The 144,179-nt window shown below is 38.8% G+C and overlaps 1 protein-coding gene and 1 long non-coding RNA gene across 3 annotated transcripts; both read right to left on the minus strand.

The window, feature by feature from the left end:
• Positions 1-5,572: 5,572 nt before the first annotated feature.
• Positions 5,573-67,188, minus strand: SPRED1 (sprouty related EVH1 domain containing 1). 2 transcript variants are annotated; one of them, XM_061463402.1, is made up of 6 exons: positions 66,441-67,184; positions 30,520-30,694; positions 21,691-21,859; positions 20,386-20,435; positions 12,034-12,192; positions 5,573-7,349 (listed from the first exon to the last, which is right to left on the minus strand). In XM_061463402.1, exons 1-6 carry the CDS (start codon positions 66,470-66,472, stop codon positions 6,690-6,692), a joined length of 1,245 nt encoding a protein of 414 aa, XP_061319386.1. In that variant the 5' UTR covers positions 66,473-67,184; the 3' UTR covers positions 5,573-6,689. The 2 variants fall into 2 exon arrangements, with proteins under 2 accessions (XP_061319386.1, XP_061319387.1); XM_061463403.1 differs by lacking the exon at positions 12,034-12,192 and having other exon boundaries at positions 66,441-67,188.
• Positions 8,758-10,367, minus strand: LOC133274328 (uncharacterized). The gene is made up of 2 exons (XR_009745108.1): positions 10,130-10,367; positions 8,758-8,967 (listed from the first exon to the last, which is right to left on the minus strand). It is a non-coding gene; the product is annotated as an uncharacterized LOC133274328 (long non-coding RNA).
• Positions 67,189-144,179: the final 76,991 nt, after the last annotated feature.

Below are 144,179 nucleotides of genomic sequence, written 5' to 3' on the forward strand. Positions count from 1 at the left end.
CTTGTGAGACCTCACCTGGAGTATTGTGTGCAGTTCTGGTGTCCTCAACATAAAAAGGACATGGAACTGTTGGAACAAGTCCAGAGGAGGGCCACGAGGATGATCAGGGGACTGGAGCACCTCCCGTATGAAGACAGGCTGAGAAAGTTGGGGCTGTTCAGCCTGGAGAAGAGAAGGCTGCATGGAGACCTCATAGCAGCCTTCCAGTATCTGAAGGGGGGCTATAGGGGTGCTGGAGAGGGACTCTTCATTAGGGACTGTAGTGATAGGGCAAGGGGTAATGGGTTTAAACTTAAATAGGTGAGATTTAGGTGGTGTATGAAGTTGTTTACTGTAAGGGTGGTGAGGCACTGGAACATGCTGCCCAAAAAAGTGGTAAATGCCCCATCCCTGACAGTGTTTAAGGCCAGGTTGGACAGGGCTTGAACCTGGTCTAGTGGAAGGTGTCCCTGCCCATGACAGGGGGGTTGAAACCAGGTGATCTTAAGGTCTTTTCCAACCCTAACTGTTCTGTGATTCTACATATTACGCAAAATCAGAAATTGCAAGAGTTTTTTGTTGATCATTAAAAAAAAAAACAAAAAACAATCAATAAAGCAAGCAGTAAATGCCAAACATGAAATAACTGCTCCTGGGTGCTGAGATGTGTCTGGAGTCTGACAAATCACCACTTAGCTGAGGCTGAGAGGCTTACTCTGTCAGTGAAAGTCATCTTCTCAAATATTCCCAATTTTCTGAATTCAGGGCATAGATATCTAGAGCTAGAAGCTTCTTGAGGAACTGACTTGTCTCTTTCTTTTGTTTCTAGGTAAAACCAAATACTTCACATCATCCTCATTACGCAGTACTCCAAACAGAACTTAGTCAGATCCCATTGTGTGTGCATGCGCACACTCACCAACTTCAAGTTAAAGGTCTGAAAAATGGGATTAGTTTTTATTCTCATCCAGTTACAGGTGATGTCTGTTTCCAAGCTATTAAATTACATTACACAGGTGTTTGCCAGCAATGGAAGTGATGATATAACCCTACAAGAGTCTTTCCATTCTAAAACAGGAGTACACAGTGATCCATGACAGTAAACCAATAGGTTCAAAAAAACAGCAATACAAAATACTGAGTATTAATTGCTATATTGCAAGGACTACTTGAGATATTTTTTATGAAACCTCTTTAGAAACTGACCACTAAGTCCGTGGTCCACAGACTATAATCTGTGAATTAACTTCAGTTTTGGGTTTAATTTATAAACCCCAACAATCGAGTTTGACTTGTCAAAACCCCCCCAAAATCCCAAAACCACCACCAACAAAAAAAGCCCCTCTTATGTATCCTTTTTTTTTAATCTTGTTCAAAACCAGAAGATTTTGCACTATCCATGATGTTAAGGTAGATCTGTCCCAGATCTAACACTAGATTTTTAATTTTTATGAAACCATGGTTAATGCAGTCACGTTCCCACATAATGGTCTTCACATGGTCCTATGATATTCTTTGCTAACCTCTCACTTTGTTAGTCAATCCCTTTGCCCGTTTCCCTTCTCTGATAGAGTTGCATTTTCAAATCATCAGTTAAAAGCTCAAGTATCAACAGTTAATAGTCCATGTAATGATTACACCCAGCAATAATAGAATTCTTCAAGTTAGAAATGGATCAGATTGAACAGCAAGAATTACTTCATCGGTTGTAACCAGTAAGAAAACATTTGTGAAAGCTAGAATCAAATACAATTCAATTTAGCATAATCCATCCTAGGCCTTGACCACTGAGCTTTCAAATTACAGCCTCACAGAATTCCAAGTGTTCATTTTTCCTCATGGACTATTTAGTTTCCCTTCCTTTCTTGTATATATCTTATTCTTTTGCTTGCTTGCTCAAAGCTTAGAATTATATTCAGAGATACACATTTTTGCAGTGGAGTGGAGTGGGAACTCAAATATGATTTATATGAAGGAATCTTGACCTCCACAGCACGATGTCAAGGACGAATACTGCTTTAAATACAAGGTAAACTGGTAATGGGCACATTTTTATTGAAAATATTTTAGCAGCTCTTAAAAAAATGTTCTTATGATGAAAGATGCTGGACCTTGAGGTTAATACAATGTTTGTTTGACCAGTCTTAAAATCATAAAATGATTTAATATTTTGCTTAACCTGTAAGTAGAATACTATGGGAAAATGATTACCTGTACTTACATCTTTTTGTTCTGTTCTTAAGCTGCAACATTTAACTTCGTACACACAGTTTCGAGTAATCCCAACACAGAATTGAAAAACATGTCAGTAGTTCCATTTCAAGATAGTTTTAATCGGGTCATTACAGGAAAAAACATACAACAATTTTCATGGTGTTATCTGCTATGTCAACTTACAAGGTGTCATGTAACAAACCAGTTACAAACATAAAGGCATATTTACATTATATACTCAAAGTAACAAGCTATATTCATAAAGGAAACACCTATGGGATGAGTTAACTAAATTATACATCATTTAGTAGAAAGAAATAGCAGTTGAGGTTTAATGGAAACAATATACACGAGGCACTTTGAGGTCATTAGGGTGGAAAGCAAATGGCACCAAGCAAAAGAACAACGACTACGTACAGCTATGCTGCAGCTTTAAACATGAAGGCTTCTTCTTCACCAAATGCTTTTGGTTTCTTTAATGAACCACAACTTTTGCAATTAAGAGAGAGAAGCTTTCAGGGAAAAAAAACAAACCCAAACCTAAACCACCTCCCAAAACTCTCCTTGTGTTTACTGGTGCACTGAAGGAAATAAACGTTTCATCCATGCAGCTACTGGACTAACAGTACCATAAGGTATCATTTTAAAGTTGTTTTGTTACCAGCCACCACCCTTGATCTTCATTCAATTAATACAAATGTGAAAAAATTAAAAATTAATTTAAACCTGTGCATTTTTTACGGGGACTTCAGCATTATCTGCCAGGTACACATAAACAGATCATTCTGCAGAGCACACATCTGAAACGGGAATGTTGTATTCCAACATGCACAATTAAGACATTCTTCAAAATACTGTTGTTTCTCTAGAGGAAACTGAAACAGTTAAGCCTGTATGGACCATCCTTTACATAAGCTATGGAAATGAGTTTTGTGCCATCACTTGCTGCTGTTTACTAAAGCGTTACCACAGTAATTGTAGGTTATTATCAGAATATTGCTGTAATCTTACCCACAGCTGTAGGTATGCCCTTTCCAACTACTGAATAGCATGTGCAGGCGCACAGACCAACCCGTGTGTACCCAAAACTTCATTCATGCCACAAACCAAAGGCCGAGATTCCCTCTGCATGAACATCAAACGCTATCACTTTGCTGTGGGAAAGAATTAAAGAGGAGGGGAAAATAATAAAATAAAAAATAATCTCTTATGAACCCAGTGACAGAATCAAATGAATTTAATTTCATTCCTGATTTTGATGCTTTTGTGTAATAGGCAGCCATAACTATTTTAAATTTAACAAAACATATGGTTATTTTTACTTTCAATCAATATTAATAATGAAACTTAAGAAGTATAATGAGATAAAGAATAACAGAGTCCAAATTACTATTTTATAAATTCGTAACTCAAGCTTTACATATTTTTGTAGCTTCAGTAGTGCACCAACAGCCAGTTAAATCATGATGTAGTCAAGCACTGGGCCTGAATGCAGCTGAAATATTTTTCCCCCAGTAGATGGTGCAGGAGTGCTGCTGGCATTTAATTTCTTTCCCCACTTTCAACAGGAAATACTCAATTTTCAGGGTAACCAAGGCTTTCAACACACCAGGGACTTAATATTCAATGAGGGTTTCCCAAGGCTCGGGTCTCACTTCCAAGCAGCACAAAGCTCTCCTACTACATGTCTAACAAACTACAGTTCTGACTTTATGGGCAAGGGGAGTAGCAAGGACTGGGGAAGAAATTTGTCTCTTCCTAAATGCTTAAGTATTATAGAAGAGACAGAACAAATGTTACGTGCTATCCAAAACAAAAGATGCACAGATATAACATCCCATTCTGGAATGGGTTTGTGTACTCACCTCCTAACTGAAACAGGGGGCGAGACCCCTAATACCAAAAGAAAAGGTATGCGTACATCATACAAACCCAGCCCTTACACAGTAAGCATGTATCTCTGTAGCTCTTTTAGCTGCTCTCAAATTGGGCATGCAGGCTGACACTTCCAGCACACAAGAAAAAGTGAACACATCAAGTTTAGTAACCATTACCTTTTTAGATGGATCAAATCTTCAAAGAGGAATGCAAAAGATGACACCATTTTAGCAGCAATGTGATTAAATGCAAGGTGAGAATATTAATGCACATATTCAATAAAAATATTAAAGCATATATGTTTCATATAAAATACAGTACAGGACCAGGAGTTTCACTATGTTGTATAGTGCTCAGAGGAAACTGTTAAAATCATTTCTTTCTTGAAGTATACATACAACAGGATTCTATAGCATTTTCCTATACAGCCAGCAAGTTCTTTTCTTAGGTCATTCATATGTTTCTTCACCTTGAATTAGGAACCTAGCATGTACAAATAGTAAATTCCTCTCAATCACTAGAAAAACATCACTTTTTATCAAAGTTCTTTTTAAAGTTAACAGTCTATTCTAGGCAACCAAGTTTAGCTGAAAATGTGTGAAGCATGAAAACCAACCAGAGTAGCAGCTTTCAAATATATAAACAGTAAAAACCAAGACCGCTGCTACCGTGTCATATTCTTGGACTTAATTCATCCAGTCAACTCTCAATACAAAACTAGAAGCTCTTCCGTAACTTCTACAGTTATCAATATATGTCGTCTTTTCAATGTGAAATAATACTCTGAGATGATCTATGTACACAAGGTGGTCAATTCAAGTTGTAATATAAATATAAATGTTTTCTTTTAAAAAGTATTTTTACAGACAGTTAATGTTATATACATTTGCTTATTTTACTCCTGGGCTACAAAGGAAAATTAAGGGCACCAATGCATGCAGAAAGAAAAACTACATAAAAAATATATGGAAGAAATGCACAGGAAATGAGAAAAAGTAAGTCATCTTTTAAAATCAATTCCTTTTTTTGTTTGTCTAATAACAAGGGTACACTGAAGACAGTCCTACTCCAGCCAGGATATCAATTAGGCACCGTCGCTAATGAATTGTTACTGGTTGTAGTGTTTTACGTATCTATAATGAGAAGTAAATGTTTCTTACTTCATGACAGAGCAAAGCACGAAATGGTTTAACAAATTCTCTATGGGTTAATCAGTTAATTCTTATCTGAAAGTTAAACACTTAGTAAGTACAAAGCCATAACAAGTATCGTACACAAGATACCACCACACAGACACATACATTCTCTCTCTCTCCCCACTTCCCCATTCTCCCTGTGAATTTCCTCAGTTAAGACGTTCACTCCAATTTTGCCTGGGCTGTTAATTTATTTCTCAAGCTAAGTCTTTTCTTGCTGTTTTTGAACAAAACACACAGTACTTTTGTTCTTGCCCATTCAAATAAGAGAAAGTTGAAGTTCAAAATAATGAAAACAATTTCACTTTTGTTATTAATCTTTTGTTTTAATCATAGTACTTGATAAACAGCTGAACAGGATCCTAGTTTAACAGAAGGATAAACAAGAACACTGATGACAATTTGTTACAACTGCCTTAATGTACCTTTTGCTTAATGAACATTTGAATATGCAATAAAGTATTTTTGGAGGACACCCCAAAAGAAAACAACTTGCTGGTTGAGCAACAGAAACAACTTCCTTTTTGCTATTATGTTGAAATCAAAGTCATTTATATATAAAAATAAATGTTATGTTCTAACAAGAACATTTTAGACAATTACATCTGTGCTTAACAAAAAAAATATTGGTCACTCAAGACTAGAATAATTAATATTTTAAAGGTTTTTAGATTATCAGAATGTATGGATACAACTCAACACAAACTGTAGCTGAAGGGAACCAGGACTGAAAATATGAATTTGTCCATCTGGAATAAAAATGCGACTAAATTAACTAATTAAATATTTAAAATACTACCATGGAATGTGACAGTAGATATGGTCTATACCTACTATATCAGAGGGAAGGGAAGTTTAACATGTAATAATTCGTACCTTACACATTTAGTTAAATATAAACATTTGTTATTTATACATAAAGTTGCTTCCAAAAAACTATTAATAAGTGATTTAGTTGCACTTAAAATCAGTTTCATTTCTCATTTGCCAAGTATTAACTTTTCTTAAGCTTAAATCAACTGTCACTAGTGCACTTTTAGTTAAAATTTCCCCTCAGGTAAGTTTTAATCCTTTTAAAAGAGCCCCCTTACCTAAACCATGAATGTACAAAGTGGCAAAAGTTAATCCCTTTTAGTATAACCATAGTTTATATACTCATTTTATAGCCAATAATAAGAATAGGCTTTCCTTTGCAAAATCTCCTTCACAACTTGCAACAAATGCCACGTAACTCAAAGGAAATAGTTAGGCGTGGCTAGCACTTGTAAAATGCCAAGGTCTGACAAGTCTTGTTGCTTCCTCCACATCAAGCATCTTACATGAAAGAAGATTCCCTTCAGCTTGCCAAAAAGCTTCCACAAATCCAAGTTAGATGCTTCCTGGAAACAAAGATTTTTCAGCTCTGTTTGGCACAAGACTGATTCATCCTGCAGCTTTATGCTTTCCTCCACAGCACCCACACACCTCACCGCAGTGATGGCATGCTCTCAAAGGGAGGTAGCAGCACATACATGGAGCAATGAACGAGAGTGCCACCAGTGCTAACCAGCGTAAGCAGAACTTGTCATCACTAGTGTCACATGAGCAAGGATCAGAGAAATCTCCTTCAGAGTCTGACATGCAGTGATAAAGCATGCTCTCTGCGCAAAGCATGCAACTAACTTGGTAGATACATCTTTTAATAGGATCTGGCGCATCTTGACATTTTCCTCTGCCATTATCTTCATGATTAAACCTCTCCTGGCAGTATATACAGCGGGAACGTTCACCATCTTCTTTTCTTCTTTTTGAGTTTTTAAATTTTGATGAGGAAGGCTGAGTTTTAAATACCACAGAACTCTTTGAGTCTTTCAGGGAATTCAACTTAGTTCCATCCCCACATGGGTATAAATAGTCAGATTTTTTACTGTCTGATTTAGAAAATGGTATATTTGAGTCTGCGTCATCCCTCTCCAGGTCGTTCTTCCACATGTCAGGATGCCTGTAGTCTGCATAACGACGTATCAAAATGTCACGAGGGTTTATCCTAACAATTTCATCTTCATCCTGAAAACTAACATGTCTGATTGACTTCAGTGGCACCTGAAATGGCAAAGCAAGATAAGTTCACTATAGTGTATCCCCGATTTATGTCCACCTACAATGTAAAACTTAGATTAGGAAACGAAAAGCCAGGATTTTTTTCCCTTGCTGCCTGAAGATAAAAATTTCAGCCTATTTTCTTACCAGTACAATTTATAGACTTCCCCACAATAATCATCCTTTTGCATATCAGGACCATGAGCTTTAGTATTCTTTCCTGACTTTTTAGTACCTCATAAATGCTTTGGATATTTTGGTATCCACATAAAACTTCATACTGTTCTTTGAAATATGCTCAAAATTCAGATTTTAACATCTAACAGTGGCAACTACTTCCACAGATCAATTACACCTCACATGAAATTGCTGATTTCACATCACTTATTATCCACTGCTTTATGATTTCACATACCCCCATGCATTCACTGAGTTACTTGTGTTATCTATGAGAAGCTTTCCTTTATTCCTGCTCTAAGTTTTCAAACTTCCTCCACTTTTGCAATAGGAGTATTGAATACTGGTTACTTATTTTCAAAGCTGTATTCCAGATAAGGATTTTACCATATGATGAATAATATTCAGTGGCATGATCAATCAAAACTAATGGCTTAAAAATGCACCTCCCCTTAGCTTATATACAGTAGTTAAATTGATTAGCTTAGGTCACTGGCATGCAAACACCCAAGTACTTTTAAAATTCTTAACTTAGAAACTGACCATAATTCAAGTCCTTTTATCTCAAAAGGCAAGTAAAAGAGAATGTGCTAAACACATAGAAAAACAGCAGAGAGATAAGACAGAGTTCTTGTTTATTCTGCCTTACGATCAAAGGGCATGAAAAAGTTGTTGAAGGTGTCAAATTTGAATCATCTAAACTGAAATGCTGCAGACCTTAGATATTAAGACAGTGAATTGCCACTAAATGTTACTGAAATCCCATTACAAGTGACTTTCAAGAAAAGGTACAAATAACGACAGGATAAACATTTAGGATGTGCATGGAAGGAGCTCGCAAAAATAGCAGTGAGCAAAACAGGAGTCTCAGTATGCCCCTGTGATCCTGCCTCATAGACAGGCAGATATTTTCCTACACTGTGGTGCTATTATGATCAGATCCAGAATATAAGAAAGCTTCAAGTCAAATTCCACCTTTTTCTTCTGTCAAGTGCGCAGCCAACCATCTCATGGTAAAAACTGAAAAACACCCACTCCTTAACCCATTAGCCTTACAAAGTCTTCCAGAGTCATGAATTATTTGGGAATGCATCTTTGGCATCAGTATTGTTGCTTTGAGAATATTTACCTTATTAGTACTGATTAAATTAATGAGAATTAATATGTCACTATTCCATTGTCTAGGACAACAATATAACTGCATGTTCCTAATCTGTGGTGTGTAGCAACAAACAAGTTAACACTCTACTGTTTCACTTTGCACCTGTCTGTGCTCCTACTACACTGAAGTCTGCAGGCCCCTGGTTTTGGGGTGGGAGGCAGAGAAGGAAAGAGGGAAGACAGCTGGGAAAGAGGAAGGAATAGCTTCTTAAAATATGTCAGCTTCTGATTACATAAGAATACCTGTAGCCTGCTCTAACCATCACTTCCCTGCTTAGTAATCCTCATGTGTTAAGTACAAAACTGTAATTAGAGCTGCTTTGCCCTGGTAGTTTCAACTGGAGTATGCTAACATGAATAATACTTTTTTTCTTGGCTCCAAGTTATGTAGCTGGACTTCCACAGGTCTCAAGAATACAGGATGAAGAAAGGTTATATCCTGTTCAGCTAGCATCAGTGATCTTCCATACTTCCACAGGCTTCTATGGAAGCAGTTAGGCCTCCCCTTTGCTTATAAAAGCAGAGTGCTTCTCACTTGTGTTTTCAAACAAGAGAAAGCCTATCGTTTCATCATCAATAACTAGCTATGGCTAACTGGCTTTTCTGAACCGTTAACAGCATAAATTTAAGGGAAAAAGCATCAGAAATAACATTACAATTCTGTATGTTCCAGGCATAAAGGATCCTACTCAACTGTACATGCAGAATATTAGGCATGCATTTAAATGCATTACATAATATCCGCTGTTTAAATGAAAAAAAAAAAGAACAAAACCAAAATCTCAAACAAAAAAAAAAACCCACCCTCAACCTCCCATTCCCCAGCTAATAGCCATTAAAGATCACTACAAATACTAACAACTGTAAAACCCAACCTCTCCCCAGTCTTTGAAGGCTTTTTATTCGTTTGGGCAGAACACATCACATACATAGAACTCATTTCTTTTTCTCAAGCCCTCAGCCAAACACCTATTAAAATGCTTAAGGTCTGATATGTTACAAACAAGGCAGCATTATGTTCTTCATGCAACTGATATCAAGAAACTATTTTTTAAGACAGCAAGTGGGAAACACTGGAAACAAGAAAGTAGGAGAAATGTTGGAAAAGCTTTATAAATAAAGTGCTTACACACTGGGTGTTTAATGGGATCTATATGAAAGAGATGAGATACATGAAACCTTTACAACACTACAGAATCCAGATTCAGTTAGGTACAAATACCAACAAACTTCAACATGAATAATGCACATCGTCCTCTAGGCATTCAAAACTGTAACTCAGTGTAAGTGCCATCTCTGTATCACAGCTGAATCAGGAAGGGAGAAAGAATATGACAGCAAACTGAAATCCCATAGAGAATCTCACTATGAACATGACTAACCAACTGGAAATTAGGCAGAAAATTTTTGTTGACATAACTGAACTTACTGGTATTACACCTTACTTGAACAGGTGCACCTTTAAGTAAGACACAGACACTTCCTTGGTACTGTAGCCTTCACTGCCTCCCCTCAAACAGATATACCTGAATTTGCCCAGCTTGCAACTCCACAACATGAGGACACCAACTACTAAATATATCATCGCAAAGTACTACATATAAGTCAAAAGGACATCAATATATCAAAAGCTAAAGAGTGGAGGGACTTCAGTATTTTTATAACAGCCGAAGGATTACAGGTAAAGATCTGAACTATCATTAATGACTTCTTCAGTCCGGGCTTTTCAACTTACTAGCACAGCCAAACTTATTTATACAAATTGAAACAAACCAGATTATTTGCCTCAAGATCTTCTGTGCCACATGGTCACATGCATGGCATTCAGCAGAGACAATGTGAGATTTTGCTGACTTGCCTATGTTCTAAGAAAATGCAGAAAGCATGGGGTGTCAGATGCAGGTGGTGCTATAGTATAAGAAAAATAATTTAAAGAATATCTACTTAAATTTCCATGGCATCTTCTGTAACTTCAGTTGACAAGAAATGAACTGTCATTTCCAGGAAATTCCTATTTAATATTTATCAGACACTACTCAGAATACCATAGCTTAAATCATCATTTTCTCAGTAGGCAGTTCTATATGTGCTCTTAAAACACACAAGCATTTTAAGACTACCACACTTTCATTTACAATGAAGACTAACACGCATACATCACTGGTTACTGTAGCTGTTGAGTGTTAGCTGCAAGAACCTGACCACCCATCTATTCTACTCAATGATACTTGAAGGTAAAGGGGAAGAGGAAAAAATATGTATCTCCTGATGCAAAGAACAAACAAAAATATGAGGTGACTCACACAAAGAGATAATTGGAGTAGATCAATGATTAAAAATTGTTAAGTTCATAATTTCAAGTTCCTTAGTTAGTTCTTGCTTCTTTTGCCCAATTAAAGCAGTTAGGAAACAGCTGAAACAAGACTTCCATACAGTCCTTTCTTTCTTTGCAATAACGACCAAGGGTATTAAAAAGCTGTATTTCAAGTCGCGTCATTTTCTCTACAAGTGTTCACAACGACTTGAACTTGTGTTCTGCTCTGACTTCTGTTAAGCTTATTCTAAAAAGCTTCCCATGTGTTTGCTTCTAGGTTCAAGACCCTCAAAGTAACTATTATCCAACTCATTATAAAGTCTACTTTTACTGCCTTTAAAAACTGTCAGTTATTTGAGGCTTAGAAAAAATCAAAATCTATATTGTTAAAGGAAGAGTTGTAACATTGTCTTTCTAATCTTTTAAAAACATTCAAAAAACGTCTGTACACCAGCCTTCCTCATGTTAGTGGGTTGTCTTCTGTTTCAAGAATCTGTTTACCAATAACTTAATACTTTTCATGCATAACAGATAAACCATTTTCCTTTCTGTACCAAAACAGAGTATTTTAGTTCAAATGGGCAGTAAGAAAGTATAAAACGCTTCAATAAAAGTATTTAGCAAAAGGTGTAATGCATCCAAGATATCTTTTAAAGACACCTTTCAATATTTCTAATTAAAATTGTACACATGCAACTGAGATCAAGCTCATGCCCAACCAACATTTTCTGAAAAATTTCAACAGTTTTTCGAGGCTGCAGATACTAAGTCTGTAATACAGAAATATGACTTCAGAGAAAGTGAAAGATTTATTCATGCCGTCTGCTGCACTACAAACACAAGTAAATACCTTTGCAAAGCCTTACCTCTGCCATGACAACACTAGTATTTCAGCTGCAAAGCTTATATTGATAATTTCAAGTTGAGAGTATAATACTACAATACAGGGACTTAAAATCAAAGTGCAGAAATCACACACTCTGGTATTAATGCAACAAGCAAAATAAGAACTGCTTCTTTTATCAGTAGTCTTACCTGGTTAGGTTGGTTAGGAAAACAGGCCCTCCTGGTGTTGAAATCCTCAAATGCTGAAGGCCTTATATTTGCACTATTGTAAGGTTCACTGGTTACTACAGTTTCATGTTGGAAAAGGTGATCTTTCATTAATGAACCCGATGTATTTTCTTGAGTAGTCTAGAATACATAAGAACACCCTTTAAATGATTTTGCATTTACACAAAAAACACACAAAACCCACAATGTTCATGCATGAATGCATTAATACTCTACATAATGTGCTAGAGGCATCTATAAACACAAATATTTTAAAATACACATTTTTTAAGTACTTATAAGTATGCAAGTATTTTCTTTACTATAAGTAAGCCTTAGAAAATAGGAGTTCCTTTTCTGCTGAGCATACACAACTTGGGTATTAAAGATCCATGCCTTTAACTCAGTTACCAAATCAGAATAAAGAAGTTCTTTAAGGAAGGAGAGATAAGCCCAGTCTCTGTGATTATGCTTTCTCTAACTACGCATGAGGCTGCCAGTATTTACATATATACACCTGGAGGATAAAATGTGAGGCAAATAAGGCAAAAGCTAGTCAGACCTTTTAATAAATTAAAACTAAGATCAGCTGAAAAGGAAGAAAGTCAGTTTCAACATAAAGTAGCTCAATTAAAGTATCTAATTACAGCAAGTGTATATTAAACAACTAATGACTGTCTTTTTGAAATTAAGGTTCTATCAGGCAATCTGATACAAAAATGAGACCATGTGGCAACATATAATGAGATATCTGCAGGATGTGTGCCATTGAGAATAAGAAAAAGGAAGTATGTTTGGGTGGAATATTGGCTTGTGACATGATCCAATTTCTGAAAAGAACAGAAAAACCAAACAGTTCTCATTTTTTAAGCTTAACTGGCTGGGATATACTCAGGATACAGTAGAACATATTGATAAAAATCCCACCGAGCTGCCAAAAAAAGTACAATGTTGTTTTTGTACAACAAAACAACAATATTTTGTTTGCATTGAGATATGCTGTAAAGTTAACTGGCTACTATCATCTGATATCACTGAGAAAATTCTGGCATCATACAACTTCCTGCAAGAAGAATGTTATGTTTCAGCTTTAATGTAAGGATCTGTATATATATTAAGGAAACATTAAGGGGGAAACAATAAAAACCCTCCAGAAAACTACTGAGGCAGAGGCAAACCTAAAGGTTTGGCAGGTTAAGTACTAATGAGTACACTTATTATCAGTTAAGTACACTGAATCATTAGTTTTTATTTATCAAAATACTTAAGGAACTTATTCTGGTATTACATTAGCACCTCGCAGACGTAAAAGACTAATGTATCAAGTTCTAGACACCTAGACAAAGTGCAAGTAGCAACTGATCTTTGAGAAAGAAAATCATCACATCACTAAGAATTTATATATTGTTCAGAAGCACTCTGAGAGGAAAAAATTAGAATGAGTAATTAATAATCAGCTTTAATTATTAGTACTAGAGAGTGTACACCCCATGAAAGACAAGGGCTCAGTCAGCTTAAAATTCCACTGAAAACTTTTGAAGACAGGCAAAATGCCAGGAAGAAGTACTTTCTGAAGCTCCTTGGGCATGACGCCACCACTAAGCAATCAGCCCTGCTGCTGTCAAGATTAAATTTTCTGGTCAAACTGCTGGAAAAAGAGTACAAAAGAAACACTGAAGTGACTGGCAAGAGTTTATGATTTTATAGATGTATACTTATTTTAAGAGTAAAACCATCAAATATTAGTGCATCTTCCTTGCAGGAGGTACTCCTGTAGGTACATTGCCCAATGACACAAAACACTGGTTTAAATCACAGGAGAACTAACTGCATTCAGAATGAAGAACAAATGCCTACAACTATTTTGGGTTTGAGCAATGTTATAAATGCTTACAATAAGCAGAAACTATTTAAACTAGGAACACACTTAGCAGCTAGAAGCCATTTTACAAAAGCCACAGTGATAAGCACTACCTAACCCCCTTACCTCCCCCCAGCTATTATCAATTTGAGTGGTCTAGGGAGAAGGATAAGAGCTGCAAAAAACTCCTTCTTTCCCAGGGAAAAAAAAACCAAAACACATACTCTCTACAAACCAGTCTTACCCCTGGGTGAGATTTGCAACAGCCTGCATTATTTCCTGTTCCTGCAAGTGATTCACACCTTTTTTTTTTCTTCAGAAATAAACTACCTACACTACAGAGTAAAAAGGACACGTGCACATACTCACAGACACACGCACACACTCCCCTTGCCAGTTCAGGAGGGCTCCATCTACTAAAGGATATGGGCACTGATCACCTATTACAGTGCTAACTAGCAGTGCCATACACTGATGTATGAAATACAGACCTTAATCCTAAAGCAAGCCCTATACACAGCAATTATGAAGGAATGCTTTTATAAAATTCAAACACAGACACCACAATTCAAGCTAACTAACTTCAATGACAAATTTGGGGGTGGAAGGAGACAGAGAAAGGCATCCGACCTTTGTAAGGCAGGAACTCATGAGACAGTTGCTCAGAAAGCACAACACTCAGCCTACCAATCTGCACACTACAGGTAAGCGGGCACAGCCTAACTTCTGGTATTTATGAAAAATCACTTATGGTCTTATTCAGCCTATAAATACTCTGCAGAACCTCAGAAATGCCAGATCAATTTCCTGAACTCTGTATTTTTAACTAAACTGGTAGTTTAGATATAGCCAAACCACGTTTATTAGTATCAAAAAGGCTTTCTTCGCATGTCACTTCCTGCTCCAATCAGATGTTCTATGACAAAGTTATAAACACCTGAAAACCCACATTTATAATGGAAACACCAACAACCTGTAGGAAGAGGCCCTTGAAACAAAAATGCTATTGTAGTAGAAATGCATTAAAGTAAAAAGCAAACATGTAAAGTTTTCCGCAAGAACTAAGCTTGGTATATCAAGTATACAGAACATTACACACAAACACAAATGCACACATTCCCCTTTTCTACTGTCCAAAGCAATTACACCGCCCACATTCAATATCCTTTAACCACAGCCTGCAAAGTACAGTACTGGCATAGGTTATTCAGAATCATCTGTAGAGTAACCTATGCCAGTTTTTAATGCACAACGGAAATCTGGTTTGCTCCCAGCTGCTGGTATAATAATTACTGTCCTATGGTTGCTAAGAGATACTCTGAATTTTTTTCCAAGACTACTAAAACATTTCTGTGCGTGCAGGCAGAAGGACGCTGGGTAAAGCAATAAAATGACTCCAGCTGTAGCTCTCCAGCAGAATTCAATACCAGATGACAGCTGTAGAGAAAATGAAAACCAGACTGAGCTTCTCTTCTTCAAATTTTCTCTTCTTACTTCTCCCAGTTTGCCAAAGTCTGGGAGAGAATTCAAGATTGTTCTGCAAACATTGTTAAAAATGTTCTGCTCTAAGTAAGTTTAATGATTACACAGAAGGATGGATAAGAGACCACATTTCCGTTGCTCCCCAGTTCTCGTATTTACTTCCCATGAGGCCTGAAAATCAGCTGTTTAACGCTAACCAAAACAAGAAGCATTTAAATGTGGTTTTTTCTTTTTTTTTTTAATTGTGAATAAATGATAAAGATTTCAAAAACATTTGAATAACTTCTGCTTTAGCCATTTCTAAGAGTGATGGAGCAACTATTTCCATATTTGGCAAAGAAACTATTATAATCAGGTATTTAGTTCTAACACAGACTGAAATGTTACTTAAATTACTTCGAATGTTTTGTACAGTTTCAAGTAAAAAAATAAGGCATTTGAGACAACTTTTTCTTTCAAGTCTGTTCTACCTGAATTATATAGGTATATTATATATAACCTCAGCATACTGGAGGTTTTTAGGGATTCCAAGGAAGGAACAGGTAAACTAAAGTGTAACTTTGTAACTTGCAAACTGGCTGCTAGGGATACGGGGGTGGGGGGGTGGGGTGGGGTGGGGTGTTGGGCATGGGGTAGACCTTGAATGCTACTATACAAAAAAGCTTAATAAACCCAAATAATTTTGGCACAGTGTATGAGATTTATTTTAAATTGATAATATAAACTAGTATTACTTCCAGTTAGGAACTACACTTAGCCAATTTATTCAGTGCACTAAATATTGCTAATCTTTAGTCGTTTATCATGTATCTTCTTCTCCATAAAAGCAATACAGTGTTAAAAGTAAACACGTATGTTCTTCCAAGACATAGCATCAAGTTATTATTGTAAAATAAAACTTCTGCAAACCTTTTGTTAAAGACAAAATAAACTGAATGGCCACTAAATACTGCATTTACAACGAGCTCACTAAATAGAGTATTTACAGAGAGGCATGTGAACCATTTATGTCCTCCCTGCCTGCACCAATACCGCTTAAGACACGTGTAAGTTGCAGGCCTTTCCCCCTTCATATTGACAAAAAGCCCAATGCACCAGTATCTGAAGGAACAAGCCAAACTTTTTTTTCCTGCTTGTAACTTACCAGCCTGAAGTTTTCTTCTGCCAGTAGTAAGAAACTCAAGAGCATAAGCACTTCATTTCTTATGACTTCAAAATTGTTAAAATGTATTGCTAGCCTATAAATAACACCAGTATGGCTGAATCAACAAAACCTTAAAGAAATTGACTCAAATGCTCCATTTTTCAGTTCTCAAAAGCAAGACTTACACATTTCAGTATCCAAAACCACATAAAAATACTCCTACATAAGGAGGAGTATATATCCATATAAGTATATATGCATTCCCAGGATCCATTTACAAACATTGCAGGCAGTCAGCTAACTCTGCATTAGCTCATTTGTGTATTTCTATTTGAAATTAATCTAGTAAGACTAAGGCTTACTTAATGATTTAAACAATTTGCATATAATATGTTCATTAAATAACTAATAGCAATTATAAAAATTTTAGCAACCTTTACAAGCAAGTCTGAACACCCTTAAGTGATGGAATTTTTTAGTACTAAGATTTTAATACTACTTGCAAACAGAAAAGCATCTAAAGAAGCTATGTCTTCTTGACATTATAAGTTTGATCTTCTGTAAGAATGTTTTCTCTGTGAGGTTTTATTTAAAAAATGTAATTAAAAAAAATAAATCTAGTGACCCAAGATACAAGATAGTGAGCAAAATGCTAGTCTAGAAAACACAAGAGCTCAGTTTTTGAATTTGCATTTAAGAGTTGCACATACAAGTTTTGGACAACCCCTATTTCTGCCTGCTACATCCACAAAATGTGATAATACTTGTTACTAGTAGGCATTGATGTTTTACAGCAGTGCCACTGACTAGATCAGAAGGCTGTGTGTTTTGATCTTATCTGTATAAATTTATTTGCTTTCTATAGCACCAAATATAACCAGCCAGTAAAATAAATTTATGAAGCATGTTTTGCTTTCACTAATCATCTTCATTCTTAAAAACACAGTTAATGAAATTTATGTATCAACTACATGCTATATTCATACTTGCATACACATATTCAAATATGCACTAAATACAGGATTCCAGCTGTGTAAGATGACTGCAACAGCAAAGGCAAAACACCTTTACATCAAATCATGTAACTGACAAAGACCTATTAATATTTTCAAATGGACTCTGATGACATCCTGGGTACTTTATTTACTATACTAACAAAGAAAAACATGAAACCAAAGAATACCAATACACATAGTTACTACCAAGTACAGACAAAAATGTAAGTGCATTAACAAGCATGCTATAAAAAGTGTGAAATAAACCTTTTCTCTTTATGATATTCTGCTATCTTAGAAGCAACTTACAACTACTTAATATTTTTAATTAACTGGAGGAGCTCCACTGCTTGATCTGTTGTATTTCATTCCTTAGAGATTACAAATTATAATTCTGGAAGAATGTTCTGATGAAACAACAAATATGCTACTGCCCTCAGATCCAAGTGTCAACCTGCTCTTTAACATTCTATTCACATTCTAAAATGCCCTTGCATAGATATACTCTAAAACTTACACAAAAACACTATTAGAGATTTGGGAAAACAGTTTATAGAACAGGAAAAAAAACCCAAGCAAACAGGAAAACCAAAATATTCTTAGCTCTTTCAAACTAGAGTGGAATCGGAAGAAGGGGGGACAAGTCAACATGACTCTTTAAATTAAAATGGTCTTATTAGTCCTTCAACTTAAAAAAACCCTGGAGTATCAAGTGTCACAACAATATCAGCCTTGGAAAGGGAAAGAAATAAATCATTTGCAGGACAATGTACACTATTTGGTATTTTCCAGATATTCTTGATGACTAGACCTGTGCCTCTAACTAAAATGCTATAGCCTTTCTACACTGACATTCATAATCCTACAATTACAGCTTTGTTATTGATACATGCACCTCATTTAGATGAAACATAGCTAAACCAGGTGGGTTGAGCCTTCCTTGCCTTTCTACCCCCACTCTCCCTTCTGGTATTGTTGCAGATAGGCAATTCTAGTATCATTTATTTTACTTTGGTATGCAGTAATACAGTAAGAGAGACTGGCTAGCTTTTTTTGCCCCTAGAAAGCAGGTAATTCTTGCTATCTATCCATAGCATGAATCTACAATTAAGTAGTATGTGTTGGGTGGTGAAGAAATGGAATGTAACTGATAATTCTATCAGCAGTTTATACCAAACAGATTATTTGTACCTGTAAGTTACATATAAAGAAAGCTTTTTTTTTAAATGTACATATTATTTTAAATATATATAAAGTAAACCTACATAATCTATTTACATATCTAAATATATCTATATTTACATCTAAGTGAACACACTTTTCTCCAGTTTCCCAACAAGAAACTTTGTAGATATAATCACAGACATTTGCTTCAATTTTGGCATCCTCATATAGAAATGTAACAACTAGGCAGCATAATCAAGAGGTAATTAGTCTCCTCTAATCTCATTAGGCCTGTAGAAACTGCTCAATTATTAATCCTTGCAACAAAGCGTGTTTAAACAAGTCTTTTAAAAGCTGATTAAGAATTGCATTAACTTTGGCACACATTTCCTCCACCCTGTCAAAATCTCACTCCTATTTTATATCCAAAATATCTAATATTTATAGCAATTTTACTTTAAAGTGCCTTAAAATAAAGCACTGCAAATAAAGAACAACAGGTGGTTGCACAGCCAGCACTTAGACGGATAAATTTCTTCTACCATAAAATGGAAAGAAATCAGAAGTGTCTCCTGCATTGCCACTGCACTGCAGTATCCTTTCTAAATACTTGACTCTCAGCCTCCTACCATAATTTGATTCTTACCCATTCTTCAAAGCAGGCTGTTAATTTTCATGGGTTTGTGTTGCAAAGGTTCTACACTGCATCTATCTACAATGATGATTTAATTTTGCATAAATGACAAAACTCTTTCCCTCAAGAAATTAATTAGGAATACTATCAGTTTTCTGAATAGTCACTAAGACGCCTGAGTCAACTTGTTTCTAAATCAGTTCCATTTTAAATTTCTGCGCTCTGAAAATTGAATGTATGTGTGAATAAAGCCAAGACTTTCTCTGAAACTGTAAATAGGAAAGAAGAAATGATACACACACATAGACACAAGTACATTTTTACTCAGTTATATCTGTTTTATGTATATATGTATCCATAATATCCATTTATACTGACTTGTTAAGTACACAGATTCTTGGATATTACCAGGTAGTGCTACACGAGTGTTACAGTACCTGTATTTGTGTAAAGCATTACAAATCTGAAGCATAGAAGAAGGTGAGTTTTTACATTTTATGCCATTATGACCTATATTGAATGGTGTAAATATGGATCAAGAAAAATGTGAAACTCGGCAAATGACTGCTTTATCTTCAGTGTCTTTTAAAAAATTAGCCGAACTTCCACCCTCGTTTGGACTAGATTCTTTTAACTACTAACTCAGCATCTTTTCAACTCTAACTATATAATGTCAGAAGTGTCTATCACTGTAGAGTGAGATCTGGGAAAAAAACAGGACGTGCATGTAAAAGAAGAAAACTCCCGATCCTTTTATTCTTATTTTCCCAGAATAGTATTTCATCTTCCCATGAATTAGAAGAGAATACCTAACCTCTTGAGAGGTTGTAAAAGCAGACATTGTAAACGTAAAAATAAAACTCAGGATGGTTAATCATCCTATTGACCACCTACTTGTCAATAGACAATATTGTAAGCCTTCTACATAATTGTTCTGGAACTTATTTCATTAAACTGAATTTTGGCACTCCTCTTATTTTGTTTATTCTAATGGAAACAATTGTTCAATTAATTAAAAAAACTGCACAATTAATTTAAAAATTTAAATGCTCACCTGAAAGCAGTCTTCTGCCACTTCAACATCATTTTGGGAGGGTGGATAACCTACAGAAAAAGTAAAAAGACAAGGTTATTTTCTTTTTATTTACAGTTTACTGCTTCCAGTAGTCCACACAACCCTTCAATATTTGGCTGTGTTAATACAAATATGCTGGCTTTTTTAACCAGCGTATTTCAAGTTTCTTTTAATAAGTACCATTCATTTACACATTCTGCATTTTATACACTCAGTACTCCTAGCCACACTCCTCTGTCTTGTTGACACCTTTCTTGTAAAAGCGTTTTCAAAGTGTCATCAGAAGTCAGAAGCAAGGGAATATATTCTTGCTAATATAACATTTTGAAAATTAGAGGCAGATACTTTTGGTTGGTATAAATGCTCACTATGGTGTATATTGATATAAATCAGCAGAAATTGGAACTGTGAGACCCTAAGTGAAGAAAGGATTCATATGTTCTCCAGTTATTTCTCCTGCAGGGACATGGGTAATATCGGCACAATTCAAAAGAAGTAAGTCATTCTAGTATGTCAAAAAAGGATTTCCCTTCAGAAATGTTTCTCCCTTTGCTAGTATAATAACACACATTAAATACCTAAGTTTACAGTACATCAATAGCTCAGAATATTTTGTTTGAATTTCTCCCTTTAAGTTACTTTTCACAAGCTTGAAAGAGATGTTCTTTCTATTCAATAAACAACTGTTCTCTTCCCTCCTGGCCTCTCCCTATGCAGGAGCACATTTACCATACTTTCAGTTCAAAATCTAAGCTTGATGTTCTTCAGTTTGCTCACTAGTTTTCAGTTAGCCATATTGCTATTAAATTTTTCTACTGTCCCATCTAAACCTCTTCTCAGAACTACTCTGTCAGCTGTTAGTAAACAAATAGAACCATTAAATGAAAGCACATGCAGATAAAAAGAGAACTCAAGGAGTCTCAACAGTTTATCCTTTAAGAACATAAGAGGCTGTTACAAGCTTCTAGAAAGATTCAAGTAAGGCAAGTAACACTCTAGCTTCCCCCATTTCTTCATCACTAAAACAATGGAGGCAATGCTTTATTATGACAGGATATTTTGAGAAATTACCTCATTAGTGTCTGTGAAACAGCTTAAGACACTTAGATCAATGGCACTTTAGAAATGCCGGAAGTACTATTAAAAACCTGTTAAAATCTCAATACGCTATAAATCAATTCACATCCTTAAATATTGCCAGCATTAATGTTAAGCAAAGTGCTTTGACTTATTTACTAAACAGTTGCGATACCCTCCCCCCCACCCTTCATCTGAAATATGTACCTTGAGAAATATCCTCTACTGCTCTCCGAATACCTCTATCAAATGCTCTTGCATCAGCAGGACTCTGAAATGTGAGGCCGAACTTTTTGTCATCAATCTTCCAGTGGTAAAAAGTAGGAGTAACTTTGTTGTAAACAAGGTCCTTCTTTAATGTGCATTCCAAGACCACCTTCCAGAAAGAAGACAGAAAGAAAAGATACCACTGAGAACAAAATTTAGTCTTTGTGAGTTACCAGAAAACATACATCATAAGAGTGGGTAAGGGCCTCTAGTTCAAATTTCTTCCTGTTACAAGGATGTAATTTTAACCTATTTTCCATTATGGTCAAATTATTCACTAAGTGTTACTCATAGGTGGTATGGGTTAAGGACACTATTTTTATACAGAGTAAATCTTCCCAGCCTCAAAAGTATATGATCCCTACAGCGAGCACTTCTGTCAGTATAGACTTGCTAGATATTCAGCAAATGAAATAGGCCACACTTCAAAAAACATTACCGTGCTGATATCAAGTATTAGTCTATCACTGGTTATCTCATTTGTATACTTATTCTATCAAACTTTTAAGCACTAGACTAACTTAATGCTGCTTTCAGGCCACATCAGTTGTCTCCCAGAAAGGCTACCAGACAAGAGAATCATTTTAAAAACTGAAATTAATCAGAACTAAAATCTTTTTGAACCTATTACTGCCTGTACCTAGACACAAATGTATTTATGGCTCGCGGTCAACTATAATGAAAACAGTAATTAGGAATAATTAACAGAATTATTTGGCAACAAAAACATATACATGCACATTCAGTTATGAAGCAAAGTTGCAGCCTTCAACATCATTCCCCCACTCTAAATTGCCTGTTTTTAGAAATAGCTGCATAATTCACTTATCTGCAAAATTTATGTTACGCAACATTGTTACATTGAATGTTTCTTGATTAAAAACAATCCAAGGTGAACAAGAAATTACAGAGGGACATGCACTGATATTTTCCTGTTGCACTAGGTATAATAAATGGCACAGCAAGACAACCCGTATTGCTGTATTACTACTAGATTCTAAAACCCCTACTGAGAGATGATTGAGGAATTATATCATTTTAACATTAATGTATTTCCAGAATTAAATATTTAATTGTTATGTATGCAGCTTTGAGAGAAAAAATACAAAATTTCTTACAGCATGTGGAAAAAATGAGGTTAATTGTAACAGTTAACCTCCAAATTTCAAAAGAAATATATGTCTGAACTTAGATTATTCTTGCAAATCCTTTGTGTTCTTTCTCTCCTTTCCTTATCGATTGTATAGGAAAACGGTTGTGGGTTTTTCTTCCTCTTGCTCTTCATTACCCTACACCCCATCATTAATCATCTTGAGTTTTACTGCCTTTTAGCTCTGTCACTAGAAGGATGACATTATTTCTGCACATATAAACTCTTCCAGTTTATATGCCCAGAAATAATTTTTGTTACTCCACTCTGATTCCCTAAATGGTCAACAAAATGTAGGTACACCTGTCTACAAGGAAGCACAGGAAAGAATCTTAATTATTTGCTGCAGGTGCGCAGGAAAAGGTGCTGCAGGATTAAAAAAAAAAAAAAAAAAAGAAGAAAGTATAGTTCTGCAGTTCTAAGGTGTATTAAATGATCATTCTTTGTCCCTTTTGATGCTTTTAAACTTGTTTGCTCCTAAAATAAGGAGTTAAAATTTGAAGGTTTCTCAAACCACTTCATTTTCTAGGTCTGTGAGTACTTTTGGGGGATCTCTACTATATTTAACACCAGCTTTTTCACACTATATTTTGTGTGCAATTTCACCCAAAACATCAACAAGAAGTACTGCATTTCACAGCATCTTGCTCCCAAAGGAGTTAATCCAGATTATTTCATACTGAAAATTCAAACCTGAATGACAAGCATTTTTAAAAGATAACGTACCACTGGAGATAAACTACTGGATTAATACTTTATTGAGTCAAAGCTATAATTTCCAAAGAAATCCAAACCAAAGCAGAAACCCCCCAAACCAAACCCCTAACCCAAAAAACACTTCTACCATCTCAACCTTTAAACACCCCCCCAACCTCCAAACCTCACAATATTTCATAAAACAAATTAAATCAATCATTAACAAAACAATTATTCAATCATTAACAGAACAAGCAAACATCTTATCAAACACCAGTTATTTTCAGACTGATTTGAGGAAACAACGAGTTTAACAGCACAATACTTATTTTTCAGATTTAAAGCTGTATGAAAATAGACCAGTTAACACATGAGGCAAGTGGTTAATGGCACTGAAAGGGGAAAAATTAGTTGCATCAAAATTGTGCGTGTTATGAAACGTAAGAAACCATATAGGTGAGACTTTATGCCTACCCAACCTGAGAGAAAACTCAATAGATGTAGGTTGAAATCAGCAGCGGCACAGTAATCTATAAAATCCCTGCCTTCCATAGTTTTTGTTGCACACAGAAATATAAAAACCCTAAACCAATCAAAAAAAAGCCCCAACGATCTCCTAAAACATTACCGCATCACCAGAACACTTTTACACTTCACAATGTATTTTTTTTTCCCCATGTTAAACAATGTCATCAAAGGCTTCTTATAGGACCCCTTCAGATACTGGAAGGCTGCTATGAGGTCTCCACGCAGCCTTCTCTTCTCCAGGCTGAACAGCTCCAACTTCCTCAGCCTATCTTCATACGGGAGATGCTCCAGTCCCCTGATCATCCTCGTGGCCCTCCTCTGGACTTGTTCCAACAGTTCCATATCCTTTATATGTTGAGGACGCCAGAACTGTACACAGTACACCAAATGAGGTCTCGGGAGAGCAGAGGGGCAGGATCACCTCCTTTGACCTGCTGGTCACGCTCCTTTTGATGCAGCCCAGGATACAGTTGGCTTTCTGGGCTGCGAGCGCACACTGAAGCCGGCTCATGTTCATTTTCTCATCAACCAACACCCCTAAGTCCTTCTCCACAGGGCTGCTCTGAATCTCTTCTCTGCCCAACCTACAGCTGTGCCTGGGATTGCTCTGACCCAGGTGTAGGACCTTGCACTTGGCATGGTTAAACTTCATAAGGTTGGCATCAGCCCACCTCACAAGTGTGTCGAGGTCCCTCTGGATGGCATTCTTTCCCTCCAGGGTATCAACTGAACCACACAGCCTGGTGTCATTGGCAAACTTGCTGAGGGCGCACTCAATCCCACTGTCCATGTCACCAACAAAGATGTTGAACGAGACCGGTCCCAACACCGATCCCTGAGAGACACCACTCGTTACTGGTCTCCAGCTGGACATTGAGCCATTGACCAGAACTCTTTGTGTGCAGCCATCCAGCCAGTTCTATATCCACCCAGTGGTCCATCCATCAAATTGATGTCTCGTCAATTTAGAGACACAGATGTCGTGTGGGACAGTGTCGAATGCTTTGTGCTAGTCCAGGTAATGACATCAACTGCTCTACCCCTGTCCATCAGTTCCCTAGCCTCATCATAGAAGGCCACCAAATTGGTCAGGCAGGATTTCCCCTTAGTGAAGCCATGCTGGCTGTCACCAAGCACCTTGTTGTTTTCAATGTGCCTTAGCATGGCTTCCAGGAGAATCTGCTCCAAGATTTTGCCAGGCACAGATGTGAGACTGACTGATCTAACAAAACAGGGTTTTTTTTAATAGACATGGGTTACTGTTCTGAAGGTTTTCTTTATTTAGACTTCAACACCAATACGAAGCAGCCACCTTAGCATGTAATGGGAAATGTTGCAGTTATCAGACTCAAACCAGAAGAGCTCCAGATCCACATGATCAAGATCTAAATTCTCAGAGCATGAACAGGGCTATGTCTACTTACTACTATTCAATGACCAAAAAAAAAAAAATAAAAAAACCCTTTAATATCCGTATGTCATTAAGTACAACACTAACAAGTTCATAGCTAACCATAAAAATACTTGCTTGATACACTTCTACAAGCTGTATTCTTTAAAGATATTATTTGTCTTGTGTAGACAAGTTGAATCTCTAAAGTGAGAAATTTTAAACCTCAACATTTCAAACCCAAATACTTCTTAACAAAAATGAGCAAAAATATTAGCATCATTATCTAGGGCTTATTTCAGAAACAAGCATTTCAGATAAAATTCCATTTTGATATCAGACCCCCCTAATCAAACATTTCTAGATTCTGGATACCATTTTTCCAGTTTCTAGCTGTACTTTCAACAGCTTAAATACAGTATTACACGTAGGTATTTTCTCAATTTTTCATTCCCAGCCCTAATCTACAAACATGTAACCGCATAGGTTTGGTGAAACTTCTCAATGCCTTTTCTACTGAACAGTATCAAAGGCTTTTCTCTAGTCTTGGGACCAAGCAGCATGACCCGAGTATATTCACGCTATAGACCATGTGGCCCCAGTGACATGATTATAATCTTGTGTGTGCTTTTTTTAATCCTAATTCAAAAAGAAAGATAATGTAAGGGCTGTACTACCTCTCATGAGAACCAATTTTTTCTCAATCTTTAAAGCCAATTAAAAAAGTAAATGATTAAGTTTCTGAACAGTAGATTTCTAGAACAGAGCAGTATCTATATTCAGTTTCAGCTTTGTATCTTCCCCTTTTATACAAGTACCTCTTCTTCACAAGAAAGGTTGTAAACTTTGTCACTCCCAACTCATTAACCAAAAGATACCACTCACTTCTTGTTTTCTTTCACTAAACACTTGCATGGCAAAGGACTGGAGAATAAAAAAGAAAAAAAAAAAAGAAATCAAGCAGAAAAGTCTGTTAGACTTCTCATTCAAGAAATGAAGACCTTTAAGTAAACATCAGACTTTTCACTCCAGAATGTAAAACTCACCAAACCCTAAAAAGTTGTGAGGCTGAGCCTAATGTATGTTTAACACTAATACTATTAAGACAGAAGAGAGCTACTGTAAACACAGTAAAAGAGAGCAGCAGACCTGACCAGGTTAGGAGGGATTGCAGTTGTTCCAAGCAGACTGGCTGGAGCCAGATCTAGGAAGGTGAGTATAATAAAGGAAGAAACATGTAATTATGTCAGTCTTCAAGAAATACCCTTACATTCCAAGTCAGATCTAAACAACCTGAGCAAACTACTGCGGAGCATTCCCTTTCATAAATTAATTCAGTGGTGTCACCACTTTGATTTTTTTTCTCAGATAACTAGGATCCTTTTTGTGAACCCCATGACATGTTTTAAGTAGCTTGGTACTGCACAAAAACTTTGGAACTTCTACATGTAGACTGAAAGTAGCTCATAAAACAGCTGACAGCAATTTAACTCTTGGGTATATAAAGAAACAACAAGAAACTCTCACCCTCCTCCACATCCACTGCCCGCATCACCACTCCACCCCCAACAAGGAACTTCGATATTTTGATGGTCAGTCCCAAAGTATTTAATTTACAGAGCCGAGTTACTGACTGAGATCTAGTGTCTTTAATTAATTATTATTAAATGCCTACATAACCTATAAAATATATGGAGAGATCCAACACACTGGAATGGAATTGCAATGCAGTGTCAGAAGCAGTACCTGGAAAAGCAGCAACTAAAGCTAGTTTACAAGCAACAGTAAGAGAAGAGATAAAAAGATATCTAATTCTTTTTTATTATAACTATTAAAGAGGCACCTGGAAGATACCGCCATCAATACCTCACCTATGGATTTCAAGTTTCTTTGGAATAAATTCTACCTTTCTACTGACACACAGGCTGACAACTAATACTGGCGTTATGATTCCCATATATCTTAGGTAGAAGTAATTATCTGAATAACAGTTGCTCTCTAACCTGAGGTATTTCAAACCCAGTACTTCCCTGTGTCCCAGAAAAATGCTCCAAATTTCATGCTATAGGCTTTCTAGAATAGGGGAATTTCTAAACCTTTTCTGGAAGCTGAGCCAGTTCAGAAAAGAACAACTTATGGGCCGGAGGAAATAAAAATATGATCTAGTTACAAAGGTACTTTAACAATGTACAATGGGGGAGGGAGAGGTGTGTAGAGAGAGGGAAGATTTCATTTTTAAAGAATACTTTCTTTTTTAATCCATAGGAGTATTTTCAGAAATGGCTGTGTGTAGTCTGCAAAAAAGTGAGTGGCTTGGAAATTGTGATCCAGCTGACTGAGCTGTAATGACTTCTGGATACTACAACAGCTTAAGCATTCCTGAGGACACGTGCTCAAAGTCTGAATAACGGAAATGTTCAAAATGATTTATGGTTGATGAGCTTTTTTAAAACAATACTGCCACTTTCTCTTTGCAAATATAATGGCAGAGCAACCAAGTAAACCAAGTACAACTAACCTCAAAGATTATTCAGATACACAGATTTACACACTAAGGCCATTCTAAAATGAGATTAGAGTGATGTTGGAGCATGGAAACAGCTGACTCAGTATAACTCTTCTTCAAAATCAGATGATCAAAATACCTAGTCCCTACTCAACAGTGAACATGATGAACCCATAACAACTTCAACTTTTACTTTATTTTTACAGAAAAAAAAAGAAGAAAGTGTTTTGTGTCACTGAAGTAACTCCTCTTTGAGAACACAGCCTTCTTCACCCTTTCTGTTGAAAGTGTTAATTGCATTTCAACTTCTTGGTGTTATTTTTCTTGGTCTTTTCTTTGTGTTATGAAATATAATAGTCACCTGTCAACTCTATTTTGACTAAAAACCCAGTTGTTTTGCTTCATTAAAGAGAAGGTTTAAATGTGTGCTTGAACAGTGAATCCAAAGGAATGTCTTTGGAAAAAGCATTAATTATATTGAAAATCAAAACAGTGACTGGATCAACAACCAACAGAATTTCTCTTCCACTTCTTGACTTCCAGTCCTTCTGAAAGTGTTATCACCCAACAAGGCCCTCACATACCTTGGTGTAGGATCTTGTTTCTTTCATGCCAACAGAGGTATTGTTGCATACTGTGCAACTGTTGTTAATTTGTTACACACTAGCTGTTGCTTATAAATGCATTATTTGAAGTCTGAGGAAATACACACACATATAGCTTCATTTTACTCCATTACCAAGCATCACTTGCTCTACAGTATTCCTCCCCATAGCCTTAATGTGAATTTGTTAGTTCCCTGAACTTTATTCAATATACACTGGATAGGTGTTCTTCTTAGTTGCATTTCTTCCATCTTTTATCCTATGTTTTTGAGGAACTGACTTCCAACAGCAACTTCCTAAAACTGCTGCAAGATGAAAATCCACAGTGACAGACTAGTTAGTCACATTTGTGGGCAGCAGGGGGGAGGACAGATGGACAAAGGATGGGGGACACACAAAAAAAACCCAAACCAACCAAAAAAAAAAAAAAAAACAATAAAAAAGAAAAACCAACCACCCAAACCAACTGTTCAGGACAATGTTTGGAAAGCATTCATACTAACCTGAGCTCAATTTTGGACAGGAAGAGGAGCAGAGACATTTAAAGTCTACTACCAGCAGTGGAAACAAAAACAAGGCTTGCCTAGGGGAAGCAGGAGAGTGAGTGCAAGCAGATCGGGATGCCGATGGCTACGACATTTTCATATGCATGAGGGAGAAACATTAAACCAGCTTTCAGTTCCGAGCATTTTATTACCCTCAGATTCTGAAGGCAAGCTGTGAATGTCAAAAGTATTAAAAATTAAGAGAAAACTGTCAAGTATCTCTAAATGCAATTAAGCTCCTCAAAACCAGCCTCAATAAGGATAAAAAAAGTTCTAAAGGGAACTACTGTGAAGTGAGGAAGGAACTGCAGGTGCACATAGTTGTGCAGGAACACAGGGTACTCTGCTAACAGCACTACGCCTCCCTGAAACAACTGAGTCAGCAGAATTTCTATTTATATGCTCTCTTCCTACAACAGCCACAGTAAGGCAGAAAATTCAGCAGTGCTGCCTCAAGAAACAAACTGGTATAGTTGAGAAAGAATCACCAGTACAGTCTAAGAAGCAGTTCTACCTTTAAGCTTATACAGGAATCATAGATTATTGGCAGAAAAGAGTAAGTTCTTCATAGAAGTCATTAAGATGGAGGTTTTGTGCTTTCCTCACTTCTGTTTCCACAGTAAGACACCGCCCCCATCAGAAACCTATTTAGCACATAAGTAGCCAAGCAACGTTAATGTCTTCTATAGGTCTGCATGTAGAAATGGCTGAGATCCTACCCCAGTTTTCCTTTTGTGAGGCTATTTAAGGCAAGTTTCTGGTACTTAATTTAATGTAGCTGATAAATGAGTACTGTCTGCTGTTCATCAAACCAGATCAATTCTTGGGCCTTGTAAGCTTCATGCTTTCATCCAATACAAAAGTTGTTTTCATGTACAACGGCTACATTTTGCCATAGGCAAATTCCACAACTGAATCAGTTCCTCAGTAAAGGAATTCCTCCGGACTTGTGTTTTTAACAAGTTCTAATTTTCCAACACTCCTATTATACACAATATCATTGGTGTATAAACAGGTTAATAAGTAGTTTTAACTTTAACCCTCGATTTGAAAAAACACCTGAATAGCAAACTCTTTCCCCAAACAAATGGAAATCTGCAATGAACAAAAAGTATCTTCTAAAGTTTCTAAAAGATCAATGTGCTTAATTCTAGAAATGCATGGTATTACACCTAAAACAAATAAATGGCTCTTTAGGTATATAATCATTGATATGGACAAAAGCTAAGCAACAGCATGAGGCTGAGACTATAAATTTACTTTCTAGTCTACAAGCAACAATAAACAAACATCTACTCTTAGGTCCTACGTGGTTTTAATAGGAACATTAAACAGATGTAAATTGTTACCGTTTTATCCCTGAGTCGTTCTCCATGGATAAGAAAATCAGCACAGCTATTCTCTTCCTGGGGAATGACTTTGAAGACTGTGACACAGCTTAGTCCACCCCCTCCAAGTGGTAACCATCCACCACTTGAGTCATCCCGGGTCATCACCACAGCTCGCACTCGTGCATAACTATTACTGGAAGAGATGCAAAAGAAGAAATTAGTTTTCCATAAACAAAACCCAGCTAAATGTACTTAAATAAAAAACCAAAACAATAACAATAAAAAATTATAAACCCACAACCAAGATCATGATAACATTGTGGAGGATTAATCCTTCCGTAACAGTCACCTAAAAGAAACCAGTCTAAGACAACCCACTAAAAAAATGTTCCTCTGTATTTTTATGCCTTCATTAGGACTTCTTGGGGCTTACATGCAATTTGTTTTAAAAAAAACTTAACCAGACAATGTAGTTCCTCAGAGTCAAAATGATATTTGTCTAAAAATCTTTACAGTCAGTGATCTAGCTAGAGGGTCAGGGGTGGGAAGAGAGTAAGAAACAACTCTTGATTTATTTTAGACTAATCATGAAGCCAGTCAGCCACCATGAAATTGCACAGAAAAGAGAACAAGAAAGCAGAAAGAGGTCAGGCCTTCTGCCACTGAAATCTAAACAAGAACGGGCTTCTAGCCAGAAGCCCTGCTTCCCTTCATTCCTCTGTACCTCTTCCCCACACACATAACCCGTCCTTTGCAAGGGTAGGTCAGGACATACACACTGTGGGGTTTGACAACAAAACCAGTTATGGCTACTTAAAACTTACTATTTGCAGTATCTACTAGCTCATTCTCTCCTGTATTTGCAGTGTGTGGAAAATTATTTGCATTTTACAATTTAACAGCTTTTTCCATGACTTAATGTTTTTATAAAATAAACAAAATGGTTATTACTTCATTTATTAAAAGCCAAATTCCTTTTCCAGAGTCTTACAAAAAGGTTTTGGTGACACTCTCAGGTTTTATTTCTTTTAAAATAATGACACATTTTAGCTTTGGTTATGAATTTGCTGCTACATCAGCTGGAAAGTCCCATGACTTACCAAGGATGGTACAAGATCCTACTTTCAAAGTATGGTTTACTGCATGAATGCAACAGTCCATGAATGAAGATTCCAACACTTTGAAAGAAATGAGCTTCACAGTATCTTCTGCAACACACTGCTGATTGAGGGCTTAAGTATTTATGCCACTTAGCATTAGTAATATCAAATTTATGGACTGAACAGGAAACATTAGACAACAAAAAAGTTGTTCCTTCTGTACAAAATTATTTATGATATAACCATTCATCCAATTGTTGTATTTTAAAGTGATCACTTCTTGCTTTTTTTTTATTTTCCAAAATGTCCCAAAATAACTGAAGGTTGCGTACTTAATATATTGCGTTCTCACACACATGATTCACACATATGATTCACATATAGATATATATATAAGAGAATTTTGCTGCAAGCATCTACAGCTCAAATGCATAATGGCTTGCAAAATGGGAAATAAAACAAGACTATCTAATTTTAGTTTATAGGCAAGTGAATTTGTTTGTAGAGACTTTGTTTGCTCCCTCCAAGCAAAAAATCAGCCTCCTCCTCCTCCCCCTAAACCTCATAGTTAAAATGACAGTTCAGTCAATGTTTCTCACCATTTCTGTACAAACATCTTTTAGTAACTTCTCCCACACAGCAGATAAATATAATCAAGAAAATTCCAATCCTTCATTGTATGCATCTATCAATTCTAAGAGCTGCAAGTAAAAATGGCTATATCTTGGCGCTTAATAATATTACTGAAAATTGGTCTCTATTACTGTATTTCAGTTAGAGATAAGTTCGGGCTGTAGTTGTACACTTCAGACAGATAGTGTTTTATCTCGTATGTCTCAGGTGAAGAGGCCTCTTCTTACAGAAACTGAGCACACTGGGACTTTCCTGTGAAACAGAAACGGGATGCACCAACTAGTTAAACCTACACACTCTTTGCTATTCTCCACTCAAGTGAGCCAACAATTCAGCTTAAAAGTTATTCATTCTACAAATTTGGTCATAAATCTTAGTATTAGTGATCTCTTGTATACCAACAGACTGTAGGAGCAGTTCAGTTAAACATCATTTAGGGATATCGCAGGACTTACAGAATCATAGAACTTCACTCAGGCTACATGAAAAAACTTGAACTATAACAGAATAACTTTTTTTTTTTTTTTAAATGAACGTTTACACTCCATATCCATTTTCTGCTCAAGGATTGCTAAGGAGAAGCTAAGGTGGAGGATACATATCATACCTCAATAGCTTTGTTACTTCCATCTGCCATAAGATTTTTGTCAGTATTGGGTTTTTTCCCCCACTTCCCTATACAGAGCCACCTAGTCTGGTTTACTTAACATTCTTGTGTTTTGCTTCCATGTTTTCTAAACTGTTGTTAAACAAGATTTACCCTTTCAAATATTCTAGAAACTACTGTCAAATCCACTGCATTAGCGCAGCAGCCAAAATAAAACTCCCCAACAGGTAATACCTAATGAATAACCTCTTAAATGAAAACAGCTTTTTCAGAGAACCACCCTGTAAATTAACCAGAAAAATTCACTACTGTACCTGTAACAATGCCAAAGATTATGAAGAGATTGCTTAGTTTTGTTTTGTGGTTATTTTTTAAATTTTACAGGGACTCAAAATTGGCAACAATAGTTATTTTTAGTAACAATACAAGCTGGCTTGCAATTAGCCACAAATCAGCAGAGGAACTTAGGAGTGATTTCCATTTCCAAAATCCTCTGCAAACAAAACAGCACCCGCCTAGCACATCCGTGGTGCTACCGAAATGCTTGTATCTCTAAGCGTTTCAGCCCCCATCCACATTTGGGAATTCTGTAACAAACTGCTGAACTGCTGATGTAGCTTAGCTGTGGGAAAAGGCCACACAAGGCCCCAGTGTTTTCCAGCACCACACCTACAATGTAGTATTTCTACCTACTCTTGCAGGTTTAGCAGCTCTATCAGGAACAACTAAACAAAAGAAAACCAACCAAAGTGGGCAATCAGTTGAGCATTGCTCTATTACTACCACAAGCATGCAAAACATACCATGAAGAGCAGCACTGCAACAGCAGGCCCAAACCTGTCACATTATATACAATAGTTCCTGAGACCCCCTGATTTTGGTTGTGGCAACTGGAAACTTCAGGCAGAAGTCATCTTAAGGTAAGTTTAACATATTGTCTCCAGTTTCATTCTAGAAGTATTAGCAAATGAAGATGATTCTTGTTCCAGAAAATCAAAAGCTGGAGTGGGGTGAGCTAAGAAGCCTGAGAAAGCATTCAGGGGCAGACATAAAGGGCTTGGACAGGGAAGATACAAGACTCAGTCCTTGCCTGCCATCAACTTTATTTCAAGAGCATCAAGCATTAAAATCTGACCACAGGCTTCAAAGGCACTCTCCTCCCTCCAAAAACTTGTTTATACGAGTATAATGCTCTTGGGCCCAAAATGACTTATGGTCTGGATGACCAAACTGTTGTTCAAGCCCAGGAAGCAAGCCACTGATCTTGACAGGCTGGGAACTTCAGCTCAGCAACTGATCTTGCGTTTGGTGGCTGGGGGAAGGAACACAATTGTAATTTCATCACGAATTTCTTTTTCTTTTTTATAAAAAAGAAATTATTTTGACAATTTGTGGCATTTCTTATGTGTAATACCAAGCCAATTCAAGATACCGAACATTATTACATTTGTCTTTTCTTCCATCAGTGTTCCAAAAGAGAATGAAGGTTAAAAATTTTCTGCCAAAATATTTTTCCCGAAGAAAAAAGGGAAGAGATGTTGAAGGAGGAAAAGAAAAAAATCAAAAGCAGCTATCTTACAGAATCATAGAATGGCTTGGATTGGAAAGGATCTTAAGATCCAACCCCCCTGCCATGCTTGTTGAATTACATTTATTTATTGTCGCCATTACATTTATTTGAACCCAGTTCCAACAGTATACAAGTCTTCCCTCTCCTAGATTCATATTAAGCATTACCATTCTTTTATTTGTATTGCATCCTGCACATTACTATTTTAATATAGGACTGAGAAACAGTAACAATGATCTCAGAAATGTTTGTTAATACAATTGAACTGTAACTGCAAATTGCTTTTAGTACTATAAAGCTTAATACCATCATCATCATCGAGAAACCTGGATCTTCAATGGGAATTATAACCTGAACTATATGAGAAACAGACCCTCTTAGCTTCAGCAAAAATATCTGACATTATGGTTTCTTTCAAAGCTGGAAACCAGATTTGCAGAATGAGACTCTGGGTTTCACGTGGACACCAGGTTCACAAAAAGCTGGCAATGTGCCCTTGAGACAGTGGATGCCAGCGGTGTCCTGGCCTTGGGAGAAGCACTGCCATGAGGTCAAGGGAGCACTCTGCTCAGCACTGGTGAGGGCATACCTGGATAGCCACATCCAGTGCTGAGCACCCAAAACAAAAGTGATAAGGAGCTACTGGCAGAGTCCAGCAAAGGCCAGTAAGATGGCTATGGGACTGGAGCATGTGTCATGAGGGAAGGCTGAGAAAACTGGAACTGTTCAGCCTGGGAAAGACTCAGAGGTATCTTATCAACATACAGAAATACATTTTAACATCAGGAATGACTTTTTCACTGTTTGGGTGCCTGAGCACTGGCACAAGTTGCGTAGAGAAGTTGTGGTATCTTCATCCTTCAGAGATACTCAAAAGCCTCCTGGATATAGTCCTCCTTGAGCAGGGGGTGGTGGCTAAGATGACATCCAGAGGTCCCTTTCAACCTCAATTATTCTGTGTTCCTTTCTTTTATTTAATACCATATTTCAAAGCATAGCAATTTCAATAAAATACAACTTTATAAATATAATACGGGTTAATTTATGGGAATTCACGATACTTTGAAGTAAGAGTTGTCACTATGCACAACTGCTATTTAAACACTTCTGACAAGGCTGAGAAGAAAAAGGCGTTCTGAAAAATCGTGACACACTTTGCCATGAAATTAAACTATCTTTGCTGGCACGCAAAGTAACAACTCCAGGCTGATCTCCAAATCAGAACTGGTGAACTGGTCATGGATCAAGGCTCTTTACCTTTGACTGTCACTTTACACGTGTACTTTAATCCCTCCAACTTATGGTGCAATATACTTGTGTGTCTGCAGCCTCACCCAAAGAACATACATGAATTACACTTGGCTTTTTATGGTTCTTATTGTCCAAACAGCTTAGCAGAAGATTTTACAATTCCCAGCTAGGGAAGTGCTCTTGAGTATGTGCATACCCAGAATACCAAAAGGTAATACCAGATCACTGAGCTGGTCTGCTTTACTTGCAGATAACATTTCTTGAGTATTGACTCAATCTAGAAAAAATAAATGATTTAACCAGTATCACATGAACATATCCCTTCACTGCTGATGCTATATATCCCTTTGTTTCTAAAAGTTTAGAGAATGACTGCCACTGGCACAAAACATTAATGACTTATCTAGAACAGAAGGACATGCAAATATAGCATGAGTACTAACGAAGACAATTTACATCAATGAAACATGACAATATATCCTATTAATTTTTAGGAAAAGGAAACTATATATGTTTTGCCATAATAACAGATACTACATCAGATTCTGCCTTGCATGACTGTTACTTTTCTCCTCTCAAAATCGTACCAGCAAATCAGAATATACATCAAACTATTATGCTCATAGAAGGCAAAACATTGCAGATTTTCTCCTTTAAGATAGAGGCAAGAGGTATCCCTCACAGTAAAGACAGGAGGTAACAGCAACCACACGTGGCTACTATGTCTAGGAAGTTATTTTATGAGTAGCTTAGCAAAAAAAGACATGGATTTCCAGGAGGAACTATAGACAAATACTGCTACATTTAGCATGCTGGTACCACATCAATTTACTGAAGAGCTTTGCACTTTGCAGAAAAACCTGAGTAGGAAACTCCCACTCAAACAAAAAACCCAACCAAACCAACATAAAATTTTACTTACATAAACTTGAACTACCAAGCAAAAGGGCTAGACCCAAAACGGCAAAAGGAAAAAACTATGTGAAAAACTCCACTGCATAACGAGGGGATAACTGGTATTCTGCAAGAGCCAAAAATACCTGATTACACAATTATTATTTAGCAGAAGTCTTGTAAAACAAAGAATTTTGACAGTGCACCTACAGTTCAAAGAGGATAATGAGACACAAATGAACAAGTGTCCAGAATGGGAAACCGTTAAAACAGTATATTACTGTTACAAAGTGTACTTTAGGACACAAAAATCATAAAAATAATGATAGAAGCACTAGAACCACATTCGTATTTGAATACAGACAACTTAAGATTCGTGACTATGTAAAGTAGCCAATGCTACAAGGAATAGTAGCTACTACCGCACAAGTTTTTGCAAAGCACAAGAGAACATGAAGCTGTTGTAAAGATCTGAAAACCATGAAAACTACACACAAAGTAGGCATTTGACATTTCTGCGAATAGTATTTTTAGTCTTGCTCCCCAGCACCTCCTCTTGTTTAGTAATTGCAGCTAGTTTCTATTACTTCTGTATGTCATCCGTGAGGATTGGTTAAATGAAGTAGTATTTTAGCACATTAACTGAGATCATGACACATGCTTGCGTTCCACCACTTTTAAAGCAACTGCCTTCTGGAGGCCTAAGTTTTCATAATAGCACGGATTCTGTTAACACCATTCCATTAAGCTATATTACTTAGAAAATTGCATCTGATATCAAATACACAGCAAATAAAAAACCCAAACACACTTATTTTTCTTTCTACACCTCCCCACAGGAGTTAAAAAGAATCAAAGTAACATTCTGTCCTGGGTTCAGCAGTAGCAATCATGTTTTTTCCTTTGTGTTAACTGGTGCAGTGCTGTGTTTTGACTTCTGATTGCTACTGCTGAACCCAGGACACATTCAAAGATGGGTCCACCGGTTTTGGACATGCATAGCTGAGCTAAAAGGATGGTTTACAGTATGCAGTTCGCCTTTGTAAGAGCTGGTGAGATGAGCTGGACATGGAAGATGCTTTTTAATGACTTCCACAGCTGCCTGCTTAACAGAAGAGGACTGCTGGTACCAGGGACTGCTGGATCCATCCATTTTAGGGAGATGGGGTAACACAATTTGAGTGGTCAGATCTTGCTATGTATATGCCCAAGTTTAATGGGTTTCCTCCAGAAAACCCTAAATTTGTTTCATTTTTTACAAGTTGACAGCCACAAACTCCAAGAATATTCACTCTTCATCCCAGCCAGACTTCTCCCCTCTCTGTATTCTCACTTTTTTTCCTCCTTACCCCAAAATTTCTCAAGATCCAGAGGAATCTCTTTACTCCATTTATAGCAGAGAACTGTCTGTACCCTCTTCTAAATTCTGTGACATCACTACTCGCTTCTTATCAAGTAGCTATTAAGCTATCAGGTACTGATACCATGTGTTGTTGTGAGTTGCTCACCATGCAAACATGTAGGTAAAGATGAAAAAGTCCACAAATAAAGATAGAATTAAATTTTTAGACAAGTTACCAATTCTTTCCAACCTGGCAGAAATAGAGGAACACCTAAAGAAACAATAGGAGACAAGCTTTTCATTTTCCTCCACGCTTCAGCAAACCTGGTACAAGCACAAGTTTGTAGCTGAAGGCAGATTCCACTGAAAACTAAGACAACACTTTCACTAAATGTCAGACAACATCCATCCAGTCTAGAAGGAAACACCTCTTTATTTATTTAAAATTAAGCTTACAGACTCAGGTGTGTCTTTTATTTTCCTTGAAATAGCAATGATTACTACAGTTTATGATATATAATTAAAGGAAAGTTTTTCAGGTAATAGTAATAGCTGAACAAGTCAGAATTCTCTTTTATCTCAGGGCCATTTTCCTCCAGTCTTACAAACTCACAAAGCCCCTGAGCACTCAAGTATGCAAGTACAATTAGATCACCCTCATAGTCAAAGCTATTTGTCATCTAACCATCAAGATTAAGGATGGCATAATTCTCGAGACTTTGTTAACATGAGATGTGAATGCACTCATCAACAAGTCATTTTGTAATAAAGTTCCTGACCACTGAAGATTAAGGTAATTAAAACACTGAAAGGAGACCTAGTATGATTCCTTATGAACAACTTTAGCTCCTTTAAGGATGTGTGACTTCTGTAAGAAGGCTGTACTGAATGTGCTATTTTCAAACCAGCACCTCAGTACTTTTTATTTCACAGCTCCTTGTATTTAAAAGGACAGCACTCCACAAACAGTCCAAAAAGCCACTATTCTCCTCCTAACACACCTAAGGATATATTTAGCAAAAACAAAGGACAAACCAAGCAGACCCTGCTACGCTTTCTCCAACACACCAGAAAACACTGTTCAGATTTTATATTTACTGTATCTGAATTTCTTTCAGCTTGTCAAGGACTATACATTTGCTGGAGCAGAGACCATCTGTAATGCATGTAATTCAATAAAGACCTCATGTTGGGATTCAGTATACACAGTGTAGCTGCTGAGCTGCTACACACTCTTGATTTTTTGGCAATACACTTATAGAGGAAAAAAGTCTCAGTCCCACTGAGTTTACTCACCTCAAGCAACACTTGGCATTAGGTAAGCAACCACAAAATTTAAATTTTGATCTTGTCACATTAAAACAAATTTATAAAAGGTCCAGATCATTCCTGGCATGCACTTCCCACTCAGCCTGCACAGAAAAGGAACAGAACCTTAAACCAGATAAAGCATAACCACACTTATAAAAATAATCCTTTATCTGCCTTGCTAAACTGTAAGATTGCTAAATGAATGTTGTATAAGAAATAATGTTTTAAAACTATGTGAATTAAAAATGTAGTGTAATTTGTTGATGCTGTTAGATCTAAAGCTGGTCTCAACTTTTACACTGTCATGGCTTTTCAAGGACTTTAACCTGACCATGTAAGAGTGATCTTGCAAAGTAAATTATATTCAAGGAAAATCCCTAATGCTAAATTGCTCTTTTTAACATAATCACAAATTGACAAAATTCAAAAGGATGTTTCAAACACATACAAATGGACAAATCATGAATGCCCAAACCAACAAAACAGAAAGACTACAAGCCACACTGCAAAACGCTTAACAAGTAGTACCAAAATTGGAGCAAAGAAAAAAAACCTGAATGAGTTTTAACAAAAAAATAGCTTGTGAACTTACAGATCTATTTTAAAGGTCTATGTTCAGTAACTGAAAAGAAACTACTACTCCTTTGCTATGCAGCACCGCACTTTGAGGTCTGAACTGGTCTTTTTGTAGTGTTAACAAAACATGAATATTTGGGATAGAGGAAATAAATTAAGACAGAGAAGAAAAAAAAAATAGAACAATTTCTATTACAATAGTCCATCAAAGCAGAACAAAAGATTAACACGATTATACAAAATGTTTTAATAGTATGCCCTTCATAACTGCAATATGTCAGCATGAACAACGTGATCTACACTGCCAATATATACCTGTATGACCCATGTTTGATAATCTCAGTAAAAATTAGCATCCTCACCAGCAAGTTTCAAGCACAGAAATAGGCAATTCACAAGTGCTAAAGTCAGAGAACATAGGAATACTAACAATGCACCAAAAAAGCGTAAGTAAGCCTTGTGCAACTACATTCCCTGTTCCAACTACTACTGAAGTAACACCTTCCACAAGTTTCTATAAAACGCTTCATACATAAATCATACCTGAGCGTAGCAGAGCAAACAGCACACTGAAAAGCCTCTCAGTTCAAAAGGAAGATTATTTAAGTTATATTAGTTGCTGCTGTTATAGCAGAAATTAAAAACTTGTAACCACGTGCACAGAAAAAGTACACATGCATCCCCCTCCCCAAATATGTAACAAAATAAGAATACATTCACACTTCATAAATGATAGCTAGCCATGAGAACTCCTACAATAATCACTAAATTTCTCAGTCTCCTCAACAACCGAAAAGGGATCCATCCTATTAATTTTCCTTGTTTTGGCAACAACAAAGTCCTAAACCAAGGGTTACAACACTGACATCATGAGATAATTTAGTTTAGTTAGTTTATGGTTATATTTGGTTGCTTCCTCTTTGGACTTTTAAAATTATTAATATCATTAGAAGATATGGGTTTAGGGTGGGATTTCACCATAAGGAGAAAGTTCTGAAAAGGGTGCTGGAGATAGTGAAGTTAAAATGCACAAACTATATGGGTATCAAGGAAGCAAGTGCAACATGACATGACACAAACTCAAAACAGGTTTTTAGACAGTAAAATCAAGCAAGAATTAAAAGAAAAGTCTTTCTGCTCCAGACAATCTATAAGACAAAAATGTCATGCAGGAACAACTAGGCAGATTTTTTTTTGGTGCAGCTCTAACATCTATGTTGCACAATTTTACTAAACAAAACAGATTGCCATCGACACTAAAACTGTCTAAAGTGGTTATTTGCCACTTCTCTTACACAAAATAGGATATGATAATTTATAAAATCTAGTATAAAGTAAAAAATAGAAAAATCTTACCAAGTCAATAAGATATTCTGACTGCATAATTGGAGAAATACAAATAGAAAATTAAGTATCTCTGCTTAGAGAGACAGAAGAAAACATTATATATTCAATAAATACAAAAGAAATTTAACTGGTAGAATGGAAAAATAGGTATAGATGAAGATCAAGCTCAAGAAACAGGACCTGAAATTTGGCTGTTTAATTTGTACCCATGTATTTTGCTAGGGATTTTTGTTCCAGCAACAGAAGAACCTTCTCTATTCATATCCCAAGCACAGGGTCTACTACTGAAACAGGAAGAATTAAAATTAATTTTCTCTTATTATGAATAACACTGAATTTTGAATAGTTATCTGCAATGAGATTGTCCAAATAATCCCAGTAAATCAGAAGTCATTAACTGCTTTACTAGCTAACAAAAACCAATCAGCATTTTATTATGCATACTAAAAAGCAAGGCCAAAAGACCAGTAACATATTACAAGTAACTTCTTCACTGATGCTAACAAATCATCTAATTTTTGAAAAATTTTCACTAAGGAATTTAAGCCTGAAGTACAGGCTGTATCATGAAAGTTTACCTGACAGAACCCTGTAGGCTTTGCTTATAACCCAACATTAGGAACACATTCATCACCATATAAACTTTAAATACAGGATATACAAGAGTGTTTTTGAGAGCTCCGCTTTTTGAATTTGGTTGCTCAAACATCACAAAGCAATTGTATTTGTAGGGAAGAGAATATATTCCCTAGTCATGTGGTAATTCCTAGGGTGCATTCACTTGTCTGTAATTTTTATCCATTACTCCCAGTGTAATTAAAGACTTATAAAAAAAACCCCAAACAACTACTGATTAAAAGAAAAATTAAAAGAGAAGCAATTGTTTCAGTCAAAGGATTCTAGAACTGTCACTCTGTGATTTTAACTACCTGATGAGGAAAGTAGCTCATCCTTGCTTTCTTCACCCATATGATGACTGGAAAGCGTTGTGTATTCAGTATTCCACACAACTATACATTTGAGGCATTTTTATAAAATAATTAGGGGAGAAAAAAAATATATATATTGATTATTCCACATAAAAAGCTGATGTTTAGGAAAAAAAAGCTGACACAGTTGTTTCTTTAGGAAGCACAAAAAAGACAAGATTGCCCAAGAGTTATTTAAGGGGAAGAAAGGGGAGCTAAAAATGCCAGAACTCAAGTAACAAAAATGAAGTAATAGGTGTTTCAAAAGTCAGTGACATGAAAAGACTGGGATGGGAGAGAAGAATACAGCTTGCATAAATTCTTTCCTACGAAGTAAATAATATTTAAAAAGGGGGGGGGGGGGGGGGGATGGGGGGGAGAGAGGGAGGAAGGATATGAGGGAGAGAGGAAACAACATCTGCTTTTTCCAAACAAGAAGCAGTCACATGAGGAAAAACTCTGTGCCCTTCTTCAATGTGTGCAGCACAAACACAAAAGTATTTGATTTTAACTGTATGAGAGAAGCATAAACTCAAAACATATCACTGTTCAGCATGCAATTCTTATGCTATGGCTTTCCACAATACACTTAATTTTTTTCTGCATTAAAAGGGAAGTATAAAATCTTGTAGCTAAATCTAAACTAGTAAAAATTTGTTAGATTAGGGCCAATTAAAATACTAGTTTTGTTTTTTTTTTTAACTGTGTATGGAGTAATATTCAGCAAATACAAGCTATTGTATGACAATTGCTATCATATTTTTCCCTCAGCACTGGTGAGGCCATACCTTAAATACTGTGTTCAGTTCTGGGCCCCTCACTACAATGAAGACATCGAAGCGCTGCAGCAGGTCCAGAAAAGGACAAGAAGGGTCTAGAGCACAAGTCTGATGAAAAACAGCTGAGGGAACTGGGGCTGTTTAGCCTGGAGAAGAGAAGGCTCAGGGGCTACCTTATTGCTCTCTCCAACTACCTGAAAGTAGGTTGTAGTGAGGTGGGGGTCAGTCTCTTCTCCCAGGTAACAAGCAACAGGACAAGAGGTAACAGCTTCAGGATGTGCCAGGGGAAGTTTAGATTGGATCTTAGGAAAAATATTTCACAGAGAAGGCATTGTAACAGGCTGCACACGGAAGTGGTGGAATCAGTCCTTGGAAGCCTTAGAAAAACTTTACACTGTCTAGTGATGGTTTTGGCAGTCCTGGGGTAATGTTTGGACTTGATAATCTTAAAGCTCTTTTCCAACCTAGTTGATTCTATGATTCTATATTAAGTTTTAAGTAACACAGGTGGATAACTTCTACGGATCATAAAGGAGTGGAAAGAAGGGTTCCAAGAAGCATCTCCACAGTGAGTAAGCAGAGACCGATGAAAGTGCACAGCAATCACATCATCTTATTTTTCCTGTAACCACTTTCTGCAACCTCATTTCAGGAGAACAAAGACTAGTGAGAAAATTTAAAAGTGGTGATCATTCTACACTATCTTCTACTAAGAAGTCCAAGGCAACTTTCATACCTGCACTTACCATTATTGTTACAGCATTTTAAAGTTACATGATTTGGCACAATTGCCAAAAGCACTCTCTACCCTTCTCTTGCCCCGATTGTTTATTTATTCCTTTCTTCACCATTTATGCAGCTTTGCAGTGATCAACACTGGGAAGCTATCTGGAAGTAATCCAGAAGAAAGGTTAACTTCAATACAGAACAATTATCCAACTTTAATCAGAAAATGACTGGTTTTGGTCACAAGGCTCTCTTGTAACTGTTCAAAGTGGTTCTGTAGATACTATACTTCAACACAAGTTCCAGAGCAGTGCCTGAACACATGTATGACTGCTTCTCCATCTGCAACTGCTGCCAAACTCTCATTCACATAAGTCTGTATGGATCAGGAAAAGAAGGGGTCAGTCATATTACAGCCCAGCTGGAGCTTGATTGCTTCCCTACATTGTATAGGTATTTTGAGATTAAGCCACAAGTAGTCATATGAGAACCTAGGATTCAAGTCACAAAGTCTGGCAAGTTTGCTCTCTTTCTGCAGTATCAACATAAGTTATGTTTTAAATTTTATTTTTTTTCTGGCTTCGTGCCTGTGGAATGATGAGCACCAAATGTGTAACAAAGTTATGAATAGTTTCCTTCCTCACAAGAAATGTACATTTTCTTTCTCCAAATTCTTACCGTGAGAGGTTTTGGCCCTCTTTGTATTCAGCAAAGCCTAGTTTATATGCTAACAAAACAAGCTGAATTTCCTTTATGTAGTGACTAAATACACAAAGGGAAAGCCCTCTTGATTCCAGAAGATGCAAGGGGATTAACTTTGATAGCACAGAAAACAGATACTCTGAACACTGCAAAAAGTTTATCCCCCAGCATAGTAAAAAACAAAATGCAGAGAATCCACAGTTTTCAAGAAACACAACTGAAAATATATCACAATACCAGAATTAATTGTAAGCGCAGGTAACCTGCATGTAGCTTTTAGTTTTGATATCATTGATTCACATAAAACCTAGTATTTACAACATAGAGTTAAATGACTACTATATTGCTGCAGATTAAAACACTGATACACCACACCTGGCTAAACATTTTACTCATAAACCAGTAATTTTACATTAAAGTAACACTAAAGACTGCAGTCCTACTGTATTAATTTAGACATCTGAATGCAGACTGTAATAAGACTTTGCAAGGGTTAAGAGTACTCAGCCTGAATCTTTTTATTGGAAAGGAGTTATAGCAATCTCTATTTGGAAGAAGTTAAATATATACTGAACAAATGTGATTTATCTGAAGTGATTCATCAGCTCATCTTCATTGATGCACAGTCACTAACACTCAAGGAAACATAAAAAAAAAAATTTAAATAGGAAAGCAAGAACAACCTAGAAAAACATATTTGACAACTAAACCTTTCCACTAGAAAACATTTATTCATTTTAACAACTAACAAAAATTGATGAAGTGACTATACTGTTAACTACTTGTTGCAGAGACTCTTTAAATTTTAATTGAGCCTACTCAATTTACTGGTACAACACATTTTTCAAGCTGCAGTACTACTGGCATCACGAACCACTGTTGCTTTTACCACTTTTTTTTTTTTTTTGTTTGTGCTCCTGCATTATTATGCCAGGCACATAAGGGGGAGGAAATACACATCTCCCTTCTCCAGAAGAGGAAGAGAGATAAAGAAAACCATGAATATCTTTCAAGTTATACAGCTATTTATCCTTTAATAAGGATCACTATTTACAGAAAGTTATTTAGTATTTCTTGAGAATGAAAGGAAATACAAATTCCATGAATTTCAAGCTTTAAACACTGGGTTCCAGTACACTGGCACTCAGAAGAAAAACAGCTTCCAGATTACACTCATGCAACCATTTTGACATAGACGATGCATCTCCACTAAACAAATTAAAGGGCAATGCTCCATTGAGCAGTTATGACAGGAATACAGTACACTATGCACAGCACATAAATGCTACATAGATCTCTCATTTTGTGAGGTCCTTATTAACTGCAAGGTTTTATTTATAGATATCTAAACAGTCATACATGAGTTCTACCAGTGATTCAGCATCTGTAGGTCTGCAGCAAAAATTGTTTCATTTTGTAGAATAACAGGAAGGCAACTAAAGGTACTCACCTAACTCCAGCCTGAATCCCTAACCCTTCTCCAGACTTTGGACACTGTTCTGCTGCTTCCTTTGTGTTAAATCAGCATGCAACTGTGAAGCAAGTTGGTTGTGCAACCAAAACAGAAAATCCATCACGCCAGAAAGATTGTTCTGACAGATCAGTGCCCCAAATCACCTGCAGTCATGTGCCCTTTAGATGTAAGGCCAAGGCTGCGTAGGTGAATACAAACTATCCCTTTCAGCGGCAGCCCAAAACTATACTTCATCATTAGAAATGCAGATCCACACAACTATTTAAAGACTTATCTAAATTATTCATTTGGGGAGGGGGTGGGGGATTTATATGTCAATTATTCTTTAATTCAGAGGAAAACCATAGAAGTTATTCTCTGGTCCATACACAAATTCTAATTCTAAATTGATTTCTTTGGGTTTGTTTTTTTTAATTTTTGTTTACTGCCTTAACTGTGGTTTAAATCAGTCTAACTGATGACCAACAACATAGCCATTTGTGCAACATAAAAATCTGTTTGTTCTTCCTGTACTGCACTGGAACAAATAGACAATTACCCCTTTGCTTTAAGATACCTAGAAACCAAGAAAAACATTCTGTTCCATTTGACATATTTCAACCACTGCAGATATCCTATACATACTTCCACCACCAGGTGTGAATCCTAGGAAAGTCTCATGTCTCAGTCACGTCACTGCTACAGTAGTCTTCCAGATACAGCTAGCAGTGCTTACATTCAGTTGTACATAAAAGTTTGAAGGAAAAAAAATCATTATTAATTTCATAATAACTAGAGGTTGAGAGCATCACAGACTTCTTTCAGATATCAATTACTTTTATCATTATAATTTGAAATTAGCCCTCTGAGTCTATTTATGCACTTACTCTTGATCCTCATGTTACAGCTTCCAGCAGCAGTTACACGGTTAAAAGCAGATGCCTATTAGAATAAACTTCTGGTGGGAAGTGCTAAGAATTCACCCTGCTGCCTACCAATCCATCCAGAAATCTGTTCTCACTCCTACTTCCTCCTGTCTGTTCCTTTCTGAAACAGCAGCAGAGGGGTTGGGAGTTTGTCTTCCCTCTACTGGATCACAGTTGTGTACATGAACTATACTGGACCATATGGCAATCTCTTTCAATTCGTAAGAGGCAAAACAAGCTTCCTACCAACCCAATCCAAAGAGATCCAGGTAAGAGAGAGCCTACAGATACCAGTGTTCACAGCTCCATGTTCACAGAGACAGGTTACTAAATTCTGCCAATATATTAAAGTAACAAGAAGGAACTACAGAAATGTTGCCTCAGGGATAAGAGCAGCCATGCCCATACTCATACAAGCATTTACAGCGTGCTCCAGCTTCTCTCCCCACCACACACAAAAGTAGCCACCTGCCTATATGCAACTTCAAGTAGTCCAGAGAAAAAACAAAGACTCAGATGCACTATTCAGCACGCAGGAAGGCTTTGACATAAAGAAAATTACTGCACTGAAGGCAACACAGTGCCTGTTTAATGAGCAACACATGCAGAGGATAAGCCTACTCACAGGAGAGTGAAACTGAAGAAGAGAAAGGTTGAAAGCTGAAAAGAAACTGACGGAGCTGCCTGGGAGCTGCCAGACAGAGACAGGTGAACCAGAAATGTAGTGGAGATGGATTTTCCTTTCATGAGGGGAAAACATGAAAATTTTATTGAACACCAAAGTGCAAAAATCCAATAGGAAAACAACCCTCAGACTCACCACCTCAGGAGAAATTCCACTACTCACTCTCAACGAAAAGAGGGTAACTTCTCAAAAGGGTCCAAACTCTGGATACATGAAGTTGTGTTTAGCTCTTTCGTAAAACTAGGACTGTCAAGTACATTGAATAGGAGGATCTTGCTCATCTCCTTTTCTAGAAATTAAAACAGATTTTTAAAGATAGTTTATTTTTAATCTGACAAAATAATGATTTCATTTAACGACAGCTTTTAGGCCAGCAACCAAGTTCTTGTTTAAAACAGCGCAAAATTTTGTCTACATTTCCATGCTAAGTTTTAGGGCACAGAACTTACTTAAACATACAAGGAACCAACATGACAGAAAATAGCTCCCTCAGCTGGAGCTGCATAATTTTTACGTTTTAGTTTAATTCAACTAGTAGAGTCATTAAGTATACAACTAAATTATATGTGTATAACACGACACAAATCTAATTTTCTTAATTTTAAAGTTCACTACTATGTTCTGAAGTTCTTTACTATGACATATATAGCTTAATGAGAATAAAAAGCATCTGTATCAGAGGGAGAAGGGAGCAAACTGAAAGCAGTATAAGGTGATGCCCATTACCTGCCTTCAAGAAAAATGAAAAACACCAAGACAGGCATCTGCCAACCAGCTGGAAATATATTCAGGATCTGCCTCTATTAAAATATAACTACAATTAAAAAAAAAACCTAGACCATGGTTTGCCATTGTATCATTTCTTCTTCAACTTTAATACTGTACACAATGTGGAGAAAGACATGGGCCATACAGGATAAGACTGAATAATATTCTACCTTTAATTTATAGGTGTTAATGCACCTGTAATCTGCAATCATAGAGCCATGACATTTCATATAATAATACCAGAAGTGTTACTGTAAAGAATAATTCACTCCTGATGTTGAGGTTAAATATTCATCCTTCTCAATTTAAGAGAACTGAGCATTTCTCTCTGTTCACATGTCATTTAAAAAAAAAATTAAACAAAAACCAGTAAGCAATTAAAGAAATAAGGAATAAAGTGGTCAAGAGATTTTGACAAAAATCTCTAAGCACTAAACTAAAAGCATGACCACATCTGTATTTGCCTTAGAAAAAGTCATCCTTTATGGAAACACTGCCCTAGACATGACAAAATAGTCACTTCCAGAATAATGGAGAAAAACTATTTTCTTTTCATTGATAAGCAGCTATAAGAAGGCACCTTCCTATTTCCTTAGTTCTGCTTTCTGTCATAGTTGCATGTTAAGAAGATTAAGCATGCCAAAACCTTAAAGGTTCAAATGCTAGTGTCAAGAAGCTGAAGAGCTGTAACTTTCCCTCACTTAAACCTTAGAATGAACACTAGCAAGAGGATGCCAAAGATGTCACTGGCCTATCGCATTTGCAACATTCAGAAGACAGCTGTAAAAAAACAACCAACCAACCAAAAAAGCCAAATTAAAAAACAGAACAAAATCCCAAACAAATCAACCTTTGAAAGAAAATTCAAAATCCATGCTTAACGGCAATGACCTAAAATACTAAATAGTCTAAAAGTTAAAATACTAAACCTTAGAAATCCTACAGATTTCAGAAAGCTCACAGAACTTCTTTAGGAACAAGGTTCTCTAATTCACGCCACAATAATTTAAGGTTCACTTAGTGTCAAGCACCATTATTTCTTAAGGGCTTTTCTCAGATAGATTATGTGTCAAATAGATTTAACCCCAGAGATGTAACATGATCTTATAATAGCTATGACTAAATTACAAGTTTTAAAGTAGACAGCCATCAAAGTAAGGAGAACAGGCAATCGTGGATTCAGGAAATGTACATTCCTCCATAGTCAGCTAATGGCAACATTAATAGGATGTGATGGACTTTTCTCCACCAGGAGAAAATACTGCCTGCATTTCTGCTTCAACAACCCACACCAGCTGACTAATGGAGTTATATTTTTGTCGCGTATGAGGATGGTTTCTTGCCCATCCTCTAGCAGTTGCAGAATGAAAACGTTAACAGCAGCTGTGGAGCGAACAGAAAAGCTGCTCTATTTGGTAGCCAAGATTCAAAGCACAGGCCTTTCCCCTCAAACAGTGAAGCTCATTTTCTGTCACAGGGTGACAAAAAGACACAGCACAGAACAAGGCCACTTTTAGGGCTTAAAGTAGCTAGCTGAAGATACTTTTAAGGAGTAATAAACCTTCACAGGGAGGAACTGGGGAGCTTAGAAGTTGTTGTAGGAAAGAAAAACTGATGAATCAAAACAGGTTTCTTAAAACAACTCTTATCAAATACTATTAAACGTAAAAACTCTTTAACTTGGCATAATAACAATGCTAATCATACCAGACCAGTCCCAAAGAAACACTTCTGCCACACTACTGAATAATCAGCATATGCCTGCAACTAGAAGCATCTTTTTATGCAATCACTTGGGCTTCAGTCCTGCAAAAATTTAAATATATCACTCTGAGTAGACCTACAGATCTCTGTGGAAGTCTGTAGAGTTTATCACACACATAAAAGCTAACACATATTTGTAAGTCTTGCAGGATAATTGTTTTTGGCAGAATATAAATAACATTGCTCTGTTTCAGCATCACGGTCTCCTGCATTAAGAACCACGTGCTCTGGTGAAGCCTGCCATTCTTCATATAAAGAGTGGCAGATGCATAGCCCACAGAGACATTTAAACTTCCCTTTGCATTTTCTTTGAAGTTTCAGAATAGTGTTTGGGCATTATTTAAAAGTAGCAAGAAAGCTAACAAATGAAGCTGATACAAATTGCCTAGAAACGCTTTCTTACTACTGCCATGGATACCACTGGTGGGACTGGAGGCAATTCTTAGACAAACTATCTATAGCTTCCAACAATTCCAAACAGTACACCAATATAGGCTGCGGAGTTTACTAGTTATTTTTCCAGAACCCAATGCATTGGGTGACAGGGAAATAACTCAATATGAGAAGCAGTCTTAATAAGGGATTCTAAAGTTCACTGTACTATAACTCAACGAAAAAGCTTAAAAGACTGCTACAAGAAGAGCTTTCAGATAGCAAGACAGGCATCTGAAATAATTTTAGAAACTTAATGTCAGTAGTTTGCCTAATTGACTTTAAAATGCATACCTAAAACTAGGCCTTAGATTTCTCTCCTTGTCAGTCTTTATCTTTTCAGCATTGTCTTCCTGTCTCTACTGCCTTTCATTTTAACTCCTAGCAAAGATAAACTTGAGAAAGAATAAGAACTTTGGTAACTGTCAATGACATTGAGAATTTAAAAAATGGTATATATCACCTCTTGCAGTCACTACTGCTTCTGCAAGCCCAGCTGGAACAGAAGATCTGTCTTGGCAGAAGGCCCAGCTCTAATAAGGGGAAAGGAATGAATATATTTTGTAGACACAGGTAGCTCTTACAGAAAGATTTACTTTTGTCCTTCCATTCCCCCCCCCTTATTTTTATTCAATAGCTAAATCTCTCTAATCCCACCAAAAAAAAAGAAAAACAAGAAAAAAAAACAAGAAATAAACCCACCAAACAAAAACCAGGAGTTTCACTGATGATATATCATAAAGATTTTACAGCTGAGAAAGTGCTGCATGCAACAGCAGTCCAAAAATGCTAACAGCAATGAGGGGGGAAAAAGTAATTTAAAATATTCAGCAGCTCTCTCAAACCTGTGACTTCACATTTACAGCTTGTAATTGGCCCAAATAACCAGTTAGAAATTCCTTGCATCAGTTCGTTTCTATTAAGCACATTTTATTTTGTGCACAAAAATAACACAGACCCACAGGTAAACTGGATAGACAGACACATTTTCAAGTGCTGACCTCTTTCTCAATAAATCCTTTGCTTGCACCTCAGATGTACTGAGTGTAGAGTAGCATCTTACAAAACAAACAAACAAACAAAAAAACAACACAAAACCCCAAGTATTTTCAAGAAGGGGAAAATGGATGACCCGGGGGAATTACAGGCCAGTCAGTCTCACCTCCATGACTGGCAAAATCTTGGAGCAGATTCTCCTGGAAGGCATGCTAAGGCACATGAAAAACAACAAGGTGCTTGGTGACAGCCAGCATGGCTTCACTAAGGGGAAATCCTGCCTGACCAGTTTGGTGGCCTTCTATGATGGGGCTACAGAACTGATGGACAGGGGTAGAGCAGTTGATGTCATCTACCTGGACTTGTGCAAAGCGTTCGACACTGTCCCACATGACATACGTGTCTCTAAATTGAACAGACATCAATTTGATGGATGGACCACTCAGTGGATACAGAACTGGCTGGATGGCTGCATGCAAAGAGTTGTGGTCAATGGCTCAGTGTCCAGCTGGAGACCAGTAACGAGTGGTGTCCCTCAGGGATCGGTGTTGGGACCGGTCTTGTTCAACATCTTCCTCGCTGACATGGACAGTGGGATTGAGTGCACCCTCAGCAAGTTTGCCGATGACACCAAGCTGTGTGGTTCAGTTGATACCCTGGAGGGAAGCAATACCATCCAGAGGGACCCTGACATGCTTGTGAGGTGGGCTGATGCCAACCTCATGAAGTTTAACCATGCCAAGTGCAAGGTCCTACACCTGGGTCAGAGCAATCCCAGGCACAGCTACAGGTTGGTCAGAGAAGAGATTCAGAGCAGCCCTGTGGAGAAGGACTTGGGGGTGCTGGTCGATGAGAAAATGCACATGAGCCGGCAGTGCGCACTCACAGCCCAGAAAGCCAACCGTATCCTGGGCTGCACCAAAAGGAGCATGACCAGCAGGTCGAAGGAGGTGATCCTGCCCCTCTACTCTGCTCTTGTGAGACCTCAACTGGAGTATTGTGTGCAGTTCTGGTATCCTCAACATAAAAAGGACATGGAACTGTTGGAACAAGTCCAGAGAAGGGCCACAAGGATGATCAGGGGACTGAATCACCTCCCGTATGAAGATGGGCTGAGAAAGTTGGGGCTGTTCAGCCTGGAGAAGAGAAGGCTGCACGGAGACCTCATAGCAGCCTTCCAGTATATGAAGGGGGACTATAGGGATGCTGGGGAAGGACTCTTCATTAGGGACAGTATTGACAGGAGAAGGGGTAATGGGTTAAAACTTAAACAGGGGAAGTTTACGTTGAATATAAGGAGGAAATTCTTTCCTGTTAGAGTGGTGAGGCACTGGAATGGGTTGCCCAGGGAGGTTGTGAATGCTCTATCCCTGCTGGTGTTCAAGGCCAGGTTGGACGAAGCTTTGGGTGAGATGGTTTAGTGTGAGGTGTCCCTGCCCATGGCAGGGGGGTTGGAACTAGATGATCTTAAGGTCCTTTCCAACCCTGACTATTCTATGATTCTATTAATGGGCCAGCCCTGAATGTCCTTATTCAAAGCAAAGCCCAAGAGCACCAAAACCTCCTCATCTCCCTTCTCCTGCCAAAACACTATTTTAGCATCAGAAAGCAAACAGATGACACTGACATGACCATTCAATGCATTTCCTAACAAAGCTAAATTTCTTAAGTTTTTTTTCCCTAGAATATCACACTAACCATTTTAGTTCCTTGCCTTATTCATGTGATTTTATGAAACACAATCTCAAGAAAAGAAATACCTATGCAGTACATAATGCTCTGAAATACTGTTTAGATGTTAAGACTAATTTCAAGTTCTAACATTAAAAGATGAAAAGCACAGTACACCAAAAGATTAAAACTGAATAATTTGGCATAGCAATTTCAGTTCACTTCAACTTCTGAATGCCTGAAAACACACTTGTATTAAGAACAGATAAGCCATCCAAAACTAAATTGCTGCTAAAGTAAAATGAGGTCCTACCAAACAAACACATATCTAAGTTTTCCACTAAATAATCAAGAAACAAATAATATATTTCAGCTTAAACTTCCTGATGAGGAAACAGATGCATGTGGAATCTAACCAAGTATAGCAAGCAGAAAAGTCAGACAAAGGATTGCCAGATCTTTCATGGCAATTCTTACGGTTTTATATAACGCATTAACGTGCATTAATATTAAGATAATACCAGCATTAACACCTTAAATTATAGTACTAAATTATTATTAATTTGTGATGTCCTTAGAATGCTTTGTGCAGATATTAATTGCATCTCTGAAGATCTTCAGGATCTCAGTTATCAAGTTTCTTCAACATTCTCAAAGGGAGACTTCTAACCTCCCAGAAAGGAGAAACCATAGCTGACCCCTTTGTACTTTTATCAAGTAGTTCTGAACCATAATCTGCCTTGTCACAAAAACTTCCCCAAACCATTTCAAACCACAGATCTGCTTTTAAAAGCAAACAAGTGAGCAGTTAAGTTCAGTGGATTTTAAATAAATCTACTCCCACTCTTCCTCATTAACTAACTGATCTCTACTGTAAATTTGCTTTAGATGCTTTAGGTGGCTATTAACTGTATAGAGACAAAGTTACTTTGTGTGTCAAAATGACAGCACCAGTACTATTTATTTAGTCGAACTGATATGTCAGTGTTAGTAAATCACAAGGCATTAATGGAATTCTTTGTATTTCTGTCTTAAATGGCTTGTGTACTTATGCAACGTTACCTTATTCTGAAATACTTCACATATTGACAAGAAAGAATCTGAAGACATCTCCCTCAAAAAAAAAAAATCCTAAACCCATTCTGAAGAGTCAGATTATGTAAACAGTCTATCAAAAAAATTAACATAAATGCACCCATAGCAGGTATCAGATACACCACTACAAAAGTTCATATGGTTTGGGGAGGGGGCACTTATAAAGTAATTCAGATTTATATCGCAAAAAAACCCACAGAATTACAAAGATTTGAGATTTGCTTACGAGTACCCTTTTCTCAACAGTTTTACAAAGGAACAGCAACTTCTAGACTTTCAAAGTTACAGACAGATAATTTAATTCAATCCCAAATAGTATCATTAATACTGAATTCAACTTGATTCCTGTGGATCTTTGAACCTCACTTGTAGCAGCCTCAACCACCAGATTCAACAACTGCTGCTGCAAGGCTACATATTGAAGTGAATAAGCCACACACAAAGCATTGTCCATTCTGAAGGAAATGGTACGTAACAAAGCTCACAAGACTGAAGATGAACAAACAAGAAGTTTTATCATTAGGAAAAAATCCCAAAGCATAAAAGCCCAAAACAAACCAAAAACAAAACAACAAAAAAACAAACCAAAAAACCCAACCAACCCCTACAGAAGTAATGCATAATCTTCCCTACTTCTGTCAGATATTACAGTAATTTCCAATAGTGAAAGCATACAAATACTACCCGATTATTTAAAACTTAAGTTATATCTGAGCTTCACGCGATTCTACTGGAATAGTACACAAAGAGAACTTCGTGCTTTTTGACCAACATTGTTATTGAGAAAGTCAAACAAGCAATTCCTGACAAAATTATTTGCTGAGCTATAATAAGAACACCTTGCAGAGGAAAGGAAAAATAGTCCTTCGGAGAACACCATTTTCCAGGGTAAATAAAGACAACAAAAGTTGCATCCTACTGACGACATAATACAACTAAACTGAATTTCTTGGTTAATGATAAAAGCTTGAATAGCATCCTTCAGTTTAAGTGTTAAAACTGCATTTCTCAGGAATCTAATATACCATTTTATTATATAGACAAAAGAATATCTGTCTCAGACAAGGAATACCAAAAGTGGAAAAAAAAAAAATCCTCCTCACCAAATACATCCTAGATCACAGATACTAATGCTGCAATAGGGAAATGACAGTTATACTCTCTCCACTGTAAAATATCTAAACTGTAAGTTTAGACAAGAAACAAAATGTAAAAAGCAGATCCATTCTACATAGGATGCAACCTTTCTGCACTATCTGGTTGTAACTGCCTTGGAAACAAACTGTGAAGCAATCTCAGATAAGCTGGCCAAAATTACTCCTGCCCTTGAGAAGTTACATTTGTTTCTTCTTTTGGCACTGGAAAGTTAGTTAAGATACCTCTTGCAACTTCACTACTGAAATGATCTTTTCCGGAAGCACATGGAGAGATTTGGATCACCATGCCTTATTTGGGATGATACATTGATCAAAGCTCACTGTTTGCACCCTCCAGTTGGAAGGAGTTTGAGGGCCTTAAAGCTTACTTAAAAGATTTTATTTCATTCATTGAGCTTCAGTTGTGGGATCAAGCTCATGCAGCACAGACTCGACAAAAGCCAGTCCTGTACCTGTCAGTAGCTGCTCAGGTCTAAAAAAACAGCTGAAGTAACAGATATAGTAAACTTATTTCCAATCATTCCACAAGTCTAATCCATACATTTTGCTTTTGTTTTGAAAAGCTACACATATAGCTATAATTCTACTTCAGGAAGATTTGTTCACAATCATAAAAAGTTGAATTTTCTGCAGTAGTCACTCAGCATTGACTTTCAACAATACTGCAATTTCTTCTCCTTTCACTGCTGAAAGGAGGATGAACTTGCAGGCTGTGGGAAGCATTCTGTCTTTCTTCAGCGAAGGAAACATATCTTTTTATTTAGGTTATGTTTTTTATGTCCCATATTGGCAAAACACAAGCTTCTTGCTAGCACTGCTCAGGGGTAAAACCCTGGTATTAAGACCTATGAGGGTGCTCAGTGGGCCAGTCAAAATGTCTTGAAGAGACAATAACCAGTGCCTTATTTTCCAGAGAAGCCTTTCAGGATAAACTGTATGAGAACACTGATTCAGAGAAATGCTCAGAAAAATGTTTTCTAAAATGCTAAAACCAAAACTAACAAGGATAGCTCTCTCTAACAGGCAACACACTTCAAAACACAGAAAGATACGCCACTTTCAGCAGTAAAAAACAAAAACCCACACAAACAAACCCAAATAAAAAACAAACAAAAAACCAGAAACAACAAAACCAAACCCTCTCCCCCCCCCCGCAAAAAAAAAATATCCAAACAAACAACAACAAAAAAAACCCACACAAAAGCCCAAAAATAGTTAATAACAATATAACTGATTTAGGAAAACTAGTTTTAAAAAGGTACAGCAGACAGGAGAGGGAAAACCTGAAAAGCTCCTCTAATTAGAAAACTAAGCTTACTGGTCTTCCCCTAGTTAACAACTTACTCCAGAAGAAGAATACAGGCCCCCACAGAAAACTACCCTTTACTAAACAAACACACTCAAAATTCCTGTCTTGTTCTGGAACAGCTTCCCTGAATAGACTTGTTCTTCATCCAGAATTCAACTAACAGCTGAAGAAGAGTTATGTTTTCTACTTTGCTTCAGAGGAATGACTGTGGACATATTCTCCCTTTGCAAGATTTGCAGGCAGCCATAACAGAGAAATAAAAGGTAGTGATATCCTGCACTGTGAACCTAGGGACTTCAAAGAAAAAAAAAACCCCTGGTTTTATATCAGGGACAAACATTCAAAGCACCTGCACAAGCATCACCTTTATGCTGGGCACAGCACCTGAAGTGTATCATATAAGGCACTTAAAAGCATGTGATAAAGCAACATTACTTCTGAACCCATCTCCAAAAAGTCCTCTTCACCCCTAAACAATCCGCAAACAGAGAAGCATCTAATCGGGTAACACAAGATTCCCTCAGCCTTCCTGCAGCCAAGAGGCCGGGGTGGAGATACTGTCACGGACGCAATTTTCAGTGCCCCAGGAAAGCGCTTAACTGATTTCTACAAATCCTCCATTACCTAACGCGGGGTTGTTAACATGCACGATTCCTTTCCATCACCATAGTAACAAAGCAGGTACATTTTAAGGTGCATATGGGGGCTCTTCTAGAGGATGTGTCAAGTTGAATACAGCTAAGACAATTTAAGATATTTTAAGCTAGACCCGTTCAGTATAAATACAGAAAGCATGAAAGTACTGTGATAGAGATCATCACAGGATTGTTTAAGCAGTGGTTACACATCCATTAAAAAGTTTTCTGAAGGCTGAAAGAAGTAGAAGATGAAGCAAGATTCAGTCAGGAAATTTATGGGCCTTAATGCGTACGAACAGCTGTGTAATAACAGCCTGATTTTAGACTCTCCAACATCTTCAGGAACCACAGAGCAGAACACAGTAAACATTTTTAAGAACAATGTTTTACCTGTCAATTTCCCTTAAAAAAAAATCTAATTAGGAAAACACATTTTCTGATTAAGAAATTACAAGCAACTGGCATTGTAGTTTCAATGACAGCTGCAAGTACTTTGCACTTACATGCCTGAAGTATGATGCTATTCCTGTAGGACACACGAGGACACCACAGAAATCCAGTCTTAATGGCAACCTGTATGTAAGGCGCCTCCATGGCAATTATGGGCATACATGTCAACAGCCTAACCAGCTCTGTGCGACTGACATCCCACGGCGGCACGACTTGCTCATAACAGATGTCATTATTGCCTTAAAAGAACCAAACCAAAAGTCCAACATTACTAACATGTTATTCCCTAAAATAATTTCTCACACTACACTAGAAAGAGCTTCCAAATTGGGAGGAGAAAAAAAAAAAACAACAAACCCAAACCAAACAGAAAACACCACCAAACCCCAGCTTTCAAATAGGAAGAAATAAGAAAATCATGCTAGCAAAAGCATGCAAGAAATACACTACAAGTCTGGTTAGAGTAACAGCAGTATTACCAACTCCCACAGTTGAAATGGGAAGATTAAAGACTAAAACAAGACTGAACTGCAGAAGCAAACAATTAAAAAAAGCAACCCCTAACAACCCCTAACTAACTTAGGACATTGCCTTAATTTTTCAGTATTAGTATTTATAGAATTTTAGCACTTACTAAGATGCAGTCTTCAATTTCACAGCACTACCTGTGTGTGATCAGAAAGTACAGCTCTCTCTGGCACAGGATGAGCAGCAAATGAAGCCAGGGCCGAAAAAAAGGAAATGTGTGTTTCCTAGTATTGAAGGCAATCTGATCATACTCCTGGCTCTGTCTCATTATCAAAATTATCAAAATTCTTGCCCCCTGGCCACATGGATTATATCTGCACAAACAATCTCAGATCTCAGGCCTGACAATTCTCGAGCATTTAATTTTACAACTTTACATTCCCTTGGCACACTCATTATGTGTACACTGGTACTAGCCATCATACATAACAGTTTCTTCTACAGTTGTTTGGGATTTTTGGGGGTTGGTTTTTTTTCCTAAAGCCAGGCTGAATGTGGTTCTGGGCAACCTGATCTAGTTGAAGATGTCCCTGCTCATTGCAGGGTGGTTGGACTAGATGACCTTTGAAGGTCCCTTCCAAACCAAACTGTTCTATGATTCTATAAACTGCTCCCTGAAGAAGGCACAAACATACCTATCTCTGTTCTACCCTACTAGGAAACGTCCAATCTATCTATTCCTGGTCCTAAAGGGAGCAAAGACCAGTGATTAGCAACAGTAATTAGTGCTTAAAAACACACAGGTTTGGTACATAAGGTCAGCCACTTACACAGATTTAAAAAAAAAGGAAACAAACCATGATTACCCATTTTAAAAGGGTAATGTCTAGATCCTGAATTACCTCCTTTACACCTTTCAGAAACGCGTCCCTGTCCAAGCTGGAACATACCACAGGCTCAAGCTGCTATCACAGGCTTCATATTACAACATGCTACACTGGGATCCAGAGTGAGCTTGCCGCTCACAGAAAGATATACCTAAGGCACAGAGTACTTTATCATGCCTGAAAGAGTGAAAAGTTTCTAGGAAGCTACATAAATATTCCTAAATCAGAGCAGACTCTGTACTCCCACCTTTCCCTACCCTTATTTAAATCCTTTTAAAAAGTTAAAGAGAGAAACCCCTTCTGCCCTCAAGGTTTATACCACTTCACCAAAACAGTTCTGCACAATTTCTGGAAGAGGAAAAATCCCAGGCAGGAATCCTCATTAAGAATTATATTTCACCAGTTTTTGGTTTATTTAGGAAAGGCAGGCAGTCTCAGTAACAATTTTTACTAAACCTTACCCCATATTCAGTGATTATTTGCTTTATTTATGAAAGTCTCAATGCTTCTTGTTGCTACACTTGTTTATTCACAGCATCGGACTCTACTAAAACTTTACTAAAACTGAAATAAATCAGTTTAACCTTTTGCCTTGACAAACTTCAGTTAGTGTAGCAACTTGTCAGTACAAGCTAAAAAAAAAAAAAAAGGGTAACTGTCAACACTTGTCAGATCATCTTGGAGAAAACTTATTAAACTTATTTATTTCATACCATTTTTCTAGAGTTTCTTAAAGAAAAAAAAAAAAGAGAAAAAAAGGACAACTCTGCCACAGACCTGACACCTGCTTTCACAAACTGTTCAAGCCAGACACCGGTGCAAACAACTTCTTTATCACAAATAGCAGTAGCCAAAAATTTCAGACACAAGAATGAAAACACCTGGGGAGTTTTTCATTCATGAAGGAGGAAAAAAAAAAAAAAATTACCACCTCATTTTTCAGTCAGTTTAGATGTTTCAACAGCACACATTTGGAGAATTCTTGTGTACCTCACACATGAAGAATATTTTCTTCTGAATGGAAGTTAGGTATCAGCCAACAAAGCAGCATGGAGCACAGTAACTGCTGAAGTTTCTATGGCCTCTTTTCCCTGTTTGAATTCAAGTATTTACTGTCATATGACAATGAGTTCTTAGAGAAAAAATGCTTGTGATCTTACTGCATATATAATGAATTTATCGCCATTATATTGGGACATTTTTCTTATTTTCCCCCATCTTATTTGGGAATTTGGGCCTGCAACTGTGTGTAGCAAGTCAGTTATTATTTAATCAGAACACATTCATAAACAATTTTAGTACTCACTGCACTTAAATGCACATCTTTTGTCCCCTAGCATATTTAAAGATGAATTGGCTAGTTGAGTTTTTTTAAAATTCTTTTCTTGTCATAGGTAGGAAGAAAACAATGAATATAAAGCACTGAATATAAATAAATGAATATACATTATTTTAATAAATTGGTATGACAGATAGCAGCATGACCATTGTGTGATAAACTTGAAAAGATGTGAAAACACATGCACTTAAAATGTCTGCTTGTTTCCTACAAGGAAGTGCTTCTCAATACCATCATAGTCTTACAGACTGATTCTCATCACAGATATTTGTCAAGTATGAGAGATACCATGTTTACCATAGACCATAAAATATGTTACCATATACAACATAATACTACCTCACAAATGAGAAAAAACACAGGGAGTAATGCCAGCCAACAGATGTTACTAGATCAGAGTCTAAGCACTAGCAAAAAAACAACAAAAAAATCTTCTCTTAGGGAGTACAGGAAAAGTGAGCACAACAAATACATGTACTGCCATTGTCTTAAATCTAGAAATATACGTTAACATGGCATACTGAGAGAGCAGCCAGTTCCCTTCTTTCCCTCAAAACCAAACATCGCTAAAGATTATTTCTGTTGAATACCAAGACTGGTTGGAAGATACACCTGAAAGAGTATTAGAAAGTATAAAAAAATGGTGCAAATACGTTTACATCTTATTAAATTTTTATTGTAATATTTGTGCCACATTAGTCGCCAATACCTAAATAAATACTTCAGGACTAGAAGTGCTTTCAGAAAGAGAAATGTGTACTTTCAAGGGAGAGAAAGGAGGAACAGATTTTGTATTTTCAGGCACCATTTATTTTCTGTTTACAACCAATTCCAGCCATTCAGTGACTGTGCAAACTGTGCTAGTTAGAATTTGCTTGCTTAAATACTGTTGTACATTAGAACAAAGAGGGGAAAGGCACAGATAGCTCCTTTTTAATATAAAGAATTAATATAAAGAAACTGGGATCCTCAAAAACACGGCAACTCCCAGACATCTTTCAAATTCCTTTAAGGAAGTTGCAACACATTTCAATTGAGAAAGAAGAGTAGCAGGGAAAAAGCAGACATTTAAACATTAGAACATCAACATTTAAGCCAAAATACATTGTATGCCATATCACAGTTACATTTTTTCAATCAGGGAGTAAAAACCAAAAAAGACAAAAATATTTCCTTTGTCTCCTCTTTAAATTTGTGCCAATATTCTAAGAAGTATTTTTTGTTTCTGATGTTTCTCATATCCCATCAAGTCATCACCAATGCATACGACTTGTCCAGATATACACAAGACTGGGTAAATAAGAAAAAAAAAATTGGTGTTAAGCCTAAAACCCACTAGGAATGCCCTCTGCTTTAATCCCATGACTTCTTATCCTATCAAGATGTATTTCTTTCAAGAAACACCTCTACTTCTGAAACACAGGCTGGTGTCTTCACTACCACTTAACACTTCAAAAATGTTAAATTTTAATTGAATAAACAAGGCAATACTTGAATTAAAAAAATGCTGAGTGTTTATCACTGGCTCCAGTTATGCTAAAACATCCAGAAAATATTTTTCTGCAACACCACAGTAATCAGGAAATGCTGCTAAGGTGAACTCTTTTGCTTAAAAAAAAATTAAGAAAAACCAAACAAAAATTCTCCCAAAACAAACAAAAAACCAAACAGAACAAAACAAACCCCCTGACTCACAGATTATATAACATGCAAATATAGTTTCACCTTCAAAATAGCGTCGTGTAACACAAAGCCAAAGAGACAGCAAGAAGCAGTTCATAAGAGTGGAAAAGCCTCCCCAGGACTCTATAGGAGCCATTCCCCCAAAAGAAAATATATCAGGATTGCAATGATTTCATATAATCACTCGGTTTAGAAGATGCTTTCCTTAACAAAAATAAAATCTTGCCTCTTTTTATAAATTACATTAAGGGATGAAGAATTCCAAAGTTTATAGATATGCCCTAAATAGCAGGAAGAAAATTAGCCTGCTGAAAAGTGTCAAAACCCTCTGAGAGCTAATAAAACCAAACTAGTTGGCTTTACTTTCTGCCCTATGATTTCATGTTTATCTTTCAGTATTTAGGCATGTAATATAAGTTCTGAAGCACAAATGAAGCATAAACAGCATTTTCATAAATACTGAAGGAAGACGTGAAGATACCAAGTATTTTAAAAATTTAGTTCACCTTTACTTTTGAAATCAACACTGAGGATATTTATAACACCATAATCCAGAAGCTGTTAAACAAACAGCATTAGTATATACCTGTATATCTGTGTTTAATTAATAATCTCTTTATCTAGGAAAATTAGCATAAGATGACCTATATTTATGTAGCAAAATAATTAGCATATGACAGTCTGAATCTGTAGCAGTACATAAAACCAACTCTGAATATAATTCAAGATCATAAGCATTCCCTGAAAAGGAAAGAGGCCACCTGCAATACAGAGGAAAGTAAACAAGCCAATAAAGCAGCATGCCTACTTTTCAGTAACAGCAACTCAGACTCCATCTTAAGTCTGTCATCATTCATTCCTGCTGAATGGGGACTACGTAACGTAACAATCATTCTGTTTCACCTAACACTGAAATTTAGTAGCATTTATAGACAGCAATAAAACCTGCCACCAAATCAGGAAATTTGGTACAGTGCTTGCTGACCTGCCTGCTTTGACATTATTAGTTAAGCTGCATGAACAGCAATTTGACCCACAAATCCCACTAACTCCTTCATTTAGAAACTGACAATATTTGTGAACACCACATTGTCTTTGTGCTGACCACAGTGACTGCAAAACACCACTGGGAAAGCAAAAGGGGGAGGTAAAATTATCTGGAGGTACAGAAATACTCTCATTTAACTAACACCTGACAAATACAAAAACATATAAGAACCGTGTGAAAATCACCAACGAGGACTCATTCATGGCAATCATAATTTTTCATATGGCTGCCTTCCATATGTTCATGGCTGACAAGAAACCTAGTAGTTCTTAATGCAGCTTTTTTAATTAATTTTTTTCACCACCGGTGAGAATCTAACATTATTAACTTAGGTAAAACTCCACACCACAAATACTTATGTCTTACTCCATAACATGAAGTTTTATAAACAAAGAAAAATGCTCAATTACCAGAATACTCCCAGTAGCCACAATGACACAAAATGCATTGCAAAGAACCCGTATTTACCCTTATATGCCAAGAGATTTGTAATGAATTCAAGGCCACTGATGTCACCAATTATACTGATAAAATTAAACACAGTGGACTTTTAATATATGATGAAAATCAATTTGTAGATCCGCCTTATTTTCACAAATGGTTGTTTGGAGTTTCAAGCATATTTCCCAGTCATTTCAAATGACATGCTTGTGCTACGTGCAAAATAAGCCAAAGAGAAATGACAACTCTGGCCTCACCAAAAATGCTGTCAAAAAAAAAAAGGGCAACTGAAACAGAGAAAAGCGATATTTTTCTTATTTTTCTTCTCATATTCTCATAACCAAAGTTAAAAGAATCTATTATTTGAGAAAAAGCACTGTTTATAGTGTTTTGTAAGGTTATACACATTCAGCTTTATAACACGGAGTTAACCCAAACCAAATACTGTACATAAGCTTTCCTTTCTCATTTTAAGTAAAGATTAGTAATCTTTCAGATATTCCCCTAAATTGCACTACCAACAAAGACTTCTCCACTCCATAAATGTATAATTATAGATCACTTTAGCGTAATTTGTTAAGATAATGAAATAGTGTATTCATGAGCAGCGAACATCACCATTTTAACACTGGCACCACAAACAGTTACATCAAACAAATACACTGCTTCAGGAATGCTTCATCACCAAGTTTCATTCAATTTGTTGCTGGTTTGGTTTTTTTTTTTTTTATTTTAAAAATATTTAAAATCAAAGTTAATGCACTGACCTCTAAACAGTTTCTGCCATATTAAAACATTTCTCTGTTATTTCAGAGGTTTCTTCAGCCACGGCATAGGTTAAGGAGAAATGGCGATAACTAATCTTCTGCAAAATCCTCAATGCAATCAGGGAAAAAAAACAAACCAAACCACAACTGCACTGCTGATTTCTATCAATTTAGTTGTCTTCACTGTTACCTGCATTTTATAACAGGCAGTATTTTCATATGTCTCATTTGGTACGATCGGTTTCCTTCCTACACTATGCTGATATCTTGCAGATACAAGACGGTATTGTTCAATAAAATGTAAATTGCCAAAAATGTATTAACATACTGTCTTGAAAACACGTTCACAATAATGACTATGATCTTCAATATTTTGGTTTTGAGTCGGTATCTGGACGGGAAAATATTTCAGTGTTTTATGAATAAAACTCTTCCCTGCTTAAATGTTAGACGGCACAGTGACAAGGCGCTTCCGAAATAATGCTCCTTTACAAGAAAACGACGTAACACACGCTATGAAAATGCCCACCCCCCATCTTCAGTGCGAGCTCCCCTGCTCGCAGCCATGAGCCGTTTTTCTGCCGCCCTCTCCGCTGCGCCTGGCTCCTCTCCCCGTGCAGGTCTGATCCGCGGAGCCGCTGAATGCAGAGGCTGTGCTGCACTGTGAATGGACAGCCAGGTATTTTATGAATGGAGCGGATCACGTGCTCCCAGCACCTCCCCGAGCTGATATTTCCCACATAACTGTGTCAACAACCAGCGAGCAGCACATATTAATACAGCCGGTCCTGGAGACCTTCCTCCGCTGCCCGCGGGAGGGTCCCCGCACCGTAAGCAGCAGCTCGAGGTAATTCTGCAGGGCAGGTTCTGCCGCAGGTCAGCCGCGATGACGGCAAGGGTTGGTTGTTTTTTTTTTCCCCCCCTTTTTTTTTTTTTTTTTTATGAATGGAGATTGTGGTATGCAAATGAGAGCGATTCACAAAAAAGGAAACATGGCGGCGGCCTCGGCTCCCCGCTCCCGGCCCCGCGGGCGCCGCAGCAGCTCCCGCCTGGCCCGGCCCGCTCCCCGCTCCGCGACCGGCAGCGCGGAGCTCCCCGGGCTCGCTGCCCCTGCCCGCACAGCTCCCTCGGGGCCGGGCCGCCACGCTTCGAGGAGCGCCAAGGAAGCCAGGCAGGTTTTACTGCGGAAGGCAGCGAAGCGGGCAGCGCCGCGCTCCCGCCGCGGAGCCGCTCGGCGGCCGCTGCCGCCCAGACGCACCACCGACGGGCGCGGGGCTATGTCCGCTCCGCCATGGCCGCGGCCACCACCCGCATCATTCATAAAGTCGGCCCGAGCCAACGCCGGCACCGCAAATCGTAACGCTAAGGCTCGGAGACTGCAGCGACTGACCTTAAACGTCCCGATGGCAGCGAAAGTTTCAAAATACTTCTTGTTCATTCTTCAACGCCATAAAGAACTCGGATGTTTCCCGACACGCATTTATCTCCTCCGACCCAAAATGTATTTCAGACTACATGAAGGGGGATACAGCCGCACGCACACATATTCTCTGGATTTCCTCCAAACCAGTCATATTAAAAATATTGAGAGCCTTGAACTGTCCCCTTCCTCTTATTATAATCAAACAATAATCAAGACTCAAGATCCCAAGTGCTTATTAAAAGGGAAAAAAAAAAATGCTCCAGGGTAGGTTTTAGCTGTATTTACACTGACTGACTCATCCAATTAAAATTCAGGAGCAGTTTCCTGCAGGATGAAGCTCCCACACACTAGTTTCCATGTGAAATATCTACAAGTAATGGGATTATTATCAGAGGCAGTACGTGCCGATAGCTCTCTGGGCATTCGAAACCCTTCCCCTGCCACCTCCCCCGAGACACTGTCGTTACCTGCACCGTTTTCTATCGGGCTTTAATTAAAGCACGCTTTTCTGACCCCCCGCTCACAGCCCTTCTAAACCAAGCCGCTTCACAAAGAGAGAGCTTCAGGGCTTCCATGGACGCGAGCAGAAATGCGCAGTACGCGCAGGGGGAGGCCAGGACACGTACGTGCGCAGGGAAAGGGCCCCACGGGCGTGGAGCCGCGAGCCTCGGCCCGATCCCGAACCCCGGGGGGGGAACCACCGCCGCGGCGAGCAGGGGGAACGGCTGCTTACTCGTTGTTAGAAGTCGCCGTCTCTTCGCTCATTTTCTCCTCACCGCGATCCGACAGGGAGACGGAGCAGCACCGACGCAGCCAGGGCGCAGCCAGAACTCACCAGAAACTTCACCATTGTTACCCCCCGGGCTGCCGCCCCCGGCCAGGCCCGGGCAGCGCTGAGAAGGGGGGACGGAGGAGGGAAAACGGTGTGGTGCGCGATCTTTATCCTAGAAACAAGAAATCCTGCTGTCCGGCACTGGAGTGTATTTCCCCTATCTTTAGAGATGACGATGATGATGGTGGTGAAGGCAGTGGTGGAAACAGCAGAAACAACCACGGATCTTCTGCTCTTGAGCTGCTTCCAGTTAAAGGGGGACAGAGCGGCAGAGACGAGGGAGGGCTCCGCGATGCAAAAAACTGCACCGCACCGTCCTCCTGCTGCAGCTCATCTCCTGTTGCAGCTGCCTTCGCTGTTGCTCTACTGCCTCCCTCGCCCAGCCGGGGCAGGCGGCGGCAGAAATTCCTCCAGACACCGGAGCCGCCACAGGCAGGGTCAGGCGCGGAAGGGGGGGGGGGGGGGGGGGGGGGGCGAGCGAGCGGCTCGGCTGGGCTCTCCCACCCCCTCCGAAGCGACGCCGAGCACTGCGGAGGGAGAACGAGCCGGCCCCAAGGAGAAAGCTGGTGACGGGGGGAGGGAGGCGTTTTAAACCAGCCTAGGGGTGGGAAGGGGAGGGGGGGACGACGAAGGAGAGGGAGGATGCGTCACGGCTGTTTATGTGAGGAGCGAAGGAGGGAGCCTGGGAGAGAGGAGACCCTGCCGCAGGACGAGAGGCAGGGGAGGGAGGAAGCCCGCGGGGAAGTTCAGCGGCCGCGCTCCCTCCTCGGCAGCAACTCCATTAGCTACCGTCTCGGCTCCTCGCAGCCGCCTCCGCCTCCGTCTCCTCACAGGAAAACTGGGCGGAAGCGTTGACTTCAAGCTCCTTCCGCCGCCACAGCTTGATCCAAAATAACCAGGGGGAAAAGGGAGGAGGGAGAAGAGGGAAGAGCGAGGGGAAGAAAGTAATCCCCTTGACCCTGAGCTCGCGTCGGACGGGCCCGCGACGCCGCCGCCCGTTCCACGGCGTCCGCCGCTGCCCTGAGCTCGAGTTTCGTGAAAGTAGTTCCCTCCCTGCGGTGCTGCCTCACGCGCTTCCCAAGCAGCCGCATCCGCCGCAAACGCACGCACGGCGCCGCGGAGGGATACAGGAGTTGTCCCGCTGTCGCCCTCCTTCCTGCTCGGAGGTCGCAGGGGAGGCATCGCGCGGGGACTTGAGGGTATCACTCTCGTCCCATCAGCTTCTAGCCCAGCCCAGCGGTGCTCAGCCCTGCTCGGCTCGGCCCGTCTCAACCGGGCCCGGCCCAGCGCTGCCCAGGCGGAGCGCGGGCTGCCGGCACTCTTCAGCGCGGGGCCGCACAGACCCCGGGGCAGCCGCTGCGGACTGGACCGGGGCGGGCTCGGGGGCCGTCCCCGGAGGTACCGAGAGCCTTGGGGCAGGCGTGACAGATCACCGGCGGGTTGGGCTTCCACTCTTTTAAGTACTTCTCTAAGCTGAAGCGTGCGGCAGCCCCTGGGGAGTGGGGGATGTGGCGAGTCGGAGCCTCGTGTCCGGTTCCCTTTAGCTGGCGCCGGTATCACCTCTCTCAGCCAGCCGTGCGGCGGCGAAGCGGGTGGACGGGCGAAACTGGAGGTGCGGGCTCGTTAACAGGGGTCTCCGCTACTCTGAGGTGTGCCGTGTGAGGATGGTGGCAGAGTACGTCCCTGAACGAGCTGTGCGAGGGTCACCGCCGCCTCTTGGAAGAGGAGGGAGCCCTTCCGTAACGAGTTCCCTAACTCTGGAAGCCTGAGCGCGGTTCTAGCTGGGTGATGGCATCGGGGTGTGTACGAAACCTTGACCCTTTTCTAAATGCACGCTGAAACTGAGACGTTTGTAGTTGACCCCGGCAAGCAGTGAAATGAAGCAGCAGCAACAGAACCCAAATCCCTTTTCAGGAGCTTGGAAGGTAAATGTACCCCTTGATCTGGTGGAGAAGTGGAGCAGTGCTGTAAACCCCGAGGACTTGAAAATCATGAGTCAGACCATCAAGTAAATTAGGTTATAATAAAAGATTATATTGTGGTTTTGTCTGTCGGTTGGATTTTGATTTCTTCCTGCCTAGTCTTCGCATGCATGCCTGCCAACTGATACATCTCACTGTCCGAAATACATGGAGTAAAATACTGCGGTGCTTCTGTAAGAGACATTGCTTCCCTGGTGCACATTCGTTATCCCCCGTGTACTCGCTCACTTTTTCACAGCTGGTCTCCGTGAGCCTTCTCTGTCAGTGCTAGTCCCATTCTGTTATTTTCCTGTAATTGTGGGACTTCTTCCCAACTCTGGTGGTGCCACAGGCACAGGGATGAGCTGTTCTCTCTTCTTGTCTGAAAAAGATGAGGTGATATTCCCTTGGCAGTCGTAACACAACTGATTCCCACACTCCTGTAGGTTGGCTGCTTTTCCCAAGGAAGAGAGACTGGACCATGGGAAATGAAGAGAAGGAATTTTCACCCTTTCAAGGGAACCTGCAGTGCCTCACATCATTGTAGGCCGGACTACAACCTTGAGTCTTCTGAATGCTCAGAAGCAGAATTATATTGCATTTACCAAGGGTATTTGTTAAGGAAATTCTTCCTTTTCACTGAAGTTTCAAAGTACCAATTCGTCAGTGGGTCTTAATGGTGTCCACAGATTTTTCTTGAAGGCTTCCTTTTCCTGTGATTGAAAATGCTACAGTGAGGAAAAAGCATATATGGTTTCTGTCAGGATTTTAAACATAAATCTCATTTTATCTTAGATAGCAGGCAAGAAAAGACAGGTTTAATTTCTAGATGTTATGTTCATTGGCATTCCTATGGGTCAAAATTCTGTGTTTCCACAAAAGAGTTCTGCCATAGATGTAATGGAACGATTACAGTAAAAAACAGCTCTCAAGCTCGCTCTATATGATAAAAGCCCTGTAGTGTGTTTCAAGCAGCACACATCTCAAACCTGCAGTAAGGAAGCTGGCTTCCTTATTTTGGGAGGCTTTGAGAGGAAAATCTCCAATTGTTTTGTAAAAACTGCAAAAATGGATCAGTTATTCATGGCGTAATCTCATCCCAACACTAAAAATACATTACGAACCCATTTTTACGCTATTCTGCAATTCACATAAATCAAATTGAGTATTTGATAGTACCCCTTCAAGGGCTTTGAAAATCAGTTGTGGGGACATAATATCCCTCTCCTTAGCAGTGGGAATAGTTTCAGAGAACTTCCTGTCTTGTGACTGGCTGATAGTGTGACTTCCTGCCAGTTTAATTCTGATTTTCTACTGTCTTCAAAGTTGAAATATGTAACATTCGGTAGGCTAATGGCTTTCTTAAGATAATTTGATTAATACGATCCTGTAAAAGAATGCCCAAGAATCAGCTCATTTGGTCAGATGGTGGTATAGCGCTATTCAATGCATCTTATAAAAAAGACACAATGATGACAAGAAAGACCATTAATCTGGTTGCATTTCTTTAAATTTCTTAGATATATTTAATATAAAAATTAATTTCATCATGGCAATTCAATAAAATGTGCTGTTTTGTAATACATCATAAATAATTTCAAATCGTTTCAGTCTCCTTAAGGTTTTCATGGGTGTCTTTATTAACAATAAAATGTGTATTCAGTTGTCAGCTGAAAACTGCACCTTTTATTTGTCTGTGTGGAGGAGGAAAGGGGAGACAGATCCACTGCTTCTTCACCTGTGGCTCTTCAGCTTCTGCAAGCAGTCTCATGCTGCAGTATGCACAGCAGGGATGTTGCAAGCAGTTTATCTCCCTTCGCTTAAAGACCATAAAGAGGACAGAAAATCTACACTAGTCTTGAATTTGAAACCCTGTTTGTTTGTTTACCTCTGCTCAGGTTGGAAAGATGGGGGAGCACAATCTTGGAGTACTGGTGTCCTTTGGCTGGCAGCAGGTTCTTTCAGGGCTGGTTTTGTTTTTCAGGTTTGGGGTTGTTTGGTTTTGTTTGTTTGTTTGTTTGTTTGTTTTTTGAGCATAAATAACTAAATTTATCAGGTGTTTTCAGTGCAAATGGTTTATTTCAGGAATATGTGTGAGCCCTGCCTGTGCAAACAAGGCAGAAGTGGGCTAGGCATGGGTGACACCATTCAGAAACCTTAGACAAATGACCACTTTGTTTCCCAAGCACCATATGTTTTGGGGTCTTGTCTTTCTTTTTACATTCCTTGTCTCTTTGCTTTCTGTGTGATTTAAGTGATAATCTGTTGTTGAAATCTGACCTTCCTCTAGATGACCTGGAGAAGATACCTCTAAAAAGGGAAGCTGCTAGTCCTTTTCACTAGCAATGCTGAGGTATATTCACTTTCTGGGGTACGTACAGAGATGACTCCTTAGCTAAAGACAGGATAGGCCCAGTACAGAATGTGGCAAATGTGGTTAAAACTCATCATTTTTTTACATTGCTTTTGCTATTTTCCTACATCCAATGCCTACTTTAGTTGCACTTTACAAAAACTAATTTATATGTCAATGCCACTGCCCCATTGTAACATTTTGATAGGTGTGGACCTCTGAGGTGCAAATATTCTCTGGGTTGCTTCTAGAGACCCTTGTAAATGAGAAATGGGGAAGCAACAGTTACTTCTAAAGGACAATGAAGGCAACGTATGTAATTAGAAAGCCATGTAACATGTAAACAAAATAAAAATCTGAATGTCTCTATTTTTGTCATTTTCACACATGTATGCATCCCAAACTCATCAGCGTTTGTGCTTCTGTGACTAACACTAGTCTTAAAAATGCTCAGTTGACCAGGCGTAATTATGATGAGGCAGCAATCTCCTCTGTGTTACAAAACATGTTTACTTGACTAAGTGGGACTAAAGCATTTCTCATGTAATTTTGCTGAGTGTAGAGCCAGTGTACATTTGGCCCAATATGCTTATTCACCATTTTTTGGAATGGTTCCGTGTGTGTCTGTGATTGTCTCTGACAACAGAGGTGGTCAGGAGTGGCCATGGAGTAGCAGGCCACAGTCTATGGCAGAAGAATTATGTCTAGAAGAGCTATGAGGGGAGGTTAAGTTACATGAATTCTTATCGGATTGCATTCACATCTTAAAATCCCTTGTAGGATCAGTGGAAGTTAAGTAATGACATCCAGATTAGCTGGACATTGCAGGGTTTAAGTGACCAATTCTCAGTTGAGGTTTTAACTCCTAAATATGAAAGTTTTGAACTCTGCTTCCACTAAACACAATGATGCTTCTATTTTTATCCAGATCCTAATGATAAATTTACAAAAAAAATGAAGGTTGGATGGATGTTCTGCCATTTTTAGGAAAATTACTAGAGGTCATTTGGGAATTTCTTCTGTAATAGCTTTCATTCAGAATCCTAGTGGGACTTAGACTCTGGGTGGTCTTTACACACATCTTAATAAGGATTTAGCTAAACTGAGCAGATTAAATCTATATTACTCTTTTACAAAAGTTAGATTTTGTGAAGTTCTAACCAGGAATCCTGTTATTGCATGCAAGATAAAAAAGTTCTTGTTCTACTTGATGCTACTGTCTCAAAAAATATTTTCCAACAGGATAAAAACCACATTAGAATAAATTTTTTCTCAATTCCAGTATATTTCAGATGGCGCTAACTCCTCGGAATATCAGTTTTGTACATCATTCCAGTTAGTGATTTGTAACAACATAGAACTATTTATATGAGATAAAAAAATGCTAGCAATTGCTGCTGTGTGTTGGAAATGCAGGCTATGTATGCTGGAAAAAATGGAGACCCGAGGTGGGAGGATGCAGGGGACATCACATGACTTTTCAGATGTATCAGCTGTTGTAGCTTTGATGTGGCCGATGTGACTGGTGTGCACAGCAATCACAGTGGTGATCTGTGGTATCTGTTTTTCAGTAACTTCATTCTAGCCTTTTTGAGCATGCTCACAGGATGTTTGGGGATAAGCATACGTTCAGTTTTTGTGAAACCTTATATGCCTTAGGGTGGCCAGCTAGGGCAGCACTGCCACTGAAAGAAGCAGCCTCACCTTCCTCCTACTCTGCTCCCTTCCCTGTCTTGCACCTTAAGTGGCCCAAATATTTGTGTGTTGAGCAATGAACTGTACTGGGGAAGTCACCCAGATTAAAACTAGCATGGGGAATAAAAACTGGTTAGCCTTTCAGTATTTCCAGTTAACCATGCAACTAGATAAAACAACCATGCTTGCCCAAGAATGGATAACAGAGAAGGGGGAGCAAGAAAGGGGTGGCACTGCAAAACTGCTTTTTATGGAGGCAGTGGTGAGTTGGCCAACCTGAGGTGAGGCTTGGTAAAATTCTGCAAAACAGGTAAATAAAAGGAAGAAAACAGAAAATCTTAGTACACAAAAGAATGAGTGCAGTCTCATTTGTTTGCTAATGGTTATGTTAAGCAGTTAATACCCTGTGAAGAACATGCAAAATAATGTCATTCTAAATTTAACATAATCTTTCATGGTTTTTTTTTTTACTTTTTGGCCCATTATTATCAATAGTCACTTAGAAAATCATGCCCCAGGATCCCCCAAAGGGAAAGTCCCAAATATACTCAGAAATTACAGCGGTGCCTGCTGGCCAGCAGCTGAGGGCAGATTCATTGCAGTCATTTCAGTTTATATAAAATAGGAACTGGAGACACATTTCTGTTCCATATGCAGAAATGTGTTGTCTAGGGGAAATTGTGGTCTAATGTTCCAAACACAGAATGACCCATCAGCAGTTCTGGTTCTCCTCCCAGCCCTGGCATCCTTGTGATGTGCGATCTTTGGTAATTCATTTAAAAATCAGTGGGGTATGGTACAATTGAACAAGAGGTTCAGCTGAGAGGTGTAGTCAATTGTATGCACTTTTAATTAATTTCAGGGCAGAGCTGGGAGATTAGTTTCAACCCTCCACTGCAGGGAATTAAAGCAAACCTGTTTCTTTTGCAGCAAAATGAACAAGGAGAATCTACACATCTGTTTAATATCTTCAGCCACCAGGAAGTAAGTTCCTACATCTCTCAACTTCCACGGGACCCTGATTTCTCTCACTTCTAGAAATGAGAATGAAAATATCCACTATATTTTTAAAGGTGCCTCAGAGGTTCGAATGGATACTTAATTTTCTCAAGCTTTTCCATTCCAATAGAAGCAGAAGGGAGGCAGAAATGGGTATGTAAGGTCTGAATGGAGTGTTAGCTCAAGTGCAAGTGAACATTGCACATAATCTTTGCTTTAAAAAATAGACTGCACGGTACCAGGGTTGCAAAGAGAGAACTTGCCCTGCACCACTTCAGGCACCCAGTTACTCCTGTATATTCTTCCACCATGCTTATTACTGACATTTTATTGGACTTCTTTAATTTAAAAGAATGCTAAAACCTGAGACTTTCTTCACTGTGCTTGTTTCTTTTCCTACAAATGGGTATGTGCCACAAAGCAGTGTGACAACTAAGCTGTATATGCCATTATTTATAGGAGCCACACAGAGTTGTGCTAAATTAACTAATGGCATGATTATACCATCAAACAAATACAATTAAATTGTTATATGAGCATACTGCTTTTTGTAGAAAAACTTTAACTCAGGGAAGGAAAGTAAAAATTTAAACCAGCAGCTAATAAATTAATTTAAAAATCAAGCATCCAGTATGGAAGGTTTTTTGGTATTTATACCGCATGTTTCCATTCCTCCTTCTTTACTACAAAGCAAATTCACACTTCTATTTAAAAAATCACTGTGTTTCTTCTTAAGTAATGGAGATTATGAATACTACTTTAGAATTGTAGCGTACTTCAGATCTAGGATATTTTTATTTCCAATTGCCTAAGAGATATTTCCTTTGTCCAAGAAGGTCTTGAAGCAATAAGTCCTCTTGCTTACTTCCCCAATTCAGGCTCATCATGTGTAAGCCTAGAAACTCACTGCTTCTAGTTATCAGTACTCAGGCTAGGATGTATCTCTGGTTTAGTGACTGGCTTATAGCAGACACCCAACTTTTAGATGGCTAAATGAAGTCTACTTACAAGTGCTTTCTATACTTTAAAAAATGATCAGTCTAGCAAATTGGTATCATTTTCCAGGGTCTCTCAGATCCTGAATTGCTCTGATGTCTCTCAGCTGAGAAATAAAACTACGTCCTGATTAGCAGTGTTTATTAAAAGCCCTGTGGCACTTTTTGCTCAAGCTGACTGTAGATGGGTAATCACATCTATGGTTACATAACGAAGATAAACATTTCATGGCGTTATAAACTCTCCTGCTGTGAAGCATAAGCCACCCACCAACTGCCTGATTTTAGGAAGAGCCCTCTCTATTACATAAGTGTTCAGTATGGGGGTTTCTTGCACCTGCCTCTGAAGCATCTGGTACTTGTCACCTTCAAAACAGGATTTGAGACTTGATGGACAACTAATCTGAGCCAATCTGGCAAATTTTATGTAACCAAAGGCTCTTTGTGATAGGAGGATGTGCCATAGTTCTTGCTGATGTATCTGCCAAATTCCCAGGGCTATTTAAAATGTGTATTATATGTTCTTCCTTAAAAGTTCATTTTTTAAGCTGCTCAATACAAGGTAATATTGTAGGAATCACTCTACAAATGTGCAAACGAGTGGGACTGTATTCATATGTGTGATTGTGGGTGACTTTTAAGTACATTCCTGTTCATGAAGAAGCAATGAATTGCTACCAGAGAAAGTGGGAGTACTATTACATAAGTTGGAGCTATCCAGGATATCTTTAACTCGTTCTCATGTGCTTTGTGCATTTTTGCTTTCTTCGCAGAAAGGGCAGCACAGGTGTAACTGTTTAACATTGACTGCCCCTCACCCTACAGTCAACACCTCCCTACAGCGTTTGGCTAGTGTGGATTCTGGTTGCTTTCCCAAGCAGATCACACAAATGCTATCAAAATGCCTGTGAAAGAATTTACACAAGAGATCTGTATCAGGGGATTTTATCATTTATAGGAAGAAAAATTTTATGCACCTTCTACTGGAGTAGGATCCTTGATTTCAAAGCAGTCTTCAAATTAGGAACCTGTTATTTTTCATGAGAATGTATTAGGCTCTGGAATGGTAAGTAGTCACGTTTAAATCAAAATATTTGCTTCCTAGTCCCTGTTTAAATTTGACTGATTTTTCTGAGAGTTAAGCACATGCATAAAGCTAAGTGCATTTTTGACCACTTTGCAGTTTTAGGACAGTGTAACTTGCTGCCTGTAGCAAAACACAGCATTTCCTAAAGTCTCTTAGTGCATAGCAACACAGTGAAACATTTTGTTGTGGGACATTAACAATACCATATCTAATTAAAACATAACACTCTTTAAATAAAAAATTGGCAGCACTAGATGCTGTATACATGTTCCTTGGTAATGATATTTAATATTTTAAATATCAGATTAATCCAAAGCTCTTCAACCAATAGACTTCATGAAAAGCTCTCCAAACATTTTCATCCATTTATGTGGGTTCTGAATGTATTGGTTCTTTGTCTTTTTCCTGATTGCACTGATTGCAACTGTCACTGAGTCACACAGCTTGCTTTTGGGCCTGCTGCCAAGTTGATTACAACAACTTGTGAACCATAAAAAGGTAGTCTCAGATCTCAGAGCTGAATTATAAAGAAAAAGGACACACTAAAATCAATCGGAAAAAAGGTGGACTCAGAAAGCATTTTTGCTTCATTCCCATGAATTTCTCAAGGAATAAATTAATTATCAATGGTGAAAATAATTATTTTGAGATGCCACAGGCAGCTAAAAATGGAAAAGACTTTGAAGCTCTCTGTGGTCTATCAGATGTTAGAGCAGTACCTGTTGGTGCAAAGGTCACAGACACACAGGTTTCAGGGCAAATGTGCCAAAATAATTTCTTAGTTACTTTCAGTGTATTTCAGTGTTGTATATTTCTCAGTAAATCACTGCTCTACCAGCTGTCTAGGAATATTTTGACATCTCCAGGGTGTAAACAATAAAACTAACAAATTACTTTATACAGTAACAATTACACCCATGTTCTTTATACATTGGATGGTAAACATACCAAGTCAGTAAGCTGCTGTCTTCTTTGGGCCCTTAAAAGCACTGTTATTAAGAATAATACCACAGCCTTTTATGGATGACTGACTAAAAAGTTTTCTCTTCCACAGCACAGCATGGCTCACATAAATTTTTGGGAAAAAATACTGGAGTTCCCAATGTTTTAACCCATATATTTTAATTGCAGGAAATCAGTGTGGATTTGGTATATAGATAAATTTTAAAGGTTTCAGTCCATGTATTGAAACACCAATTTAAAAATGAAGTTTTGCATTAGATAAGCTGAAAGTATTCTGTAGAAACATACGGAGCAAGATATTGATGTATGTGGCTCTGCTGACACGAGCACCTATGTTACACAAAATTTCATCTGTAGTGACCATGTTAGAACAACCCAATTTGTTTGTTCATACAGTGGGAAGCTGATCTCTGTCTTCATTCCCTAATTAGGAGAAAATATCCTAACTTCCAGCCTAAATTTGTCATGATAAGATTATACCCACCTGTTTTCATGACAGCACTGACTGCTATTTTAAATAGTTAATTTCTCCCTTGATACATTTGTAGTCCATCATATCAGTTGGCATATTCTAGAGGAACCAGATCATAGTCTTCCATTTTATTCTCATATGCCAGGCTCTCCTTTTCAAAGACCAGTTGAATAGCCCATCTCTGCAATAACTTCAGATTGAATTCATCCTTCTTGAACATGAAATGCAGTAATTGTGCAGAATAGTTCATGTGAGGTATTGTCAGTGCTCTGCACTAATGGTATTAATCCCTCCATGTCTCTGATACTGTGTTTCTCTTTCATTGCTTATAGCAGATTGGCTGTTCAAATAGTTTTGTATCCAGTTAACGTATACATGTAATTCTCCTCCCCAGTTGCCTCTAGCTGAAGACCTTAGATTTTATAGAAAAATTTTTGTACTCAGTTTCTGAGTGTTTAATTTTGGCCTTTGAATTTCACTTCTATTACTCCAGTCCACAGTTACCCAGTTTTTCTGGTGCGGTATCTTCCTCTTGGGATCACTTTGGTTTGGCCGTCCACCTCCTAACCGCAGATGTTTTCTGTGACATCTACATCCATTCACATGCAAATAAGACTGATCCCAAGAGCAGTGCTTAGTGGAGAGGAACTCCACTAGCTGCCTCTGTCCAGCTTGATGCTTTGATTTCGATATTTGATGAGAAACATCTGCTTTTTGCAAGGTGGCATGGAGACCATTGCTCCTGCATGCATTTTTAAACGAGATTTTAGGATGCATTTTGTAAACAGAAGAAATAGAGATAGGATAACTGATTTATTTTTTTTTAAGAGATTAAAATCCTCATTTAAGGCCTTAAAGTTATTTTAATCTGCTGAAGTTCCCCCTGTTCTCTCAGACTGCTAAGATTTGCAGGCAATTTACTAGTTTATATGAGATCATTTTAACAACTTCAGAACAATTAAGGTCAAATAATATTAACTTTCGTATTGAGTATAAAGAATTATAGCCTAATTTTGATGCTTCATTTGATTCAGAATTCAGATTGGGAGTCATTAGAAAACCTACAGATTGTCTCCCCTTTCATCCAAGTTTGAATAAAAATTATGGAAGTAAAACTGAAGGCCTTTTTGAGAAAGAAGGTGGCCAGGTTCATTCAGATCCATGAATTCAAATACATCTTGGAACAGTAAGGCAGAAACCATACTTACCGTTTCAGTTTAATCTGCAAATCACTAAGCTGCATCAGGACTAGCAACAATTTATATAATTCTTTACAGTTTCAGTATACAAGGCAAGACATAAAGACTAAACTAACACCTACTATCTGCTTTCTCTCATTTCTTAGATTGTAAACTGTTTGAGGTAGGGCTAGTATTAAGATTATTGTTTCCATAGTGCTTAGAAAAATGGGCTCTTATTCCTAGTTGGCACTATTGTGGGAAACACCGTTTCTGAAGAAATATGGACAAAACCTGCCCTGTTGTCAGTGAATCATGGATAATAGTAATGCTTCACGTATTTCCTCTTAGCCTCCACATTCTGAAAAGTTAAAAAAGAAAAAAATCTTCCATTGTGAATAACAAAGTGCATGTATTTGCTGTACAAAGAGCACTGTTCAGTTAATGTAATGACTAAATCCAATCCACTAATACACAAAAAATTTAGTCAGATTTTAGAAGCTATTTTTAATTCTTTCCATTGTACACACAAGCTGCAACATATATGATCTGACATTCCTACATCTCTGATCTCTATAAGAGAAGAAGGGGATTTTAAACCCTATGCTTGATTTTCTGGGATCGATTAAAATGCTTCAGCACAGCTGAATCGTGCAGGTGTAAATTGTCTGTGTGTGGGAGGAAGAGACAGAATTGCTTCTCTTCAGCCTGATCTGACTTACGCTACAGCAAACAGCCTTTTCTCCTCTACAAAATGTGTGGTAGTCAAGAAGCATCCTGCTTCTCTTGTGATCTGGGGTACTGACAGAGTGTTTCCAGTTATTCATTCTAGATGGGAAATGCAGACAAGTACAATGCAGAACACATAGCTGGAAATGTGCTCCAGGTTTTTGGTGGAATTCTTCCATTGCTAAATGAATCTTCTCTTAAATATCTGTGAAGAGCCCTTGTTTTTAAGCTTTCATATACACACACTCATTCACATACATGCATGTATAGCCATGCACACATACATGTGTGTGTGCCCTCAGATATGCATACATATGCATGAACACCTATCTCAATTGTTCCTGAACAATGAAGCATTTATAAATTAATAAACCTTTTCAGTTATTTTTCTTACACAATATTTTATTTACTTTGCAGGCTTTGAAGCTGCTGGTGTCAGTGCCTACAAGGCTCAAAGATGTGAGCTTCACTGCACTAGCCATTGATGTGCACACAGAAGAATAACCAAAAAAGAGTGCAAGTCCAATAGCATCTGCAGACAGAAATGAGAGGCACATGCAACTAGTATTTGTCCATTGTGTGGAGATTAGAGAAACTAGAATGTAAGTAGAGCACTTAGATCGTATGCCTGAAGATATCTGTTGTATTTTTTTTTTTCTTGATTTTAGTCTAATATGTTAACCACAGATCATTCTCCTGCTATTACTAGAAAATATAGACCTGAAAATGCTGTCTATCTGAGATTGCTGGGGACTGTTATTTAGCTTGACTTTCTATGAATCAATTTAGAATGGTAGGACTGGGCACAGTAAAAGTGGATTGGTAAAGCATTTTGGGAAATTGAGAAATTTTAAAGGCCCCAAGGGAGAATCAAAGAGCAAAACTTTTTTGAAAGTCAATGAGGAGAGCAGCTGATTGAAACCTATTTCATAGAGAAATCAAATCCACCCTGTATGCAAGAACAATTGTTAATGGAAAAGCAGATAACCTTTGTTTCAGATCTAGTCACTTGGCTAGAAAGAAACTTGCTGTTCACAGTACACAGACTACATGGAGAGGTACAAAGGGTCATCCAGTGGAAAATACATTTTGAGGATGTTCTCAGGCACAGCTACAGGTTGGTCAGAGAAGAGATTCAGAGCAGCCCTGTGGAGAAGGACTTGGGGGTGTTGGTCAATGAGAAACTTAATGTGAGCCAGCTTCAGTGTGTGCTCGCAGCCCAGAAAGCCAACTGTATCCTGGGCTGCATCAAAAGGAGCGTGACCAGCAGGTCGAAGGAGGTGATCCTGCCCCTCTACTCTGCTCTCCTGAGAACTCACTTGAAGTATTGTGTACAGTTCTGGTGTCCTCAACATAAAAAGGACATGGAGCTGTTGGATCAAGTCCAGAGGAGGGCCACGAGGATGATCAGGGGGCTGGAGCACCTCCTGTATGAAGATAGGCTGAGAAAGTTGGGGCTGTTGAGCCTGGAGAAGAGAAGGCTGCGTGGAGACCTCATAGCAGCCTTCCAGTATCTGAAGGGGGCCTATAAGGGTGCTGGGGAGGGACTCTTCATTAGGGACTGTAGTGATAGGACAAGGGGTAATGGGTTCAAACTTAAACAGGGGAAGTTTAGATTGGATGTAAGGAGGAAATTCTTTACTGTAAGGGTGGTGAAGCACTGGAATGGGTTGCCCAAGGAAGTTGTGTATGCTCCACCCCCATGGTGGTGTTGAAGGCCAGGTTGGACAGAGCCTTGGGTGAGATGTTTTAGTGTGAAGTGTCCCTGCCCATGGCAGGGGGGTTGGAACTAGATGATCTTAAGTTCATTTCCAACCCTAACTATTCTATGATTCTATGATTCTTTGGACTCTTGTCTGTTTAGATTCCTGTCAGTGAAGTCTTGAGATAACATCTCTTTGCTGATGTGCCCTCCTGAATGAATATAGTAATTACCTCTATTAAAAGAGGAAATGCCATCTGGGCAGCACTCCTATAATGACTCTTCAGGTTTCAAAACAGAGACAAAAATTGCATTTATCTTCAGCAATGAGCAAAACAGTCATTCAGCACATTGTCTCTTTTATGTGCCCTAATCTGCTGAAACCGTCATAAAGATTTTGCTGTGGTGTTTTTCATGTTGTTAATGATTTGATAGGATAAATGGTATTTCATAAAATCATAGCATGTTTTGGGTTGGAAGGGGCCTTAATGATCATCCAGTTCCTACTCCCCTGCTACAGGCAAGGACATCTTCCACTAGACCAGGTTTCTCAGAGCCCCATCTAACCTGGCTGTGAACACTGCCAGGGATGGGACTGCCACAGCTCCTCTGGGCAACTTGTGCCAGCACCTCAGCACCCTCATAGAAAAGAATTTACTCCTAATATCTAATCTGAACCTACCCTCTTTCCATTTAAAGCCATTCCCCTTGTCCTTTCACTACATGCCCTTGTAAAAAGTCCCTTTCCAGCTTTTCTGTAGGGCCCCTTTAGGTACTCGAAGACTGGTATATGGTCTCCCTGGTGCCTTCTCAGGCTGAACAAGCCCAATTTGTTAAAAAAAAATTAAAAATCCAGGAAGAGAATACCTGTGACAAAGACCTAGTAGAAAAATATCAAGGAGGGCATTTTTCTTGGTCTAGTGCTAAATCTCTTAGTACTTACAAGCTTTCAAAGATCAGCTGCTCTATTTTGCAGTGGAGAACTTGGATACAATACCTAGAAATATGGTTTTGCTGGATTTTGTTAGTATAATGTTGTCATGGTTTAAGCCCAGCCAGTAATTCAGTACCACACAGCCTCTCTCTTACTCCGCCCCCTTCCTCCCCCATGCTCCCAGAGGGATGAGGAGGAGAACTGAAAGAATGTAACTCCCACGGGCTGAGATAAGAACAGTTTAGTAACTAAGGTATAACACAAACCACTGCTGCTACCACCAGTAATAATAATGATAAGGGAAATAACAAGGGAAGAGAATACAACTGCTCAGCACCCACCAACCAATACCCAGCCAGACCCTGACAGTGCTCTCCCCCTTCTGGGTAACTGCCGCCAGTTTATATAGTGGGCATGACGTGCCGTGGTATGGAATACCTCTTTGGCTAGTTTGGGTCAGGTGTCCTGTTTCTGCTTTCTCCTGGCTTCCCCTCCTCCCTGTCAGAGCATGAGACTCACAAAGTCCTTGGTCAGAGTAAACATTACTGAGCAGCAACTAAAAACATCGGTGTTATCAGCGCTGTTCCCAGGCTGAAAGTCAAAAACACAGCACTGCACCAGCTACTAAGAAGGAGAAAAATGACTGCTACTGCTGAACCCAGGACAAGTGTTTCTGTAGTTATTGACTCTAACAGCTAACTTGGACTTTCAAGCAGTAATTGTGTATGGCCTACTATTCTTTTATGTGTTTTGAAGTGCTATGTCATGAATCCTGGCAGGAATTTTTTGTCCTCTATTACTTTTCTAACAAATGTTGCTAATATTCAAACTGCCAGATATGCATATGTTTACATGTACATATTCAGTTTTGCTTTTAGAAATGTTATTGTGTTTTGTATGGCTTATAAAAGGTTTGGGATCAAATTTATGCCTGGTGTGAGAATGTAGAATTATATTACAGAAGAAATATTAGCTCATGGCAGCCATAAATGTATATGAAATATAAAGAAAACATAATCTTCTAGATTACAGAAAATATGCTCTTTGATATCATCTTCTGCCAATCCAGCAGTGCAAAGGACATTTCTGGAGGAAAGACATTGTTACTGGGAATATACAGTTTTGCTAAAAATGCAATCTCTTGATGTAATGTTTTAGTGTAAGTTAAGGCAGCCCTGAAGTGATCTGACCTTGGGACCAACAACTTCAAGATTTGGGGAATGTAAAAAGAGCAGTCTCTTGCCACTACTAATTCTCTGAATATTTAAACTACATTCAGCTAGACCAGAGGGGTTTTCCTTTGTCATTTAATCCTTCCACAACTCTTTCTTCCTCCAACAATGTCAGTGCTGTTGGGTTTTGTTTTATTTTCCATTAGTAATAGAGTCACAATCAATGGCTTTCTGGATTGGTGAGCAGCTGACATTTGCTTTGCGATTACCCCAAACTGTCAGACTGCTGCTGTCTCCTATGTTGACCATGACCACATTTCACTGCTTATACAGATGCTAGCTACTGTATGGTGATTACTTATATTAAATGAAACACATGGAAGAAGCTTTGCCAGCATCTTGATGAATCTTCTGAGAACAATTCTCTTGTGGTTCAGCTGCCTTACTATAGTGCCCACATCACTCCTTTTTAAATCTACCACTTATTTTTCCGCGGACTTTTGTCATTTGCTCACAGATAAGGCAAAGAAATGTGAAGTCTGAGCGTTGGTGCATGCCGTTGCTTTCCAAATCCCACACATATTCTTCAAGCACTGTAGACCACAGCAAATTCCTTAGGCAAATCAATCTATTTTAAATGAAAAAAAAAAAAATCAGTTGCAAAGAATGCTGATGTAAAATTCTATACATTTATGATTAAAATGCTCTCATGGGATACAGAAACACACGGTATATGCTGCTCTCAAATTACTCACAGGTTTGCTAAAGAAGTCATCCTGTTATTCTTAGAAACAGTTGTGAGAACATTTCTTTTGCTGTATGATCACAAACAAATCCTCCTTCATCTCAAAACCCACAAAGATTCAGAGGCCCTTTCTGTGCCACAAATTGATCAGGATACCTCATTCCATGATTTTGTATGAATCACTGTATATTTTTGAGCAAGATTGTTACTATCACATAACTGCCACCTGGATAATAGAAATCTAAAATGCTGTCTCTCATTGCTGGCTGAACAATCACCAGCTGGAAAAAGCAGTAGCTGGTACCAGGCAATACACAAAAAACAGAAGAATAAATATTCATCAGCCAATGTGAAGAACTGAGCTGGAGTATTTTTCTCTAGCTTCAAATAATTCTCTTTATTTTTCATATTACATTTTGAACAGGAGACTGAATAACTCTGTAGTCATTCACGTGGAAGCTCTTTACATGAATCATGGTTCTCAGGCTGCACCTTAGAAGGTGCTATCAGCATTTAAAGTAAAATCTCTTTCCTGATCAGCTTGTCTGCAAATAATATTTTAAGGAGAGATCCCCTATACAGGATATGACTTCTTCTGCTCCTGTTTGTATTCTGTTCTTCCCATCCCTTTCATTTCCCAGTTTTAGGTTTTTTTCTCTCTTCTTTTTTTGCCTTACTATGAATAGTTCTTCCATATGTACTACACATCCTTTCTTCCAAACAAATGTGGTTGGTAACTCTTATATGGAAACCAGAATTGGTGAAAACTGGAGTAATGCTCGTGAAAAAGCTACAAAATTCTGACATTTTCCTAATGGTTTCACTGAAGATCTCAATTTCTACTTTAAATACACTTTCTGTGCAATATGTTGGTGATTCAGTATATTGAATCTATATACATAGATACACAAATCTATCAGGCTTTGTAATGCAAGAATACATGAATAAGCAAGTTCCTAACAATCAGAAGGAGGAATTATATCTTTGCAGAGAACAGAAATGTCCCCTAAGACTGGCAGGTATACTAATTGTCTCTTAGACTTCCATCAGACTCTGCATGAGAAAGCCTTCCCTAGTACAGCCATTCAATCATACAGTGCAGAATATTCCTATGAGGCATCTGGTTAGGGTTTATTTTACCACTTCCATGTTGTGCTATTTTGGTATGACCATCATTAGGCTTTTGAGGTCTGAAACAACCCTACAATAAAACACTATTTTTTTACTATACTTATGAAACAATCACAGCATGAAGTCCATCACTGCTTCCTCATACACCACAAGTTAGGAAATGGTGTGGGATCGCATTTGCCTGTTGCTATTTCCTTAATGTAATATTTTTTTTTTTTTTTTTAATTTTTATTTACAATCCTTGTATTTTCCACAGAGGAGAGTGAGCTATTAGAAACCAGCACACAAAAAGCTATTCAAGACACATGGCAAAAAGAGGCCAAAAAATACCCCAGAGATGAGACTGGTCTGAGGAGAGCAGTGTTGTGTTCTGTGGGAAGTAGGCAGTGAAACATGCTGATCAAAAGTAATGTGTGCCCATTCTTCTTCCTGTTGTTTGAAATGCAGTATTTGATGCTGTCTGAGATTAGAAAACACACAAAACCGAATCTACATATGCAAGTAATTTAATCAAAGGGATGGGAGGGGTGACTAGAACAGATCAAACACCAAAACCATAATTTGCCACAAGAAAAAGTGTGGAGCTAGGAGTGGAGTGGGTAAAAAATTTAGTCCACATGGTCTAATTACTGATGTTCAATGTTTTTGTCATATGCCAAGTGCAGGGAGGTTCAACTGCGAGTTTGTTGTCCTGGCTGAACTTTCTGATGGTTGTTTTCTCCATATTTCTGTTAAAAGAGTGATAAATCACAGAAGAGCCACCAAATGATCCTTGTGGCTTGTAACTTAATTTATCTATCCAGTGACTCCTCTTATCACTTAAAAGGACAGAAAAAAACAACATTCACTTCACTTACCACTCACCACTCACCTATATTGTCCTTTTATACCTTGGTGCAGCTTTTCCTTGTCTAATGGACATGGGAGTGATTGCAGAACTTCCCTAATTTGGCTGCAAAGCCCTCTTCTCTTGTGGGAATTGGGAGACCTGCTAGTAAAGGTACCTTCTGCATATTCAGATTTGAATGTCATTACCTGGCTTTGTGTTCAGGGTATGCAATAAGCACAATGCTGCTAATACAGGATCCCTTCTTAGAAGCTTTAGCCCCAAAAGACACTATTTCCATTTGGCAGCAGTATGTGATTCACATGCTCGCTGAAGTCAGGCTTCCTCTTTTGAGAACTGGAGGAAACTAGATTTGCCATCTGAAATGTCAACAGCCTTTTATGTAGCGAAAAGGAATTAAAAAAAAAGGAAAAAAAAAAAAAAGGAAAAAAAAGAAAACCAACACAGAAAGTAAAGCCAGTAGTTTCTACTTCTAACATAACAGTGGCAAGACCTGGGAAAACAGGAACAAGAACAGGTCTTGTGCCAACTTAGTTACAACCTGTATCTATTAAAAAAGGTCACGAGGAACATAAAACATTGTTGATTTACGTTCTTTATTCTCCTCCCAGTGTCATAGTATTCTTATTATACAGTTGTCATTTTGAGCTCCAGCAAAGGACTGGCGTCACCAAGGACTATAGAAGGCTCACACAGAGAAAAGGAATGTCTCCTCCCTAAAGAGCAACCTTACCTATTTCACTCAATATGCAACTGGAAAGTAATATACTCACAGTTGCCAAAATATGCTTTAAGAAGAATCAAAATTCAACACAGAAGTGCATTCTATAAGCTTTTTTTTGCAAACAACCTAAGGACATTACTATCGTGGGAAGAAAATCAGTTTTTGTGAGAATAAAGTTAATTGCAAATTGTAAAGTAATATTTACATATTTACAAGCACGACTGCTTAATGGTCATACAAAGAACTTCTGTGGGGGACAATTTATTATCTATTGTCTATTAAAATGGGATCATTTGGCCTTTTTTCAGAAAATCCAGTTCAGCAGTCTGGTGACTTCACCAATTACAATCACATTTTAGTGTATCCACTGCAAGAGGCTGAACACATGAGATAGCCATGAAACTAAAGAATCAATAAAAGTAAAATCTGTGGAAAATGTAGTCTGAGAGCAACACTCAAAAAACCAAAGGTGAACGAAATGTTTGTGGATATAGGAGTGCGACTTCTTTGACACAGGATGGCAGATGGGTAAAGGTGTGATTTACAAGCATTTATTGAACAGAGAATTAATATCAATATTACAAGTAAATTTGTGCTGTGGCGGAAAGTCTGAGAGAGACCATATGGCTTTAAGTCATGAAAATAACAGGTTTGCTGCCTTAAAAAAAAAAAAAAAGATCTCTTAGGTATGTGGTTTTGGTGGCAGATTTAGAAAACGATTGGCACACTATAATAGACTGTAATTTTAAGAACCACTGAATTATTCTGCATTGGTGGTATATGTCTTTTATTGTATGGGCTGAAGACTCAGCCTGGCTTTAAATGTTTGTTTCTACTCTAAGTGCTCTTTTTTATATTCTTTTTTTTTTCTTTTTTTTTTAACAAAGGATATTTTTATTTGAAGAGCCATGAAAAACGTCATTCAATTTATCCACTGAATTTAGCTTCATTTGGGAGACAGTCTCTAAAAGCAATTCATTAAATTTGGAAATGTGAATAGTTAGCAAGAAAATTCTGTTAGCTTTAGAATTCATTTCTTTTTATGGATGCATAAGTCAGAATTTGAAACAAAAATACGAGTTGGACAAATCTTGTCCAATTTTGGCAGTGAGATCACTTTCCTTCACAATACTTGGGGAAAAAAAAAAAAGGTGAGGGAAATTACTAATGTGATTGTTCTAAATATGTTCAGTATATCCATAGGAAAACATACCTCAATTGCATCCTGTTAAGTATTTATGGAAACTGGTGGGGATCGCTGTTAAACAGGAAATGCAGAACATGAAGAAGTGGCTTCCAGGGTCTTACCTCAGCTGCCCAAGTGAATTTACACTGTGTACGACTGGAGAATTGCTAGAGAACAAGTCCTTTTAGTGAAGAACAGCCATGTTTCTTCCTTCTTCAGTAACATTACCCCAAACCCAATGGAGTTGTGAAGGTGGGTCAGTTGCCTAGGGGCGCAGACCCATAGATACCTCTGTGTACAGGTACAGCCTTCAGTGCTCCCCTGACAGAAGGCATTGCCAGTCCCGGCGCTGCTACATTTCCTGCTCAGCTGGGAGCTGATCTTTCCTAACGACCCCTACTGTAAGCAACAGACCTGAGCAAATTACATGTGTGAAGTCCACCTTTAAGCAGGATGCCCCCAGTGATAGATATGTAATTTGTAACCCATCTTCTCAGTAATTCCCCCAAAAGCAGCCTGACCAGCTGAGGAAGAGAAATGAGCAACAATAATTCCCCTCAGCATATTTTCATTCTCTTCCCAGTATTTCCTCATGTCCTTTGTTGCCTTCTTTTCTTTCTTAATACAGAACTTCAAGTATACACACGCACAATTCAATTCTTTATTACGCAGCTTCTGTGGTTTTTCCTACTACCCTTTTTCTACTTTAGCAAGAATCTTTCCATGTTCCTCAAACACAGGACTAATCAGAGGCTCTTTTTCCAGGAATAAGAAGGAAAAATAAATCTGAAGTACTACCCATCAATTTTGGCATTTCCAGGATTATCTTCTGTCTTCTGTGCAACTCTGAAGAACCTTTACCGAGTTTCAGAAAATTTCTTTTGACCACTTCTAATCTACTAGGGGTACCAACTGGAGCACATAACAGCAGCCCTAAGTGCCCCTAAATTACCTTCAGAAAATACCTGAGATGCCTCTCTCCATTTACATGCCTGATTAAGTGCTTATTTGCTATGCAGAGCAAAGCTCTTGCTTTGAAAGTTCTGTTTACTTAACAATTATCTATCTTTTCTTTTTGAACTAGAGCAATGCTAGAGGTTTCTGCTCTGATATTTCCAAATCCCTCCTTGGCATGGGTAATCAGCCTGAAAGCCTTTTTCTTCTTTAAATAGAAGACTGGATTTATGAAGACCACAAATCAGGTTTCTTTACTTGATGTTATAGTTTGAGGAAGCTCTGAATGTCTCATCTGTAATACGAAGACACTGACCCTGAGGCCAGTTTAGCAGCTCTGCAGTACTCCCGTGAGACAAAACAATTTTAACTGTTGATAGGCTTTATATAAAAAGAACTCCCAGGTGGTCAGAAAGCAGCTTCAGTGGCTACAATATCTTCAGCTTTCCCTTTTCCAAAGACCTGGCATAAATGGCTCCCTGGGAGAAAGTGGATATGTACCTGTCAGACTCATTTCTGCCTGAAATTGGTGTTTAAGTAGTGGTCTTTTTATTTCTCTGAATGAAGTTTTTTCTTTGTCCATTCTTTGTTCTTTTCCAAAGTTACCACATCTGAAGGAGAATGTGACCTGTCACCTGGTGGGACTCAGTTGTATACTAGGCCCCAAATTGAGTAAACACAAAGACTTATTTTTTAGCTGTGTTCACCTTCCTCTTAAGCTACCTTCTCTTCCTTGTCTTTTCAAGCATGTTTTGATATTAGCCAATATATGAGACACAATATGTATATTTTCAATCTTCCAAAGATAACCTAGTATTAAATAGCCATAAATCAGTTAGTTAGAGATGAATCTCAGCTGAGATCACAACTCAAAATTCCAAAGCTGAAAGCAGAACCCAAGGTTTGAAACTCTTCTATCAAAAATGATAGGGGACATCACTCTTCTTGTCAGTGACTGGACGGAGTGCACAGAGCTCCACCTGGGGATGGATTAAGAGCCAACTGAGAGTTTATGGGTCAGGATTAAAGGGAGGGTGGGGACAGATGACATTACAGTGGGGGTCTGCTTCAGGCTGCCTGACCAGGAACAGGTAAGGCCCTCTACAGACAGATAGTAACAGCCTCACATTCGCAAGCCCTCGTCCTCGTGGCTGATTTTAATGACCTCAATGTCTGTTGGAGGGACAGCACAGCAGGGAATCCAGGAGGTTCCTGGAATGAATTGATGATAACCTCCTCCTCCAAGTGACAGAGAATTCAATGAAGAGAGGGGCTACGCTGCACGTTGTTCTAACAAGGAGAGGCTGGTGGGGAATGTGAAGATGGAAGGCAGCCTTGGCTGCACTGAAATGGTGGAGTTCAAGATCCTTAGGGCCACGAGGAAGGTGCAAAGCAAGCTCACTACCCTGGGCTTGAGGAACGTAGACTTTGCCCTTTTTGGGGATCTGCTTGGTGGAGTACCATGAGATAAGATGATCAGAAGGTTGGAGCACCTATCCTATGAAAATAAGCTGAGAAAGTTCGTGTTGTTCAGCCTGCAGAAGAGAAGGCTCAGGGAAGAAATTATAGCAGCCCTCCAGTACCTAAAAGGGGCCTGCAGGAAAGATGAGGTGGAACATTTTACAAGGGCATGTAGTGATAGGACAAGGTGGAATGGCTTTAAACTGACAGAGGGTAGATTTAGATTAGATATTAGGAAGAAATTCTTTAGTGTGAGGGTAGTGGGATGTTGGCACAGGTTGTCCAGAGAAGTTGTGGCTGCCTCATCCCTGGAAATATTCAAGGAAAGGTTGGATGGGGTTTTGAGCAACCTGGTCTAGTAGAAGGTGTTCCTCGAACTAAAGGAACTAGGCTGGAACTAGATGATCTTTAAGGTTCCAAAGATCTGACCCAAGCCATTCTGTGATTCAGTGACATAAATCCCACATCAATGTGGCTCAAGTACTGCAACATTGACAGCTTCAATTGTTTTCTGCCTCTGTATAGCTGATTTCATGGCCTCAGTCTTGTCACTTTCTCACACAATTTCCCAATCTCTGAAATGGTGTTCAACTTTACAAAGAAGTATGACAAGATAAATCCATAAAATGTTTCTATAGTACCTGAGTTTTATTACAGTAAACATGATCAGTACTCGATTTTGAAAATGTATTACACTAGTGATTGTACTGAATATAAGCAAAAGACTTTTGCTCAGAGATGTTTGTTTAAAAAAGCAACCTCCTCTGGACTCAGCCTAATGACTATTCTAAACTATTATTTAGGTAGTAAGACAACAGATTTTTTGTAAGTTTATGTGCAATATGTACTCATATGTACTCATATGTACAATATGTACATATATGTACTCATCTAGATATGTGCAATATGTACTCATCTAGGTAAGAAATAGGATGCCAACAATAAAGAAAAAGAAGAAACCTTTCTGATGTGGCATTCATCATAGGCACAAAAAGAAAGCATTTTTGTGGGGGTCAAAACTGGCTGAACTGCATCTGTTGCTCCCCCAGTAATTACCCATTCATGAGTATAGACATACTTGCAAGCTGATGTATGACATGGAGGAGTAGTCTATCTGATGAGTTCCAGCAAAATGGGTGACCTTTTTCACCTTTAGTTCTGGCATATAAATGAAATGTCAGAGCATTTAGAAGGTTTCCACATTCGGTATGTATGCTTGTAGGATTAAGACTGGAATTTGCCAAGTAAAGTATTTTTTAATCAGAAAGTACCTCCAGTTTTAAAGACAACATACAGTTCTGGCAGACGTCTCTCAACACAGAAAAGTGAATGAATTCTTTGCTACTTTGCACATGCAGGTCATTGCCAATTATGTAAATAGGGTAGATAAGAAATCAATGACTCCTAGACTGAGCAGTGCTCTTTACTAGGATAAATAACCCTACAAATAGAGAAATAACCAACCTCGGGAAATTAGGCTTACTTTTTTAAAAAATGCCATTTCTGTGGTGAACTCAGTTACCCAGTCCTTGCATCATCTCGCCTTACAACCTGGCCACGCAGCCATGCTCACCTAAATTACTGCTTTGTAATTGGACACAACTTTTGACAACTTTCTCTTTTAGGACTGAACTTTTTATGACCTGCATAGAAAACATCTACCTGAGAATAAAAGCCACAATTTCAACTGATAGGTTTTGGTCATATGAAAGCAACAACTGATGTTGAGAATTCAATTTACATGGAGTTCATGCCAGAAAATATCTTTCCAAAAGGGCAATAAAGCTTTTCTGTAACTAAAAAGTTAAATTGTCAGGAGTCAGCAGATAAATCTGACCCTAAAAAGCATTTAAACTATTTTCTGAACTCCATCTTCTCACTTTCCTGTCCTTTCATGCTATATGAAATGCATAAGAAGTCCTTCACTTAGTATTTCTATGCAAAACAAGGTCACCAGACTAACTGCTCAAGTTGGTTGATAGAAATGGGCTTTGTCCCAGTGATAGATTAGTGATTTGTTAAACAAAACTATTCTGTGCTGCAGATTAATTTGCCAATACTGGGTTCACGTACAAGAGCAAGAAACCTGAAAATATGGATATTGCAGCAACACAAGTCTGATTTTGAACACAGCCAGTTCATAACTTGCCAGCTGGATCCAGACCATCTGACTGTAGGTAAAATGTGCTCTTTGCCTGCAAAGTCAGGGTTCAATGGGTGGGAGTTACTTCTCTTACAGCTTTTCTTCAAGATGCTTTCTCAGGATGGTGTAGAGTGATCAAGATCAAAAATCTGCTCAGCAGAGTAAGGATGACTCATATAAGTAACAGTTTGCTGAATCATCCATTTTTACAGTTGAAGAGCTTCACTCATTGTTCTTCTTGCACAGCAATTCCACAAATGCCAGCCTAGACTGGGTATAAAATGCTCCTAAATGTGGAGATGTTATTTTACACTCTCTGCATTCAGTTAGCTCAAGTGTAAATCATTACTCAAGAGAAAAATGAATGACAAACAAGACTTCAAGAAGAAAAGCTAAGGCAAGTATTATTCTGCTTATATTACGTGCTCTATGGGATAAAACATACGAATTCACACACAAAGGGGTTTTTTACTGTTACTTATTTTGCAGCTTCATTATCAGTCATGTTGCTTTGAACCAAAGTTCCATTTCAGAACTATATCACTGGTCGTGCAATAGCTGGCAATATATTTGTGTTCAGTTATAAAATATGACTGGTTTTACTATGAACCTCTGAAATGGCTTTTGGTTTGGTTTGTTGTTTTGTTTTTTTTTTTGGTTTTTTTTTTTCAATATATTACTGGCCTGAAATTTTTTGAATTCATTCATAAAATCATTTTCCAGCCTTTAACCAAAATTAAGCACTTCCTGAAACCTTTGGTAACTGTGCTACCTTCAGCATTTTATTACCTGTGCCTAAGTGGAGAGTGCTGTTACTTCAAACTTGGTATAATTACATTGATTCTCTTTTCCTCAGCGCTAAGAAAAAAAGCTAATTCATGTTAACAGTGAGCATAAACTCTCTACAGCACACAAACTCCTTCAATGAGCTTGAATGAGCTTCTCTAAATCTACCTTAAGGGAGATTATGTGAACATTGCTATCCTCACTGTAAAAAATACACAGTCAACACAGCTGCTTCCACTACAGCAAAGCTATAGATAAAGCTTTTGCACTGCCCTTAAGGTAACATTCCCTTTGCATTCAGGTGGCCTATCAAGTTACTTATTTACAAGTTACTTATAACATTCCTCTCCATCTTCGATTGTGCATACATATGTGTGCATGCATGTGTGCACAGAAACACACGCATAAGTTAATGTGAGAACCGCTAAATATGCACAGATAGCCAATCCGCATATGGCTCCCTACATTTGCAACACTTCAGTCACCAGTACAACCAATCTGACTGATCTTTGCTAGGAAGCAGAAGTTCCAGGATAATAGTATGTCACACAAGCAGAGTTATTCCCTGCTTGCTGCATGAAATATGGATTTAAAACTTAGGAAATCTTTATTGTATTTTTTAACATACTAAAATGTAGTGAAGGTCTTTTATATCAAGATAATTGTTAATTAGATTATCAGGTTTTGGTTCATTTAAAGTGAAATATGTGCAATACAAGCTGTTCTGTGTTTCACTGACATTATTATACTTAGCCAGAGAATATGCCATGCAGAATTAATGAAAGAAATTATATGATTTTCTTTGCAATATTTATTCTCTGTGTCATCACAATACAATTTGATTATTCTGAGCAGTATAGGTTTGACTGTCATTGCACTTATGCAAGAAGGGCAAATATTCAGAACTATAATGGTAATACTTTAACCACTTTATATGAAATTATAGACAATATTTAAATTTTCCTGCAAACTTAGAACTTTCAGCCTGGGAACACATTTGTTACTTCAAGTTTTCATGGCATGGGGTTTTCTTACCTAGTAAGCAGAGCTATATCTAAGTTATTAAGGTTCCTTTAAAAATTAGACTTTTGCATGTCCATAGATTTGTTCTTGAATGTCTAATAAACAGCTTTGATTTGGAAACTAATAACTGGCAATTGGTTAGACTGCTCTGCAGCACAGCATAGTTCCCTGCACTGATCAGAGCTATGCGTATTGTTTTTATTGAAGTAAGGAGGTGTAAATTGCAGTTTGTATACAAGCACCTTTCTTAGAGGGCTAAGTGAGAGATACTTGTCCTTTCATGGACTTGAACTTATCTGTAACCAATAACACAGAAGTGATTAAAATCTGGATAGTAAAAGTGCTGCTTAGATTTCCAACAGTTTAAGAGCTAACCTTGCTTTTGTTGAATTTGCTGGTAAAATTCATGTAAACATCAGCTGGATGTTTAATCCTTATCTGGATTAAAATGCTCTTGCCCATAAGTGGAGATGTCAGCTATTGGCCTACCTGAAAAAAAAAAATCTGTACAACAATGCATTTTTGAATGCTCCATCCCTGGCGGACTTCAAGGCCAGGTTGGATGAAGCCTTGGGTGGCATGGTTTAGTGTGAGGTGTCCCTGCCCATTGCAGGGGGGTTGGAACTAGATGATCTTAAGGTCCTTTCCAACCCTAACTATTCTATGATTCTATGAACAACCTGAGTCTGAATACTTGTGGCTTAGTGGAGGTGGAGGCTATCTGTCACAAGATACAGTAGCCAATTACTGCTTTATAATTCTTGAATAATTCACAAAAGAATTAATGCTTTACTCAGTTCTGAAAGTTTCATTAAAATGTGTGACTGAACCAAGCAGAAACTTGGCACTAACTCTAATTATTAGTACTGGCACTAGATATGCTTTTTCTAAGAGGAAGAAGCTCAAAAGAGCTAGAGTATTTTGATTTGAAAATTGGCAATTGTGATTGCCTGGAAGGGGGGGTGAACGGGGTGGAAACTGTTTTATTGAGCAGATGAGAATTCTGAACACAGCAGGAAACATAATCTAGAAAGCTTTCCAAAAATGCCAGCACTGATATTAAACATGTATGCCTCACCCCATTTGAGTAACAGGAGTACTGCGAGATAAATTTATTTCTCATAGCAGGGAAAAACACGTCCCACGCAGCTGTGATAAAGCACCAGAACAATGAGACAACCTGGAGGACGAATACGAAGCTGTTCACAGCACATCTCACCTGTGTTGTGTTACCAGCCAGTTGGGTCCCACAGCCCCTCCATCCTCCATCCTGCACTCCTGTGCCAAATTGAATTCTAAGGAAAAGACTGCCAGCACTGCCTCTGTGCCACATGGATCCCAATCTGAAGTTATAGCTTATAAGAATTAATTGCAATGGTGTCAACTATTTAAGCAGTATTTGAATGCTAACCCTGCAAACCGTAGGTGGTTTCATACCTCCTGCTCACTTTTCCTTCCCGTTCCGAGGGGAACCGCATCAATGGGTCTGCCCCTGTGTTTGACAATCCTTATCTTATAGTCTAAGAGAATTTGGGATACTGTAAACAGTTATGGTGAGTGGGAAAATATCTCACTGGTCTCTCCATAACTGTAAGGTCCATTTTCTAGAACTCACCCTGAACATGGGAACTTCTACATTCCCTGGGCAAGCTCAGCATGGGCTCTTGCATGTGTCCCATTGGCAGGAAGCTTGTCCTGATCTAAGGGCTCTCAAAAGTACATTGTGGTTTTACTACTGAATCTTTTGCCTGATCAGAAGAAAAATTATGTTGCTTAAAGCACCCCCTTAGGTGCCACCAGCAAGCAGTAAGAAACACCCCACGCCCTCTTGCCCTTCTTTCCATAGACTCTATATTAATTAGAAAGGACTGGAGGCACAGCCTTTCCTTGAGTAAGAAGAAAATGTTACGTAGTAGCTCAAGTGGCAGGGAAACAGGAGTTCAGTGAGTTTGTTAAATTGTAGAGATAAAGCCACCCATTAGTTTCACAAAGAATTTTGGTATTTGAAGAGGGAAAAATTCCCTTCTAGTGAAACAGCTCTCACTGTTTCTCTATCATTTGTCTCTACAGGGTTCCCTTTCACAAGCTTTACTATGACTGGGCTGCAAATGAAAAGACAGGGTGGGGAAACATAAATTATGACCTATGGCAGAGAATTTTAAAGCAGAGAGAAACTTAAATACAAGTGTAAATAAAAACAATGCAGTGTAAATAAAAAGTAAAAGTCACATCCACTCAGCACAGTCACTGCTGATTTTATTGTGGGAGCAACAAGGGACTCCAGCAGAAGCACAGATTCCTGCTGTGTTCTCTGCTGCTCAAAGACAGAATGTAATGGGTACCTCTGCCACCAGGAGCTTCTAAGTACAGCCTGATTTAATTCAGCATCTTTACAGAAGAATGTGTTCTAAAAGAAACTCACGTTTCTTTAGAAGAGTGAGGACACAGTAGAATATTACGTACTGTCATAAAAGGAATTGTGTCAGAAATACTTTCACTGATTCCACTGCAAAAAGAACAAATTTATATATATATATCTTTTTTTCACATAGATCTCTTTAGATATCATGTTATTTTCAGCACTCAGGAAAGCACAGCCTTTCCCAACTCCCTTTTGAGAAAACCGTATGTAATTATGGAACAGCACTCAGTGGCCTTGGAGCAAAAGTGTCAGTGTGTTCTGAAAAAAAACTATATAATGTGTAGGAAACTATATGAATCATCTTTATTATCACAAAAGGAAGTGTCCAATTAGAAACAGACATCTGAAATTTTGAGTGAGGTCACGGTAGACCACAGAGATTGGTAAAGTGAGGAAAAAGCATAATAACATGCTTGCGTTAGGCTGGCATACCATTTAGTACTAGTGCAACTGTGGATCAGAAAAATACTACTTGCCAAATAGTTTTTTTGCTTTAGTGGTCTGGCTACAGTTACAACGTAACTGTGAATAACAATCTTGGCATCTAACTGCTTAGCAGGTATTAATTCCAGAATTTAGGCAGCTGTCTGGTACAACCTGATGTATTTTGTAAATAATTTTCCATATGAAATGTCTCACAGAAGGCTTCACAGTTAATCATCCTTTGTGTATGCATACACAAGAGGATAGCAGTTGTAATATAATCCATATTTGGCATATAGAGGCATAGTATAGGCAGAGGCTGATCAATTAGGATCTACTGTAAAAGCAGACACTCATAAACAGCAGCTAATTAAGAGTTTATCTGCATGTCACTATGCACAACAGACCCTAATATTTCAGCAAAGCATAATAGTGTGTGCAAGTTCAGCTGTCATAGCTCATCAGATTGGAGGCTTATGTGAGGTGAGGACATGACACCGCACACAAGACTGTGCTGTATGTGGGAGTAGCAGGGTAGAGTAGGATAGGATGGTTCTGCTGTAAATTCTCTACACTGTTTGCATTTTTCAGGATTAAAACCTTACAAAAATGCCTCCTCAGTACAACCATATACCTTTAGTGAAGTAACCCATTGTGCTCCTTTTCCTGAAGTCAGAAAGCAAGAACTGAGTGTAATATGAATTAATATGAAAATGTAATTAATATGAAAAAGCATCAGAAGGCAGATGCTTTCACAACACCAAAGAAGCAGCTGAACAAAGGAACAGCATCATTAAGTGCTTCTGGACATTCAACAATGTGCATAGACTCTTTAGAAAAGACAGGCCCAGCAGATGGGGTGGGGGAATTGCTTTTTGTGTCAGTGGTAGGCGGGAGAGTATGGAACTCTGTCTGGGAACAGGTGAGCAGTCAACAGAGAGTTTGTGGGTCAGGGTCAAAGGGAGAATAGCGATGGGGGACACTGCTGTGGGGATCTGTTACAGACCGCCTGATCAGGAGGACTCTGTGGATGCACTCTATAGACAGATAGCAACAACCTCACGCTTGCAGGCCCTTGTTCTCATGGGGGACTTCAACCCCCCTGACATCTGTTGAAGGGATAGAATGGCCCGGCACAAGCAATCCAGGAGGTTCCTCGATTGTGTAGACGACAACTTCCTTCTGCAAGTAATAGAGGAGCTGACAAGGAGAGGTGCCGTGCTTGACCTTGTGCTCATCAACAGGGAAGGGCTGGTTGGAAATGTGATGCTCCAAGGCAGTCTTGGATGCAGCGATCATGAGATGGTTTAGTTCAAGATCCTCAGCACAGTGAGAAGAGTGTGCAGCAAGCTCACTGCCCTGGACTTCAAAAGAGCAGACTTTGGCCTCTTCAGGAACCTGCTTCGGAAGGTTCCATGGGATATAGCATTAGAGGGCAGGGAGGGCCCAAGACTGTTGGCTGATATTCAAGGATCACCTGCTACAAGCTCAGGAGTGTTGCATCCCAGCTAGAAGGAAGTGCAGCAGGAGGGCCAGGAGACCTCCTTGGATGGATAAGGAGCTCCTGAGGAAAGTTTGAGGGAAAAAAGAGGCTTATAAAAGGTGGAAGCAAGGACAGGCAGCCTGGGAAGAATACGGGAATGCTGTCCAGGAAGCTAGGGACCAGGTTAGGAGATCTAAGGCTCAGTTAGAATTAAACTTGCTTAGGGATGTGAAAGATAACAGAAAGGGATTCTATGGGTGCGTTGCGAATAAAAGAAAGAGTAGGGACAACATGGGCCCTCTCCGGAAGCTATCAGGAGAACTGGCTACCCTGGATTTGAAGAAGGCTGAAGTTCTGAATAACTTCTTTGCCTCGGTCTTCACTGGCAAAGGCTCTGACCACACCACACAAGTCTTGGAAGGCAGATACAGGGACTGTGAGAATGAAGACCTTGGGCCCACTGTAGGAGAGAATGTGGTTTGAGACCATCTCAAGACCCCGAACGTACACAAGTCCATGGGACCTGATGAAATCCATCCGCGGGTCCTGAAGGAGCTGGCAAATGAAGTTGCTGAGCCGCTGGCCATCATATTTGAGAAATCATGGCAGTCAGGTGAAGTTCCCGATGACTGGAAAAAGGGAAATATAACCCCCATTTTCAAGAAGGGGAAAATGGATGACCTGGGGAATTACAGACCAGTCAGTCTCACCTCTGTGCTTGGCAAAAGCTTGGAGCAGGCTCTCCTGGAAGGCATGCTAAGGCACATGAAAAACAACAAGGTGCTTGGTGACAGCCAGCATGGCTTCACTAAGGGGAAATCCTGCCTGACCAATTTGGTGACCTTCTATGATGGGGCTACAGAACTGACGGACAGGAGTAGAGCAGTTGATGTCATCGACCTGGACTTGTGCAAACTGTCCCACACGACATCCTTGTCTCTAAATTGGAGAGACATCAATTTGATGGATGGACCACTGGGTGGATACAGAACTGGCTGGAGGGCTGCATGCAAAGAGTTGTTGTCAATGGCTCAGTGTCCAGCTGGAGACCAGTAACGAGTGGTGTCTCTCAGGGATCGGTGTTGGGACCGGTCTTGTTCAACATCTTTGTGGCTGACATGGACAGTGGGATTGAGTGCGCCCTCAGCAAGTTTGCCAATGACACCAAGCTGTGTGGTTCGGTTGATACCCTGGAGGGAAGGAATGCCATCCAGAGGGACCTTGACACGCTTGTGAGGTGGGCTGATGCCAACCTCATGAGGTTTAACCATGCCAAGTGCAAGGTCCTACACCTGGGTCGGAGCAATCCCAGGCACAGCTATAGGTTGGGCAGAGAAGAGATTCAGAGCAGCCCTGTGGAGAAGGACTTGGGGGTGTTGGTTGACGAGAAAATGAACATGAGCCAGCTTCAGTGTGCGCTCACAGGCCAGAAAGCCAACCATATCCTGGGCTGCATCAAAAGGAGTGTGACCAGCAGGTCGAAGGAGGTGATCCTGCCCCTCTACTCTGCTCTTGTGAGACCTCACCTGGAGTATTGTGTGCAGTTCTGGTGTCCTCAACATAAAAAGGACATGGAACTGTTGGAACAAGTCCAGAGGAGGGCCATGAGGATGATCAGGGGACTGGAGCACCTCCTGTATGAAGATAGGCTGAGAAAGTTGGGGCTGATCAGCCTGGAGAAGAGAAGGCTGCATGGAGACCTCATAGCAGCCTTCCAGTATCTGAAGGGGGCCTATAGGGATGCTGGGGAGGGACTCTTCATGAGGGACTGTAGTGATAGGACAAGGGGTAATGGGTTAAAACTTAAACAGGGGAAGTTTAGATTGGATATAAGGAAGAAATTCTTTACTGTAAGGGTGGTGAGGCACTGGAATGGGTTGCCCAGGGAAGTTGTGTATGCTCCACCCCCATGGTGGTGTTGAAGGCCAGGTTGGACAGAGCCTTGGGTGAGATGTTTTAGTGTGAGGTGTCCCTGCCCATTGCAGGGGGGTTGGAACTAGATGATCTTAAGTTCCTTTCCAACCCTAACTATTCTATGATTCTATGAGTCTGTGATTCTATGTGATGTGACAGTACAAAGTATGTAAGCACATCATTCAGTGGGAAAAACATGACAGATCTAAAGTGGTGCTTCTTAGGCCAGTATGAAGAATACTGTCATTTCCTTCCCTTTTCTGTTAGTCCTACAGAACTCTCATTTTCCTCACCACAAAGTAGCAAAGATTGCACAGCAATCATAGAATTGTAGAATGGTTTGGTTGGAAGGGACCTTAAAAATCATCTAATTCCAACCCCCCTGCCATGAGCAGAAACACCTTCCGCTAGACCAGGTTGCTCAAAGTCCCCTCCAACCTCACCTTGAACACTAACAGGGATGGGACATCCACAACTTCTCTGAACAACCTGTTCCAATGTCTCACCACCCTCATAGAAAAAAACTTACTCCTAATATCTAATCTAAATCTCCCCTCATATATGAAATGGATACTTTCTATTTAGCACTTTATCCCTCCATCATAATCACCAGTTGCGCACCTTAGGGCTGATCTAAAACCTCACATGCTGCTGAGGGGTCGGCTAGGACAAAGTCAAAGTATCCTGAATGATCAGAGTTCAGTCTGGCAGTGGTGAGTCTCTAACTGTCTAATATCAGTATGATTACCAAGTCTTGTTTCCATGTCTTCCAGATCTGTTTTCTCAGGATTAGAAGAAGAGTCATTACTCACTAGACAGAAAGTGCTGCTGAAATCCAAAAACTCTGAGGGTACTGGAGGAGCCTTTCATCTGTAAAACCTTCTCTAAGAAATGAAAGAGACTGTCCTTTCTGTCAACGCAGAAAGAAGACCTGATGGAGCCATTTGTCTTTTGGAAAGGGAAAATGGGATTCAGAGCTAAATCAGAATCCATCTGACTGTAATTTTAAACCTTCCAACATTTATTAACAAGGACCAACTGTTTACAGTATCTATCAAATGTAGAAAATACTGGCCACCAAATGAGGGTATTAGCACCCGAGTTCAAAACAGAATGTATAGTGGATCTGTGGAACTTTTTACCAAAGGACGCTGAGGATGCTGAGGATGCTGGAAGTTTACAGAATTTCAGAGAAATGTTGGCTAATGGGGACAGAGATCTGTTGGTGGATCACTGAACAAATGGTATCAGGGTTAGGAAGCCTTCCAATCTGAAAGAATCGAGGGGCTCAAGGAGTACTAGAAAGTATACGTTTGATCTGTTTTTACTGGGTTTCATGCATCTATTTATGGACATATTTGGAGATAGAATATGGGGCTAGACAAGCCCTAGGTTCTTCTGTTCTTATGTAAAGAAATTTGTGAATTACCAGCTGCTGATTATCAGGATCTTTCAAATACCAGGGAACGCTGACAGTATCCTGTTCTGACATTATTCTGTAGGTTCTTGCTGTTGACTAGTGCTGGAGACAGGATGTGGGACTACATGGACCTTCGGATCTAGTGTAGCTGCTCTCATGCTTAAGAACAGCAATCTAACTCAGGATGCTACTCTTCCAGTCACCTTTTTTATCAAGACTCTTCAGAGTAATCCAGAGGCATCTTCTGGCATATCCTGCTACTTTTCATCTGTCAAGTAATCTCTGTGGGTAATTCCAGAAATGGGAAGTAAAAACAAAGTACTTCGGAGAATGACTGTGATTGTGGCTTGGTTCCACAGCTGCAAAGCTTTGAAACTCCCCCACTGCTCACAGTCTCACAGAATATAAGACCATTACAATTGGTCTCAAAGATTTTAAGAACAGTTGGTTCATATAACAACCCTTTTATCTTCAAACAATGTCTTTTGGTCTAAATACTGCACCTATGATCACAAATCTCTGCTTATTTTGTGGCTTAAAATAAACAAACAAAGGACAATAGAAAAATTGCAGTAGGGCCTTTTGCTTAATTTCCTGAAAATACAGAAGTGGCATTTTGGTGGGACTTTCCAGACGTATGTACTCAAGTCAGTTTTCTCTGAAACCACAAAAATGTCTCAAAGTTTATGCCTGTTTGTAATTGTACATTTTAGAACGTTTCTGATTCTGTTAGTCAGAACTTGATGAAATATTACAGGATTGGGTACTTCATTTTTTTTTAATGCTAAAACTAACAAATGATGATTTTCAAAAAATATCCAAGTCAGGCATTTAAGATACTTTTCAGAAGTGAATTTCAAAAGTGAATTTTCCATTTAGCATCCTAAGTTCCAATGAAGATGAAAGTCATGTATTTGTGACATGTTTAATCAAGGAAATAAATGTTTTAATTAACTAGGACTGTTTTTACACTGAAATGTAATGTCATCTAAGGTCACCAGCTAAACATGTAGGAAAGGCTTTTTTCTACTCATATTAGTACTGCATGTAAAATACATGGTAAAAAAAAATACCAGAATGGGAATTTGAAATTCAACTTTAATAATGTCAGAACAGAGACACTTGGTTTCTCACCATCTTCTACGTTATGAAATTTATTAACGTCCATGCTTATAAACACAATGAGCCTGAGTAAAGGTTTCCAAAGGCCCATGGTGACTTTCAATGACCATAAGCAACAAGGTAACAAATATCTAATTTCAGCTTCCTCGACATATCAGAGTATCACAGTATCACAGTATGCTAGAGATTGGAAGGGACCTCAAAAGGTCATCTAGTCCAATCCCCCTGCTGGAGCAGGAACACCTAGATAATGTTACACAGGAATGTGTCCAGGCGAGTTTTGAATGTCTCCAGGGAAGGAGACTCCACAACCTCCCTGGGCAGCCTGTTCCAGTGTTCTGTCACCCTCACTGAGAAGAAGTTTCTTCTCAAGTTTAAGTGGAACCTCTTATGTTCCAGTTTGTACCCATTACCCCTTGTCCTATCATTGTTTGCCACTGAGTAGAGCCTGGCTCCATCCTCGTGACACTCCCCCTTTATATATTTATATACACTAATAAGGTCACCCCTCAGTCTCCTCTTCTCCAAACTATAGAGACCCAGCTCCCTCAGTCTTTCCTCATAAGGGAGATGCTCCACTGAGTCATGGTGGAATGTGGCACTTCCTCCATGTAATGAGGCTTATGTATTTTACAGTCTGTCCATAAGCATGCTGAAAGTAAATTGTGGTCACCTTTTTCTGGTTTCATGTCAGACACTGTAAATCTAAAATATGTCAAACTTTGTCCTCAATATGTAAAAAGCCTGTTCTGTATGCTTAAAACAACAAGTATTCTGCAATGTAACTATTTCTGTGTCATATGCATTTATTATTTCATTGAAGATATGTAAAGATTTTGCAAGAAGGCACAACTAATGTAGCTTTACCAAAGAGGCTGCTAAGTTAAGTGTCAGAGATTTGTTATACTAAATGCCATTGTTCACTAACTTGCTCATGTGCTTTGTTTACATGAAGTTCTTTTCATGTTGACCCACTGAAACGAGTTCCTGGATTCCTTTAATAAAAATGTATTCGACCATAAAAAAAAAAATAAATCTTGAGTTAAATAGGAAAGAAGTGTGGAAGTAAAACTTCAGAACCACATAGCTATATTCTGAAAGCACATGGCATTGCTCAGGATCATTAATATCCCTTAGTCTTAGTGAGTCTGCATCTGATTTTATACATAAATGATACAAAGACTGAGTTTCTAGTTTTTAGGAGGATCATGAAGACAATTTCTCAATTTTTTTTTTTTGCTTTTTTTTTTTTTTCTCAAAACAGCACACAGGAAATGGCAGCCAAGAAAAGGAATTAAGCCTGAAAGGCTTTTGGGAATTTAAATGGGAATTGACCAGTTGTGAATGAATGTGTTTTTCAATTTTTTGATAAAATTTACTGGAGGAAGACGTAAAAGCACAGTCATTTATAACTGATAATGTAGGAGTGCTTACATTCATTTTGCAATCTTAGTTCTTACTGGCTACCTCTAATTTCTCATAAAATTCCAAGTAAAGCATGAATAGAAGGTCAGGTCTCAGCCAGAAAACTTGAGCCATTTTTGTAGATTTCAGTTCAGTCCTGTTTTTAAGCATTGGAGAACATATGGCTCAGATTTTTTGCTATTTTACAAATACCCTGAGAGTATCTGGTACAGAAATGGTCTAGCTCATCCATGAGATGATAGACAAAAGAAAGTTTACTCTGAAATTCTGTGTATCTTACAGCCCTCTTCATAGAACAAACATCTGAAGTAATTAAGAAACAAACAATCTGCCTCCAGAAGAACACAGTACGAGTTGGTCTCTTCTAAAATGAAATAGGACAGATTTTCCTTAATTTGCAAAAGAATGATTTTTCAAGTCTATACATTTTTTATAGGTGTCTTGACAGAAAACTGTTGACAGCTGTTGATGTTAGATTTTGGCCTCCACATGCTCACTTAGACAGGGAAGCAAGTAGACTGGTGAATGGGCTTGTATTTGAATAGCTAAGACAGAAGTGATTCTTAAATACAAATTTTGAAAATACTGAAAGCGGAGCCTCTTAAGAAAGTGTTGGGAAAATTCTGCAGTACAGCGGTTATGTAATGTACCTCAAGGATTTCCAGGAACCAGACTTGTGTGTCTGCTACATGCTCTTCATAGGAATAAGTATTTCTGTGACTTAGCCTTTAGTCACATGTTTACCATTTCATTAAAGAATGCTGAAAATTTGACAAGAAAACACAAACAGGATGCTATCTGCACATTTAACATCCAGGAATTTGTCTCTCCACATAAAAGCCTCGTCTAATATTTTTTTATAATGTCTATCAATGGCTAGACAGAGCCATACAGAGTATATGTCAGTAAATCTTCTTACAATCTGTTGCATGCTCAAGTCTTGAGATTTTCTCTGTTACATAGAGTGTGGCCATATATTCCTATATAAGACAAATATGAATAGCTACCAAGCTATTCATAAATGAGAGTTTTTCTTTGATCACTGTGCACAAAAATCCATAGTGAATTTTTGTTCCAGCTATTGATGTGTTAAATTTGCATTCAATTCATATTAGGAACCCTTTACTGAAGGAGAGATGGAAGGGAAACCTCTGGAGCCAAACTGAGGCAGCTTCTAATAGATTATTTGTGCAGATGACTGAATTTGTAGACATCCAGACCTGTAGGTTATGCAAGAGACTGTCAATCCATGAAGACAAAACTTTGCACATTCTTGCATCCATCTTTACCACCATGCTTGTGAGTCTTCTTGGTAGCAGCTGCAGAATTGGCCTCAAGGAATATTATGCTTCTCCTCTGCATTACCTTCCTATTAATTTTTTATAGAGAAATCCAGAGAGGATTGTGATTCAGAGAACAGCTGCTTCCTTGATTTGCCTCTTCCTGTTCTCACTCAAAGGCTGCTGTACGTAAGCAGAAGGGCATTGGCAGGGTTGCAGGCATTGAGGAGTGGAAGCCATGCCTGGAAATAAGTCCTGTTTTCCTCAAAACACAGGCGGAGACACACTTAAAGATACCTGCTGCTTTTTTTTATTAAATTCAAAGAGGAATTTGGCTTGAGTGCAGCATAAAGTTTTTCAGACACTGAGTAATATCCCAATTCCAAAGTAAGAAAGTAAGAGGAAATAGTGTTGATACGTCTTGTAACTCCTACATTTTAAAATATCTGTGAAAATTCTTAACACAGTTAATAAGGAAATATACCTTAATTGTTCAGAATGAGAAATCATCTTAAAGTCTTCATGAAAAGCTGGATTAGAGTTTATAAGCCGCTCAAAATATTATTTCCCTATGCTTCACTAGCACCTGGAATCTAGCATATTTAACTACCCATGGTGGGCAGAATTGTTTAATTTAGCTTTCTATATACAGCCTTTAGGTTAGGAACAGGAGACAGTACTCTGCAATTTTAGTGATTGTTGTCTGTTTACCATAATTACAGAGATATTTTAAACTTCCACATTTTGTTGTAGGCATAATATTAGGTAGGGAATAACAGCAGAACATTTTGAGTAATCTGTTATTGTGGACACATCCTGAAGTCTAGCTGATGCTATATTTAATCACTATGTGGTTAGATGAGACTAGACTGAGGATGTTGGTTTTTTTGCTTTGTGTTTGAAGTTGCAAACGTTGATTTTTGCAGTCTGAAATTACTCAATTAAAAGAAATAATAATCTCAGGTTTTAATTCAAAGCTGTACATATACACACACACAAGCAGATTGCTCTTTTTACTTCCTGGTGCCTAGTTTATATTGCTGTAGCTCAATTTAATTCAGTTAAGTTTCTGTCAAAGCAAAGCTGAACAATATAAAAATATGAATTCACATCCAACTCCAATACAACCTTTATTATGTAAATATCCTTAATATATTCTTTATATATATATGTATCCAGATCCTGCATGCTGACCTTGTTACTGCTAAATACAGTCAAACAGAAAACACTCTAAAGGAACAGAAGTCTAAGAAAAGTGTACATAGAAGTTACTCAGCAGGTATATTTAAAGTGACAAGTCTTTTAAAAAGACCTTTACAGCTTTAAAAAAATATTTTTGAATCAGTCGTACTCCTAGCTGCAAGGACCTGATTTACCATTTTGGGTTAAACTGGGACTGCCATAGCATTCTCTTAGTTTTGTGGCTACTGTAAGTAGCAGGGGTAATTGCAGCTGCTGTTCAGGGAAGTTCAGGAATTCCTTTTCTGCAGGATCAGGAGGTCAGAGACACAGAGGGATAGGGAAGGAAGCTGAATTATGCTGTTTCCTCTGCACAGGACAATACAATTCATAAATTATAGGCATTATTTGCAAAAAGCATAGGTGAGCTGTGAAACAATTTAAATTAATTTTGGGCTAAGTCTGAAGTGCTGTTTTTATCAAAAATTCCATTTACTGCTCTGAAGCCAGGAAGGTACCCTGAAATGTTGTGGCTAAGGTTTACTGAGATGTGAGATTAATAAGTGTTTATGCTGTTTTGTTGTATGTGTGGAGCCTACACCTATATAAGGTCTTACTTGTTTCTACTGTAATTTCTTTTATTTCTAATAAACAGCATGGTTTGTCTTAGTAAGACTTACAACATGTACCTTTCTTAGGACACAAAGGGTCACCACAGAAACTCTGTCTTTCAAAACCAGAATGCAATGTCACAAAATGTAGAGAGATATTAATTTTGCAGCCATCAGTCAGTGCTTCCAGATATTACTTTTCCTGAATTTGTCATGACCTCTTCACAAAAAAATTTCCTTCCCTGCTTCTCTACCAGTAGAGCAGTTCACAGGGATGCTTCCTAATCCACATCAGGCAAAACCAGGAGTTAGCTCAAGTGGGCTGGCTAGTTTTAGCACTGTGAGCTGCGGAGTGTTCCAAGGAACCTCTCTCCTGACAAACTGTGAGGACCAGCAACCTTAAAAACAAGAGAGGTGATACATCTAGAGACATAAAACCTATGTAACAGCGTAAGAATTGTGAATTGCTCCTGGCCATTTCAAAAGAGTACATCTGCTGCATGAGTCACATAGGTTCTCCTCAAAATTTTGCCCTTTGTTAGTAAGAAATGATCCATATTTCCAGGAGATTCAAGCACATTAATTATGGGATGACTCTAGTCATTCCAGGAGCACACCTGTTGTTTTCTAGCTTATAGTATGTACTCATTTCAAGGGACCATTCTAGAGAGAGTCTGAAACCGTAACTCTTGAAATACACACAGTGTTTCAAATCCCAGTGACAATTTATTCTCCATATCCCTGCTCCTCTTTGGCTTCTCCACTTACTTGTAGCAACTTCAGCCCTGAACAAATCAGAATTGTTTTGTCAGATCTTTTTCAAAAATAGTCTTTCCAAATTCAATTTAGACAGCTGCTCTACCAGATTTGCTTCAGATTTATGCCCTAACCTTTTCTTCGTCATCCGTATGCCTCCAGCCTCTTTTAGCTACTCATGACCCCTATGATCTTTGGAGATCTATCTCTGCTCCTTATCAAAACAGTCAACCGTTTAGTAAAGACTATGGGGCATGCTCACAGAAGTCAACTTTAGGGATACATAGGGATGCTCTTCCTCAGGCCTCAGGAGTCAGGATGGAGGATGATAAAGTGATAAAGTAACTAGAATTGTCAGCTGTTGAATATCAGAATGTCAAAACCCCATACTATGTACAGATGAGAAAATCCTGCCTTCAGAGGTATTCATAAGCCTTTCTACATGCCAGACAAAAAAGTGCTCTGTATTTTCAGTCAAATCTGCAGTAATAATTGTAAACTGCTTTGTAAAGTGCAGGTAGCTATAATTATCTTCATAGTACAACTTGAGTACACAAAGGCACAGAAAGATTTAATGGTTATTTGAAGATATGATGTCAGCATCAGAAAACATGGTTGGTTGACCTCTCTGTATCATTTGACCCCCTTACAACGCCTACCTTCTCAAGGCAAAAACTGTATTACAGTAAGTAAGACAAGAATACAGTTTAAGCTAAAAAAAAGTTATCTGGCAAAAAGTTAGCATTAATCATGAATAATACTGCAGCCACCCAGATCCATCTGTACCCATTTCAACATAAGATAAATAAAATCTTCCTATATTACATGTTGGCCACACCCATATGACCTTGTAATGGTCCCCTGTGCTGTTCAGCGGCTTATACACACCTTAGTAGAATCTCACAGAATCACAGAATTATTGAGGTGGGAAGAGATCTCTGAAGGTCATCAAGTCCAACCCCCTTCTCAAGTAGGGTCAATTACAGCAACAATTACAGTTGCTCAGGGCTTTGTCAAGGTCTGTTTTGAGTATCTCCAAGGATGGAGATACCAAGACAAGACTCCATGACCTGTCTGTGCAATCTGCTCCACTGTAAAAAAAAAGGTTTTTCTGATGTGTAAATAGAATTTTCTCTATTTCATTTCCTCCCCACTGCCTATTGCTCTTTCACTGAGCAACGCTGAGAACAAACTGGCTCTGTCTTTACTGCCCCTCATGCCCAAGTATTCATTGACAAGGCAGCCCCTGAGCTCTCTCTACCTGAAAAGAGGTTGTAGTGAGTTGGGAGTCAGTCTCTTCTCCCAGGTAACAAGAATAGGACAAGAGGTAATGGACTCAAGCTGTGCCAGGGGAGGTTTAGATTGGATATTAGGAAAAACTTCTTCACAGAGAGGGTGATCAGGGATTGGAACAGCCTGGCCAGGGAAGTGGTGGAATTACTCTCCCTGGAAGTGTTCAAAAACTGTGTATATGAGGCCCTCAGTGACATGGTTTAGTGGTAGTCTCAGCAGTATGGGGATAATGGTTGGACTTGATGGTCTTAAAGGTCTTTTTCAACCTAGATGATTTCATGATTCTGTGATTCTATGATTCTTTTCTCCAGGATGAAAAGTCCCAGTTGTCTCAGCTCCCCCTTGTGTGGCAGATGCTCCAGTCCCTTAATCACCATCATGTCCCTTTGCTGGGCCAGCTTTGCTAAGCTCATGCTTCTTGCCAGAACTGGACACAGTATTCCAAATATGGCCTTAACAATGATTAGTAGGAGGAAATGATCACCTCTGTCAGCCTTTTGGCAATGATCTTCCCAATGTAGCCCAGGATGTTGGATGTTGGTCTTTGATGCAAGGTCACATTGCTGGCTTGTCTTCAACTTCTTGTCCACCAGTATGCCTAGGTGCTTTTCTTCTAAACTGTTTTCCAGATGGTTGTCCCCAGGTTGTGCTGGTGTATGGAGTTATTTCTCCACAGGTGCAGGAGTCTGCACTTCCCTTTGTTGAACTCTGAGATCCCCATCAGCAGTGCAACAGCCTGGTGTATTGTCTGCAAAGTTTCTGAGGGTACAGTCTGCCCCATTGTCCAGATCATTAATGAAAACGTTAAACAATATGTGGCATTAGCAATGATTTGTATGATCACACACTAGATTAGTCTGAAAGTGGCCGCAATGGATTATAACAATCTGCTGCTGTTCATGGTGAAAAACATGATTTTATAATTGCTTCTTAAAAAGGGTGAAATACTATTATTTTCCTACACCACCCTTCTCTTTTTTTCCTTTTCCTTCCAAGTAGGAAAACTCAACACAGTTCCATTCCTATCTGAGTGAACTTCTTCATTTTTCCTTGTAGCTGTTCTTTTTCATGGTCCATCTCATTTATTGCATTTGGCCAGCATGCCAATGTTTACCAGCTGCTAGCTGTTTAAAGAAAATAAAGAGTAGAAGAGTCCATACTAAACCATTTCTCTGTCTTCCATGAAAACAGTTTGCATTCTGCACAAAAAATTCATTCATGGTGTAAAGGAATTGACGTCAGTACTGTTACACCCAGGATGATTTTGGCCCTGCATATCTATTATGCAATACTTTCAGATGCACAATTCTGTGATGAACAAATGACTGCCAGATGTAAGAGTAGTGTTTTCTCCTTTTTTGGGGTCCATGAACAAGTTCCTCAGTGTATGTGGGTGTACATAGTTTAAGAATAACTATATATAAAAAATATTTAAAATGCAACATAGGGAACAATAGCAAAAGAAACCCTACATTTTTTGCTCTTAAAAAAAAAGCTCTGATAACTTCCTTTCATACGTATGCTTTTCATTTCTGCCAGCCAGAAACTGTCAACTTTCACCAAACTAATGACCACCTCCAGCTTTGTGTTAGAAGCCCCTAGAAATAAGAGAAGATAAAATTGGTATCTTGACCTTCTCCTGAAGTTGTGATGGAATGCTGCATAAAGAGACCTGTAGATAAAAATGATAAATGTCACAAGGTGTGTGGAAGAGTCCAGTGGCAGGCAGCTGTACATCAGCTTTCCAAGTATATCCACAACATTTTTGAATGAATCGTAGTAAACAGTCATGAAGTTTTCAAAGGTGTATGTCTGCATTTAAGCAGAAATGTCCTGCATATTCATTGTTCCTATGGATTTAACCTTGATTTCATGAGAGCAGGTCACTGCAATGACATGCTTTTCAAGGATAACCACCACATACTGTTTTCTTTCCCTTATGTTGATCTCTGCACTTTATGAGAAAAGCCTTGGGTTGCTGGTTCTTCTTGAACAGATTTTTCCACCTAAACAACTCCACAACTGCTTCTTTCACCTGCTGACTAGGATCCTAATGCTACTGATAACCACCTCTAGCAGTTTACTGCAGAAAATAAATAGTTTTAAGTGAGAAAAGGATCCTTCCAGATTATGTTTTCACTACATTTTGTTGAAATGTCACCTGCTACAAATGTGGGTGATAAGTGAAAAACATTTATTCTTTTATCCTTTATTTTATTCTTTTTGCTTGTATTGGGTTTGCATGACAGTGTTTTGGTAGCAGGGGGGGCCTACAGGTGTGGATTCTGTGAGAAGCTGATAGAACATGTCCAATAGAGCCAATGCCAGATGACTCCAAGAAAGACCCACCACTGGCCAAGGCTGAGTCCATCAGCAACTGTGATAGCGCTTCTGGGACAACATTGTTAAGGAGGGGACAAAACTGCTATGGAACAGCAGCCAGAGAGAGGAGTGAGATTATGTGAGAGCAACATCTCTGCAGACACCAAGGTCAGTGCAGAAGGAAAGGAGAAGGTGATGCAGGTGCCAGAGCAGAGATTCCCTTGCAACCCATAGTGCAAACAGTGGTGAGTCAGGCTCTCTGCCAGCAGCCATGGAGGTGCATGGTGGAGCAGATATCCACCCGCAGCCCATGGAGGACCCCACGCCAGAGCAGATGGGTACTCGAAGGAGTTTGTGACCCTGTGGGAAGCCCACGCTGGAGCAGGCTCCTGGCAGGACCTGTGGCTCTGTGGAGAAAGGAACCCATGCTGGAGCAGCCTGTTCCTGAAGGACAGACTGTTCCCTGTGGAAGGGACCCATGCTGGAGCAGTTTGTGAAGAACTGCAGCATGTGGGAGAAGTTCATGGAGAACTGTCTCCCATAGGAGGCACCGCACGCTGGAGTAGGGGAAGAGTGTGAGGAGTCCTCCACATGCAGAGGAAGGAGCAGCAGAGGCAATGTGATGAACTGACTTCAACCCCTATCCCCCTCTGTTGCTGGATGGGAGGAGGTAGAGAATTCAGGAGTAAAGCTAATCCCTGGAAGAAGGAAAGGGTGAGCAAAAGTGTTTTGAGATGTGTGTTTATTTCTCATTATCCTACTCTGATTTGATTGGCAATAAATTAAATGAATTTCCCCAAATCAAGTCTGCTCTGACCATGAGAGTAATTGCTGAATGATTTCCCCCTGTTCTTACCTTGACCCACAAGCCTTTTGCTGTCTTTTCTCTCCCTTGTCCACTTGAGAAGGGGGAGTGATAGAGCAGCTTTGGTGGGCGTCTGGTGTGCTGCCAGAGCCAACCCACCACAGTGCTAACCCTTCCTCTGAGCACCAAGTTGCACTCCCAGTATTTATAGCTGGGACTGAAGTATCACATGTGTAGCTAACTCCCATTCTGAAGAAACTGCATGCAAAAGTGTTGTGATTTAAGCCCAGCCAGCAAATCAGAACCATGCAGCTGCTTGCTCACTCCCCCTTCCCTTCCTCCCCCTACTCCTGGACGGAGAGGAGAATTGAAAGAATGTAACTCCCATGGGTTGAGATAAGAACAGTTTAGTAACTAAGGTGTAACACAAACAACTGCTGCTACCACCAATAATAACAATGATAAGGGAAATAACAAGGGAAGAGAATACAACTGCTCACCACCCACTGACCAATACCCAGCCTGACCTGAGTAGTGATCTAGCCCTTCTGGGCAACTGCCCCCAGTTTATATAGTGGGCATGACGTGCCGTGGTATGGAATACCTCTTTGGCTAGTTTGGGTCAGGTGTCCTGTCTCTGCTTTCTCCTGACTTCCCCTCCTCCCTGTCAGAGCATGAGACTCACAATGTCCTTGGTCAGACTAAACCTTACTTAGCAACAACTAAAAACATTGGTGTTATCAGCGCTGTTCCCAGGCTGAAAGTCAAAACCACAGCACTGCAGCAGCTACTAAGACGTAGAAAAATGAATGCTATGGCTGAACCCAGGACAAAAAGCCAGCACATTATTACATGATTTCAGTTCTGTTTGCAGTACATTTAGCACTTGAAGCTGAGTCAGTTTCCTACACAGACTGGTTGTACTCTAAAGAGTAGCAGCTTAAGCTGACTGTCAGTACTGCCCGATGCTAGCAGTGAAGTCTCCCTCCATGCAGTAGCCTATTCCTACTGCCCCCACTGTTTACTACATTGTAGTAAATGTATGACTACATGTTGTAAAGCAGAAAAGAGGGTTTTTACAAGTAACGTTATTCATGAACATCATATTCAGCAAGCGGTAAATACAAAAGAACCATGAATCAGTAAGAAATGTCTGATTTTAAGCCTTTCTCAGCCTTATCAGTAGTGGATTTTGGCCAAAATACCTGGACCACCAACATCAAATAGGCATCCTCGGTATGTACTTCCCATGTCTGCTTTGCAGATACTGATTTTTTTTCTTGAAATTCAGAGGAATTAGCAAAAGCAATGTTTTGCCACTGAATAGCAGTGGGACAAGTCATAGAATCATAGATTCAGAGAATAGTTAGGGTTGGAACGAATAATAGTAAGACTTTTCAGTTTCCCATCCTAGCACTATTGCTTTCAAATAAACTGTATAACATTTCCTAAACTTTAGGACACTAGCTAAAAAAGTACAAGCTTTATTTCTATACAGTCATAGAATCAAAGAATAGTTAGGGTTGGAAAGGACCTTAAGATCATCAAGTTCCACCCCCCCTGCCATGGGCAGGGACACCTCACACTAAACCGTATCACCCAACCTTGGAGAGCTAGACCTGGCTTCAGCTGTATATGAAAAGCAAAAGCAATGTAACTAAGAACTTCAGGGTTGTGATGAAGAAGCACCAAGAGATTCTTTGAACAAGAAAGGGGGGTTTGGGCACAGATTCCACATTTTTCGTATAGCAATTGGGTAAGAGAAGACCTGAAAATAAGCCTATGTATCTTTCTGGATGGTAGTTCTCCTTCTTTGGGATTCTGTCAGATTTCCATCTCTTGTCTCCATTAAAGCTAGGAAAAAGTGTAGAAGCTTATAGGAAATAATTAAAATAATTAAAACTTTAAAGGACCACTTCAGATGGATGGCTCAGGCACAGAGACATTTGTGTCTGCTGTAGGAAGTTGCAGTTGCTGCTGTGTGTATATTTTCAGACACAAATATCTTAAATAAAACATGCTTTCCCTGTGAATCAGGATTAACTATTTGTTTCCGGCTTTCTGGCTGAAGAGAGAAATGTATTCTTCTTGTGACAGACATGAAGCAAGACTCTGTATAAAGCAATACTCATCTCCTAGTCATGCCCAGACATACACTTATATGGGTATGGTAGAGAGCAAAGACTTACGGAGGGCACTAAAATCCTGTGTCTGGCAGTAACAGAACTAACTTGAGAGATCCAAAGCAGCAAAGTCAACCAGAAGGAAGGGTGCATAAAACAGAATTGCAGAAGCAGAAACAGTCCCCAGGTGAGAATCACTCTTGGGTGGCTCAGCCCATTATGTTTTTCATCTTAGAAACATGGAGGACCAGAAAGCATGGAAACACAGAAATGCTCAGATGAAAGGTCAACATATCTAAAGCAGAAACAGTCTGAGATATAGTTCTAGTCAGTGTTCCACATATGCATGCATAACAAAAACACTACCCAGTTCATCACAGAATTAACAGCCTAGAGCTACTCATGATGGATCCAAAAGGAGAGCAGCAGAGGAATTGTGGATGAAGTCAGAGCACTAGAGCTGGGGGAGCTGGGGAGTTGTGTAACACCTGCTTGCAATACTATTGGCACTAGCTCCCGCTCTGAGACTGTCAGTTTCCAAGTTTTCTAAAAAAGTAGAATGTAACAATCTTAAGACAAAAGGAATGATATTTCTACTGAATTCCCTTCTCTTATTCACAGTGCTCGATATACTAACCAATTTTGGAGATGATATATTCAGTATCCTATGGAATTCTAATGAATTCAGTGAAGTTATTTAGGGTATAAATCAGTCAGGTTTGCTCTGTTTCCTTTAGATTTCATATGCTTATTACCTTCAAAACTAGCTTGCCCCTCCTCCTTTTATTTCTGCAACTTGATTCTCACAGCTGTAGTATTTATTAAAAATCCTTGGCTGCTTGTTTTGCCTCTCTTTCTGCTTCCTGAATGATTTGATCCTCTGGAGTATACCACTTTAAAACTGTTGTACACACCAGATGAAGCATATTTTTGCACCTCTGTTCCAAGAGACGCAGATCTTTTCCAGATTAGAAATGAATTTATTTCTGGTTAGACAGCTAAATACTGATCTCCAGCATTTTGGGGGTTCTTTGCTTCAGTGTGTATCTGTGTTTTTCCTGTATATACATTGAAACACAGACTCTGACATCATTATTAGGGCCACAAGCAGGAGCTGATTGGGAGCCAGAGTATTGCTTATTAAGACATGCTGGGCAGTCGAGGTAAAAGCAAGTAATTTGTTTTGTATATCAGGTATCTTGATGTTATTTGTGTTTGTCATGCTAATATTGTTCTAGATCCCTGCTAGATCAACCGCAGTCAGGAAACTAGTCAAAAGTGGTGTGTACATTTAGAAACAACAAAAAAGAGTTACTTTGAAGATGCAGTAAGAGCAGTAATTGTTAATTTCTGAGGTCCTGGTGAAGAGAACTGTTTTTAGAATGGCTAGCACAGAAACAGAGTGACCTAAGAGCAGTGTCTCGTATTCTCTATTTAAATTCTCGAAGGAAAATGTCCAGGATTCATGGAATTGACAAGCCTTTGTCGTGGTTTAAACCCAGTCAGGTAACTCGTCCACTCCCCCCCCCCCCCCCCCTTCTTTCCCTCCCCCTACTCCCGGAGGGACGGAGAGGAGAATCGAAAAGAATGCAACTCCCACGGGTTGAGATAAGAACAGTTTAGTAACTAAGGTATAACACAAATCACTACTGCTACCACCAATGATAATAATGATAAAGGAAATAACAAGGGAAGAGAATACAACACCTCAGCACCAGCTGACCGATAACTCGGCCCCCAAGCCCGACCAAGCTCCGACCGATACCTCCTCCAACCCTGCAGTCTCCCAGCCCTTCCGGCTAACTCTCCCGTTACCCCCCACCCCGGGCATGACGTGCTGTGGTATGGAATACCTCCCCGGCTAGCCCGGGTCAGGCGCCCCGTCTCTGCTTCCTCACAGCTTCCCCTCCTCCCTGACAGAGCATGAGCCTCACAGAGTCCTTGGTCAGGGTAAACATCACTTAGCAACAACCGAAAACATCGGCTTCACCAACACTGTTCTCAAGCTAGAAGTCAAAACACAGTACTGCACCAGTTAACACAAAGGAAAAACATGACTGCTACTGCTGAACCCAGGACATTATCCACCCCTTATTCCATACCATTCACGTCGTGCTCAGATCCCACATTTTCAATACACCATCGCTCTCCCACATATATACATCCATATACATACAGACCAAGAGGAAAAAATCATTTTCTTAGTGCATGGACCAATCCCTATAATGCTGCCGAGTCCATTCGGTCCATGATGTTCAAAGTTCATTCTCTGTTGGGATGATGGCTGGAGGGAAGTCAGGGCCAGTCGCTGGTGACCTGGAGACATCTAGTTGGTGGTCTATAAAAGCATTACACAGCAGGCAACAGCATACAATTGAGTTCACTGGCTGTTTTCCACTAAAATCAAATCTCCCTGAGGTATACATCGGGCTTCCCCATCTTCCCGCATTACCCACCAAGTATATCCAGGTCCCTGAGCAAAAGCAATCCCACGAGTGGGTTTGCCTTTACCTGAAGCAGGAATAACCCAGACTGTCTTCCCCAGCAAATTCTTCATATGCACCACGGGAACTTTGTCCCCCTCTACAATATGTAAAAGTTCTGACTGGGCTGGGCCGGCCCTGTTGGCAGATCCTCTGGTGTTGACCAACCAGGTGGCCTTAGGTAAATGTGTATCCCAATGCTTGAAAGTTCCCCCACCCATTGCTCTCAGTGTAGTTTTTAACAGCCCATTGTACCATTCGATTTTCCCAGAGGCTGGTGCATGGTAGGGGATGTGATAGACCCACTCAATGCCATGCTCTTTGGCCCAAATATCTATAAGGTTATTCCGGAAATGAGTCCCATTGTCTGACTCAATTCTCTCTGGGGTGCCGTGTCGCCACAAAATCTGTTTCTCAAGGCCCAGGATGGTGTTCCGGGCAGTGGCATGGGGCACAGCGTATGTTTCCAGCCACCCGGTGGTTGCTTCCACCATGGTAAGCACATGGCGTTTGCCTTGGCGGGTTGGTGGCAGTGTGATATAGTCAATCTGCCAGGCCTCCCCATATTTATATTTCAACCATCGTCCTCCATACCAAAGAGGCTTTAACTGCTTGGCTTGTTTAATTGCAGCACATGTTTCACACTCATGAATAACCTGGGCAATAGTGTCCATTGTTAAGTCCACCCCTTGGTCACGGGCCCATCTATATGTTGCATCTCTGCCCTGATGGCCTGAAGTGTCATGGGCCCACCGGGCCAAAAATAATTCACCTTTATGTTGCCAATCTAAGTCCATCTGAGCCACTTCAATCTTAGCCGCTTTATCCACTTGTTGGTTGTTCTGGTGTTCCTCAGTGGCCCGACTCTTGGGTACATGGGCATCTACATGATGTACCTTCACCACCAGGTTCTGCACCCTGGCAGCAATATGTTTCCACAGTGCAGCAGCCCAGATGGGTTTACCTCTGCGTTGCCAGTTGCTCTGCTTCCATTGCTTCAACCACCCCTATAGACCCTGCAGGTCCCTGTGAGCACTGGCCAAGAAAGCGAGTTCCACCCGGAAGCCCCTGTTCTCAAGCTAGAAGTCAAAACACAGCACTGCACCAGTTAACACAAAGGAAAAACATGACTGCTACTGCTGAACCCAGGACAGCCTTCATTTCAAATATAAATATAATATAAATACAGATACTTAGGTCAAAATGTAAGGATTGAAATTTCAGTCCTCTTTTCATGATGACACCTTTTTAACCACCCTTCATCAAAACATTCCTACATGTAGGATAACTCTTAGCCTGGTTCCCCTGAACTGAACGGTTTTTGCATATTGATATGTCTTATTCTACAGCTACTGCTTCAGGTCTGTCTGGATGTAAGCTCAATCTGTTTTTTTTTTATTCAATTGGTTTAGTTTTCTATCTGTTTGTTAGCCTGAATTCTGACAATATATTTCAGCTGAATAGTGACCTATACCACTAGGCTCAGAATTAGGACCTGGAATGTAGTTTGCCATAGACAAAAGCTGGAGACCACATGTGTCAGCTAATTAGATTATTAGAAATATTTTCACTGATGCTTATAAGAACCTTACATATTTTGTGGAGTTTTTGTCCATACATTCCTTCATGTGTATGGATTTATCTATATTATGTGTATGTTTATTTTGAAATATTTTGCACATACACAAATGTATGCGTGTATATATGTATGTATACAAACATGCATATACATCTAATAAGCATGAACATTTACATTTTATTACTACTGTAACTGTTACTTGGTATTGCAGTGATCTGGCTTGGTCCAGAGTAGAAAAGTTTTTAGCAGCTGTCTTCTCTGCTCCTAGGAAGATTCTCACTTTCTCTTGACAGATACTAAATGTTTCTATCAATTTGACCCTTTCTGTGGTGCCTGGGGAAATCTGACAAACCTCCCTCTGCTTTGGAAGTTGAACTATTTTACAAGTTAGCAAGCCTCCTCTCTGCTTACATTGTTTTACTCTGCTTTTCCCCAGAAGTATTTGTGAAGTAATGCTATGCATTTCTCTATCCAGTTTTTAATTTTTATTAGTCAATATGTTTAGGGTCAAATTATCTCTTCAGTCTTCTGTGCGGCAAATGCAAATTGGTGACAATCAGCAACTGAATGCTCAAGGCTGTTAAAAAAAATACCATTAGCTTTGTAGCAATAGGCTGATCCGCTCATGGCAATCAATTGTTGCTAGTTACTAGCCAGCACACAGTTTTTAAGCTGTAGCAGAGGGGTAGGATGCCTTAGGGCATGCTTTGATCTCATGTGCTTCAGCAAAAATGGAACATGAGGCAGTACAAACAATAAAGATGCCCCCTTTAACTTGCTAAATAGCATCCTTTAAATTTGGAGCAAGCAAAGTTTCCCATTAAATGTTTCTCATTACCATTGTCAATTCAAAGCTAATGTTTAAGACAATGGTTAGCACATTAATCATCCAGACAGTGGAGGAAATGTCCTAGCTGAGCTGACTAAGCAGAGGCATTCTGGAGAACCTTTGCTCTAGGAGTTAGTCACCCTTCCACAGTCACAGAGCTGGCTTCCACTAACGGAGAGGTTGCTGGCTGTGGGGATGACTATTTTTAGTATGAATACATAAAGATGACTAACACTGCATCATGCCTTGGAGTGAACACGTAGCATTTGTCAGAAATACATGTTGGACAGAATTTAAGAAATATCATAAGTAACTGTATCTGTGTCTAACAAATTTACCAGAGAGAGGAAGTGACTGAGCATACAATGCAACATCTAGGTATGAAGAAATATGAAGAAATAATGAGTTTTCTGAGCAGAGAGGAAGAAATGTGTTTCTTCTAAAGTGATCATCAAGAAAAAGAAAGTAATGAAATAAGCCAGAAAGATCATCCTATTACAAATTGTCCTACTATCTTCCATGATGCTAGTGTCAAAGAAGTCCAGTGGATGTGGGGGCATATATGAGATTGACCAAATTTCAGCAGAGAGGATGTGATCTGAAAACAAAGAATGAATTTGTGTTAAGTACACAAAAGATATAAAGCTTATAAAGTTGTACGATGAGGTGCTGAAGGGATATGAAATGTATCTCTTTGTGCTACTATATTTTCATCACATAGAAGAAATATTATTGTAATAACAATCAGTGGGCACATAAAACTGAAAAAAGGAACAGAAAACCCGCATAATGATGAGGCCCCTAAATTACCCCTTCTCCATGCATAGACACAGTACTTCTTTTCAACCGTCAAAAGGGCAGGTGAAATTCAGCTTCTAGTGCACAAAGAAGTATAGCAACTACTCAATCCACTTGCATAAATATGAGAATATAGCATGGTAAAACACTCAGCCAACTTGTATGACAGCATGAAGGGGAAAAAAGGAGGAATAAAAGGAGTGAGCTAGTTCAGAGCAAACAGCCAATAAGCTGTCATGCAAATGGAAGTAGTCTTTCCCATATTACGCGCAAATCACCTGCAGATTTGTTTCTATTTTGCACTGTGTTCACCTATTTCTAACTTTCATTATTGATGAGGAATGATGGCAAATACTATCTACATAAAGGGGCTTGTTCTCCACATATGGCATACTGTACTGAGTAGTGAACAGTAGATGAGAGCCCATGGTGTCATTTTGACTTGAGGACCTTCGTAGCTTCTAGCTTGTCGGAATTGCTTGAAACAGACATAATTGAGCTACTGTTGAAATAATAAAATATAAGCACCAGACAATAAAGACTCATGGTGAAAATAAAGTTTGGTGAAAAGATTAGGACAGAAATTCTCTCAGGTTTCATTCCATAAAATTCAGTGACTTTTGTACCCTTGTAAAAGTAGATACTAGAGATAATGTGGTCTGTAAAATCCACAGTGCAAATATGAAAATTCTGATGCTGTCCACATACTGTGAAGGGTCCTGACAGGGTCCTAAAATTAATCCTTTTTTTTTTTCCCCCCCCCCAGAAATAGCACCAGCTGTCCTCTCAGTATAAAACAATGCAGTTACTTATATTAAACAAAGGATGCTTATGTTTAAAATGACAAAAATATGCTCTCTTATAAAAAAAAAAGAAAAAAGATGGGATACAGACTGTCACAGATGTGATGAGATGATGAAAGTATTCAGTTCGCATAAGGGAGCTTGAACGCCCCATAGGAACTAGTGTGTTATAGACCATGTGTGGAAGAGCACACAGTCAATGAAATTTCATCCTCAAGTTTTATAGCTTTCTGACCTAGGTCAAGATGTGTCCAGTGGAAAGGTAAGGGGAAGAGATACATTTTGCAATTGCTTCACCTTTTCAGCTGGATGTGTTTCAGCTACAGCACGCAAAGTGGGGATTTGGAAACCAGACATGCCATCTTCCCACACAGGAGAAAGATGACCAAACACAACACAAACTGAAAATATAGCTCAGGCGGTGAGTCACTTATTTGTGACGTTTTCTGCTATGGTATGAGGAGAAACTTCAGCATGTTCTTTTCCTGTAATGTTCAGCCATAGAGCTAATTTCAAATGAAGCCCCACACATATCCGACACACCCAAACCCATACTTCATTATAAGGGACATCCCATGTTTTAGAGCCAAATTTACATCAGCCATGTAAGGACACAGCGTTCTCATTTCAATTATAGTAAATTACTTGCATGAGAAACACTGAATCATAAGGCTTAGGTTAAAAGCCTTCCTATTTAATTTTAAACCCTTTGCACTCTTCGCCTGTATGTTCATTTTAGGATTCAGGCTACGTCATCAGGCTTGATTACAAAACCTCCCTAAGCCTTACAGAATATTGGAAATAACTCTTTTCTTACAGAAATTAAATCAGTAAATAAATACTTTTGTAAGCAACATTTTGTGAAAAACTTGCCTCAAAAATACAATTTTTAGCATGAGTAATAAGTATGAAGTGATAGCATTTGAGCTCACTGGTGATATACATGCTTATCCTATTATCAAAGAAAGTTCTACAAAACCCAGGAAAGTATTTTTGGAAGAAACATTCTACGGCATAGTAGTCTACCTTTGAAGAAAAATAAACCTATTGACTATTTGCTGTTTACTTATTTTTCTGTTTTCTGAAGAAATATTTTTGCAAGCAAGTTCTAAATGGCATTTGTTCTGGAACATTTTCTCTTAAAATATTATATTTGTTGTAGTAATGTTTATACACTCTTTTGGAAGGGCTCAGATACTTCATAACCTAAATTTATATATCTGTCACTGCAGCCATCTCTGAGGTATAATACAGAAGATACTCTGTTAGCAAAAATGCTTACTATTGGTATAATAATAGCTCCTCTTTTATTATTTCTGCCTTAATCATATACTAGTTATTTAGATGATTGTATACTGAGAAACACCTATTAGCATTACTTTTTGGTAAAACCAAATCTATAAAAGTAGTTTGCCTCAGTTTGCTATAAATGTTATTTGTTTCTCAAATTTAAGACAGCTTTTCACAAATTTCTGAATGTCCAACTTATAAAGAGTTCACTGTAAAATCAAAGAGCTGTGATTTCCCGAGAAATGGATGAACCAGAGAACATAGGGGTAAAGAGACTATTTCCCAAGCTGTGCACATTCTTAATATGCATATATAATTTTTGGTCTTGCTACTTATTTAATTTTGTATTAAACTGATCTAGGTTCCTGTTTCTGACACCTGAGCTATGCCAGATACAAGGAGGGAGATCAAGCTGACAAATTCAGATACCATCATCATTCTGATGGCATCTCTGACTTAGATATAGTCAAATTGGCAGGTACTTCATGGCCTGCTAACTACCCTTTAACCTCAGTAGAAAAAAAAAAAAAAAAAAAAAAAAAAAAAGCATATAGAACAGGGCCAAAGAGATGAACTGGAAAAGCAGAAAGGAGTTTGCTTTTTGTTGTGGTTTAGTCCTAGCCAGCAACTAAGCCCCTCACAGCCGCTCCCTCCATGGTGGGATAGGGGAGAGAACTGAAAGAGTAAAAGTGAGAAAACTCATAGGGTGAGATAAAGACAAGTTTAATAAGTAAAGCAAAAGCCATGCACGCATGCAAGCAAAGTGAAACAAGGAATTCATTCACCACTTCCCATACGCAGGCTGGCGTTCAGCCATCTCCAGGAAGAGCAGGGCTCCATTCTGCGTAATGGTTACTTAGGAAGGCTATTGCCATCACTCTGAACATCCTCCCCTTCCTTCCTTCTTCCTCCAGATTTATATGCTGACCATGATGCCATATTGCATGGAATACCCCTTTGGTCAGCTGGGTTCAGCTGTCTCCACTGTCCCCCCTTTTAACCTTTGTTGTACCCCAGCCTACTTGCTGATAGGGTGGAGTGAGGAGCAGAAAAGCGCTTGACTCCTTGTAAGCGCTGCTCAGCAGTAATGAAAACATCCCTGTATTACCAACACTGCTTTTAGAAAAAATCCAGAACCTAGCCCCACGCTAGCTACCCAAAAGAAAATTAGTACTACCCCAGCCAAAACCAGCACAATTACCTTGCTTTTGCTGTGTTTAATGGCAAATTATGTAGATTCAATTCACATGCTATTGAGCTTTATCTCAGCACTGTGCAGAATTCGAGTATGTTGTGAAATCAAAGAAAGAGCATCAGCTGAAATGTAAGCACATTTCTGCCTTAAACACATATGCTTGACAATAGTAAACAGAACATATCACTGAGTCATAAGCAATGGCAAAACACATGCATTTTTCTCTATATTTTAAATTTGTTTACATTTGCTTTTGACAATAATATCACTTCTTTTCCTATAAAGTCTGCCCCCCTGTTGTTTTGCGGATCTTTCAGACAGCACAAAGGATCTTAAGGGGAGAACAGGATTCTGGGTCATACTCCAGTACTTGAAAACTCTAAATCTTTTCTTTTTTAAAGAGCTAGGATTTCAATAACTGTGATATTTTACATAACTGATAGTAACTGTGTGTGCACATACACCACTAGAATTACACACTGTGCCTGGATTTTGCTTATTCTCATTCTATGAAAATGTTAACCACTTTTTATATTCAAAGCCTTATATAAACATTTATTTATTCATCTTGAATGCTAACATGTGAGATCAGTCAATATTGCCGATTCTTTCCCCCACTACAGGAAAATGAGGGTTGGAAGTACCTTATTCGAAGCTACAACAGATTTAATTAAATTCCCAGGATTTTAGGCCTGCAAGTGAATTACAATATTGAACTTCTTACAGAACTCTTGCTTCAGCTTTTTTTTGCCCTTATTTAGATGCCCTGAAGTTTCTAGACCTCCCATTCTCCCCTCCCTAGCATCACCTGGCCAGGATGCAGCCTCCTACAGCGATCAGACATATACCAGTTTCCTTCAAGAATGCTTTTAACTACAAAGAAGCAATCAAGTACCAATTAAACTGATCTAACAGTTTCACCTGGAAAAAAAACAGAATTCGAAGTTCAGTTCTTGAAGTAATTACCTGGCTCTAACTGAGAGGACTTTGACTAAATCTTGCCTTGGGCAGGCTTTTCTTGTACAGCAATTAGTACAAAGGGAAAAAAAAACTAAACAAAAACCTGACAGATTTGTGAAATCAGAAGACTGAAGCTGGAACTAGAGTGCAAAGAAAAGAGTGCTCAGGATTTTTGTCTCAACTAGAGTAATTTTTCCATGTCACCGTGCATAAAGCAACAGTGCCGTGTGCCACATAAGTCTTGAACTTTTAATATGATTCTTCTTCCATCACAAAACTTCACTGATTTCACGGAAGAAAGGATCTCTTTACATTAATCTACAGATCCCAGCCACCAGATGTTGGTATGTATCACTGACTTTATTTTTACTTTTTTATTTTTTTTGGTACAGCTGCCTCCAAGAATACAGCCAGTTGTGACCTTTTAATTTTTTGATTATTTTCCTTGTCTGCTCAGAATTTTTAAAGATGTGTAAGGCAAATATCATCACAATCTTGCGCAGATGAAGATAGAATTTATACAAGGATGAAATTCCTGTATACAGAAGCTGTCCAAAACTCAATAAAACCATAGCGCCTGTGACTAATATCAGATTTGTTTGTGAACCTGAGTTGAAAGGGACAGTTATTCTCCAAGTGCATGGATTTGTTAGTTTTTCATTTGTAATTTCACTTTGTTATAAAATTTATCAGACTTCTTTGGCAGTTGCATTGATTCCTTACACAGACTGATATTAATGAACACTGGTATGCCCATGAAATTAAGGATGATATAACTCCTTTAAAAGATCAGAATCCTTTGGGTGTTCTATTTGCTGGATTCCAAGAGGGTACAGGAAGAATTAAGACAACTTTGCAGCACTACATTGTATTTACTAGGCCACTACAGTAGCATCAGTTGGCTGATTAAGCATACTTCAATTTATGGCAGGTGGTGTGCACTTTAGTCATTAGGCTAGTTTGGAGTATTGCCACTCTTTCATACTTCTGCACCTGTGGCAGAGCAGAACTAGTGAGTATTGCTGGAAAAGGGTAAGGTGCTCAGGCAGAAGTGGTATTCTAGAGTGTAAAATAAGATTAAAAACAATGGGTGAGATTTTGACTACAAGAACTCTACAGATGAAACTAACTGCAGGACCATTCTGTGGTGTGAAGAAAGACACCGATTCTGCAGTCAGAAGAGCTGACTTCCAACATTATCACCATCACTCCATAAACTTGGAAAAGTAATTTGTCAGCTTTTCCATTCATAACTGAGGATGATGATACTGTCCTAATTTCACAAGTAGAAGGAGACAACTAGTATATAAATTATATTGACCGCATAACTTCAGTGTCTGATGGGAAACTAGTGCTAGAGAGGACTTACTGCCAAAAAGTACTTAAACAATTACTTGTGTTTAAACATGAGATGTTATGCTACCAAAGGTTTCAGATCTTCATGTCTAATACACAAGGCTGCTAGATTCTTCAGATGTCTAAATAATATAATTATTTTCTGAGAATTTTATGGACTGGTTTTATTTTTAAGCTTGTTCTATTGCACAACAGTTGCAAAAGCACTTTTATTTGTGTCTCTGTATTTATAAATCAGGCTAATTCATGTAATTCAATGCTGAAAATAACTTGTTTGGGTTTTACACTGTGAGAGTAGAGCAACTTTTTTTCTACTGGTAATTCTGTGATAATTTAGTATCACCTGAGCCCGCATGGTTTGTCAGTGGATGATTACAGAATTGCCACAGAGAAGAGGGAGAAGTAGATTTAAAACCCCTCAGGCTGAGAAAGACATTAGTCTTTCATCTCCTGTCGTAAATAACATCACTAATCATTATCACAAACATATCTGACAGTGAGTCAACTTCTGTTCTCTGTGTAAGAATCATGTCTTTTAGAGGCCACTCATGTTTCTGGAGTGTTAATGCACAGAGACTGAATTTCAACATACAGTCTTACAGTATATCCCAAAGAGGGATAAGTTTTCTGGAAGCCCCATGAAAGCCACAGCCAGTATCATGAAAACACTGAGAACGTGACAGTCTGAGCATTGAGACCTGTAGTTCATCTTACCTCTCTTGCACATGGCAAGAAATAAAACTGGTATTCACAAATCCCTGCATAGCAAAACCATGAAGTGTCATCTGACCTAAAGCTGCTTAAGGAATTTAGGAGACCTGCAGATCATTGGTCAGTTGAATCTGTCCATAGCTAGCATTTGCTGCTGTATTTAGTTTTAATAAGGCACAGGCAGGAAAAATATATTAATTTTCTTCTTTTTTTTTTCAACATTTCTTCTGTAGTTTCACAAATGCCACAGGCTTATCAGCGTATTGCATTGCTTTAAGTTGCCTAACAGCTGTTTTTGCTTTTCCTCCAATCACTCACAATCTTCGCAAAATGATACTCCTTCAGTAGGCTGTACTTCGTGGATGGAAAGAAAACACTTTCTGTTTTAGGTGTCTTTTAAAACTGCTCCTAAGTAGACTGTGGGAAAAATGTTTTAAGCATTATTTCCTTGATTAGGTCACTAGACTCTGCAAAGTAAACTGCCCATCCGGAAATCCAGCAAAAGACATGCAGAACCCCATTAGGTGAAAGTATTGTCTTTTTGCTAACTGTGTTGACATGGGGCACATGATTACAATTATATTAAAACCGTCCTTCAATTTAGATAAGCAATCAACTGGATGAAATCAGCGTTACAGAGATGCTAAACTAAATCTAGTTATTCATCTGAGAGGAAAGTAGATGCCCGTCTAGGAAGTTCAGCTTGCAACAGAAGGTCAAGATTGTATATGCTTGATTTGTCCTACTTCAGCTTCGTTAGAGGCCCTATGCATGCAGACATAGCGTGGGAAATAAAAGGAGTTGGAGACATGAACACGCTGCAGAGCTGTATCTTACTGGCACTGTGGACACATGATGGGGTGGCTGCTGTGACTGTAGTGTTGGAATGGAAGGACATAGAGGGGACACAGGGAGAAGGTATTACCCTCTGTGTCAGTGACGAGCTGGAGCGCATGGAGCTTTGCTGGGGGATGCATGAGGAGGTGACTGAGAGCTCATGGGTCAGGATTTAAGGGATGGTAGGGACTGTTGACATCATAGTGGGTGTCTGCAGGGTGCCCAACCAGAAAGACTTGAGTGCATGAGGCCCTCTCTAGACAGGTAGGAGCAGTCTCACGTTCACAAGCCTTTGTGGGGACTTTAACTATCCTAACATTTGGAGAGACAGCACATCAGGGCATAAGCAATCCAGGAGTGTTGATAATAACTTCCTTTTCCAGGTGATAAAAGAGCCAATAAGGAGAGGAGCTACGCTGGGCCTTGTTCTCACTAGCAAGGGGGGAAAAGGGTTGGTGGGGAGTGTGAAGCTCAAAACCAGCCTTGATCTAGTGGAATGTGTCTCTGCCTATGGCAGGGGGTTGAATTTAGATGATCTTTAAGGTCCCTTCCAACCCAAACCATTCTATGATTCTATGATTCTATGTCAACTTTATGAAATGAAAAAAAGTCTGCCTCACTGATGCACTAACTTTCTTATTTAAAATGATTAAAAAAGTGAAATTTGCATGCCATGAATACAAATTAAAATTATAAAAGCTGGAAATCTTTAAAGTTTAAAAATATTGTGCAGGCAACAAGTGTTTTCTGAAAAATTCTGCCTAATAATGTCAATTTAAGGAAGCGTGAATTACGTCAACTTGCAACAGCAACTTTTTTAATTTGTTGGCCAGTTCAAGAAAAATTGGAAATTTGGTCCTTAGTTAAACACTGAGATTAGTAATTCTGACAGTGTTAGTGTATCTTGTCACAGATATTTTAGTTTTGATCTATGTTATATGACACTAAAAATGTAAGTACATTTTCTGCACAGAGGTTATGGTAAACTGTTAGTAGTGTATATGCATGGCTGCCAAAAGCAGCAAATGAAATACATCAAGGCTTTAATTCCTTGTTAAAATCTGAATTTTACTCTCTAAATGGATGTGAAAACTGTAGTTAAAGGAAATGCTGATTTGATGTTTTCATTGTTATGAATAAATATAGGTACTTGTACTGGACAAGTGCAGCCCTTCTTGTTATCAGAATGAATGCTAATGATATTCTTGAGTAAGTACAGTGTCTATAATAACACCAGAGTTATTCCCTTCAGTAAATGTAGCTTTAATGGGGTTTCAGATACTCCTATAATTGATCCTGTAAAATCTAGTAATTGCTAAGAACAAAGAATAGAAACCAATTGGCATAGCAACTTTACAGCTAAGGAGGAGCTATGAAAAGTGGTAAGAATGCAGGACTGAAAACTAGGTCTCCAGCTGAGCTCTCCCTTATTGGTTTCTTCTTGTATTGCCTCCTTGCTTGCCATGTGGTCTGACAGAAGTCTTCCAAGCCAAGGTTTCCATCAGCACATATTGATTGAGTACCAGCCATGGAAGATGCAGTCCCACTGATGATGAGGAAGCTAGGTAACTGCACTATATTTTTCTGAGCTGAAATTTTCACTAGATGAGTGCAGCCATGTAGGCTAGTGTAGAATGTATTGTAAAAGAGCTCCACTAGCCAAAACCTGATAGGTAGCCTTTTCTATCATTTACCCAAATTACATAAAGTATGCTTATAGCATGGTGTAGCTAAAGTCAATCTGGGCTGCAAGATTTTAGTATCTTGCTCCTTAGAAAGGAAAATGCAAATGATTTTATGGGTATGTGTGTGTGTGGGGGGTTAAGCTGACTTCAGTAAGAGATGTTTTGGTCTGACTTAATTACAGAAATATAAGAATATGAACACAAGACATTATTTCATTGATCATATTTTCAATTTTTAATTTCTCCTTTTATATGATTTACTGTCTTATGGTTTTCCATTTTTGCTTTCAAGGTTCCATGAAGAAAAGAGAAGTGTCTATTCTATATAAACTACCCTAAAACATCCTACCAAACATGAAAAAATTAAGGCTGCTGTTCTTGTCAGTCAGTAACACCAGTTAAGGCTGCTGTTACTTGTCAGTCACAACAGTATTTTTGGGAATTCAGCTCATCAGAAATCCAGTTCTTTGGTGCTACAGAAGAATGAAAAGATGTCATTTTGCTGCTGGGGAATGGTAATAATAATATGCACAATGGAATCTCAAGACCCACTCTTTGATAAGTTTTACCTCAGGAGAACTTGAAATTTACTTGACAAGAACAAATAATGGTAAACGTGAAGTGCTTTTCAGTGAAGCTGGCAATGCTTTGAAATAAAACCTGATATTTTGCTTTTAGTATGTGGAAATAAAAACTAAATTCTTTAGCTGAAGTTACAAGGTAAATACAAGAAAAGATTTCACATTAAAGCTTTTTCTCCTGAAAATCCCTGCCCCAAGCTCTGTGTAAATCTGTAGTCAAAACCAAAGAATGACATATGCGAACCTGAGAAGCACACAACAGTGAAGGGCTGCCAGTGAAGTTTTGTACTTGTGACCATCCCCAGAGTCATTTCTGTACTCTGTTATGATAGATGAGAGCACGCTTTCTGTTAAATATACAATTCATTAATATCTCATACAGTGGTAAATGAAAACTGATCCCTCACCCACTAGAAAAATATAGATTTATGGAAAATAGATTTCAGTAGCTGAAGTGTGTACTGAAAAAGAGTGTTATAAAATGTGGATGCAAAAAAGTGTCTTTTGATCAAAATATGAGATTTGATAATACCTGATATAATAAGACACATGATGCACAGGGATTTCTTTGTAGTAATCTATCAGTGACAAAAAGCATTCATTATTTCTTTCTTTTGTAGATACTGGAAAGCATTTTTAAAAATAAACAAATAAAAATTCCCTGTTTTCTTTAAAAATATGTTGAAAATTCTACATTTTTCTCCAACATAACATCTTTTTTTTTTTGTTTGGTTAGTGATTTTTGAATTAAACTAACGAAGATTATCTATAATTTGGAATGAACCACAGTGCTTCTTGGTGGGAGCAGCGCCATTTTGTTTTTGAGTATCTTAGTTTATTGCCAAAAGCTACTGGAAGCTAAATTAAGATGTAACATGCAATTCAGTTAGCATGCAGGTAAAGAAGATTTTCATAGACAGCAAGTAACTTCAAGAGGAGTTTTTACTTGGGACAGCTACATACTGCAATCCTGAACATCCAAAACAGCTCTGTCTACTCCCTTCTTTGTTGCTATTGGAACAAGAGGTACTTCTGAGTCAGACAGCATTTTTAAAGAACAAGGAATATTCTTCTATGTAAGCAAAGAACCCCAGAAAATTTATCAGTTACAAAAATGGTTTTGAAAAGAAACCATATCACTTTATTCAACTAAAGCAAGTATCTGCATATTCTATAATCGGAGACTGGCTAAAACCAAAACGTCACGATAAAATTAGAGGTTTATGTTGTACAGATGAAATGCCTGAACGCTTTCCTTTATGCACAAATAATTCCATGTACTTTGTTGAACATCTCTTCTTTTTTATCGTCCAGTTTAATTTCACCCTTAGGAAGCTTAAGGATTTCATGTAAATGCCCTGATACCCTTACCATGAATTTCTGGTTCTGTTTGTTCTAAAACACTAGGTAGTTTCCAGTCAGTGAAGGAGAGAGAAACAAACACACAAACAAATTAAAAAATCAAGGGGAACCTACACAGTTTGTTTTAGGTAAATGCTATTGGCTTAGGCAGAAAAATAATTGTGAGTATTCTTACAAAACCAAATAATAAATTGCTTATACAGATCTCTATAACTGTGTTTCTTACACAGAAAGTGTAGTGAATGAAAACAAAATCAACACATCAGGTCATGTAGGTATTTCTTCTGACTGTTATAAGCATTCTGTATTTTGTTTTACTTTTAAACATATCATCCAGTATGGTTAAAGAACAGCCTTGAAGATTGCCTTCTCAGAAGCAGTTCAGCAGACTATATTCTAAAAAAGCTACATTTTTACTCATATTTTACTTCTCTATATCAAGCCATGTTAGCTAGCAACTCTAATTACAAGTAAAGTAAAAGATTCTTCTGTTATAACTGTGGCTAGCTTTATTCTATTATAAGCCGATTAGTTATAATGTATGTAAGCAAAATAAAACCCAAAACACAGCAGGATGTGGGTTATTGGGAAATAACCTCATGCCCAGTGGCTTTCTTTTTATACCATAGATATTCATTTTAAATGGTCCTTTCTTGTTGAAGTCAATGACAAAACTCCACCTCATTTCAGTAGTAGCAGACTCAGGCCTTAGTGCAAGAAACAGATAAGCTGCTATCTTCTTGTTATGGAAAACTCATGGAAACCTATAGGATTCTTGAGAAAAAAAAATTCGGGACCAATATATACAGACTGAAGTAATTTAGTTTGTACTAGTAGGATGGGAAGTTCTTTCTAACCATGTTTGAGCTGAATGAAATTCAGAGCATCATCAGTTCGAGACGAATAATACCATAATACATTCTCTCAATTCAGGGTCAAACTCCAGTTTAATGTGTTGAACAGAATATTTTGAAAAAATCCAGTGCAGAAATAAGGAAATATTTAATTTCAGCATTTTCACAACTGAATAATTTTCCAATAGCCAAACTGAAGTGCTTTGTTTAACACACAGGTCATGTTTTTTGATGAAGCGCCATCCATCTCATTTGAAAAGAGAGACTGGCCAAGAAACACTAGCCCACAAGAGGGAAAATGGGCTATGAGACATACATAGCAAAGCAGCTGCAGAGGGATACACATTTCAATATGTGCTGACTTAAAATGAAGCATTTCAGATTAGTTCAGCAAACCAGAATATTTGGTTTCATATTCAGCCAACTAGAAAGAATATATTTCTTTTCTGGGTTTTCCTGATGTGAAAATGGAGGGAATCCACACCAAATAAGAAGCTTTTTTCTGTGGTAAAAAATAAAAAAAAAATCAACACTATATTTATTTTATAAGGAGAAGAAGAAAGCCTAAAACATTTTGATATAAAGTCCTCAACTACTTCTAAGGTGTATGAAACCCCGTGATAGTTGTGCAGGCCAGACCTATTGATAATAGCACCCAAAAGACTGCAGCTTAGAAGTTTTCACTAGGTGAACAAAGAGGCAATGGCCAAGAATTTTGATGAAATAGAAAACTAGAAAAGCTGGAATTATTTAGCACAGTTTTTAGAGATGCTAGATGGCCAGTCACTGGCTTGGAGACCTTTCTATGGTAGGAGATCCTAGGGTAATTTTTTGGGGGGTAATTTGTGTTCTAGGTAATTAATAGACAACATAGCAAAAGCTTACATTTCCATGACTGCTTCTTTGATTCATTTATCTGAACAATGGTTAACAAAATAGTTCGTGTCCTAAGGACTGTAAAGCTACTGACAACAGCTAGCATGAAATACAGTTATAGATAATCTGAAAGGTCAGAAGAAAAGAAAAAAGAAAAAATGAACTTTTCATTTGGTTATGCCCTATTTCTTGGTGAAACAGGGAAGACAAATTCTTTGCCCTATCAGCTCCTTAGGCCAGGAAGGGATTCTTTACTACAGCAGCATCATATGGGGTGCAGTATTTGGTTTCTTAAATGCTATCTGTATATTAGCTCTCTTTTTCCCTTAATCAAAATCTCCTCCTTCCTATACCTCTTCATTGCAAACATCTAAAAAGTATTCAGGTAATCATGTGAAAGTATGGGGGGAAGAGGTTAAAGATCAAAACAATTAGAGAGCTTTGCAGCCAACAAAATTTACAGGTTTGTATAGCTGGACATCTATCAAATTCCACTAGAAATCCCTGACTGTGTCTGTGCATCCTGCAAATATAAGGCTATCACACCATCAGGGATTTCTTAAGCAGAAAATGTTATATATGAGTTTTGTTTGGACACTTGTGTGAGAGATCATTTCTTAGTAGTAGTGTGGTTGTGTGCCTCTCAATTGCAGCCTGCAGAATGTGAATTTCAGCAATAAAAATCCAAATACACGTGTGTATGCATTTATGCCTAAATATAGGAAACAGAGTGTCACACTGAAATAATGAAGGATAAATAAAGCATCCATGGGGTGTTTTCTTCAACTGCATTTTTACAATTTATCCTCACTCTTCTGGAGACTGGTTATGAAGTTTATAAAAGTTGAGTACTCAAATAAGTTTATGCAATTGATTGAGCCATTTCAGTTACAGACGAGGACCCTTTATTCCCTTATAAGGAATACAGGAAGTATAATAAAAATAAATCAAAAGTTAGAAGTTTCAGGCAACGTTTTCAACTGGAATACTGATGCAATTGTTTCAGAAATCCTTATTCACAGAATGAGAGGCCTTTCTAATATAGGAGAAAGTCACCAGTCAAGGTGTAATGTCATTCTGCCTATTATTTACTGTAGTATGAATGATACAATTAGTAACAGTACTCTTAATAAATCTAGCTATGCCACTTAGCCTAAGGATAAGTATGCTATAACTCAGAGCTAGGTTAAAAAGTGCAGAAAAACACATTGGTCAGTAGTCCAGTGATCCTCCTGTGTAATTATGTTTCAGCTAGTTTTTGCACTCCATTCAAATTGTTGTGTTCTTTGGAAAATACTACTGGACAAATTACATTTGGCCAGTGAGGGAACTAGGGAAATTATTGTGTAGAAATAGCTAGATCAGTCTATCTAGAATAAAATTATCAAGAAAGTCAAATCAACAGGGAGCAAATATAATCTCTGAGAAATGTTTTGTAAGCTATCAAAATTTTTTTTTTCATGCCCAGGCACTTCTTTGTTTCAGCCAGAATTGAAATCGGAAATGCCAAAATACTGTGAGAAAAGCTGTTCTTGCACTACAGCTGACCTGAATGAAACAAGGAAGTACTGCAAAATCACAAGACAGAGTGTTTTTAGGAGACTGCCATCTGATTTCCAGACTGGAGAAGTTTGGATGAGATCAGGTAAACTCTGGAAACCACTAAACTTCTGGATGTGTAACTGAACTGAACCATCGAATCTATGTGACTCATCCTTTACTGATGTCCACATTTTATGGAGATGTCTGTAAATAAAATAGTTTTACTTTGGGAAAGAAAGGAGAAAACACAACATATTACACAAATCAGAAGTTTGCTTTCATTATCCTTTAAATTAGAACTATATCATACATCCAGATACACTGATCATAGTGATTTAAGTAGAGTATGTCCCTGAAGTCACTGGAGCTAAACTGGCTCAACTGGGAGAAGATTTCTGCCATATCTGTTAATGACATGTAGTAAGACTACAGGTATACTGGGCCTTACTCATCCATGACATAAAATTCCATTCTTCCAATGATATTTCATTAGGGATAAATTTTATCCACTAATCCTAATTTGAATCATCTTTCTCTTTAATCACTGGATTCTGATGTTGCACTGGCACAGTTCATAATGGTGACTGTGTTGAAATGGTGTTTACAGTTATGGTGGCTTAGCCTCTCTCAGCCATATCTATTGTTTATCTACAAAGCCTGACTGGCAAATCTACTACTGGTACTATGTAATTTAGAGCTTGAAAATGAAAGCTGTGGCCTGGTTTTTCTCATTAAAGAAACAGATATGTTGAAAGTTAGCAAGAGCTCTCCCTAGGAAGTGTTAAACATTTTATGATGCTTTAACAATTTTTGTCTATTTTATGTCAACTTGAAGTCTGAAAATGAACAAATACTATGAATAACATGCCCTTTTCTCTTTAAACACTTAATTTACAACTTAATCCTATTTTAATTATTTAAATCAGAAAATGTCTATATTAATTTTCTTAGCAAAATCATAAAATAATGTTGTTTTTTTTTAGTGTGCATAACCTAGGAAATAGATACAGGAAAATACCTCACTTGCATACTTAGTTTATGAAGTCACAGAGGGTAGGAACTTTCAAGGGACCGTATCAAAATGACACAAAGTCAGGAAATTATCCCTGCAATGGGATTTCAGAAGTGGTAGATTAGAAACAACATCATCTTACAACTTCTGTAACTTTGGAACTTACCGTCCCAGCACACAGTTGGGGTAGTGGAACCAGCCACCTGAGTTCTAGTGAGCAATAGTAGCATTAAATGTCATCCCAAAGAATACATGTCCATATGTAAAGAACGGGGAAACGAGAGCAAGTCACAGCTGACTCTCAGCCCTCATGCCAGCACTGAACAGGAAGTTTTCATCCCACTGGACTAATTCAGGATGCCGAACGGGTGTCCTTGGGGAGTTTTGTTCAGGCAGCAAATCCTGTGTCAGTCAGATAGCAGGCTCCAGCCAACCTCGCTGCGGCCAGAGAGTGGTGCGGAAGGGAAGCTGCTCTCCATGCTGAATGGCATCTTTGTTCACCCTGCCGCAGCAGTTACATTTTGCAGACTCTGCAGATACAACAGTGGCTGTATAAGAGCAGAATGGAAATGAGATGCTGGCTCCCCAAAAAAAGTTCTGCTTCTTTCCATTAGAACTGCAAAGGAATTCTGGCAGCTGGAAAATAACTCTTCCTATCGAGCAATATTTTCCTGCCTCTAAAAGCCAAAGGAGCCAAAAGCACAAAGTAAACCTCAAATATAGTTTCGATGAACATACATGAACATTTTATAGCTTGGTTACTTTGCAGTTAACCAACCAGGGCCTTGCAAAGGTTTGCAAAGAACCAAGGCCTGCTGGTAAATTAAAGACAAAAAACATGCAGTGTTTGCAAACTACCCACAAATCTGTAAATTCACTTAGTCCCTAAGTAACAGTAGTATTCCAATGCACCTAGGACTGATCTGCTTGATAAACAAGTGTTTTAGCACGCTCCAGTTACAAAGGTAAACAGTTTAACCCTTGATTTGTACACCTCTTTCAATTTCTTTCTCGGCCCAAATCCCTGTCTCCTAATAAAGATGGCTGTCATAAAATGACCATAGGTTGAGTTCTTCCAAGTTGGGGTGAACTGCCAGCAGACTAAAGGATGTCATATTATCTTCTAACTAGAGGCAGGGATTCTCATTTCCTGCTTTTATTTAATAAGAATTTGTCTATTAATGGAAAACCCTCTCTTCTGCTTTCATAATTCATTTTAGAAAATCAATATTGAGAGCTCATTTTCATAATTGTCTTCTGCCACACAAACTTTGCTTATATTCAAAGTGACATAAAATACCATCATTTCTTTAAAAGTGGGACTTTGGGACAGTCTTGTCAGAGAAACTGGATCTTTACAGTTTTCTAGTTTTAAGGTTCACAGTACTTTTTCTGAGTCATAGTCATACAGCCTGAAAGATTTCTTTTTTTTTCTATTTTTTCAGTTAAGAGTAGTAATGAAAATAACTTCACAGTCACATGGAAAACCTTATAATTTAGTTCTGGAAATGCTTATGTTACCAGTCCTTATTCAAACAACTCTCATTGGTGTAAATAAATACAGGACGTAGGATATACAGGACTCTTGCTTTACAACAGTTCACTCACAGGCCCCAGCTGTGTGTTTGTTCAGGGAGATGAAGGCAAAGTACAAAACTCACCTATTGCCCTGCATGGCCTAAGTAGTTCATGACAGCAAGGACAACTACAGCACCAGTTCTACTTTGCAAGCTTTAAGTAACCATTAACATGTTGACCCAAGCAAAAGCATTCATCACCTTCAAGGAGGTGCTCAGCTGAGCAAAAGATCAGGTCATAAATATTTAATTGTTCATGAGCACAAAATAAACAAAACCATGCTGTTGTGTACCTACAGGAAATATCATTAAAGTGATTGCTCTTAGTTAAAGGTTGATGGAGTGCTTAAGAAGAAATTTTTCTGCCCACCAGACATCAGCATTGGATGTGGATGCAGAATCTAAACCCAAGATGGCAGAATTTCCAATGGGGAAAGCTTCTTTAAAGTTTTAAAGCTATAATCAAAAAGAGAGCTTTTCAATGGTAACTGGTACATTTACCTCTGAGTCTTGAAAATCTGGAGCGCAGCAATCACAGCTGTGCATTGAACCAAATCCATTGAGGTAGGTATTGACAGTCTGCAACTGAAACACATCTGTTCGTATCCATCCCTGGTACGTATTAAAGTCCTAAGCTACAAGAATATTGTGGTTCAATATAAGGGTAAGTTTGGTCCTAACATTTATAGCTCTTCAAGAAACATAAAGATAAAATAGAGCCTGAAAGAATAAAGAAGAGCAGTCTTCATAAACTGGTGGAGTCTGTAATACATTCATGATAACATCTGCTATAGTATCTAACACAGATAATTTTTGAAAAGTTAAAAGCTTTATTTGCCTATTAACTCGTGGGTACTTTTTTACACTTATTATTTACCTGGAGGCTAGAAAGGTAGAACAAAGCCAAGCATTTATTTGCTTAGCAACCTATCAAGCTATTGCACAGAATTATTTTTAAGTAGGTCCAATGGCAGCTCTTTTGAGTTACATGCGGAGTTTTTGTTTAACTTGCTGTTACAGCAATAATAGCAAGGTGGGGTCTTATTCACTCAGTAGGTAGAACCCTAAAATTCTGAATGCTTTACTGTTTACCAAGTCACCGGACACATGAGGGCTGGGTTGGACCATGTTTGCCCAAATCCTGGTCCACTGACAACTAGGTGTGGCCTTTTTGGACTGTTACTCATAGAGTTTTGTCAGAGAAGCTCAATTACTTAGCTGCAGTGCCTTAAGAAAATTATAGAGATGTGTAGGGATTAACTAATACAGTTATGGCAATATGTATTAACTGGGAATGTTTTGCTTATGGAAACTATATCTGGATGCAATGACCAGAGGCTAGAAATTAACAGGCTGTGACAAACAAAAAAAAACCTACTTGTGCTAACTTTGTGGGCAGCAGTTAAATAAAGGGAACATCTGTTTATCAAAGCCAATGTGCTGCTTCTAATTAAACCATCATCTTGCTTGATGCTAAATTAGTAACTTGGGATGCAGATCACACCCTTAAACAGACAAACTTTAAGACTTCTCTCTCCATTCTGCTATACTGTCAGAGAAAAAAGATAAAATTTCCTGTTTCATTTTTTGAATAAGTGTTGTCTCATAATTGTAGTTGTGAGAGAGATGTTATACAATGCAGGTCTTGCTGCAATGTACATTTAAAGATACAATTTAATAACTTAAGGGAAAATTTAACTGAGCAGGAATTTAGCTGCTGGGACTTTTAATCAAGGAAAGTTTTCATATTTTTTACAATAACGAAAATTTTCAAATACTTTGAGGAACAATGAACAGTTTGAAGTATTCTAAGTATTAGTTATGATGATAAGACCTGAGCCTTGGAAGTAATCTATTACAACTCTGAATGTCTCATGTCCTTCAGCTAAAATAGTTTCATTGCATCTATTCCAAAGGAATTAAGACATTAAGAAAAAGGAAAAAGTTTTTTTAATAGTCATCATCTAAAGCAGTAAATCACAACAGTTTGTTTTTTTTTTTAATTCCCAATGTGCTTATTCATACAGAAAAAAAAATAAAAGGTGTTGTGGTTTAAACCCAGTCAGGCAACTCGTTCACTCACTCCCCCCTTCTTGCCCTCCCCCTACTCCTGGAGGAACGGAGAGGAGAATCAAAAAGAATACAACACCCACGGGTTGAGATAAGAACAGTTTAGTAACTAAGGTATAACACAAATCACTACTGCTACCACCAATAATAATAATGACAAAGGAAATAACAAGAGAAGAGAATACAACACCTCAGCACCCACCAACCAATAACTCACCCCCCCAGCCCGACCAAGCACCGACCGATACCTCATCCAACCCTGCAGTCCCAGCCCTTCCAGGTAACTCTCAGTTACATCCTGGGCATGACGTGCTGTGGTATGGAATACCTCTTTGGCTAGTTTGGGTCAGGTGTCCTGTTTCTGCTTCCTCCCGGCTTCCACTCCTTCCTGGCAGAGCATGAGGCTCACAAAGTCCTTGATCAACGTAAACATTACTTAGCAACAACTAAAAACATCGGTGTTATCAGCACTGTTCCCAGGCTGAAAGTCAAAACACAATGCTGCCCCAGCTACCAAGAAGGAGAAAAACTGACTGCTACTGCTAAAACCAGGACACAGAATTCTTTGTTCTGTTCTCTAGTATTTTTTTTGGCAGGCAGGTGTGATGTTTGAAAACCCTGTAGAAGTACACTGTTCTGGCAAAGCTAGGATAAAGTGGCTACAGTAAACAATCCTCTTTTTTCCGCTTCCCTTCTCTCAACATGAGAAATATCCTGCATGGCCAAATCTACAAAAACACAGAAGGTCATTAATACAAAGCATACCCTAAGGTCACTGCACATCATCCAAATGTATAATTTTCAAGATATTGGTAAAGTCATTAGTTTTAATGGTATGATGTCCTGATCTCCAGACATTTCAGCCTTCCCAAGTGACTGCAAGCTTCTCCCCTCCTGTGCCTTTTATTTTTAAGAGAACATGCCTGTCTTGAAGCATCAGACATATACAAACCTATGATTGTCTTTTGTGATGCTGTTGCTGTTTGTAATTACAGCATCCAACCATCAACATGTCCAACACTTCCTCTGGCTGGGTCAGCTCATGGGATCCCAAGCAATAATTATGTTTCCATAGCCACGGTGATCACTATACCATTTTCTATCCATGCTGGCATTCTTGGATTTATTTTCTGCTAAACAAATGTATGAATTTATGCAGTTTCTGCATTGTAGTTCTTTTTTTGTTTGTTTGTTTCAAGAAACCATAATCTGATACCTATAAAGAACAGCTCACACAATATTAAGAGATCCTTTTTAAACTATCTGGAGGGGATAAAAATATACTTCACAATTAGCAGGTATGTATAATCTTAACTACTGGCTTCATAAACCTTTTCTTAATAGCTGCTCTGATGATCACAGTCAATGCTTCATCAAACCTTACAGGCTTATTTAAAATTGCTGGGTTTGTTTGTTTGTTTGTTTAAAAAGAATCTGCTTTCCTGGGCACAGTTTACAATTCAGTAATAGGGTTAGCGTTCTTCTCCTATAAATATACCCTCCTCCTATAAATGAAGAAGGCATAGTAATAATAAATGAGGCAAAACTTTACACGGTCAGGGATTAAGGCCAAAGTCATCATCTTCTCTGTGAACATGCTGAGAACTAGTAATTGTTGATGACTGTATGCATAAAAGTGCTGGTCTCCACTTCTGATTAAAGAAGATACTATGGTCTGCATCTGAAGTATCCATGCACAACTGAAGTTTTATACGATCTAGCACATTAGCATTACCTTATTGCCTCTTTACGTGCTTCAAGACAGCATTTTATTGCAACTAACTCTCCATATCTGTTGGATATTTTTGCATACTAATACTCCCAGGGCACTAGTCTGCTGACTTTGATTAGGCATAACTTATCTCTTTACATTTCACCATCCCAAGAAATCTGTTTTCTTGTTATGTTAGGTTTTTTATCTGTTCTACTTTTGCATTCAGAACTCTTTTGTTTTGGTATACTATGTGCTCATAAATTATTCAGAGCCAAGCAACTGAAGGATGTCCACTTCATTAGCTGTTTCAGTTCTTACTAAAATATATTGCATAATTTGCATCTCCACAAAATATATCAATCCATTCTCATCGGCTTAAGGCAGAGCTTTATAAAGGTGCCGTTCCTTGCAGGATGAGAATACATATATTGAATATCTTGTAATGAAAAATTCACAAGGATGCAAACATTAGATTTGCAATATAAATTTATGTAATTTAATTATTCCTAGAAATACATAATTGTTGCTCAGGATCGATAAATATCTGCCTATTCACTTTTTTTCATAAAAGGAAATGTTACCTTTGTTCCATTGATCAGCAAACATCCTTTGGAAAGTGGGATCTGGATGAAGTAAAAGGTAAGAAAATCTACCAGAATACTGAACTTAAATCTCATATAGCCTGGGAATCAGGCAGGTGATTGTTTGTATTGATATTGGTAACATTTGAGGTGGACAGGGTTGATGACAGCATAGTTTAGAGGAGTGTTCTTATATGTAAAAACCTGTCTACAGATTTTTCAAAGTATAAAATGGTAACTTGATTCCATAATATATATTTGCTAGAATTATTTCTCTTAACGGTATGCTGATTATTTTTTGAATAGTATAAAATATTAAACCATGACAAGGACATTTGTGTCATGACTATTGAACTGAACAGCAAAGACAGGGCTAGCAGGCATATGATCACAGAAGACATGTAAAATTCACCACTCAGTTTCCAACCATGGGTTCAATAACAATAACACTACTTTCCTATTTCCACTTCCTCCATGCTTTGGTTTGCTTGGGAAGGAAATATGTGTACTGGTTAGAAATCATAGCACATTCCAGGCTCTGATCTGAATACTTGCAGGACCAAGATTGTTGAGTAAGCTGTGGAGCATACTTTCCGCTAGGCACAAAGAAAGGCTCCAAGCAGCTCAACAGCAAGTGGGATGAAATGTTTCTTCTAAGAAGAAGCAAAGAAGGACTTAATGGAGAGATATCTAAGCAAAGGACACTGTGCAAATGCACAAGTGCATAAAACTGTGTCAAAGCAAAAGGTGTTTGGATCCTCACTGAGATTTTGTACACCAAGATGAAAGAGAACAAAAGTAAAATGGGAGAAGACAGTCAATATTCCTCCTGTATGAAGACAGGCTGAGAAAGTTGGGGCTGTTCAGCCTGGAGAAGAGAAGGCTGCGTGGAGACCTCATAGCAGCCTTCCAGTATCTGAAGGGGGCCTACAAAGATGACAGAGAGGGACTCTTCATTAGAGGCTGTAGTGATAGGACAAGGGGACTAAGTTAAAACTTATACAGGGTGAAGTCTAGATTAGATATAAGGAGGAAGTTCTTTAACGTAAGGGTGGTGAGGCACTGGAATGGGTTGCCCAAGGAAGTGGTAAATACTTGACTTCTGGCAGTATTAAAGGCCACAATGGACAGAACCTTGTGCGGCATAGTGTAGTGTGAGGTGTGCCTGCCCATTGCAGGTGGGTTGGAACTAGGTGATCTTAAGGTCCTTTCCAACCCTAGCTATTCTGCGATTCTCAGTAGGTAGACACTACTGCAAACCATGAACTGTTTGCATGAATCACTTACAGATTAACAAATCCCCCAGTTTTGTTAATCTGTAAATTTAGTATTCAGTTAACATATAGAATGACAAGCTGCATGTAAGGTACCAATAGATAAGATTCGTCGCTGCCCACCAGGCGCAGGGAGGAACGAGCAGGTCGTGTTGCTGACCCTGTTGCTGGTGTCCCAGACTGCGGACCAATATGGTTGCCTCCAGAAAGAGAGCTTGCAGTAAGGTGACTGCAGCAACTCAGACAGAGACCCTGTCCCAAACCGTGGCTGTTCAGGTCTCTGGATGCAGGGAGTGCCAGAGGCTGCTGCTGCCGGGGGAGGGAGGACAGCATTACACCTACGTGAGGTGTGAGCAGGTAGAAGATCTGCTTAGCCTGGTGGCAACACTTAAGGAGGAGGTTGAGACGCTGAGGACCATCAGGGAGTGTGAAAGGGAGATCGACTGGTGGAGTAACTCCCTGGCGTGCCAGTCGGAACAGTTCCAGGGAGGTACCCCCCAAAAGGGGAAGGACCCCCTGCCCTCTCACACAGAGGGGGATGGCCTGAGACAGACCCTGCCCTGTAGCTGTTGCGCAGAGGTAGGGGACCAAAAAGCCGATGAGGGTTGGAAGCGAGTTCCAGTTCGGCATCGTGGGAAACCCTCCCCCCTTCCTGCCCTGCTTCCCCAGGTGTCCCTCAGTAATAGGTTTGAGGCCCTGGATCTTGAAGGAGAGGTAGGTGAGGATGTGGTGCAAGGCCAGCCTACAAGGCCACATAGGAAAAGGAGGTCGACTTTGCACCTCAAGACTGCCTCTGATAAGAAAAAAAGAAGGGTCATTGTAGTAGGCGATTCCCTTCTGAGAGGAACAGAGGGCCCGATATGCAGAGTTGACCCTCATCATGGGGAAGTGTGTAGTCTGCCTGGAGCCCGGATCAGGGATATCACCAGGGCGCTCCCCAACCTGGTGCACCCGACAGACTACTACCCGCTGCTGGTCTTCCAGACAGGTGAGGGGGAAGCTGCTTCCTGCAGTCTGAGGGGGATGAAGAAAGACTACAGGGCCTTGGGGAGGATGGTGAAAGAGTCTGGGGCTCAAGTGATCTTTTCCTCACTCCTTCCATCTTCCACTGATGATGTGGGAAGGAATGGGAAGATTCAGTTCATAACAGATTGGCTTCGAGACTGATGCTACAGGCAGGGCTTTGGATTCTTTGGTAACAGCTGGTTTTATAGGGCACCAGTCTGGACAATGACAAGTGGGAAAGGTTTATCTCACAGAGGCAAAAGGATGCTGGGGCACAAATTAGCAGGGCTCATTTGGAGAGCTTTAAACTAGATTCGAAGGGGGATGGGGTTGTAGCTGGGCTTGCCCCAGTGGGGCAGCACTCCAGAATTGATGAAGACTGGGAGGCCTCCGTAATCCTAGGGTGAAATCAGTGTGCTCAGCTCGCTCCCTGGAATGTCTGTACACCAAAGCGCGCAGCATGGGAAATAAGCCAGAGGAGTTGGAAACCTGTGTTAAGTCAGGAGACTATGATCTGGTGGCAATTACAGAGACGTGGTGGGACAGCTCACATGACTGGAATATAGTCATGGAGGGCTATGTCCTTTTCAGGAAAGACAGGCCAGCCAGGAGGGGTGGTGGGGTTGCTCTTTATGTGCGGGAGCAGCTGCAATGCACCGAGTTCTGTCCAGGGACAGATGACGAGCGAGTTGAGAGTCTGTGGGTGAGAATTAAGGGGCAGGCTGGCAGGGGGGATACTGTTGTGGGTGTCTGTTACAGACCACCAGATCAGGGTGAGGAAGTTGACGAGGCCTTCTACAGGCAGCTGAGAGCGGCCTCACAGTCACAGGCCGTGGTCGTCGTGGGGG

This window comes from Pezoporus flaviventris, unplaced genomic scaffold (assembly GCF_033815535.1).
Source record: "Pezoporus flaviventris isolate CSIRO_AGI_PZ_B2104156 unplaced genomic scaffold, CSIRO_AGI_Pfla_v1 ptg000036l, whole genome shotgun sequence".
NCBI lineage: Eukaryota > Metazoa > Chordata > Aves > Psittaciformes > Psittacidae > Pezoporus > Pezoporus flaviventris.

Bases quoted from the DNA above. Each gene is read 5' to 3' on its own strand.
- SPRED1 (XM_061463402.1), bottom strand. From the start codon at position 66,472: ATGAGCGAAGAGACGGCGACTTCTAACAACGA. The intron at 12,193-20,385 runs GTGAGCATTTAA...TATGTATTCTAG, and splicing joins TGGCAGAAGACTGCTTTCAG to ACTACTCAAGAAAATACATC. The intron at 7,350-12,033 runs GTAAGACTACTG...TTGCCATTTCAG, and splicing joins TTCCTAACCAACCTAACCAG to GTGCCACTGAAGTCAATCAG.